The sequence below is a fragment of the Metopolophium dirhodum genome, chromosome 6 (genome assembly GCF_019925205.1).
Source record: "Metopolophium dirhodum isolate CAU chromosome 6, ASM1992520v1, whole genome shotgun sequence".
Taxonomy (NCBI): domain Eukaryota; kingdom Metazoa; phylum Arthropoda; class Insecta; order Hemiptera; family Aphididae; genus Metopolophium; species Metopolophium dirhodum.
Genome location: NC_083565.1, coordinates 8,036,547 through 8,159,248, shown reverse-complemented (window position 1 = coordinate 8,159,248; position 122,702 = coordinate 8,036,547). Strand labels below are relative to the sequence as shown.

Here is a 122,702-nt window from a genome sequence, read left to right as displayed (position 1 = left end):
ATTGATTTATATAACTTTTTTTACTTATAAGCATTCAAGCCATTTAATTTTTAATTTTAGGTACTTACACTTAATAAGTTAATTTACTAATAAACAACAAAGTATCTAAATGTAATATATATCAGTTTATAACTGATATGTAAAAAAATGTTCTATTTGTGTTGTATACAGTACTACTGAATATGCACTTAAAATTAAATTAAATATAATATATTTATTTATTTTAAACTTTTAAAGTAAGATTATTTATTTTAATAAATTGTATTATTTTGATTTATTAAACATTGGGCATTGTTTATTTTTGAAGAAACTTCAAATCAATTTTATTTTTGTTCCTGATAATATTTTTAAATGTTACTTACATTTATTAATTATGATTATTAATTCCAGTGATGTTAAAGTCTAAATTAAGTGGTATAGCAACAACATTTTTTTTTATACCCACCCACCCGTATTTATAATTATTATTTATTGCAGTCAACGTACATCATTTTTTCTTCAAATATACAAATAATAAACATAAACTTTTATATATTTTAAAAAATGTAGCTGTACCTAGTGGTAAGGATGAAGATTACTGTATTATTTAAAATAACTTCAATAACATATTGATAGAATATGGACTATGATGTAATGAAATGAGAAAATATGTTATTACCACTGATATATTTTTGTTAATCTTGGAGTCCCCATCAAATAGTTATAGGAAGTTTTGTCCAAATTTGTAAACATTGATTTTAGAATTGGTCTCCCAGTCTTATAATCATTATTTTTATTAATTTTTTTAGTAACATTTATAGTAAGAAAATAAAGTTCAAATATTTATAATTCAATATTATAATATTACTAGCTCATTATTTCTTTGTAAAGTTAAAATTTTTTAAAATATATGTTAGTGCCAAATGCCAATACTATGTAGTAGTGCAGCGGTTCCCAATTTTTTTTTTGCCACGGAACCCTAATGAGTAGTGTACCAGATGATTCGTTTTTTGTGAGGCACTTATTATTTCGAAAACAATTAATGTTTAATTTAAAAATAATGTTTTTAATATAAAAATATTTTTCATTCTATCTGTGGTTTTCACTAGTAGTGTTCAACCTTTTTGACTCGCAATCCACTGTTTTAGTAGGTAACAATACTTTCACGACTCATGTCACCTTTGTAGGTCATAAAGAAAAAAAAGACCAGCTGCTAGTTTTGCGTAATTTCCCGTGCATAAGTGCGCATACTCTTCAATTCATTCATAACTTATTCGAATTCATAATTTATAACTTATTTTTTTTCGCGGATATTTTATAATAGAATAGTATAGTTTATTGTAGGTACAATAGGTGCATAATATCTGCGAACTACTAAACAAGGCAAAGAACAAGCTTGATATAATATAAACAAACTATAATAAAAAAAGGTGGGTAAGTGGATGTCGCTCTGCTGTACAGTAGGTTACAAGTGGATCACTGTAATGGATGGTGTTAAATTTGAATTCAATGATATAATATCATTGTATGAGAAAAACGATTCTGAGCGAAAACCATCAGTCAGCCTATGATATTACCAAGTATATTTGATGATATTGTGAATAAAGTAATTTATATATAACCTATTTACATGGAGCCTAAGAGCCTTGTATTAAATTTTTACACTTTTTGGCCCAACAGATAAAACATTATTGATATTTATTGAAAAAAAAACTAAAAAAATTGAAAACTGAAAATGTTCGTAAACAGCTCAAAAAGATTCAAAATATTTTCAAAATTGTATGGTGTATAGAAAATGCTAATATAAACATTCAGTGAAATTTTCAAGTATCTAAATTCGTTCGTTTTTGAATTACAACAAAATAAGGAAATCGAGTGAATATCCAATGTTGTACAAATTTGAATTTCAAACGCTCATAAAAATATAATTTGACTTTCTTATAGACATTTTTTTATTGATAAAGGTAGAAAAACTTATGAGGAATCTTGTATTATATTTTAAAACCTCAGATTTAAAAAGAAAAATGTTTACGAATTTTAAACTTAAAATAATTTGCAAATTTTCATGATTTTTCCATATTTTGTCAATTTATGAACTTTGAATGCTTAGAAAAAAAAACTGTGACTAAGGATTTTTAATATTTTTCATCTGCCTTTGAAACAATATACTAGGAGCCTTCTATTAAATTTTCAAGCTTTTTTAGCCAACAAATAAAATTTTATTGATATCTTTAGAAAAAAAACTAAAAAAAAATGGAAAATGAAAATGTCCCTAAACAGCTCAAAATAAATCAAAATATTTTGAAAATGTTATAGTGTATAGAAAATGCAAATATAAACAACCAGTGAAAATTTCAAGTATCTACGGTCATTTGTTTTAAAGTTACACCAAAAACCAAATTAAATTTTGTAAAAAATTCCCGTTTTTCCTTAATTTTTCTTTTGTTTATCTTGTCGCTTGTGAAAACTATTGGGAAATTTTTACTTTTGACTCCCCCAAAGTACCAACTAGATTCACTCTTCTATCAGAAAAGGTATTGTTGAAGAAAATCGAAGCATTTTTACTGCTCTAAAAGGTGTCCTTAGACACAGAAATAAAAAAAAAAAAACATCATTGTAAAATCAATACATTCATCGCTCCGCTCAGAATCTAAAATTAGGAAGTCTAAACCAGAAACCAGTGCTATTCAACCGGTGGGTCACTACGCAATCTTGGGTCGCGTAATCTATAAAAATGGGTCGTGACAATTTTTTTAAAAAAAGGAAGAAACGTGATTTTTACCACATAGACTTATGTTTCAAAATCCATTATTGTTTGTGTTTTTCAAACTTGAAAAACTTTTTTCATATAAATGATATTAAATAAATAAAAACAACGTTGCACAGCTAAAGTTCTCCTTTTTATGTGGTGAAAATCTTGTTTCTTAGTTATGATTGTAGCCTTCTTGGTTCTTTCCCGCGCAAAACAGTTTTTGCTATGTTGTACATTTGTAAGACGGAGACAACACATGTGGGTGTAGCGACGTAGCGTCCTCTTAATTAAAAAATTAGAGTAAACTGACCTCTTATAAAATCTTAAGGTGAGACAACCCCGTGATCTTTTTATTATATTTTAATTTTTAATCGATTTATGAGTACTTTAAAATATACAGACAATTTACAATTTTAAAATACTCATAGTTTGCTTTAAAATTAAAACATAATAAAAAGCCCATGAGATTTCCTAGATAATAATTTTACTTTTAGATTTTATAAGAGATCAATTCACTCTAATTTTTAAACTAATGGAGCTACACGTGTTCTGCTTCGCGTAGAATTTGCTATGTTACGCACTTGTAAGACGGAGACAACATATGCGGGTATCACGTCCTCTTAATGGCGATAAAGTAATATAAACATTATAAACTATTTAATAAAGTATAGGTTTCCTAATGGAAAAAATTAGGAAATTTGTAGGTGTTGTAGAGCAGGTTACTAGTGGGTCACTGTATTGGATGGTTTTAAATTTAAATTTAATGATATAATAATATCATTGACCATTGTATAAGAAAAACGATTCTCAGCGAAGACAGTCAGTCAGCCTATGGTACTAAGTGTCTAGGTATATTTGATGATATTATTGTGAATAAAATAATAATATAACCTATTTACGTGGAGCCTTTTGTATTAAAATTTAAAGCTTTTATACCCAACAAATACAATTTAATTGACATTCAAAGAAAAAATTTAAAATTGATTATGTCCGTAAACAGCCCAAAACAAGTCAAAATATTTTGAATATTTTATGGTGTATAGCAAATGCTAATATTAATGTTCAGTGAAAATGTCATGTATCTGTCATTTGTTTTAGAGTTACGCAAAAAACCAAAATCGAAATTTTTTATGTTATTTTTCCCGACGCTTTTAAAAACTGTTGGGAATTTTAAATTATTTTTTTGACCTCCTAAATTCACCAATTAGATTTGTTTTCCCAACAAAGTATTGAATTAGATACTGTTGAAGAAAATCGAAGCAGCTTTACTGCCCCAAACCGTGATGACAGACACAAAAAAAATATTTTTTTAAAAAAAAAACATCATTGTAAAATCAATACATTCACCGCTCCGCTCGGAATCTAAAATCTACCACAATATTTAGGTACTTTATTGATTTACTCGTTAAAAACATTTAAATATTATGTAGGCGGTGGAGCTAATAAATATCAAGTTCTTTTTTTTTGAATGAACTAAAATTGTTGTCGTTTGTTATAATAACCCATAACATTATATTAATTAGTATATAAGTGTAATAGCTAATAGATAAAATTCAATTATAATCGATTAAATAGTGATGATCGTAGTAGATAGGCATAAGATAAACTTGTCTCAATTATTGTTAACATTCAGAAACTATAGACAGATCGGATTTGTTAAAATTGAACTAGGAAGTGTTTACGCCTAAGTGACGACCTAATAGTCAGGGTTGGGTATATTAATTTGAAAAGTAATAAAATTACGTTACTTGTAACATAATTTTCATTAAATATTTTTATTTAAATAAAATTTGCATTATCCAAATTTAATTTATCACGTTACATCACTTTTTCATTCAAAAGAAATGCGTTAAAAATAACGTTACATACTTTTTTTAAAAATGAATTACAAAATCGGTCGAAACTCTAATAAGCATAAGCGAAACTAGGGACATTTTTCTGGGGGGTGGGGAGGGGATCAGTTCCACAGACCCTGATAATTTATATTTTAAACTAAAATGTGATTAAAAAAACTTGGAGGCTATATATAAAAACAGGGTATCCGGTATACGTTATAGACTATAGTGTTATACTATTATAAAAATTGGATAGCAGTAGGTATAGCCCGGTATTGGTATAACATTTATAACGAAGGTAGATTGTTAATGACTTAGGTCCAGTTGTATCATCTCCGATTAAAGCATAGAATATTAATATTATTATTATTATTAATATTAATATTCTATTATTATTATTATTAATATTAATATTCTATGATTAAAGTTAACCGGAGTTTAATATTAGTCGAATTTGCCCGGTTAAATATCTGTTATCAGCTGATTAAGCGTAATTGAAGTTGAACCGTAGACGGTACATTAATTGGCCCACTGTTATAAATAAACAAAATGTATAAGTATCTTAAATAACATTGTTAATTATTATCTGAAACTTTTGGAATCAGAAATAAAATATGCAATTAAATTTTAATTTTTCTTGAATTACCTAGTCCTTATAGGTTTTGGCATAATATATTCCACAATCATAACTTATTTTAACAACGATTACTTTTAAAAAGTAATTTAGTTACAATTGGGTTAATTTAAATAAAATATAATGGAATTACATCAGCGTTACTGCTTAATTAATTGCGTTAGAGTAATTTCAAATTTGCAATTTGCGTCACGACTGAAGAATTACGTTCCTAGGTACTACTCAACACTGGTGATAGGCGATAGCACGCGCTATCGCCATTCGTCGCTTGAATTCAAATTCATTTTTTATTCTCTCGGCTTTTCAAATCTCTAAATTCCCGCCAGCGAGGACGTTTGTGTTTACGAGTTTATAGTACTCCTTGGAAATGTACCCCTCTACTGCACCACCGTGAAAGAGGACTACGACCGGCGGACAAGGACGCGGTTGCGGTTCAGCCATTTTGAAGTCGTAACAATTTCTTACACGCTTATATGTTTGTCCGTCGCATTAATATTTACTCCTCCGTTTCTGATATTGTTTACTGTCGTATCTATAAGGACTAAGGAGCACGTTTGCCGGCATTGACGTTTCGCAGCTGCAGTTTAGACGCTTACAAGATCATACTTCCGAATCATCAGGTAACACGTTTTAACTACACACTGTTTTCGACTAACACGAAATCTCCGACCGCATCCCGGCCGGTTGATTGACTAATCGCCGTTCGGCCCTTTCGAGTTTTAGCTGTCGCGATGTGAATCGTAAAGAATGTAGGAAACGCCAAAGGTCCGTCGTGAGCCGTACCCGACCAGCTGCGCGCGATTGTGAAAGCTTTCGCGATCGTAACAGGCATTTTGTTTCCCGCCGTCGCGGTGCACCTAATATTTAGTAACGGTCCGGCGGTGGCATGTACGTGACCGCACGCGCATAGGCGTAACGCCTGATGGTTAGGTATTTTCCTGTTACCCTCACCCGTGTGGACGCGTAATGACCCGTTGTGTGTTTGTCCGTTGTAGTTGTCGTACGCTGGGTACACCCTCCCCTTGTGTGTCGCAACACCCGCTGCCTACAGCCGCCTTTTTCCCAAACATTTTGCCTGCCCGCTCCTTCTCCCAATCCCCTGGTAAATTACTGCGGTGGGGCTAACCATTAATTTTCGTGTGGTCGGTCTAGTGCGTTACCATGGTGTCAGAAACGACAACACAGACTGTCCGACCGCCACAGCTGGGTGCCTGGACTTTTTCTATGAATATTGTATAAGGTTTCGCCAGCTGGCCATTAGGTCAGAACACTGCTAAAGTTGTTTGGTTCATAAGTATAAGGTTTGGTCGCAGCCCAGGAACGCCTCAATAATTATTAATTAATAAATTGCTACGTCCAAACTCCAAAGTAAGCGATCTATGTCATTAATAGTCTAAAATTATAGGATTGTCTCATGAATAATTTTGAGGTCAACTATTATAAATAAATACAACTAATATAGGTATTATGAATAGTTTGATCTACCTATCATTTTATAATATAATTTAAACTTTTTGGAATTAATATCAAGTTTTGACTTTCGAGACATTAATGTCAGGCTAATAAAGTAATAAGTAATCACTAAAAATTTGATGAATCAGTAGTGAGCTAATGGTCCCTTAGATATGATTTAGTAGCCCTTGATTGGTTCACTAAATTTTAGTGAATCATTAGATAAATACATTTTAAGCCACCACGGATATGTATGGGTTTTTAATATTAAGATGTAGTTATTTTATTTATTACAGTTATTATTCAACTAGTTAATTTTGTATTCAATTAGTGTGTATTTTTTTGTAAACTGAGATATTTTACAAATTATTATAAAGTTTAAACACAATAAACTTTGGCAAGTATCTAAACGCAGAGTTTATAGAATTATATTCATACAATTTACATTAGTTATGAAAATTATATGAAAAAATTGAAAAAAAATATATAAAGAGTTATGTGACCTGCTTATTTGAGTAGTAATATTAGTACTCAATACATATAACTCAACTATAATAAATTTGTAATCAAAATGAAAGATGACTTGTTTTTGTGTCAACGTATATCTAAATTATATGTTACCAAGTTGTGTAACAATTCAAATTTGCCCAAAGTAACATCAAAATGATACCTCAGTTTTACTTTTAAGTTTTGACCATTAGGTACCTAGTCAGGGACGGACTGACCTGTCCTGTAAGATAGTAGGCCTTGTACTACATAGACACGGGTCCCTTCATTATCTTCAACTGTAATTTCTGAATTTAATAATAATTTATAATTTTTCAGAATACTGTAAATCGACACTTCTTGCTAATATATTATTGGTGTAATTTCAGTTAGAATTATTTTATTTTTATGGTAAAAATACTAATTGCTCCTCTGAATTTTCCTGACTATAGGGCCTTTTATTATTGGAGGTTCATATGCTTTTACAAGCCCAGTCGTCCTACATAGACTAACTGTTATTGTAAATAAAATCTTGTACTACTGTCTACTCTTTATAAACAATTCCTCTCAAAATTAATTCAAGTATATTGTCATTAGATTAAAATAATGGTGTATTTATAAACATCAACTAACATGTGTTACTCTTGTCATATGAATACTATAGTGTATCTATTATCTAGGTATGAATAGCATTCAAATGAAAATTTTTTAATTAGATAATATGTTTAGCCAGTGGCGTGGCCACGGATTCTGAAATTTTTCTTAAATAGAGGTGTGGGTGTTCGCCAGTGGGTCCCCTAGTAAATTTAATATGACATTCTCAATAGGTAGTCAATAACGATCTGAAATATAATTTGTTATATTAATACATTATTATGCATAAATACTTGGGATATTTGTAACTTGCCTCTGGAGAATTTTTAGTTCACCACACCACTGTGTTTAGCTATGTACGAGGCTATGTAGGTATATAATTTATTAATATATTATTGATTTATAACATTCAAGCTTAAAATAGATAATCTAATTTCATTTTTTCGCAATAAAATCAACAAGGTTTGTGACTCGATATTTCAATCAAAAGTTATTTGTTACGTCATAATTTGAATGTAATTAAAAAAAATATATTTACCTACCTATATTCATTATAATACACCAGAAATTTATCTTGTTAGTTATGTAATAACTAATTGCATAATTATATTTATAAATAGTTATAAATAATGATTATGAATATCTTATAGATACCATATTATAAAATAGTATTGTAAAAACATAAAATCTAGACAGTAAAAAATTGCATTAGGAATTACTTATTTAGATTGTTGATTTGTGTTTAATTTTTAAATTAAGTTCAATACATTTTTCTCAAACCCATTTTTCAAATCTAATTTGCATCAATAGTTTTCAAAATTGTAGTTCTTTAATCAACATCTCAAAATCCAATGCAAAACTTTGTTTTGAAGAATATTACTAATAGTACTTTCTCCATTGATAAACCAAACAATCCATCCCGTATTTGAGTACCGCGGGTCAGTCGAGAAGTCACTCATTTAGCATCAACCCGCTAGGAATGTTTTGGAAAACCGCTTGCAAATTATTTCATACTTTGATAACTACTAATAAATACTAATTTGCCCTATAAACCTATGTATAACAGTTATACATTTTATTGATTAAAATATTGTTTTTTTAAAAAACTACACCAATATTAATTTTTTGTAAAATTTAATGAGATAATTTTTGCTTAGATAGATTATTTCATCAATAATTGGTAGGGTATTTGGGAGTTGGGTATAGTATAGGGTGGCTTGATTAAATTTTAAGAAATCCTGACACCAAAATTAAATTGTTCTCATAAAAAATAGGTATATTTATATTTCATTAATATTTTGTTTTTCTGTAAGCTGGTAACGCCACGGAAATCCAGGACAAATGGCTACCCTAGTATACTATTACTAATAATGTAAATTAATGTAAACCTCTTAAGATGACGTCGAGTCAACTACTGTGTCCTACTAATTTTTCTCATTTACTAACTACTCTTTTAAATGGCCTATAATTGAGAATACAAATTATCAATATACACATTTATTTGTGTGCAATCAAATTGTGTCATAATTCTTTTAGGTAAAAAAGTTAAAGAGTACAATTGTATTACCTACATGTCATGTTATTCAAAATTATGAGTACCTAATCATCAAAAGTGTTGCTAATCAGTTCTCACTGAGTGACCTCTTTCTATATTCATACGTATTCATTGCTTTCATCACCTATTCGTACAAACGTATTGTATAAATCCATCATATATGACATGTATAGGATAAAAAAAAATATATTTTTTGTTGGAGTACTAGGATTACTGGTTATGTTTGAACTTTGAATAAATATTGGTTTTTATAATAATTATTATTTTGTTAATATTTTATTAACGCTGTGGCCTGTGGTTATAAAAACTTTAATATTATGGGTGTTTCCCATGGCAACTGTTAACAAACAAACTGGTACCACTTCATTCCCATAGTTGACATGCGAACATGCAATCAAACAAAGAGCTTATTTTCATAATGGATGACACTACTTTTCCCCTTTTCTTTTATTAATATCATATGGGTAGCAAATAATAATAGGTAACCTATGGTTTGCATTTATTGGCATGATGAGTACATCATATTGTAATATTGTACCTAGCCTAGTATTTTTTTTTCAGTATTTTACTATAATTTTTAGTACTGTTTGTGAAATATAAAATAAGATTAATATATTTTTATTTTAAGCTTTATTTTTCAATTATAGCTTATACACCTGAAAGTTAAGTCAGCTTAAATGAGAAACCTATACAAATCCTGCCCTAATCATGAATCTTGTAAGGCTTCATGCCTATTAGGCGCTTTCATTGTGTAATGCATATAATGTTATGAACAAGAGTAATAAATCCGTAAAATAAAATAAAAATGTAGAAATGAAAAACTAAATATTTCTATTGTCAATACTACAATTTATAGTGCCTTAAATACATGAAAGCAAAATTCTTAAAATAATTAAAAATCGCAATTGCAAAATTCTAGACATCAAGTCTAGCAGTTATTATTATAGGTTAATTATATAGGTAAAATATGAACTGACATGAATATTAGAAGTTAAACGTAATTCTATTGAACTAAAAAATTGAATTCTTGTATAAAAAAAATCTATACCTTAACGGTTACCTACCTATATATTTTTAAATAAAATGTTTTTAATTTACGTAATATATATAATTTTTGTATTTCGACCTTCAGTCCTTCAGGTACAATTAATTTTTCCGATTATGCATCTTAACAGTTTTATTGCTTATAAGTTATAACATTTAGTAGATATATCAATTTTATATTATAGCTTTTATTAAAAACCTGTAATTGCTCAAAAGTGTGATTTAGGCCTAGGTTCATGTATATATTAATTAATTGAATGAAGAATGCTTGATATAATGTTTCATCTGGTATTTCTAAACTAAATAATATTCCTACATTAATCTTAAACTTTGCTGTAAATTTAAAAGCAATGCGGAACAATTTGTCTGTAATGTCAGAATTTTCTCGGAATTGTAATTAAGTGTCGAAATATCCTCGTCAAAAAAAGATTTTCTTAAAATTAGTATCTACGCATTATGGACTTATTTTAGTCTATAGATAGCTGGTTGTATGGGTACTAAAATTGACTGGCCAATACCAAATACTCGATAAAGTATGTATTTAGCGATATCGATAAATATCACCGATAATAAAACCCATTAAAAATAATTGACAGACGACTATGCATAGTCTTCAGAAAATCTTATCTATTTGTACCGTTAATACGTATACCGTGTATGAAACTATCAAATCGATTGAACATTTAACACAATAAAGGCCTGTATAAGTGAAAAAGGCAAAAGGGCATTTATAAGTAAAAAAATTAAAATAATACGTTCATCATCTTACATATTAAAAAAAGGCTTTTGCCTTCAAATCCGAACCCTACTTATAAGTTATAAATTATAATTTATTAAATAATAGTTCAAAATTCGATTTTTATACCGAAAAATATTCAGTCTTGGAATATAAAAGTACGCTATCATTGAAAAAAGTAAAAAAACCTAAATAGTTGATTACTTACGGTAAACAATTTATTGTATAAAATATAATATATTTTTAAATGTTGTTTAGTAAATTACGAAAAATATAATTTAAAAAAACATTTAAACATCTTATTGATAAAATAGAAGTTACCCATATAAAATTATCACCTTTTACCTAGGTATATAACAGTCTTATGCAATACCAACTATTTTTAAAGTATACAATAATTTAAATATCTAACTGACTAATTTCTACTATTCAAAATATTCGGTATAGTGTAAAAATAATAGATAATTTTGATTTAGGGGTTATGCTTCATTCTATAATCAATTCGTGTAACTTTTAATTTTAATTTTTCGAAAATTGTCAAATGATAAAAATGTGTAACTACTATATAATTGACGGACAGTGAAAAAAATGTAGTTGTGATTTGTGAAATATTAAATTATTATAATTTATAACACGTGTTGTAGTAATCTATAAAACTATGGCAATAAGCCAATAACTATTTATTTTAATTTTTTATTAATTAATGTATTCGTTTTTTTATTCATAAATAAGTATATAGGTATGTTTATGGTTTAATACTCTAATATAATATTATTAAAATACCTTTGTTTGGCATGCATGTTTGTTAAGTATTTATCGTATTATTATATAGGTTTGTATAATACGTATGATAGATATTAAAAAATAATAATAAACCGTAACATTCCATTTTTTTTACTTTTCAATAAATTAGTCAACTTAAAACTGACCGTTATAGTGGTCAATTTCTGAACTTATAGTTTCCATGGTTACTGTTTTGTAAACAGCACTGGCTAGTGTCTACCAGGTGCCCTTAGTTTCCCTTTTATATCAGTCTGAGTAAAGCAGTCAAACAGTCTACTTCTTCCCTTATGAATATATTTTTAAGTTAAAATATAATATGGGTAAGTCTTTGAAAACTTTATAATATTAATTTTATATCCAATACTTTTTTCTATATTTCTAAGTGCATTTTTTAAATATTTAGTTTTATTAATCAAATATAAATATTCCGATTATTAAAATAATGGAATTATTAATAATTGTATGAACTTAAAAATATTTCTATTTTACGTGTAGCAAATACAAAATAAGAATTTATTTTTCATCGATAATATATATATTTAAATAGTGTGTTACGGGTTCTTTGGTTAATGATATGAAAAAAAAAAATTAAAAATTAAACTAATAGGTAAATAATATGATAGTATTTAAATAAATAATTTATTTTAACGTCTTTATGTTATTATTTTTTATCTAATTATAATAATTTCTATTTAAAATTCTTGTTATGTTTGCAATAATTAACCTTTACTGTCAACTTCATTACGAAATGAATATATTTATTTATAGTTTGTCACAAAATGGTTTCTTTGTATTCGCTTTTTGGAGCTTATGATTCAAACAATTATTAATTTAAAATTCGTTTGTATTTCAATATTTCTATTTATATAATTATAGATCGCAATTATATTTTTACCTAATGAATTTAGATATTATTCTTTGGTTTAATTATTTATACGTCTACATTTTGTTGAAATGAAAAATTGTGGAACGTGTAAAAATATATTTCTTTAAAAACAAATGTGCTGCAATAATATTTTAATAATAATTTTTATAACCTTTTTTTTTTGTTCAGTAAATATAGTAAAATTAATTACGTTGATGGACTTTCGTCATTTTTAAATCAATATATTGTCTAGTATAGTGTATACACTTGGGGGCAAAAGCATGACATTGGTTTTTACTGGATCAATAGGAATAGAGGAAGTGTCCCCTTGCAGGGTAAAAGGGGTTGGTTGTTGGCGCCAGTCTGCTGTCTGCCGTATCATGCATGCCAGTGAACTCAAGGTGAATGAAACTACCCTCGATCAAATCGCTCCCCACCAATTCTCAACGTGTATTATGTAATGTGCAAACCTTGCTAAAATGATAATGTAAAATGAGATCCTTGATATAAGTACACTTGACAATTGCTGGGTTTTAATTTTTTTTTTTAAAGATTTAATACCTTGTATGGTTATATTAAAATTATTGATGAATTTTATTATATATTATGTTATAATATATATTTTCACTTTTCTAAAAAAAAATAAAATCGGAAAGAACACAATTCATATATTATCACATTACATACAATACACTCAAAGGACTCTTGCTGTTATTAAGCTGTTTAATTTTAAATTTTATTATAAAAAATAATCTCTGAAACTCGTTTTTTATGTAACGTAATTTGTTTGTTTTTAAATCGTTACCCTGACAACTTAACAATATTTGTCATATGTGATAGGTATCTTTAAAATGAAATATCTTTTTACTGACTAATCTTTGGTTGTTGTTATAACTTATAGTCATGATTTGTTGATTTTAGTTACTACAAAATGTTTGGTATCTATTTCCTTCCTCTTGTTATTTACCGATAGTCGGCTGTACTTAAATTTTAACCATCGGAGTTTCCATAACAATCATTTTGCGTGTTTATTTGATACCTAATGAATTATCTTACCACTTAGTTTATTAAAAATTATTGCATAGATCTTGCTTGGTGTGTAGAAAATGTTCTTAATTCAAACTAACTAATGTTATATTTCTATTTTTCCCAACATAATTATAACATTATTAATAATTGTACATTGCAATGTTAATTATATAACATTGTTATCGTTATTAAAGAAAAATTACAATACAAACTACGAAATTTCAAAAAATAAATATATATATTTATATTTAATTTTATTAATGTTAGGTGAGTTTATTTAAGGAAAATATTTACTTATTAACACTCGATTTTTTTTTAATTTTACCAGTTTTCTTGTTTTTAGTGCAAATAAATTTGAATTAACGATCTTAAATTATGTTTGTTGGGAAATATAATTAATAATATTAAACAGAAGTTCAAAAGAAGTAAAATCCTAAATAAATTAATAGCGTATAGATCTTAAAAATCTTAATTAACACGATTTTGACTTTGTTCAGTATTTATATATTATAAGAAAAAAAATAACTATATTTGTACTGTGTGGTTGTGTGTGATTCTTTTATGAACAATTAATTTCTCTATAAATGTACGGGAGTTTTTAGATTTTTTTTAAAATTAATCTTTATTTTGCTTTGACGACTTGGTCATTAGCTCCACGAAAATTGTCTTTATTGTAGATACCTACTAATTAGTAATTGCATATTGATATTGTTGAAATGTACTATAAATAAAAATAACAAATTTAATATTGTGAACTATACAAAATAACGGATATACAGTTTATAAGTGTATATACGTATCTATATGTATATAAAACTGAAATCAAGCAAAAGAGGAAATCTTTGTTACGGTTTGGCTTCGAAACTTCTTATCCAATTGTCTTGCAGTTTTTTTTAAATGAAAGGATATCACGGAGCAGGTTTTAGGCATAAATAAAGTCCTATAATGTTAGTCAATAATTAGTTATCTATACATATAAAACCCAAATACCACTGGCTCACTGATCGCTGTATCTCAAAAACTACTCAACGTACGGACTTGAAATTTAGAATAGAGGTTCTTCTCATATTTTCACCTTGCAATAAGAAAGGATTTTCAAAAATGCTGCGTTTTAGTGGAGTAATTAACGATTATAATTATTCACTGCCAATACGTGATAAAATTTCTATCGTAAATCTCAAAATTCCTGTTTGAGCACCTACCGGGGGTGATCACTTCCCTTTTTAAATTAGCCTATGACACTCACAAAGAATATGGCTTTGTATTGGTGAAAGAATTTTCGAAATCGGTTCAGTAGTTTCGGTGTTTATCCCGAACATACAAACAAACGCTATAATTTTATATTATAGATAAAAATGAATATTTGTGTGTAGATTAGACATCTGGGAAGAAGATAGGCTAATTTAAAAAGTGTTAAATTTGTTTTTTTTTTATTCATCGGATTTTAGTACGGTTGCGTTAAGATTTTGTATTAATTGATCATATTAATCCTCCGAAGGTGGAATTAAGGAAAAATGACAAACTTTGTACAATTTTGATACTTTAGAGTTAAATCATACACTTACGTACAAACAACACGGGGTCCGCGATCTACCGCAGGTTGATTGCCTACCTGATAATATACTGCTGCGAATCAGAATTTTTATTCCGTGCAACAGAAAAATTAAGATATATTTTGAACACCATACACCTTACACCGAATATTAAATAACGAATTGAACAAAGTTTGAGTCATATAGAATTGGTACATTTAACGGGCAACGAAGTGCCAGCGGGATCAGCTAGTATAATATAAAACATGAAGTTGTAATTGCAATATTTAGATAAAAATAACAACGGTAGCCAAGTATAGAAGATAGTATAGTAATGACAACCCTAATAACTATAATGATAATATTGAATCTATATTTATCACGTTATACACGTCTTAGATTATAATATTTGTGGTTTATAATTTTATCAAGTATTTAAACCCTTTTAAATAACTGAATAGTATTATATTTCGTTCTTGGCGTTATGATCCTTTAATTTTTTACGAATTACGGTTTTTAAATAAGAACATGCATTTAGTAAATGTTTTCAAAGCATAATATTTTTCTTTGAATTTTGGTGTTCAAGTATAAAAATCAAATTACGAACAATTACCTAGTTCATTAATTGTTACAAGGTATTTAAAGTGGTGCACATCTAAACTTTAAAATTTTACAAGATGTCAAGATATATAACTCACTACTGCTTGAAATTTCAATTTTCATTTATTGATTTCTAAAGAAAAATTGGTACTTGTTTGCAATCGCCACGCCACATCGTCGTATACAATTTATCACCCTGCCATATAATTTATAATATAATATAATACAATTTCAAATATTATTAGAAGTATTTACAATTGTTTTTCAATAAATGTGTTATATACTACAACTAGACTAACCTACATGTTAAATATCGAGATACTTAATACTACATAGAAAATTAAACGTAAATACCTATCGACATTTTAGATTAAAGATTGTCGCTGACGTAATGTCACTTGGTAGTGGGGTGATAACAAATAAGTACTTATTTTTCTTTAGAATATATTATAATTATATAGGCTTGGTGGAAAGGCATAGGAAATAAGTTCCAAAAAAATAAAATTCGTTGACTTCATAAATATTTTTAAATACCCGAAATTACCGAGAAATTAATGGTCTCTGATAAAAATATATATATTTTAGTAGATACTATGCCTTGGGCATGATTTAAATTTAATTTCTTTCGTCTTGCCTGGTTTGTTCTCTTTCCCTAGACAATTTCTACCTAGAGAGAAATTCCATCCATAGCAGAGTTCAAACTTTCGACTTTTGAGCCACTAACTTTAGCTACTTTACCTCGAAGTAATAACATTTAATGACGTGAACTTAATTGGCCATCAATGTCTTGAATCAAAAAACTAAATAGTTTTTAATCTTAAAATTTGATAAAAAATTAATAGCACTTACTACATCTACTAAAATTACTGGTGGATGGGGAGCGGCATAACACCTGTGAATTTGTATGATTATGTAATTTTGGTTGACTGATTAAATAGATATTTTTGTAAAATTAAAAAACACCAATAAATAATTAATGGTTTCGTTAAACATCATAATTGTATCAATTATTGATTCAAATTGGGTTGAATATATTAAAAATATTACATTCTTATTATTTTAGACATGAAGAGATTCAATGATGGTCATTCAAATGCCCCATTCAAACGTCCTAAGATGGGCCCTGATGACATAGAATTAAGAGTTCTTATTCCAAGCAAGGTACAATTTTTTAAATCTGAATATTTGATCTGCTATTGGTTATATTTTAATAATTATTTATTTTAGGTTGCTGGTTCGATTATTGGTAAGGGTGGATTCAACATTTCCAGACTGCGTACAGACGTGAGTTTTTTGTTTAAAATTTGAAAATTATGTTTGTTAAATATACTAAAAATTCAAAACCAACCAAAATAGGCCTACTATTGACTATTGTTTGTACATTTAATCCCTTTATAATTTATTCTTGTTTGGTTGAGGCGCTCAGTTGACCATGAAGGAATATTGTTAGACTATTTTATACTTGTCAATATTCCCAATTATTGGATCTAATAAAATTAAAATGAATAGAAATATTTATGAAGGTAAGTAGGCCTATTTGATATTTTTCCTCTCGGAACATGTTAAGTTAAAAAAAAAGGATACTGGAATTATAAAGTTCAAATAATAATCATGTATAGTTGCTATGTAACTTAACCAAAACAGGACTGATCTTGGAAATTTGTTATGTGTTCTATGCCCATATGCCCATGCCCCTCGATGTGATTTATTTCACATGTCCCGTGGTACCCTGGGCCCCTCTGCATATACCACGCATATGCCCTGAACCTCAATCATCGACGAATACGACCTGCGAACAATAACGGATACTACCTGATGCTGTCCATCTAACAGTACAATGCCACAGTCACTGTCCCAGATTGCCCGGGTCCTGAACGGTAAATCATCCATCATCAATCTCTCATATATATACTTAAAATTTTCTTTTATGCATAACTTTTTTTTTCTTTAGTAGATTCAGATGTGTATTTATAATCATTTTGTTGTTGATAAATTATTTAATTGACTGAAAGCCTCTAAAATTGAGAAATGTTATTTAAAGAAAGTAGGTTGATTTCTCATATGGCTTTCAGGGCTTGCAGTTTTTTTTAAAAAAAAATTTCACTCTTTATGGTTAATTTAAAAATAGTTTGAAAAATTTAAAAATTGCCTCCTACACTGGGATTTTACACTGAAAATAACTTTTAAAACTAAATCCATTATATCCAAAAACTATTAAAGAATATAAATTAAATATTACAGAACTGTATGCTAAATCACTTTCCGTTTGTCCTATAAATCAGTTTATTTAAACTGATAAATTTCTTTTTCTGTTTGTGAGTTTTATGGGGAAATATACTAAGAATAGACCAATTTTTTACCTGCATAAATATTAACTGTGCTTTTTTACTGTTTAACCTGTTTATTTATCAATATAATTCAATTAAAAAAATATTATTAACATAACCTACGCCCTTTGATTGATTTTAGTGTTAGTGTCTTTAAATTGGTCCATTCTTAGTAATATGCTTTCTTTTTTTGTCGGCCTAATATATATTCATGTGAATTCAAATAATCATTTATTTTATTTTTTTGGTAGAATACTGACTATTATATCAAGTAATGACAATGCTTTGAAAGTTTTGGGTGAAGTTATGGGTAATTTAGAAGATGGTGGTTCGGTAAGTATTCAAACATATAAAAAATAAATGTATTCATTTTTTTAAATTTAAATATTATTTATATATGATCAGAGATTCAAACGTGGTGGAGCTGGTCAAGGTAATAACGATAATCAAGGAGGAGAGACTGATGTCGATGTCAGAATGTTAGTACACCAAAGTCAAGCTGGGTGTATAATTGGAAAAGGAGGATTAAAAGTGAAAGAGCTTAGAGAGGTTAGTTCAGTACATAATTAATTATGAGTTAAAAAATAAATAAAATTATTTAATTAAATAATTGAACAAATTATATATTGGTTGGGTTCTAATTTACATTAGTAACGAGTCAATTTGTATATTTTTGTAAATATATTAGGTATCAAATAAAAAATAATTTTTGTAATATAGTAATTCCTTGTTATCCGCTAAGGTTACGTTCCAGGAAAGTTAGAAAAAAAAACTACGGATAACGTTCTTAAAGCAATGGTTAGATTTCATGTTTTTACTTTTAAAAATACAATAGTGTTTATACTTTTTATTATCTATTTATATATATATAATATACATATTACGAAGGATGAAAAAAATTTTACAATATTATGTTTGTTCCTTTTTATGTTTTGATATATTTATCTAATTGCGTATAGTCTGAACATTAAGTGTTATTCCTAACATTATAATAAAAATTATCTAAAACAAATTGTATCGGTTGTATAATAATGGTAAAATGTATGAGTTATTAATACATAAGTATTTCTGATTCAACCGCGGACACCATATTATATTACTTATAATAGTGTAATGTAATATTTATCATACAATATTATTAAATTAAATTATAAAATTCTGTAAAACATTTTAATAAAATAATAAATAGTAATAATTAATATGAGTGTAAAAATAAATTTTACTATTAATGTATTTAATATTTATAACAGATATAATAGCTTGTTGGTATATAGCAGTGATCACCAACTGGCGGACCACAGTCCGCATTCGGTCTGCAGACACATTTTTTACAAACCCTAATTGCTGCGTAATTATAAAATATATAATATAGTTTTTAGATTACATTTTTATAATAAAAATATTTTCCGTTATTGTTAGTATGGTAAACATTTATAATATTTATCATACAGGTGTCTCCTTCACTGAGTGTTACTTTGAAAGCCCATAGGTGCTAAAAATAATTCAGAGAAGTTGACTGATAGTTATGTTAGACGCTCGCGCTGCTGCGTTATCGTATGCCATAAAAACAATATCTAAGAATTTCCAAAGTACGTTTTATTACGATTTAGTATGATAGTTATTAATTGTTAATATGTGAAAAAAGTAATTGTGTATTTAAATGTGTCTTTGGACCGTGGGAAGTTTCGTAAGTTTCAAAATGAACCCGCTTAGAAATTAGTTGGTGACCGCTGGTATAGGTATAGACTAAATAGTCACTAAAAAGTGCTTTTTTAATTATTCTATGTATTATAAGCCGAAACTGTATGTTAAATAATAAATATAATTAATTTACAATTAGTACTTATTCTATTGCCAACTTTTAAATACATACGTTTAAATTGAAAACACCAAACTTTAAATACCTATATCATCAATCAAAAATAATTTTTTCTGTTTATTTTAGAAAACTGGATCACGGATTAAAATTTACACAAGTTGTTGTCCTATGAGTACTGATAGAGTTGTACAAATAACTGGAAAGCCAAATACTTGTTCAGATTGTGTAAGGGAAGTCCTGGATTTATTGAAAACTGTAAGTTTTTTAAAATGTTTTAATTTTTCAACGTATAATTTTTGATTTTGTTCTTTAGGCACCTGTTAAAGGAGCAGAAGATCCATACGATCCAAATAATTTTGATGAATACTATTCTGATGAATATGGTGGCTATGGTAATCCAGCTGGTGGTGGTGGTGGTATGAGAGGTGGTAATATGAATCAACGTGGACCACCTGGACCAGGAAGATTCCAAGGCGGTGGTGGTGGTGGACCAATGAATAATCGGGGAATGTAAGTATTACATATCAGAAAAATATTTTCTTTTATAATTTCATTTTATATCAATATAATATATATTATTTAAAGTATAATTTTTAAACATTTAGTTGTTTGTTAGATTTGTTTTAAAGTTCTGAATATTATATTATGTCTGTAAAACATAAGTTTTCAAATATTTTTTGTTTTTCACTGGCCAGTTTTCGTGTCTGACTGTAAAGTGTAAATAGTTATAAACTTTATATAAAAGCTATCATTGATTTATTGTTAAAAATGAATCATTTTGTTATTTTTATTTATCAACTCTTATTTTCTATGATTTAAAGGGCTTATTCCAGAGGCGGTGGTGGTCGTGGTGGCGGTGGTGGTTTTGGCGGTGGTGGCGGCGGAGGATTCAGTAACACCGGTGGCGGAAACTACGGAGGCAATGCTGGAGGCTATGGAGGCGGACCAGGTGGTTATGGAAATAATGTTGGATCTGGAAACTTTGGCGGTGGTGGTGGAGGAGGTTATGGTGGTAAGTTGTATTTTTTATTATTATTAACCTGCACCAACAAAAAGTATTTACTTAAATTATCATTTTCACTACTCTGTTTTAGTATTAACTTGGGATGAACTTAAATTTAATTTTATTATTGGGGGTGGCGACAAGAAACATACTGTCTTAATTTAATCAAATCATGTGTTGTGATTAGGAATGTTCAATGAATGCAATCCAATGAATTCCATATTAAATTTATTGAATAATATGTCCTAGATAATTTTGATTATGGGAGGTTTAAACATAATGTTGGTTATTATATTTATTTTATATCTTCATTGCTGTTAATTTAATATAATTAAAATTATATAAAAATGTTTAAAATCATGAACAATAGGTATTGTAACAAAAATTATTCCCTTTAATAATAATGAACAATATTGATTATTATATTATAGTGTTATATTAGTGTAATTTCTACAAAAATAAATGTTCATATTATTACTATCATACATATAACACTTAAAACTATTACACATTTAATTATAAACTATTAATTTAAAAATTCAAATGTAAAATTTTGAAACATTCACAAAAATAAATTCTAGGCGAATACTTTTGACTAGTGATATGCATCCATATTTTACATAATATATTATAATACAATAATTAAAAATATGAAAGCTGATGTCATATATGAATGTTAATTCTAAATTCTACTCTGTTCCGCCAGAAAACAGGTTGATTCTGCGCATCCCACTGCTTCACCCTACTATTGAAACCAGTTTACCTATGGCAGGGTGTCGTGTGGGAATACGCAGAAAAATTGATTTCAGTAGAGCCGCTGCCCGTTCCCTCGTTAATTAAAGTATATCTATATACTTTATGATATTTAACATATTTTGTAATTTTTTTAAATGTAATGTATGTATTTGATAAATGAATGCATTTTTGTCTTATTAATAACATTTGTTTTTTAAGATACTGAAAGTCGTAGTTTATTAAATAATAAATCATTAACATTTTTATTGGTCTAGACCCCGGCAACTATGCTCATTTGCTATTTATTTTAGGGGTTACGGTTGGTATGGTTGGTACGGTTGTGTGGTAATGTTTATGCCACTATGGACTCGAGTGGTCACTCATCCGGGAATTAGTAGCAGCGGCCGATACTTACTCAATCACATTGTGTGATTGATTTTAGTCTCTGCGCCGCGCCAAGCCATACATCAATTTTATTTTAATATAAATATTATTTATCTTCAAAAAATATATTAAAATACTAAATAATTTAAAATATTTTCAACTTAATTGGCACCTATCATAATCAGTATTTTCTATTAACACGTTAAGTGCCATGCGGCCGCCGGGGGCCTTACTTAATGGTATTTTTAAAACGTTATCGGGTTTTTAATGTTGACATTTGTGAAATGCTATCAGCATTATCTCGGGAAGTATTTGGTCTAAAAATATGATTCCAACATTAGATTTAGAAGCATAACTACAGCGCCAATCATATAAAACAGGTAGGAATATACATTGGTTTTGAGGCAGCCCGCGGCCGTATGGCCTCCTAGGAATAATATGGTGCGGCAGCCGGCGGCCTAAAAATCACACAAACATCCATACGATTTTGCGGCAGCCGGCGGCCTCATGGCACTTAACGTGTTAATTTAGTTTTTTAATAGTTAAACTATTATTAATCCGTTATAATCTTAATGATATATTATGTTTTGTTTTTTTATAATTTAATTAAAACTATAAATGAAGTAAAATTTGGTTATTTTGATAATACTTTATCTCAAAACTAATAATGCTAAAACTATTTTTTTTATATATATACCAGGTTTTTTTGTGTAATATAATTCTTATTTTTTTTATTATAAAAGGTGGCTTTGACGATGGTCCTATGAGTGATTTTAGTATGCCTCCTCCAGCTATGGGTGCTGGAGCCGGAAAACCTGCGGCTTTTAATGGTTCTACGCAAGTCACTATTCCGAAAGATGTAAGTGACAGTTTTACCGTTGACGGAGTTATGCACAAGGCTTGCGTACCGAAAAGCATAAAAATTATCAATAAATGAAAAACAAAGGGATAATAATTTAAATAACTAAACGCTTAATTTTCAAAAGTAATATGAGTTAGTAGGATTGATAAAAATAGAAGTGAAAAGAGAAGAGTATTTCTAGTAGGGGGAAGTTGGTGCCATGTAAGTGGTAAAAAATCCAAGAAAAAATAAAACTACAGGTAATAGAAAAAAGAAAGCAAAATAAGGAATGCTTTGAGTGTGATTACATTAGGTACTGGGACTGATATGAGATAAAAAAGTTTCCTTTAGCTAATTTATTATGTGCTTCAATTAAATGTTGTTTTATATTATTTGATATTTCGGTACGTTTGTCTTGAGTAGTTCCAATTTAGCGATCAAAACTGTTGCTTCCATTGTTTTTCGGTATGCGATCCCTTGTGTGCTCCTGTGTGTATTTCTTTTTTACAAATATTTTAACTCTAATACATAGAATAATTTTAATTCCTTATTGGGTAATAAAAAAACATAAGTATATGTGTTTTATATTTGTAATTTTACTATATTACATCAATTCGACAATTAAATATAGATTACAGTATAATTAATTAACTTTCAAGGAAACAGACAATTTTAAATGTAGTATTAGGTATGAATTGACTACCACTCGTAATTAATTTTTGCAGTATGGTCTCAAGATTTTTTTGACCTCTTTTATATTGTATATATTTCCTAATGATTAATGAATTAAATTTTGATCTAATTTATTTGACAAATTTGAATAACTCGTTATATAAATAAATTAAATTACACAATACTTAAGAATTTAAATACTAAATACAATTTATCAAATTTGAATTTAATATTGTATGTTGTGTTTAAACTGTACTCCTTTTCAAAAGAGAATTTACCGGTTGGCGACCAATTTATGTTTGGTGGCGCGCATTCCCCTCCAATTCCCCATTGATAGTGTGATTCTTGACACACCAATCTAATCATTCGACATAAGCGAAAGCAGTATATTTTCTTTTGAAAAGGAGTATAGTAGTGATGAATGATGTTAGCCTAACACAAACAATTTAATATAAATGTTTAAAGTTAACTTTAACATATAATTAAAAATTATATGTTAAAAGATATCTAGAATTTTGAAATATTATTAACTATTTTAAAGAATTTCAACAAATAATACCAAAATATACTATGACTTAGGAAATAAATATTAACTGGTTACTAGCTCATTAAAAATGTATGTAATTTATTTATGTTTAATTCTATTGTATGTTTTGATAAGTATAGGAAAAAATTAAAATATTTGTATTTATTCTAATTTTTTTAAATCAGTTATGTCCATTATTGATTAAAATATATTAATTTATTTTAAAGCTCGCGGGCGCGATAATCGGCAAAGCCGGCGCTAGAATCCGTCGTATACGCCAAGATTCGGGAGCCGGAATCACTATTGGCGAACCAACTGAAGGCTCAGATGAACGAATAATCACTATAAATGGCACAGACAGTCAAATTCAAATGGCACAATATTTATTACAACAATGGTTAGTATTTTATATTTTTATTTTTATCTTAATGTGTATTATTTAAGGTGAAAGGATCTTATAAAAAATACTAACATGTAAAAAAGAAGTGCCATGCAGCTAACTATGGGTTCTCAGCTACAAGAAAACCGTTAACTGTCGTATGGAAGACTAGTGATTTTGTTGTTTTAAAAAAAATGTATTTTCCTAACAAGAAGTCTCTAGTCTTCTTACGAAAGTATCGATTAACAGCATGCAACAACCATAACTGCTTTTTTTTATCTACTTGATTAACTATCTAATAACTTTTATGCTTTATATTTTACTAAAGATATGTACGTTTATAAAATATTATAATTTTGTATTGTATTTTTTACCTAAAAGTACCTACATTTTTCTTCTTATTTTGTTTTTTATTAAAATTTCATTAAAATGATTTAAAACTACATTTTATTGAAAATTTAATTTATTGCTATTTTATGTTAGATATATTTTAATGTTTAACAATATTTTATGTCTGTGTAATATAATTTTGATACTGTTTCAATTGCATTTAAACCTTGCTTAGTTAATTTTTTTTATGATCAACGTGGGAAATAATATAAATTGACTAATTTTTAAATGAAAAAAAAATGTTTTTTTTATTTAAATAATTTTTTTTTATCAAATTTGTATTATTAAAATATTATTTTTAAGTGTTTATGACTGTGTAGCACTTATTTCTAGCATAGCATTATATTTATTATAATGATAAAGATCAGGGATGGGCAACTGGTTACAGCCCCAACCTTTTTTATCTGACACTTGCTACATTTTCAAATTATTTCACACAATTTTAAGTTATGTTTATCAGTATATTTATAAATAAACATTGTTTGTAGATCACAAATTCGTACAATTATCCTATGACAGTTGAAATTGAAAAACAAGATGTTCATTTTAATTAGAATTATATGAACTGAAAACAAATTCATTTCTATCTACAAAAGAGATTTATGTGTGCTTTTGAAAAAAATTGCCCCTTATAAATTTCTACTTATGCCATGATTTTCCATTTTTGCATTAAAAATTTTATTTATGCTCTGGCCCGCTAGATTTAAGTTCTAAAAATTTGCCCTCTTGTAATTGAGGTTCCCATCTCTTGATTTATGGATAGTTAAAATAACAAAAAATATTTAAAATCTAATTCCATTATTTTATAATGTTCTTAACATTTTATTTATTTGTTTTTATTACAATTTGCAGATTTTTATTATTTCCCCTAAAATTGAAAGCATCTAAATTTAAAAGTGTTAATGCTTGCATGGATTGTTATTTGTTGTTTTAAAAATTATTTTGTTGTTTTAAAAATTATTTTGTAATTTTGAAAAACATTGTTTACCAAAAGTATTTAAAATTAACCTTACTAAAAAATAATATTCATAATCTATTCTAGCTTAAGTACTGAGTTAAGATTTGTATTATATCTAAATCCATATTTATTTTTTTGTACAGCCTTATTATTTTTTAAATTTTATACCTTATTTGCACATCTGTGTAAAAATAAAAACAATTGATATATTTTTAAATGTTGTCAATTCATTTATTTTTAAAACTATTTAATCATATTATGTCTTATAATGTATAAAATATAAAGTTAAACTTATTTTATTTATTTTTTGTTTTAGCGTTCAAGCCCAAAAACCTGGAGGTCCTGGTGGCGACGGCTTCATGTAAATAAATAAAAAAATGCAATTTGTGTTTTGCTATTCAATTATGTTTTCAATCATATTATACTCATTTCATACTATTTAATGTAGTTAATTAGTATCCATTAGTAATGATCCGTGTATTCAATTTTATTTGGTTTTTTATCTGCCTGGAGAAGAGGGATAGCTGAAACATACTCTGAGGGTGGCTCGTGTTTATTTCTCCTGTATTTTCAGTTATTTGTGCTTCTATTTATATATTTTTTTTTTTTTTTTTGTAAATATATGACATTATATTAATACAGATTTCCATCATTTAATTCTAGTTAATAAGTTTTTTTAATTTTAAACACTTAAGAAATGTAGTAAAATACCTAAGAAATACATTTATATTTATTAAGTTGATTTATAATAATTAAAAATCTTTCAATATAATATACAAAATTATATACATTTTACAACATTATCCACACATTTTATAATTTAAAATATAAATTAGGTATTAATTATTAATATTAGGTTATATTTACATAAATAATTTTATAGACATGTAATTTATTATGTGTATTGTGGATGAAGATTTTGTATTGGTGTAATAATAATAATACAGTGTGTTCTGTGGTTTTAATTGTATGTAGTTTTTTTGTAGTTACTTTCCAATTTTAAAAATATTTGAATAATTAAAATTATTAAGATTATTCTGATATACAATACTCTAAAATATTCCATTGGACGATTCCTGTTTGAACTTCTGGTGATTAGACTTATTTATTAAGATTCAACATTAAAATTGAATTTACATTATGTGTCACTTTACAAGTAGTTATTATAATATTATATTTTATATAATTTTGATACGTACAAGAATCTTAATCTACATCAGCTATAACCTATAAGTAAGTATTGCTATAAAATAAGTAAGGCTGGGATTTCGATGCACTTTGCATTGTTTTCCAAAGCTTACTGTGCAATGCTTGTCTTGTCACAAATTTGTTTTATGTACATTTGAATGAGAATAAGAAAGTTTATTTGGCATTTTTTAGTTTTTAGGTCATTTTCTTAATTTCTTAGGGCATTTTAGAGTTTTTGGAAACCAAGTGTATGAATTTGAAATTTTATTTTAAGATTCTTACACCAACATGGTTCTTAAATAAATATAACAGATAGTAAGTAGGTACCTACTCGTAATTCGTATTATATTATCGGACAAGGTTTGAGTAACCTCTACCCGCATTTCCTATTAAATAATCTTAAATCGGTAAAATCGACGTCCGTTCGACATTCAGTACGAGTTTTGTCGTCGTTAACACCGTTTTATTACTCTAGTTAATTTGATGTCCGACGCAGTAATAGACAATTTTTTAAGGATTACCGTCAAGGGTTAAAGTGAGTGGGACGTAGGGGGACACAGTTAGGTTAGGCTCAACTTTTTTTTATTTCCACCAACAATACTTTACAAGGAACCTCGTATTGAATTTTCAAGTTTTTATACTGAGAAAACAATTTTTTATCAACATTAATCTAAAAAAAACAAATAAAAATCGAAAATTTCATGTTTTTAAATAGCTTTACACGAGTCAAAATATTTTGAAAGTTGTATGGTGTATAGCAGTGGTTTCCAACTCAATAATAGGCACGGACCACTTTTATAAATTTTTCACCGTCACGGTACACTACCTGATTTCAATTTCCCCCCTCTTTATATCAATTATTTTTTTTATAGTTTTATAGTTTATAATTTCTATGAACATAATAAAATCAGAAATACAGTTTATGTCATGGAAAAATATTTTAACTTATTTATTTAAAAATTTAATTTAATTTAATCTATTCTGTGGTATCGCCTTCTTTTATTAAATTAAATTTTTAAATAAATAAGTTAAAATATTTTTCCAATATTATTCTGTGGTAATACAAATTCAAATGTTACATTTTACGAACTTATATTAACTCACTTATTCAATGAGAAAAAAATATAACAAACTTGCTGATCCCGTGCACTTCGTTTCCCGTTAAATGTACCAACTCTTTATGACTCAAACTTTTAATATTCGGTGTATGATGTTCAAAATTTATCTTAACTTTTCTGTTGCCTGATTGTATCTGCGGTACAATTGTATTGTATCTGCGGTAGATCGCAACCCCGTGCTGTTTGTACGTAACTTTATAATTTAACTCTAAAGTATCAAAGTTATACCAAGTACCCATGTCACTGAATTCCTCCTAAACGGCTGGACCAATTGTGAATGCCGAGTCTGTCGACCAATATTTCCTCCTCGTCCACGAAGACGTGGCATTGTTTTGTGTACGTAACTTATATGTGAGTATAATACGCTCAATATTTACGTAATTGCGATACATATAATATCAAAATACGGCGTACAAAAAAATGAAATGTATTGAATGAATACACTGATTTCATGGCAAGCAATAATCATTATTATTATAGCTTTAAAACCCAAGACAACCATTTATAAACAAAAATGTTCACCGTAAATCTCTAAATCCCCGTTTGAGCACATCCCCTGGTTGGACATAGGGGGATGATTTGTGAATCTAAACCATCCGGGGCGTCACCCGAACGCATACAAAAAAAATTCATTCAAATCGGTCCAACCGCTTAGAAGGACCGAGGAGTTCAATCACAACACACGTACAGTAGAATTATATTATGTATAAGGTCCCCCACACACTGCAGCGGTGGCGGTAGCGGTAGCGGCAAAATGATTCCGGACACAATTTTACCGCCACCGCCAAGACAAAAGAATTTTACCGCCACCGCTGCAGTGTGTGGCGTCCTTAAAGATATATATTATTGAGTACTTAATTAATGTGACTTATGAGGGCGTGCTTCTTTTACCAGTTGTGGAATTCTTGAAACGATGCTTATAGGCCAGTCGCATATCATCACTTGTTTTCAGACAATTTGATTGTTTATTTTTTTATAGATAATATTGAAGAAAATCCTTGCTCACATAAATACGTGGTTGAAAAAAACATGAGGAAACGTAATGCTGTTTGCCGAATGTTTGGATATAAAGGAAATCTCATGGCCTTTTTACACCAAAACTCTTCTAATAGTTTGTATTATATTCAAACGAACTCTTAAAGTTGCTGTCGTTCTGAAGTTCTATTAATTCTTCTCGCAATGTTGTTGACTTCAACAGTGCAAGGATTACGAATTAACTTCTTAATAACATCACTGTCTACTGTCTACTACACCATATTCTGGAAGGTTGAAATTTGAATCACAATTCAGCTATATACCCACATGACCGAATGTTATTTATATCCGTACATAATCTGTCATCGGTCGCGAAAGTGTAGTATTATCTGGCTGTTAGGCACGAAGCCGTTTTAATAACAAAAAATATAAAGTATAATTTCGCTCATTTTTTAAAATTTAAATTTTTTTCATTTGCGGACCATTTGAGATGAGTTCGCGGACTACCAGTTGGGAAAATATTTTGTAAAATGCTTATAACTTCTTAAAAATTTAAAATATAAAAATAAAATTCTACGTGGTTCCCTGATTAACATTCGAACCTTTAAATTTTATAAAATTGGTCAATTCACTCATTATTACAGAGCAATAACAGAGTAAAATAGTTTATTCTGAATGTACGCTTTGCTATGATAATAATTATGATATGCTTTATAAAACGGCGACAACATACTCGCGGCTGTGATTAAATCGTAAATTTATACTGTTAACACAGACTACAGGTAAGTACTTAATGTCTTAATAGGACATTTAACAATATTATTATTTGAGCAAGTTAGTATAGGTATTATATTATTATTCATAATGGATGGCATTATTATCACATCGTACATTTGCCAGCTTTTTGCGTAGAAGTAATCTGTTTTGAAACAAACCATAGGTTATAGCCTTGTAGTTGTAGGTACCTATATATATATATACTATATGCACATCATAGTCCAAAGCTGGGCAAGTTAACCAATTTTTTTTAACTAGTTAAAGTTAAGTTTTCCTAAAATAAAAAATAACTAAGCTAGGTTAAAGTTAGTTTTAAAAAGTTACTGAATTTGAGTAACTAAGTTATAGGTTACAAATTTTCATAAAAATAACTAAGTTAAGTTACTTTTTTATTTGGAACCCTCGTAGTCACACACTCACACCAGACGACAGTCGACACACTACTACATAAGCTGATATAATATAATATAGAGACTTATAAATTGACAAAATTTAATTCTTATATATTATTTTATTTATATAGCAAATATTAGCATACTATTATAGGAATGTAGAGTGTAGTTTGTATAAAACACGGCATAATTATCACCGTATCAGAAATTACTAATTAGGTCCGTTCTGGAAATTGTATATTACCTACCTACCAATGTACACAGTACACCAGTAACAATGTAACATACATCTTAACCGTTGTCATTTTATAGAAAATATAAACTTCCTAGTTATATTTCAAATAAGTAATAAATAAATAATAATAATCACTATTCACTATAATACTACTAATTAGTAATTACTATATGTCTATATTATAGTATATTATAGTAAATAGTAATAAATATAATAATATACATACATACTATCGTCGGTAGATATACCTCCGTCCTGGCAGTTCTCAAAAATATCAATGCAAATAATATACAGTTCATAAACCATAATGCGACAATTTTTGTAAATAACTTTAGTTTTAGCAAAATAACTAAGTTAAGTAACAATTATTTATAAAAAGAAATAACTTAGTTACTAACTAAGTTATTTTCTACATTTTATTTTTTTTTAAAACTAGTTAAGTTAAAAGTTATCAAAAAAGTAACTTTTAACTTTTTAACTAGTTACTGCCCAGCTTGCATTATACATAAGTACAACCCGTAGGTCTCTATACGCACAGATCAAATAAATAAAAATGTATTGGGTACATACTCACTACTCAGTATTATCAGGCATTCAGGCATCACGTATGGAATTAAAAACATAATTTAATACTATTATTGATGTTTAATCCAAAAAATCAAAGTTTTTTATTTCTCCTGAACAATATTTCAAATAGTTAAATTATCTGACTGTTGTCCCGAGCTCTCCAAGTAGTATACATAGTAATTAATACTATAAATATTATAAACAATGGCAGGTAATGGGTATTGGGCAGGTATAGGGTACACCGTCTTAGATACTAAGACTTGGTTCATATTACATAGGTACTATATTATAATAATATGATCCAAGGGTACCATAATATTGTTATTGCGCGGGGAAAAATATTGTTACAAATTAAGGGAATATAAATAGATTATCGTGCTGACGTTTAACATTTTAATCAACATGTCCTTTATTATTGCTCTCCGTGAAGGATTTTAAGTGTTTTTATTCAGAAGTAATTGCAAATAATAGAGTTAAATTATTGAAATGACAGGAGTCAAGCGTCGGCTGCACCTTCATATTCGCCGTCCCCTACATCGGATAAGGTTATATTATATACATAATATATTGTAAGCATTTCATTATTATTAGGCGGGCGCGTGGCCATTGATGCTTTATTTAATATCACATATAGGTAATCAAATTAGTGTCGTCCACGCCCGTCGATTCATTTATGTATGTGTATAGTATTATGACGACGACGAGGACGACGGCGGTACACGGACGGGCGGAAAAATAACCCCTCGTGGCGGGATAACTCAATAATTTTACTCTTCGCTATATATAATGTGCACACCGTATAATATAATAATATAAAACTATCAAAGGATATAAATGAACACACGTTAGAGCGCGAAAAAAAAAAAACGGTCGATCGTAAAAATGTAAAACGTATGTTATTATAGTGTATTATTATATGGCGGTTTATTAGAGATAATATTTTTTTTGAATAAAAAAAAAAAACACTTAAGCCTAAATGACACGCACGTTTACAATAATATCAATTCGTACATTTTAAATCAAATAGATAGGTGGCCTAGCATAATATCCTGTGCTGAAAAAGTGCTGAAATTAAAACGAATTTTTCATATTAAAAATTTAAACTCAATAGCACTCTGTTCCTTTATTGCTATGTTATGTATTGCACTAGGAATATATGATTATACCTTAGACTTTTAGAGTATGTGTCAGCTATACAAATAGGACGTTGCGGTATTCTACACAAACACCCGGGAAAATAACATTAAAATTCGTCAAAACGATTAAGTCCTCCCGTAGATTATATCAATGATGGCCTAGATGGGATGATGTGGAGATAATAATATATTATGAGTTTAGATTAGTAATAGTACATGTTTGTCTCTTTAAAACTTTAATGATGGAATACAATACACTATAGTGTCTAAGTATCTTATTTAATGATTTTATAGACATTTATTTAGATCTGATTTTAATTTAAGAAAAATAAACATTTACATGACGGGTGTTGATTATGTGTATATAAACTATATTTTAACAAACATCTATTTTTATGAATTTTTTTTAAATGTATAGTACCTACTACCTAGATAGAATTATAATTAATAAATAAAATGTTTTATTTAATATTCAAATAACCAATCAGCTTTTGAAATTTATTTTAACATTTACTTAATTTAATTGAACTATATTATAAAGAGAACGGTACCTAATTATCAATAATTTAAATAATATTTTAAATATCAAACAATTATTATTCAATTGTACAAATATAATTGTAATGTATTAGAATAAGAAATTCAAAACATACATTATACCTATATTGTTAAAAATTATATTTATCCTTATAATAGTTAATCCCTATAATATATGTATTTATTATACATTTGAGCTATTCAAATATAATGTTAGTTTACTTACAATATAGCGACACATAAAAAATTGGAAGACAAACAATTTTATTGGAAGTGTATAACGCCAAAGATAACATAATATTCGTTTTCTTATTTGTCAGACAACTTTTTTTTTTTACATTACAAAGGTGTTAATATATTATAATATAAAACTATGTATATCTAAATTAATTAATCTATGTACCTACCTAATTAATAATTAATAATTAGGTATATGTTTAAAAATTTGAAATATTATAAGAAGTAATAGATACGATTGGTTTCTAACTGTTTTGTGCACAGTTTAATAATAATAATAATAATAATAATAATAGATAGTAAAAAGGTTTTTAGTTTTTAATTAGAAAAATCTTTGTTGTTCGTAATTTCGCTGTACGCTATTTAACATATTATGCGTGTGGTCACCGACAATATCTATAATCTCATCATCGGCACCATCGACGTCATCATCGTCGTCCACTTCAGAGACTTCACTTAGGTCGTACCGTTGACTCCTCTCATCGTCGTTGTTAAGCGACCGGCTTTGTCTGGCTAAATCTTTGGATTCCTGGTTGCCTGTATCCAATCCACCACAAACTGATCCTTTAGATGAAAAGTCCACAGGATAATCTGAAGTATAGTATTTTGTTAGTGTATTCCACTCATAGCTCAAGTTATAAATAGGTATTTCGGTAGGTACTCGTATTTGTATTGTACCCATGTAATTGCAATGTGTGACTCACCCGAGGTTAGCGATTTGTTCGTAGTGTTGTCTGCAGGTTTCTCTGATCCGATAACCGCAGTATCGTCATTCACTTTTCTCAATTGTTTTTTATGTTTCATCCTTCGATTTTGAAACCATGTTTTGACCTGAAGATTAATGATTTAATACTTATATTATATTTATATTATATTATATTTTAATACATATCTACTAATTATAATTATATGTAAGTCAATTATGAGTTATTACTCACCTGTGTTTCAGACAATCTCAGTTCGGTAGCTAGTTCAACCCTCTCTGGCGTGCTTAAATATCGTTGTACTTCAAATCTTTTTTCTAGCCCCGTGAGTTGTTGATCGGAAAATACAGTCCGAGCTTTTCGTCTGCGACATAGCCTAGAACTTAGTTGTCCGTGACCGTAATCTGATCGGGCACCCCAAATACTTCCAAAAGGTACCCCTAAAATAATCATAGTAACATTCATGTTGCATTAATACTATTTCTAAATACGATGTGTACCAACTAGCAACGTATACAAAATTGTTTACAATCGTGTCATCGATCCAGACAAACAATGGAATGTTAAAATCATAATCATATATTATATTATCATTATTCATTAGTACTTATACTACTTACCTATACCAAAGTAGAAAAAAAACTTGACAAGTCAAAAATAATTATATACCTTATATCTACGGGCTACGACCGACCTATTACAAGTTTCCAAGAGGTTTTATATATCTATATATTACAATAATGGAATAAATACTGCTCAATATATATATGGATTTAATTACTGCGAGTGATTGCCTCACTTCGGAACACTATTGTAGTCTGTAAGATAATGTTCAATGTTGTATTAAGGGGATTCGATACCGTGATTTTCTGTTTTTGTCTAGCACACACGTGACATAGGATTTTAGACTGGATCTTTGCCAAGCACACCAATTGATCTAATGAAGCGATAAGAATTCTAAAAACAGATTTGAATTTGTTGTCAAGTCTACTTGAATTCGACTTTTCCACACTTTTGATTTTTTGATTTTAACTTCTCCAACAATTAAAATACGACAATTTTTAAATACTCTTTTTATTAATATGCGTTTATAGGAATTTGGGGAATAATATCAAATATGTGGGAAAGTCGATTTCAAGTAGACTTGATGACGACAAAATCATATCTGTTTTCAGAATTCTTATCGCTTCAATAGATCAATTGGAATGTTTGGCAAAAAACCCGTCTAAAATACTATGTCGCGCATGTGTTAGACAAAAACAGAAAATCACGGAATTGAATCCCCTTAATACAACATTGAACATTATCTTACAGACTACAGTAGTGTTCCGAAGTGAGGCAATCACTCGCAGTAATTAAATCGAGTAGATGGATGAATGTATTGAATTAATAACAATGATGTATAGGCAAGTACCTATATGAATTTTTGTTTCTGTCATCACCTTTTGAAATAGTACAACAACTTCAATGTTCAACGTGGAGAGTGATTTTTGATAGAAAATTTGATCTATAGTTGGTACTTGTAGAGGGTTAAATAACATATTTTCAAACTATTTTTGCTCTTTTTGTGCTATTTATTAGATATTTGAAATTTTTGACTTTTTGATTTATTTTCGATTTATGTATTTATGATTAAATTATTGTTTGTGGCTTAAAAAACTAGATCATTTTTTACAATTTTCCTCAAAAAGTTTTTCTAACCACGAATAAAAATTTTTTAAAACACAGTCACAATATTTTGAAACTATAAATGCAGTAAAAACTTTAGATTCTGAGCAGAGCGATGAATGTATTGATTTTACAATGATATGTGTTTTTTTTGTGTCTGACATCACGGTTTGGGGCAGTGAAACTGCTTCGATTTTCTTTAACAGTATCTTAATTTGGGAGGTCCAAATTAAAAATTTTCAAGAATTTAAAATTCCCAATAGTTTTCCAAGGCGCCGGGAAAAACCACATAAAAATTAAGAAAAAACGGGAATTTTTACGCAAAATCGGTTTTTGATAAAATCTATTTTGATTTTGCGTAACTCTAAAACAAATGACCGTAGATACATTAAATTTTCACTGAACATTTATATAAGCATTTGCTATACACAGTAAAATATTCATACTCATGGTTTTGAGCTGTTTACAGACATTATCAATTTTCAATTTTTTAGTTTTTAGACTGAGCGGAGCTAGGAAGCTAGTGGTTTTACAATGGTGTTTATTATTAATTTTTTTTTTATCCTGTATACAAAATTTTTACTAGAAGGAGTGCTTCGGTTTCAATTTCAACATATAGTACCTTATAGTTTAGCAAATTGGATCAAGAATATACTTTAGAGAGGTCATTTTTCGATTTTCTCAATAGTTATTTAATTCCACGGGAAAAACCGACAATTTACGAAAAACCGCTAAAAATGGTGTTTTAATTTCTAAAACTTTGTTTATCATTACAGAAACGAATAAAAAATAATAATATAATATTTATTCAACTTATAGGCTATAATAAATAACAACAATTTAAAACCAGACTGACAAACCGTCTCCGCTCAGAATCGTTTTTCTTATGCAATGATATTATATCATTGAATTCAAGTTTAATACAATCCATTCAACATTGACCCAATTGTAACCTACTGTACAGCAGAGTGACATCCACTTACCCGCTTTTTTTATTCTTTGAATGTCAATAAAATTGTATTTGTTGGGTAAAAAAGCTTGATAATTTAATACATTTAAGGCTCGTAATATATTGTTACAAGGATATTTGAAAAAATATTAAAAATCCATAGTCACAATTGTTTGAATTTTGACAAAAAAGCAAAAAATCATTTGTTTTTGAGTTAGAAATTCATAAAATCTAAGATTTTAAAATGTAATACAAGATTCCTTATAAGGTTATCTACCTTTATCAAAAAAAAAAAAATATCTATTAGAACGTCAAATTAAATTTTTATGAGCGTTTTAAGTTCAAAATTTTACAACATTGGATATTCACTCAATTTCTCATGTAGCGATTTTCTTATTTTGCTGTAATTTAAAAACGAATAACCGTATAGACACTCGAGATTTATATCATATGTTTATTTTATCAATTCCATAATTTATCTATATTTGATAAAATTTTCAAAATATTCTGACTTGTTTTGAGCTGTTGACGGACAATTTCAGTTTCAATTTCTTTAGTTTTTTTTTCTATAAATATTAGTTAAATGTTATTTGTTGGGCCAAAAAGTCTCAAAATTGAATACAAGGCTCCTGATATATTGCTTAAATAGCAGTTAAAATAAAATTAAAATACATAAGCACAATAGAAATATAGAATACATTGCAGCCTGCAGCAGGCATAGATTATAGATAGTGAAATCCAGATGTCTATAACATCCATGTCGGGCTATATAATATTTTTATGGTTTCATATACGTTTATATTGTATTTGACTATAACCTATTTACCGAAATATATTTTAGCATTTATATTTAATTTCCACTAATAGTTACCTTGAGGTGAAATGAAAAATGGTTCTGCAATAGCATTTTTATGCATGTAGTGTGCTGGATATGATAAATACGCGGAAGCCACTGTTGATGGCAACATTGGAAAACATTCTTGACTTTGTGGCAATTGATGATTTCGACTTCTTTCGTGACTGGTAACCTGGAACTTTTTAAAAAATATTTATTTTAAGACTACGGTCTACGGATTTAACACAAGCAAAGGTAAAGGAAACCTGTATAATACTATTTTGTAATCGTTCACACCACGTGAGACGTGGGTGACAAAGATATCACTTCAAAGAATTAAAACACGTTGACACAGAAATAAAAAAAGAATTTACATTTTCAATAGTGTGCTTAAAATGATGTCAGTGCACTACATAGTACATAGGTATATTGTTTTCTTTTTATGGCCCACTTCCAACGTCCACAAAATGTATTCACGCAAAATTGGTTTTTATGGTTTTTAAGTGATTTTTAAGTAGTATCATATATTACAAAAATTATAGAGATTGATATTTTTGATGGTTTGACGTATCATTTTGTCTAAATAATGTCGCAAAAAAATTTAATTTCCATTTAAATTTACAATTATTTTTTATTTATCCAGTAGAATAATAAGTCAAATAATAAATAAAATACAAAACTGATATGTCAAACTCTCAAAAATATTATTCTCTGTAATCGTTTGATAATAAATTGCATAATTATCCTCCAAGATTAGGTAATCAAAAATAATGATAAACGAGTTTGCGTGAATGTGTTTTGTATCTATGTTGTACTTAGGTTGGAGAGAAAAAATAAATGGTGCACGTGTATCCCCTTAACTATAGAATTATGTCAAATATATTAATATTCAAATTTGTAATAGTTCTAAATTTTAGGATCAGTGTTAATAAGTTAAAAATTTAAAATAAATGTATGTAGGTAATATTTAAAACATGTATTTTTTATTTGAATTAAAAATGCAATCATCATCCGTAACTAATTTTGTTTAGTTATATTTTTATTAGTTATAAAACATATTTAGTTAATATTAATTAAGTTAATCAACTAAAGTTATTATTATTTTATGTTACACATGTAAATAAAATGATAAATACAATGAATATGTTTTTAGTGAAACGTGACACTTATACTATGTAACTGTAGTTACAATCTTTATAAACTTAAATCATAGGTGAATCATAAATATTTTGCGCAACACATTTATGTGAGGAATTGTAGATAAATGTATAAAACTAGTTGATCTAATCATTTTCCATTGACTACTAAGAATCGAAAATAATTATCTTATATTGGTTATTTTAATATCAATTAAAAACAATTATTTTATAGTAGATATATAATAATATATTGAAAATTACTGATACGTCTTATAATACATTTATAAAATAGGTATATGTAATCAGGGACGCCCGCGGAGAATTAACTGAATAGGTGAAAAATACTATTAGTGTCAAACTGTGAATATAACTTATAAGCCATCGATGATTTCACCACTTCACACTCGGGTACCAGTGCACCAAATCGTACAAAACTACCTTCGATAATTTAACATTTTTACATATCAATAATAGAGTAATAATCATCTTATAAAATATTAAAAATATATATATTTATACTGATTTCATAGTATAAAACCTATACAACTGTGATGTAAGTACCTATTATATAATAAATTATAGGAATTAATATTTATTTATTTATTAGGAAGGTATACCTATACCTATTATGGACTATGGTACAAATATTTTATTAATTGTAGTATAAAACAAATAATTGTTTTTGTATTCGGTATACATTCTCTACTAGTATTTTATGAAATTCAACTTAAAATTTGATGATACCTATAGGCTATATTAGTTTTGTTATGTATACTTAAGTAAGGCGGTGAGCATGAAGGAAATGCATTTTTTTTTCATTTATATTTTTGTGCATAGCATTTTATTACAGAATTTGAAACATCAGAATGTAAAAATTAAAAATGTTTATTTTGCAGCATATATTTTCATATTCAAATAAATGCATTTTACAATTTATTATATTGTTGGTTAATTGTGTAGGTAAGAAGGAAAACATCATGCATTTTATATTAACTTATAAAATAGATAACTATATAATGTACAGTTTAAATTTGTTGATATGTTAATGACAATAAATTACCTCTGAATTTGGTCTGTTGTTCTTTGATCTGAATAATATGTCCTCAATTAAAAATGATGTGGAGTGCCCGGGAGACGATTTTCTATGGTTTTCTGGCATTTTATTTGGCTTGATTATTTAAACTATATAATAAATGACGTCGCGTTTCCTAGAAGCTTGACGGGCAAATTGTTCGCGATTTACTACACCAAAACCCGTAAACGCGCAGGCATTATGTGTTACTTAGTCACCCCCTATAGACCGTCCCTACGACGCCTCCCATTGGCTGCATTGATCGGCGCCAGCCCTTTCGCATTGGCTTGGTGGTAGCCATACTGGAACCCTTCGTCCTGGCTGTTTCAGGAGGGAAAACGGAGATTTAAGTGTTATATACTAAACAAGTTAGGATTGTCAGCAATTAGTCGGTAAACGGGTGGGCTGGCTTTGTGAGAGGAGGGTGTTCAAAAAGCTTCTTCTCGTTATGAGATTCCCAGTAAAAAATATTAAAGCCATAATATATAAAGAAAAATATTGAAGAATTGAGAATTCACCGTAGGTAGGTACGCAATATTTACGGTCAACTATAACCTACCTATAAGTTATTATTATTTAAAATTATAGTCTAAAAGTACTTAATATAGTTCTATACTTGTATTCGTAGTATTAGGTATATTAAAATAAATAAATTATAATATAAAAAATCTATTATAGAATCTAAAATTTAAAAAATTGAATTAGTTATTACTTATATTATTGTTATGCCAAACTGTGGTGTTCAAGATTGTCTTTCGAACAAAATAGTAAATACTAAATACTATTTAGTAATATTATTATCACACAAAGAATATAGTTTGAAAAATATTTAAGCACTAACAAGATAACATTATATATTTAAATATTTGAAACAAAAGCAACCCCGGATTAAAAATCCATCGGGCCCCGAAATTCAAGACTATCTTATAGTGGGGTGCTTTCAACTTTCAGACTTAAACCATGCTCCTCACTTCTAAAAAAAAAAATCGATTGTTACTTTGATTTCGGTAATACCTATATATATAGTTTTACAACACTTAAAAATAAAAATAAAATAATTAATTAAACTAGCAAAATAAGTATGGAATTAGGTACTAATTATTATTGTACAAATATTAAAAACCAATGACAAGTTAGATTATTATTTGTCATAATAAACATAAAACATATTATAGACCTTTGTTCACAACTTACATTTTCACTATTTTAAACTTTAATACGAAAATGTATTACGAATTTATCATTTAATGAGAAATCTTTCGTGATAGGGGACATTTTTATTTTATAGTCTAAAATTTCTATTAAATTTGTGCATTAAATAAAATTGTGGATAGGGATGAGTAGCTTAAATGTATGGGCCCTGGCCCCAGAAATCATGCCACTCTAATACCCCTTTAGTATGGGATTGAACAAAAGAGAATCTTATGTTATTTACATTGATAATAATACGCTAATTAAAAATCTAGTGGACAAACATTTTAAATATTAATTTAAATTGAAATGTTGTTGAGTACTTATAATATTATTTTTAAAAATATAGTATTCGTTATTTTAATTGTTAAAATAGAATTAATTTTGTCAATGAATATTCATTAAGACCGATTTTATGATGTTAGCTTTAATAATAAAGCGGATTGACTTATTATGAAACTTAAAGGTAAGAAAACTATCTGTTATCCCTCGTCAGTTTATTTACGATATTTAAATTTTCAAGCGAGTGATGAGTATGTAAAATACTAAAATATAAAAATGTTCATAACTCGCTTAAAAATTCAAATATCGTAAAAAAACTGCCGAGAGATAGCAGATAATGTTCTTGTGAGAACCTTAAAACTTAGAGACCTTAGTATACCTTTAAAATTGATAATAGGTCAATTTACTTTAATATTAAAGCTCACAACACAAACCGAATCTTCTGAATTATAATTTGCTATGTTCAGTGGAGTGCACAGGAATTTTCATTGGTGGGGGATATATATTCATACATTTTAAGATAAATCATAGGGTAGTTACCCACGCATTAATATTAGATATATATAAAAAAGTGGGCAAGTGGGTACTAATCTGCTGCACAGTAGACTCCAGATATGTATATTTATTATTTAGAAATGTATTGACATTTGAAGAAAAGATTAAAAACAAATTAAAATTTTCTATTTATAGCTCAAAATTAATTAAAATATTTTGAAAACTTTCAATTTGTATGTAGATACTCAGTACTAAGTACCCAGTGGTTATTTTTTCTGATCTTCCGTAGTGCACACTAGCATTTGAATTTGATTTTTAATATAATTGTGTAGGTTGTGTAGGACCATTGGGGCGAATACAAATACCTAATCGTATACAATATTGTATACATTCTTACAAGTTCCATTATGCTTATTTCATTAAAACGCTTTAAGATTGTCATTTTAGATTCTAAGGGGAAAAATTAATGTATTGATTTTACAATAATGTGTGTTTTTTTTTGTCTGTACCTACACATTTTTTCTAGTAAAAACAATGTTTTTATATTCAATTTCAGTATCGTTTCTGATGGGAAAGTGAATTTGGTTAGTAGAAAACTTTAAATGGAATTTAAAAATTTACAGAAGTTTTAAAAAGCTTTGGGGAAAATAAAAATTTAAAGAAAACGAGGAGTCTTACGTCAAACTTTTCGATAAAATCTCGTTTTTTGTGTAATTATTGGTTAAAACCATTTGACCTTAGATAGGTATTTCATATTTACACCGGGATGTTTATATAATGACCATTTTCCATAAATGATAAAATTGATTATTTTTGAGATGTTTATAGTTCGAAAAATATTTGAAAATATAATACAAAGTTCCTCATAAGTTATTGCTAATGAAAATTCAAAAAAAAAAAGGTGAGTGTTATTTCACAGTATTTTTTTATGAGCGTCTTAAGTATTAGAATAAAATCATAAAAATTTGCAAACTATTTTGAGTTAGAAATTCTTAAAAACTTTTTATTTTGTATCTGAGATTTGTGAATTCAACACAAGATTCTTTGTAAGTTTGCTTACCATTAACAAAAAAAAAGTTTGATACTTGATACAAATTAAAAAATATTTTGACTCGTTTTAGGGTGTTTATGGAAATTCTAAATTTTCACATTTTTTTTTTTGCTATTGAATTTACAATGATGTGTGTTTTTTTTCTTATGTCTGTGTACACGATAAGTAGTTGAAATAATGCTTCGATTTTCAACTTAAGTATCTTTTCCAATGGGAAAGAGAATCTAGTTGGTGTATATTGGGGAGGTCAACATTTAAAAAAGCGGTTGGAAAAAAAATGAAAAAAACAGAAATTTTTATGCAAAGTTTTTGGATAAATTGTTATAATTATTATAATAATAAGAAATTAACTAATCAAAATCAATTCAGCACTCACAAACACTAGTATTTAACTACACTATCACTATGCCCACAACTAAAAAATCATAATATTTTCCTCTTTCGGTACTATAGGTACCTTATTATTCTGTTTAGTGTTTTATTATATAAATTATAAATATTGAAGATATTTAGATATACATACAGTTATAGAAAGATAATGTATATTAATTAAATTACATTTTACCGTAGTGCACTTTTGAGATTTCGTAATGCATACAAAAATATGCGCCGCTTACGGTTATTAGTTATTGAATCACCATAAAATTAGAAAATTCCTACGATATTTGTATAAACAATTTTTTTTTGAACATCAACTATACTAGGCTATTAGTTATTAATATACATTTGTTTTACACATGGCTTGCATTTTAATTTAAGCTTAAATTAGGTTTTATAATTTGATTTCCTTTAAGCAGTTGATGATGTTGTTATTTGATTGAAGATCAGCTGGTTGTAAGGCTTCACTTAATTGATATTGTACGTGGTGTTTGATTATTGAGTCTACGTACTTAGGTACTTTAAACATTCAGTAAGTATGTGTTTGACAGTGAACACCAGTACACCACACATTTTGACAATTTACGTATGGGTGAATATCCAATGTCTTATCAATTTCAGACGCTCATAAAAAATATTGTGATTTTACGCTCAATTGTTTTTTTTAATTTTCAATAACACCTACTTATAACCTAACCTTGTATCAGATTTTTAAGTTTTTTGACACACCAACAATTTTTTTTGCCTATAAATAGCTTATAAAAAAAGTCAAAATAATATGGAAATTTTATTGTGTATAGAAAATGGTAGTATAAACATTCAGTGAAAATTTAATTTATCTACGGTACTTACGGTTTTTTTTTTTAAGTTACACAATACACACTTACACCAAATAACAAAATGATTTTTAGAAAACTCGTTTTGCGTAAAAATCTCCGTTTATCCTTATTTTTTTTGTTTTTCCTGAATTTTGTAAACTACTGAGAATTTTGGTTCACTTTTGGTCCCAAAATACCAACTTGATTCACTTTCCTACAAGAAAATATGCTGAAGTTGAAAATTGAAGCATTTTTACTGCCTCAAAGGTATGATGGACAAAAAAAAAACAGATAGGTATCATTGTAATATCAATATATATCGTACATATATCGTTCCGCTCAGAATTTAAAAAAAGGTCATAGGGGGATCCATCACATATTCCATACCCATAATTAAGATAAAATATATAATACTAAATAGTAAATACTAATTAATAATTACTATGGAACAATAAAAATATCAAGATTTGATCAACCACCGTTTCTACTGCAATTTATTTTAAACTGTAAAATATTTTCACAATATTAATTAATATTAATATATAATAGATTAATATATTTCCTTAATACGCTGATTTATGAATTTTTTTAATTTACGCATAATTCCGTGGATTTATTAGATAATATTGAGATTATAGTAATTGTTTCTACTTTATAGTTATAGAAACTCGCATATTATAATCTTGTAGGTCGGTCTTAGTTATACCTAAATACAACTACCTATTACATAAGTATTTGCATACTATCATTTATTATATGAGTTGAGGTGTTATTGAAATTTAAGTAATTTTGTGTTCGCTATTATATATTATAGGTATACCTACAACAACAACCTACTAACTATCATATTATAATTATTATACCACCATCAGAAAAATAGTTTCTCAATATCCAAGTATAAACTTTATTATTTCAAGTGTTGTTCATTTTTCATAAATTATTTTAATTACAATTGTTATTTAAAATTTAATGAAACGCGTACATGCACCTTTATAAAATAATTATTTCACACGAAACAAAACGTGTTAATTTAAAAAATAACTAATAATATACCTAACACTATCGTAACATTATCTTTATATTTAGCTGATCCAATTGCTGGGAACACATGCAATGTGTGACGAGTAAAAAGGAAAACCACTACACGCATTATCCTTTCCTCTTCTAATTAAATTTTAATAAAAACACGCCTTTGTAAACATAATTTTCATCAAGTGCTTTGTACAGACCATCCGTGCTCTATCTATGTAACGCAGAAATTTAATGAACCCTCGCTACAGGCGGGTTTTAATGGAAACCGTGATGCTCGTTCTGATCTATAATCTTTGTTGAGATTGTCTGCACCAAACATTGAAACACCTATTAGTACCTTACTTGTTTAATACGTCATTATTAAATATAACAATACTGATTATTACGTTAACCATTACTATACATTAAAACACAAATCTGATACAATTGTACACATTAATTGATAGTAATTTCTCAATAAGTTTGTGTTAAATAAATTTTAATGTAATTTATTATACTCAATTATTAGATTCAATTAAACACTTTTGACTGTTACAACTTAAATTGTAGAACGATTATTCAATCATTTTAACCTGTTAACATAACTATAGGTACTTTTAATTATATATATGGACTATACCAGGTGACCATTTAAGATTTAACGCAAGGCACTCATTATTTCAATAACTATTAATGTTTGTGAACATATTTTTACTATAGGTACATAATATTTTAAGTCATAAAAAACAATATTTTTTAAAAAAAGTATATATTTTTATCGTAAAATGTTAATAATATTTTTTGGAATTCTTCATTATAAAAAAATCAAATTTTGGACGTGTAGCTTATGAGTTATGAGTTGTAACTTTATAAGTATTTAAAGTTAAAAATAGTGAAGTGGTAAGGGGTACTCTGAAAACTCATATCTAAACTCACTATAATAGACTACTTGTCTAAAATTTGTTAGAATACATTGAAATACTCCTAAAAATATTTAATATCGAAATATTAAATTAAAAATTGAATGTTGACATTCAAATAAGTAAAAACTTAGAAAAATATGGTTTTGCCAAAAATGTTATTTTGTTACAACTTAAAATAACGTAGGTAAATTAAATATTTTTAAAAACGTCAGTGTTTTTCTGAAATAATGAGTGTCTTACGTTAAATAGATCATAGATGTACCACGGATGTGTACAATAATTTTGGTGCTTATTTAAAATGTACCTAATAATCAAATTGGGTTTATAAATTGTAAATCTTTTGTAAATATGACCTGAAATAATTATTGTAAGTTTGTCATAATAGCGTTTTTATTGTACTATATAGTTTTAATAATGTTTCAATAAACAAGCAACGACGCAACGTTTACAACAGGTTGGATAATATTTCTTTATTCATGTGGCCATCAGGCCGTATACTGTATACGTGCCATAAGACATGTCTCGAATAAAATGAAATTTACCTGATGCAATATTTGATCTCATTTCGCGACAAACGACTATTATATTAATACAAATTACAAGAGACTATGATTTCTAAAAGTAATATATTATGGAATTATGCATATAATGTCCATGTTGTAACTTGTAAGCTTACACCAATGTATGATTATTAGTGCATATTATTAGCTATTTTATTAAAAATATTTTTTCAATTAAATCTTGTAGTAAAACTGTAAAAGATAAACTAAATATTTTATTTAAAGTTATTTCTTATGAATATTAAATTTTTAATATTTTGAAAGGTAATTATTTTCAAAAATATCTTAATTTTTCTTAGATTTAAGTATTTACGCCCACAACATATAAGTTACAATATTGTAATAGCACATATGCCATATCTATAGGTATTTTAATATAAGCTATTAAAACTACTACCAACTGTATTTATTTCATAATTTGATAACTTCCAGTATAAATAAATAAATAAAGAATGATCTATATTCCATATTATATTGTATCCTCTTTATAATACTCATAAGTCAAAGTAGAAACTGATGTACTATTACGTTATAATATTATGTTTAAAAATATCTTGAAAAATCTTGACTAACAATTTTAACATTAATATTATTTAATTATTCTTGACCTCCAGCACCTCAAGTATAATTTAGATTAAATTTTCTACTAGAAACTTCACTCAAAGTTGTATATCAGAACATATTTTTATTAAATCTTCGGGCAAAAAAAAATTCACGTGATTGACCATTGTAAAAGCAATGAGCTCCACTCTGAATCTTATAATATATATAAATAATAAATTAAACAATTAAGCTTGTAAAACATTTGTGAAATTAATAATAATCTTGATTAGTTTTTTTAATTATTTAATATAAGATTCCTACTTCATTATAAAATTTAAATAAAAAAATGTCTTTGTCGAAAGAATAGCCAATTAGTTATTGGTGTTGTTCGTTTTTGTATAAGTTTAAATTGTGTTGCTTAGTAACACTATAATACGCAATACGGCAGCCGCTAATTGTCAATTTTGAGGTTGCCATTTAAAATTAACGGCGGCAGCTCCCAAAAGGTCATACTTACAATAGATGAATGTAATCGCTACTGGTATAGTTGACATTTCGCGGCGAATGACTTTTAAATTGGATTTATTTTTTCGTCAAATTCAGCTCGTCATTGCACGAAATTAATTATTAATAAATGCCATGTCTATAATAGGTATATAATAACATAATATAATAAATGTCTTTAAAAAATATTATTCTATAAAGTACGAACAGTCGATTATTTTTAATACAAACAATGCTACAATATTGAATATTTTTTGACAGTTAAATAAAACAATAAACTGAATAATTATAAAGATAATTGCTTTTGTTTTAAATTATATGTTTTTACAACTATGGGTATTTTCTGAATTCTTAAAATTATCTCTATTAAATATTTTTTTTATTTTTTTTTTATTTTTTTATTTTTAATCTAGAATTTATACAATCTATACTACAAAAAAAAGTACAATAAGCATAATGTATGTTTTTAAATTAAGTGCAATAGCTTGAATGTCTTGAGAGAAGAAACCGTCCAGTGAAGATACTTCGATATTAAATATTTAATTAAAAATAATAGTTAATACAATGTAAACACAATAGATAACGTTAAAAAAATATACAAATCATATTATTATACTATTATTTAAATAAATAAATAGATATCTAAATATCTATTTGGTTATAATTCAACATAATATTATAATAATAAATTATTAATTACTTATTGTTAAGTGTTTTTTTGTTTAAAATATTTAATGAATATTTATATTATTAGACTATATAACACTTTGGCTTATAATATATATTTACTTAGATACGATTCAATGTTTATATATATTATGTAATTTAAAATATAATTTGAGATTATTTAAAATCGTTAAAATAGATTTTTGCACACATGTTTAATTTTCTTGTACACCGCGATGAATATTGTTGGTTAAAAGTTTTGTTAGAATAAATTGTCTCCCACCACCGCCCTTAACAACAACAATTTGTGTATACTGCAGTATACACTATATTATACACTCCCTAAGTTTAGCGGAGACCACTGCTCTAAAGCCGATTGTCGTCTCGGGGGATTTCCGTTCGCCTCTCAATATAATGGGACAGTGATTGGCAATTTAAAGGCTGAACTAAACTCAGTTTATCCGCGTGAATTTCGATATTTTGCTTAAAGTCCCATGTAATAATGTCGTTTACACAAGCCGGGAACTTCATTATATGTGCATCCCTTTTACAGCGCGTTCGTGGTAAAATTGAATTACTTTGCGATTCGACCACAATCATTTTTTTGACCGGATAGAATAGTGTACTCTAATCGATTTATTTATTGAATTTCGATATAAATGCAGAAATCAACTTCTAAAGTAAGTTAAAATGAGTATCCTCCGCTCAATGCAATGTTCAATATACTTTTTCTTTTGACCATTTCAAATCAAATCACAATTATTATTGTTAAATGAAGTATACCAACCTACTGCTGGAAAATAATTTAAAACTAACACTCAAGTGTTTACATGTATTGATGTATATTATACTTATATGTTAAAATACACATTTTGATTTATTATTAAATAGCTTAAATCATTTTAAAATAAAAAATGAAATATATTTAATCGATTTATTAAAAATTAGAATATATTAATTAAGGTCTATTTACATAATATATATCCGCTTAGTGTACCTACTACCTACCAATACATAAATTAATTTTGATAGCTTAATTTTTAAACCATAAAAATTTAAATATTTCTAGAGATTAGAGTTAATTTAATTTTAAAAAACTACTGTGTGCAGCAGGGTTATATTTTTATTTCAGTTTTTTCGTTTAAAACCGTTTTGAACAATATTCATTTTTATTTAGGTAATTTCATCATTATATCAAATTTAAAACAAAATTTCATTATTCTTATATCGTTTGATTTACTGTACAGTCGTGGCTCTCAGTACTTAAGCCATAATCATAAAAATTTTCAACTATAGAACTAAAATTACTGAAAAATTTAAATTATAAAAAAAAAAAATTGTCATGTAGTACCATTACGCATTAATATATTTCCTATACCTGTACATTTCCACGAATATCTGGAAAACAAACAAAAAACTGTGGGTAAAATGGAAATACTTACACAACACTAGTTTTTGTGATAGTCGATTTTATTTTTTTCTTGTAATAGAGGAAAAAAATTATTAAAGAGAATTTAAATTTTCACAAAATATACATATAGTAGGTACTTTAATATAAAAGTTATTAGCATTTTCAAGACATCATAAATTAATATCGAAATATGGATTTATGTTGATAATTTTTTTCTTGGGTAAAAAGCTTGAACATTTAATGAAAGGTTTTCTCAAAAGATTTACTTACAAAATCCATAGGCAAATTTTTTTTTTAAATTCTATGATGAAATACTCGAAGTCTACTATGCTGCGGAAACGGGTTTTTCGAGTTTCCCAATATTCCTAATTTATTATATTAAAATAAATAATAATGGCATTAATATTTACCATTTTTACTAAGAATTATTTAATATATGTGTAGCCTAAACCGTGCCTAGTACTTTTCTATTGACATTATAAAATATTCATATAGTAGCATTTTAAAAATATTTTTTCATTTGGACAAAGGGTGTTGAGGGCATCCCTGGTTTTTATTAATGATTTTAGTTTTATATTAAAACTCTTGGTAGTCATAAAAATTACTAAATTACAGTTGATTACTGTTTCATTTTATTGAACTTCATGGGCATGGAAATATATATTTATGGTAAATTTCTAAAAGTTATAAAGGTAAATATAATTATGGTTAGTTAATAATTTGTTGATAAAATTGGTTCATTATATTATATATGAAATATTAAAATTAGGTTTATATCCAAGTATATTTAGTACAATAATAATATAGTATACCTACCTATTAAAATACTGTAGAATATAGATTATAAAATAATTCAATCTATTACTAAAACAAAATATGCATGCAATCTGTATAAATTGTATAATATTATTTTTAAACTCAATTATTGTAATAGTATCGTTTAAATATAATAATTTATAACTATGTTAATGTATGTTATGTTTTTTGGTGTATTATGTCGAAATTATAATAATACCTGACTGTTTGTTGTAGTTTCCAGCTATAGCAATTATTATTTATTACCGAATATAAATGTTGTATCTGAAATCAGAATGACCAAAATCTTCTCATATTATCTTAATATACTATAGTTTGTCATAATTGATGTAAGTTTAAAGATCGTGACACATGAAAGGGGGTATACAATGGCCATGTATAATAATATGATGGTATACACAATACTTTAATATTATATCTTCTATATTATGTTATAAATATTAGTTTTGTATAGCAACAGAAGAGAGAACAATTTAAAATATTAAATAACTATGATATTCATATAATATTAGGTATGTATAATGACTGAAATATTATTTTTCGTTAATTTTTCGCTGAAACATTTAGGAAATCTAGAACCTAACCTATAGGGAGTTCCTGCACGTTTACTCATAATAGTGTTCAATGTGTTTATTATAATTATTATATTTATTTTGTGCGGGGGGGGGGGGGGTGGGGTGAGGATTAATAAGTATACGATAGACCGTATAGTTAGATACTCGTGTAGACATATTCGAGTCAGATTCATGTTGTCTGGCAAATAATAGTGGGCCATTAAATCCGTTTGCGAGTCCCCAGAGAAAGGCCGTGTAAACGGCGCGTGTCCCTCTCGAGCCGCTGCCGTCGTCGTCGACGGGCATTCAAAAACCAAGTAATACGAGAATGTCAGAGTTTTTAATGCCGCTTAATTAGCCGTCAACGTGCACGACGCCAATTACTTCTTTATTGCCTGCAACGCCCAAAGAACTTGGGTTTTTCCGGGGTATTACGTCGTACATTATGTTTTTATTAATATTTACACATTTAAGCATCTATAATATACATAATATTACGCCAGCCCTGGCAAATCATCATCAGTGTAATAAATAGTTAAATTTACGAATACCTAGGCAAGTGTATAAGTGCAAAACAACTAAATGCCCACAAAATGTAACGTTAGTGTAACTCAACAGTCAACCTATGCCCAATTGTAGTATGGTGTATACGTGTTGGTGGTTAACGTTTTTAATTTATATATATAGGTACAGTGTGATATATTATTTTTTTTTTTAAAAATTGACTTATGACGTTTTTTCTGAACATAAAAAATTGATTTAATCAGAACGGGAGCTTAGGTTTCGATGTATAATAATTACCTATTTATAACTTTTTTTTTAAAACTATCCACGATTTAAAAAAAATATCATATGATTTGTTGAAACTATCTCATTATTAATCCATAAATTTTATAGAAAGAAAGAAACATGACAAAAAAGTAGTTTGCTTAAAAAAAAAAATTAATTCTAATTCAAACTCTTATAAGAGGATTGAAAATCAAACACATTTTGTTTTGCTGCGCTTGCGTGGAGAAAAGATGACAATTTTAATTTTTAAAAAAATTGTAATATGTCCTTATAGTTCCCTTATAACGGTTAGTGTTCTTTATGCATTCAAATAAAAGCGAATTAAATTCAATCTCATCCGGCCAATATATTTAGTGTTTCCTTAAATTATATCAAACTGGATATTATAAAATTAGGTGTGTTTAGTGTCCTTACATAGTATTATGTCCTTCCTATGTAAAACACGTGTTGCACTAATTGTTACCTACTTGTATGCATTGGAGGGAAAGTATTACAACCATTATAGAAAATAAATAAGGCACAATATAGTTCATAATTTAATAGCATAAGTAAAAATATGTATTAAATAAGAAAGTCTTGTAAGTCTGTATTAAATATTATAACTCATCATTATTCATTATTACTCATTAGCCATTAGGTATATCTACTGTATTAATAACAAAAATAAAAATAATAATGTATTTCGGTCAAGGTAGTGTTACAATAGTCGTTGATTAGGTATTTAATTTTTTATGATAATGTTGGCCCTGCTCATGTTGGCCCTGTTCCCTCCTCTGAGGAATCTTTTTGGTGATATAGGACTACAGGAGAAACATTTAGTGAGTGCAAATGTATCTAAATCTAAAAGTTACGTAATATAAACTGAATAATTAATATTTGTGTATACATTTGAGATTAATAGATTAATTATAACTACATTTTTTTTTTCATTATAATAATGGTATGATTTCCAAAGAGGATTATAATGTTTCATAGTTTATAATACCTGGTGCTTTGTTGAGTAATTATAATTTTGTATATTATAACGGCTCACTAATCACTTTACTGGTACGAATTAAATATTTCAAACTAAATGCTACTTGTAAGTGAATATATCGATAATCGTATGCTTTATTTGAATCGTGGACACAAACATGTCTTTTGGCTGGCGTCTCTATCTGAAATTTGAAAGAATTTTTTTGTTAGACGTGTAAATTGTAATTAATCAAAAATATGGTGAAATTATTCGTTATCATGATAAATGCGTAAATAATATAAAACGTTAAACAATAATTATTAATTTGATAAGTACCTACTAAGATGGGTAAAAAAAAAAAAATAAAAAAAAATAATATAATAATGTATAATTATATTATTAATATACCAGTATCGCACATGGGTATAATAGGTACATAACAAATACCTAATACTATTATACGCATTGTTGCTATAGAATCAAAGTATTTAAAAATATTAAAAGTATAATAATATAATAGCAGCAGAGGATCGACGCTGTGATAAATATTAAGGTGCTCTGTGCGAGTGTATATAAAAAAATACTGAGTAACATTATTGGCTTCCGTTCAGATGAAGGGGTGCGTGATGTTTTAGGAGTTAATAAAACAAATACGGGTCATGGCGAGGAGGGGGACGGTTTTTTGAGCTGCCGACTACAACGGCGTCGACGGCGGTGCCGTTGTAGCCGATTTCAAAAGGGCCCGAAAAACATATTGACTTGGCGGGATACGATATTTTTTTCCATCGTTATAATTCTATTTTAATAATAAAAGGGCGCCCGTGTTTTGATTCGTTTCATGTACACGGAGGAGGGCTATATAATAAGGCTATATATATATGTATATATGTATATATACTGTCAGTTGCCGATACATGTGTATTTACTACTTATATGGTATATAACGTATACACACACACACACACATACATTGATAACATATATAGTACACCTATATATACATTATATGCATATATGTTCACGGGGTGGCGTTTAATCGGGTTATTTCGTCCGCAGCGGTTATAGCCTCGTCCGCGTGCTACAGGCATGGTATTTACATTATTATTATTATTTTTTTTTTTTTATAATAAAAGGCGCGTTTTGCATAAAGTATATTATATAAATATTATATATGCGCACAAAATACATCGCACAGTGCGGGGAAAGAGTGAACCGGAGCAAATCGAATCATTTCGCCCAGTTTTCTTTCCGGGCTTTTATAATACACAATATTTTATGTATACGTAATAATAATATATTATACGCGTGCACAAAAATGTATAAAACACGCGGTAAAGCTTCGGCGGCGTCGGCGGTGATTGCGGCGGGCTGCAGAGGGGGGGGGGAGGGGGCGGTCCGGGCGTTTTGCGGCACGTCTGCGTTCTTCATTTAGCCCATTGTCTATGGGGCGACCCGCAGCAAAGTCCCGGAATACTAAAGGGGCTATATAATATTATGGAGGTTATTGCGATTGAACACGATGACGACGCTTATTCTCGACCCGGCTACAGCGTCCGCCTTTGCACGACGACGAAGGAGGTGTTCAGCCCGCCGCGTACAATATAATAATATATATAATACGTGTACCCGGAACTTTAGACGGCCCGAAGAGCCGTATAATAATCATAATAATAATATAACAACACGACCGCCGCCGCGCACCTACATGCGTATTATTCGTATTATATTATGTAACAGACTCGCCGTTATGAATATTAACAGTTATGGTAATTTAGAACGGTTCACGGGATCCGCCTGTCGCTATAGCGGACCAAGAGGTGTACGAGACGGTATATTATGTGTGGCATATTATATTGTATAAGTAGGTATATAGGGTGCCGTAGATATAGATATTATATAGTAATTAGGGACCGGATTTAAATGACTTTAGAAACTGTCAAAGAATGCTTTGAGAAATAACCAAAAACGACTTAAGAAAGCCTTTTAAACGCAATGATGAACTTAAACAATGACCTTAAATATTGTTTTTGATAGGCACGCAAGAGGAAAACGGTGGATTAACTTTTGGAATTTCGAACAACATTTATTTATTTTAACTAAACCAACAATAATACAAAAACAAAATAGCGAATCTATATAATATATAGGCGCGCAAAATAAATAAACAGTATACTCAAAATAAAAACGATCGCGATGTAACTCCAACTGATAAATTATTTGATATTGGTTTGTGGTAAGACGTGGTGTTGGATAATCGCCGCAGATAAATAAATATCGTATATTATTTGCATTCATATTTTGAACGATTTACATTTGGTAGATACGGATAAAAAATAACTAAAATAAGTAAATATTATGTAAACAATATATTTTGATATAATATTTTTAACTTCCTAATTTACACAAAAAGCTATAGTGCAATACCACAATGTATTAATATACACTAAAAATTAATACAACTGTCTGAAAACACTAATTTAAAAAAAAAAAAATACTAAATTAAAGTTTCAATTTTGAAGTAGCTGGTATCTGTTACATGAAACGAATTATGTACTTGGAATACTATGTACTATATATACCCAATAACCAATATCCATATATAGGTAATACAAGCGTTATAATAATTAATTACGTGTTTCAGAAATGTGCGTGGAATGCAAAACAATTCACCAACCATAATCAGAGCCACTCGAAAAATAAGCAACTACTACCTATACATTCAAATTGAAAAATCATTATAATACACTACTGATTTTTAATACTTCGGTTGTTCATAATACAACATGATGCAAAAATATTATCAATATATTTTTAAATCAAAAGGAAATTCACATGATATCAATATAAAAGTACTTAAAATGTTAAATAAATAATATAGCATCTATATAACTAAGAATAATACTGAAATTCAACACATCATTTTTATCATTACAAATCTCTAAAACCACCAAAGTATAATTATTTGCGTGTTTGATATACTATACTATAAACTATAAAGAGCATCCGAACATCTAAATAAATGCAAATAAACAACCTTTCATACTCATCGTACCATAAATTACATTCCTGATGGCTGATACATATTATAATTCATGATTATATAATCTTTTATCTTTATATGGCGTGCCATTTAATTATATTTTTTTCTTAAAATGTATGCTATTAAGTTGACATTTTTTATAGATTACTGTTGAAAAACTCGCATTTAAATACTATATATTGATGTAATTATGCCTAATAGTCTCGCTGCTCTCGAGTTACTTAGAACTTTAGGGACATAAATACTGATAAATACCCTCGTTAATGGACATTGACCAACAATTTAAATGGTTGGTATATAATTTAGTTACAAAGAATACAATTTTCTTTTCGGGGTGATTCGCCAAGCGTGCTCACGCCTCACATCCATTTTTTCCTTTAGTAATATATTCAAATTCTGATTTTTGGAATTTTCAAATATACTCAAACACCATTTTTTTTAAAACCTTCAATTATTTTTTCTACTTATGAAGTGTCCTGTGGCGATACAAACTTCTGTTTTTTCAATTAAGCGTATTCGTTTCGTATGTAACCTAGGGTGTAGCTGTATTACCATAGGTTTAGTATGTGACCTACCTGTATTATCATAAGACATTTATCTGTATTATGTACGGATAACGTATGGGTATTGGGTACCGATCTAAATTAAGTATTAACAGGCAAGATGCATTTTTAATTTTTTAAGTAATATACAAAAAGTGTATTGCTAAACAATTTTTAAAAATAAAATACATTTTTTTATAATACAATTGTTTTATGAAATTTTTTGAATAATTTAGCATATTGCTGTTATAGGCGTGTATTCATACATTTTTTTTACTGGTATTTTATATTACTGTTATTTGTTTTAAATTAAATATTTTACACTTAAACTTGATGTTTTGATGTACCTCAGACCAATGGTTTGCTGCAGCCTGCAGGTCATTATAATATTTAAATGATTAATTAATATTATACAATATTGAACACACGTACTATAAATGAAAGATAATACTTTATAGGTTAACTAATTATATGCCTAGTTTAAACTGGTATTTTAAAATTAATTTATATTATGAAAATTATTTTGATAAAAATCTTCTCACTTCCTTTGTCATTTTTTTTTAGAACAATATGAACATAGGTTCAGTAACAAGGTTAAAAACAATTTTATATATACAAAAGCGTTTTGGCACATAGAACACAACAATAACCGGCATCAAGGGTTTCCGGTTCTCGTCAACAATGAACTAAAAGAAAGAAAAAACACACCCCTTGACGTTGTGCCCTCATTATAGTTACGTGTGTATGTGATGAGACAAACTCATTATGTCAAAAGCCCACTAGACGTTTTACAGAAACGGATGAAAAGTGTTCTTGGTCGTCGAGCCGTTGCAATGGGCCTGTGACAAGACCCTAAAGACCTCTAAGAGCAAGAATGTGTAAATTGAGAACGCTTCAGAAAACGTTTTGAACTAAATGTAGAGACTAGAGAGACAATGTAGGTTAAAACGTCGGGTATTTTATTTTCACTAAACATAATATGGTAGGTATTTATTAATATAATATACTATATTATAGGTACCGCAGCAATATATCATAATATGAAACTGACAAATAAATTAGAGTAAATAAATAATTAAAAATAACATGTTTTATTGCAATCAACGAAAATTATTCATATATAATATAATATATACTTAATGACTAAATAATATTGTTAAATGTTTCATATATTATTATCTATCTTATTTTCCGGCTCATATTTGTTTTTAGCCGAAAAGTTGAAAATTTATGATTTCAGTCTGTATTGTTTATAACTATCGGTGATCGTCCATTGATCGTTGTAGTCTTGGCAGGCACTTCTAAAGTGTCTGTATCTTCTTCGAAATCAGCGGGTCTGTATTTTACACCAGTGCTAAATCCAGACGGAACATATATGCTGGGTTTTAGCACCTTCTTCATTTCCCTACAACCCATGTTTATTAACGTGCCAAACACGAAAATGCCGATTACTAAACCGATGACAATGATAAAATGTCGGAGTCGTGTGACGTGGCCGTGACTGTGATTATTAGAAACATGGAGATAATCGTCGCAATCGATGTGTTCATTCAATTGTGATACTAGTGTCGCATATAGGATTTTGGGCTCGTTACACCTAAAAACGTAAATTGATACTAAAAATAAATACAAAAAATAAAGAACCTTATAGATTTTTGAAAAAAAAAATATTGTTATTTGAATAAAAATAATCACTTTATGGTAGGTAGTTTAGAGGTGACAAAGAAATTAGTGTATTACAGAAATAGCCAATAGAAATGGCGTTTGTCGAATGAAAAATATCAAGCATATTAATTTAAGATTGAGAATTTAGACTATAGGAATATGTACAAGAAAATAATGCAAAATAAATTAAGATTATAGAAAGACGTTTCATTTCTATTTTTACATACTAAAATACTTCTTCAATAATTACCGATAATATAGAAGTTTTTCTGGCATTTCTGAAAACGTTTCATTGATATAACTTGCAAACCACGACAAGCTACAGTCGCACGTCCATTGATTACCTTTGGCGTCGAATAAGTCTAGCATTGACCAAGGATAGAGTTTTGAATCTAAACTGCTGATGTTCGTGTAACTTATTGATAGCTAAAATCAAAAGACGAAATTGTAATATCGCTCAACCGCCAACGTTTTATTAAATTACTTGTCTCAATGACCATTGCTGGCTAGTATTGTCAACGAAAGCGTCGTAATGGATGTTTGACAAACTGGGATTGTGGGACATGTGTAGTGTTATGAGCTTCTTTAGTGGTGCAAATGTACCGCATCCGACATCGGTCAAATTAGGCATACCGCTCACGATGAGTTCTTGGAGTTGGTCCAGACCGACAAATGACTCACTATCCAAGTTACTTATGGGATTCGCGTTCATATTAAGATACGCCAGAGGCATGTTCCGGATTTCTTTTGGTATATTCTGGAACTGATTACCGTTCAGGTATAATGTTTGAACATTGAACAGTTGGGAAAACGCATCAGTTGGGAAGTCTGATATACCTGTATTGGCCAAATCCAATACCTGTAATTCAACATTTTTTTTATTACATCATGTTATGAACAAAAAAACACAGTAATTTACCTGGAGATTTGTTAAATACCCTAAGGAGATTTCGGTGTTTTGATCAATCACCAATAAAGGATTATTATTCAACTCAAGCATTTCTAGCTTCGTTAAATACTGAAAAAAATTCGGGGGCAAAGAATGTATATTATTGTATCCTAACTTCAGCACTCTTAGCGCTGGTTCATCATTTGTAGCCGGTACGTTTGGCCGTTGATAACTACGGTAAACAGATTCACGTAATTCATGACCTAAAATAAATTATATTTTTAGTCATTCGGTATATATTTTTATATTTTATATTAAACAATAAATAAATTACTAAACATAGCGTAGTAAATAAAAATAACTGGAAGGTCTAATTCAAATTTTAAATTATGAATTTTATTTAAACTATTGTTTTTAAAAGTTATTTTGAATAATATATTTGCAACAAACCTACATAGAAATATTACCAAAACAAATAGAAAAATATATGTTTTGACATAATTATTAAATAATTAATTTAGATAAAATTATAATTTTGTTTATGTAACTATTTATTTTAATGATAATAATTATTAATACATTTATTTATATTGTCATATAGTCATTTTTTAATATTTCAGGTTTCAGTTCCATTTTATTCGTATAGTTGTATGCAACTATTAAAATAATATTAATCATAATCATGTTTTAATAAATAAGCTATAAGCATCGTTTAAAACAGGTTAAATATCCTTCGTTACCTACGTCCGACGTGCTGCCAGACATCTATGCGTAGGTACCTACATCAAAATGAAACTTGACTGATGCAATATATGAACTGATTTCACGAAAACCGGAAAACGTCTATTTTATTGATACACATTTCAAAATAGAATATATAGATTTTAAAATGTATTGTGTAGACGTAGAAGTGTAGAACATCGTTTACTGATAAAAATTATATATATTTAAAAAAATCTCATTTATAACTTTTATAATTTATTGTTGAAAAAAATTGTTGTTATCGCTATAACAATGGCTATCTAAATTTATTTTCCTCGTGGCACATTAATACAAAATTATTAGCTACAAAAAACAAAAATTGAGGCACACTTTCGACAAACATTTTGTACTTCTCAATAAAATGTATTAAGTTTGGGAAAAACCAACACCACCGACCAAACAAATAATTTAAATATTGATTTAATACGTACATATTTGTTATGATTTTTAAATTTTTATTTATTTTCTAAAATAGTCAGATATCTTAAGTAGGTAATTTTATTTGTATTAAAAATGTTTTTTTTTCAAAAAACGTGTTAAATAATATTTTTTATTACACAACTGTGTCAAACATATTTTTACAAGACATGTTATTAAGTTTGAGTTACCTATGGGCTATGACAAAAATTACAGATTTGCGAAAATTACAACATTTTTAGATTATAATTTATAAAATTGACAAAAGCAGTAGATAATATTCCTGCTTTACAAATTTACTTTCTATATGCCTTACAGGGAGGAACACAGGAGGGTGTTTTGAGTGTACAATTACATCAACTGAAACACAGATAACTTTTATTTTGTTTTTAGCTATCGCAAATACTTGGTGGTCTACCGTCTGGCGTCTGGTATCATATTTAATGTTATAAATATATAATTTTCAAAAACACTCCACCAAAATTTGTTGTCTGTGTGTCTATATGATTAAATTGGTTTTTTAAACTGTTTTATTCATCATTGTAGAGCTAAATGCTTAATTGTCTTAATTGTTAATAATCTTATATAATTAGTTATAAAGTTTGTTGATACATCTAATATTTTAGTTTTTAATTAATTTTTTTAAACTAATTTCCAATTTATAAATGAAATAGGTAGTGAATCAATATTTTTCGCATAATTTATAACGTGCATGCTGCAGCATACGTTATAATACCATAATATTACGAGAGGTTGAAATGTATGCATATAACTTGAAGAATGTGAGAAGTTTTGCATATTCTGTATACGGTATTGTAAATTGTAATTTAATTGCTAATTAGTCAATTTAAATGAACTAAATTCAATAGGGTTCGCATGGCGATGAATTTAGCCATTTAGGATGTTCGCCGGCATCTTACGCAAAGTATATGTATATTATGTTCAATACATGTATCTACACGGTCGTTGTGGAAGTTTAATATAGTCTTATGGGTTGTTTGTCTGTATAGCTCCTTCGTTCAATTTGCAGCGGTTAATTGAATCACATGCTTCGAAGGTTAATCAAATTAGATCTACCATTTCACCCTATAGTCATTTCAATTTCCACGGATACAAATAATTGTTTTTATAACTGAAATTGTCCTAATTAACCTAATCAGTAAAAAAGTTCACAAAATATTGTTTGAGATATTTAAATACATATTATATACTATATTATAATATAGCATAGGTATTCTGTAACTATTATATTATAATGGACGAGATTTCAATAAAAAATGAGGGCGATAAAGTCCACTATTTTTAGGCTCTGAGTGAATCGATGAATATTATTGGTTTTACAATGATAGTTTTTTTCCTGTAATCGCCTTTTGGACCAGTAAAAATACATTCATAATCAATTTTGTTCATAAGTTTGATTTATGTGGTACTTTGGTTAAAATATGGTAAAAATACTTAGTAAAGACAAATTTATCGAAAAAAAATTGATGGCATTTTTAACGCAAAACCAAATTTTAACAAAATTAATTTTGTTTTTTTTTTTTTGTTGAAATTCAGAAATAAATAACTGTAAAGAATTGATTTTTCATATTAATTATACTAGCATTTTCTAAAACGAAGCTAAATGTTATTATAAAAGATTTCACAACCACTTAGGTACTCATTCAAATCCCATAATCAAAATTTTTCCTCCGCCATAATACCAGGTAATCCTCCTAAATCTTTAAAGCGCAAGTGATGTCGTGTTCTGCTTTAAAATTTAATTTAAAAAAAATAAAGTAATAAATTACCTAGAAAAAGTCATCAGTAGGTGTCTCTTTTCATAAAAAAAAATGTTTCTCATCATGTAATTTATACTTTTAGCTTATTTTCTTATACTTTATCAAACAATATAGCTATATAGATTGTATATATGTATATATGGATATGTATGTGTATAACTATATATGTATATATTAGTTTTTTCTAGACATTCTATTATAATTTACAAAATATTTTGGATCTTTTGTGCATTTATACCTAAATATTTTAAATCATCGATTTATTTTTTTTCGATTTATGTAATTCAAAATATATTTTTGACAGTAAAAAAGCTTGACAGTATAATTCAAAATTTCTCATAAGTTATTCTTACTCCAATTCATAAATATAGAAAATACATAGACACAGTATTTTTTTTATAAGTATTTAAAGTTCAAATTTTTTAAAAATTCGGCAAAATCACAAGAATATTTAAATTTTAAATTATATGTATTTAAAATAGGGACATACAATTTTTAATTTGAATTTTGAACACCTTGTTATTGTGAGTAATTTAAAAAATATTGTTCGCAAAGACTTGCATTTTTTCCGCTACTTTATATATGTATATATTATTATTTACTATAGGTACAAAATGAAATTTTAAAAATATTTAGATTAATTTTAAATTATTATTATTAATACCGTGAACCTATTCACTCCGTCCTACGGTACGATATAACGATGAACGGCTATAATATAGTAAATAGGAATAATATATTAATTATTATTATAGTAATAATTTATGAAATAATTGTATACCATATGCAATTTATTTTTGGGAAAAATTAATTCAACCAACGACTACACCATATTTTAGGTACTATTGTACTAATATCAATTTAGATAGTATATAAGACATCATTAAAAATATAGCAGTTGACAGACTTTCTCCACTAGTTCACTCAATGTTCATATTAAATCGTATTATGTACATATAATGATTTATAACTGAATTCAAATTTAACGCATACAATACTTTGACCTACTCAATGTATAGAAAATGCTAAAATAAATATCCAGGGAAAATTTCATATTTGTACGGACATTTTTTTAAAAGTTACCTACACCAATTCAATTTTGTAAAAAACCAATTTTGCGTAAAAATTCCCGTTTTTCCCAGAATTTTTGAATACTACCAGGAATTTTAATACTGACCTCATAAATGCCCCATTTAAATTCACTTTCCCACTGGAAAAGATACTGAAGTTAAAAATTGTAGTATTATTTCAACTACTTATCGTGTACACTGTACATAGACTTTTGTTGACTTTTTGAGTTATTGTGAAAGTAAATCAATAATCATGTATTTGTAAAATATTTTGTTATCTATGTTTTATCATTGAGTATACCTATATTGTATATATATAATATTATGTACTCAATGGTATTATTCAAATGAAATAATTTTACATTTATTAATTATTATCATTATTATATTGTTAATTATCAATAGTCAACAGGTATTTTATACATACAGTTATAAACTAACCTAAGGTAACTTAAAATCTTATTATTTTGTCACGTATAGCATTTACGTGTGTATTGATTATAATTGTGTATAAAGATTACAAATTTTAGGTTCGGAGACTTTGATAGACAAGAGGTATCACAAAAAATCGTTATCTATCTCATATAAGAAAATTTAAACCAAAAAATCAAAGTTATGCCAAAATTAATGCTATCATGATTGTAACCTAGTGACCATATTCATCCAGCCACTCACCTAAATCCGGCTCTTATTGTATTTTGAGTTTTGAACAATATCGAGGATTTAATTTGTCTTAAATAAAGATTTCATAAAATACTATTAAAAGTTTAAAATTCGATAACATAATATGTATTTATGTATTGTTTATGATTTAAATGGATAAAACACTCTACTTAAATATATTAAGGTGTAGGTTTTTTTTAAATCTACTATCAAAACTTTGTTTACGTAGAACAAATAAACGTAGGTACTTACTGCTCAACGAATTGTAACTTATGTCCAATTCTTCGAGAGCTGGTAAGTTCGTCAACGCCTTATGTGCAATGGCCGATATGTTGTTGTATTTAAATGACAATTTCTTCAACGATGTCATTGGTGGGAGTGCGAATATTTTTTTTAAATTGTTATTTTCCAGGTTAATATGCAACACACGATTAGCGAGAATCCCGTCATCGTAGAACGCATGGTATCGGATCCAGTCTTCAATACTATAGGGATGACTCTTGCCAGCCATATTGGAACAGTCCAATATTATACCCGTTTTATCTCTGCCCTTATTATTGTCGAAACATTTGACTCTGGTTTGTGCCGCTGTCGATGATACTATGCCCATCAAACATATGCAGAGTATTAAATTCATATTTGTTGATCCAGTGACAACAGATACGTGATTTTTTGATATTATTTCTGTAAAACAGAAGTCATACAAGCTCAATAATTATAGGGTATAGCTGGTAATTATTAAAACGTATCGAAAATAGTGGTCAAATTATAAGTCATCATAGTTAATACTTAATAGTTATTGCGTACAATCCATACCCATTTTAAGAACAATAATCAATTATGTTGTAGAGTTGATTCATCTGGTTGCAATGTCTGTTGTATTTGTTGTAAAACAATTTCGTATAGCCTTAGTGTACGTATAGATGTTTACAAGTAGTATCGACAAGCATAATAATATTTCGAACATCAACAGTTTTCAGATTCATGTATAAAGTATAATGCGCATCATTTGTAACATCAACGTTCTTCAAATATATTAATTGTGCATTATAATATGTGACTGAAGGCATGAAGATGCTATGATACAAATATTATGTTAGGTATATTATGTTGAGTGGTTAATCACGCAGTAGCTACTAGCTATATATATATGTATGCCAAGGTTCCAAGATAAGATAGGTACTGTCTGTAAAAGATGAATCATGTAGGTATGTAGTTGTGAATTTGTTCAGTGCATACATTATTATTATTTTTTTAAAGTGCATAATAATAAAATTAGTATCATGTCCTTACCTATGATAAATGTCAGTAGTATTTCCATCAAAAAAACTAGATCGGGAGTGTATCCAAAGTACGTACCAACACTTCAGTTTTTTTCAACTTGATACGATATAGAAAAATTGAAACATTCACGTTCACATATTTTACCTACTCACTACATCGCACTTCGAATGGTAATGTTTTTTACAATAACATTACCTATTTTAATCGTCTTTCAATTTATTCCTAGTCGATACGCGTGCCTCTACACAAGCCCTACACAGCAGTCGCTGCCCGCTTTTTGCAAACCATATACTGCTGTTATTATCGTAGAGTAAAATTCCGCAAAACGTGAAACGAATTGAAACCGTACATCATAATATCGCTATTATTATTGCCCACTGTTCCTGGCTTACCAGCAGCAGCTATACAAACGATCCGGCGGGGCGAACGCGAGCGAGTCATCGACGAGTTATCCGCGGCGGTCACGTTGCCAATAATAATCGTTAATTACAATAAAGTATAGGTATTATTGTTATACACTGTAATAATACGCGATCGAATGTACTCCCCGCGAATCTTGTGCACACCACGTTGCTGCGTTAACGTCATGCCCCGAATGGTCCTACGAATAAACTGAATCTGGAAGTGGTTCGTATTTTATACAGCGAGACCGCATGCTCGCCATGCCTACACCAGTTCTGTACATTACACCTAGTCTATATTATGCATTTATACCTGTATGTATTATCGACTATATCGTACCTATACTATTGCATTAGTATATATTTTTTGCGGCCTTGAGTGCACATTTAGGCTTTGACGCGTCCAATGCCACCACGTGTGCGTAATACTATGTCTATTATAAATAATAATATTATGTATATAGTAATACGACCATAATACGAGATGACATTTTGACTCGTCGCAGAACCAATACGAGGTAGTGACTCAGTGAACATCATTATGTTTACCATTAGGTATACCTTATTTATATATGGTTCAAAACATTCACACCGACTGATATCCAAAATTTGATAAACCGACGAATGCCCGTCGATTATTATATAAACTTACGCTGCAGATGTTTAAGTCAGCTGGTATAGGTAAGTATAGGTATATAATACAATGAAAGGATTTGCCAAACGGAACAAATTGCCAGAATTCTGTGCAGTTATAGTAACATAAAGTAGTAAAATACAACCGCGGTTATCCATTTCTTTAGCGAGAAGAACACATTGACCTGCCAATGTGTTTCTTATTTCAATAAAAGAGGTATACATGGTACGCGCACTTTAATGGAGATGATGATAATTGATAAAACTATATAACATTATATGATTAATTTCGGTAAAACCGCTTTTTGCAAGCGCCACCTATTATTCAATAGCTGCTGCAAGAAGTAGGAATTATTCTGCATTCGGTTCGACGAGCGTATGATATATTACCTACCTATATATTATGCTATATCAACTTTATTCTTGATTCTATAACATTCTTATACTTATACACTTTCATCATAATCATCGTCGCAGAATCGCTCTTCTCAAAATCAGTTTCCGTATATACTAAGTACGAAGTCCTTAAATGAGAGAAAGACATCATTATCATCCAACATTCTCCGCGGTTTTATAGTTTTTAGTTTTTTACACTAAATGCATAACATCGAACGCGATGTCAATTCAGTGGATATTTGAACTAGTGCCTATAGCCTAGTATGTATACCTATACTATAGGAGATACAATTGTTGTACGATAAAATATTTTATCGTTTAGTCGGTAATATTTTTAATAACTATACATCGTTATATTTTATTTATTACATTAGCATGCCTAAATAGGCAACCTAATCATAACGCATTGATGTACTGTATAGCAGAAACAGATATAAAATTAGTTAAATAAAATAATTAGGCACATAAATATTCAACTAGTATTATTTATCCAAAATGTTTCCACTAGGGATCGTTTTTCATAAAATACTTTGATTTATTGTAGAATTCAAATTTAACACATCCATTACCGCGGGACCTATTGAATAACAAGGTTAGGTATACTCGACACCTATCAGACAAACCTAGTTCCTAGGTTTTTTTAAATTGAATATTTGAATGTTATTTTTGTATTTCTTGATAGATACGTCCATCGAACGTTAATAGTAATTTGTTTGGTTGGGCTCGGATTTATATAATGTAATGTATACCATTATAATATCACGAAATATGTTCTTAAAAATATGCATTTATGCACCAAAAATAAATAAATGTGCAGTAAAATACGTCGTTCAAAACTATGCTTTAAAAATAAAAAATTACGATTTTTGTTTTAAATTATTATAAAACAAGTTATAGCAATGATAATGTATTCATTTAATGTATTGTATATCTAATTATAATTGAATAATTCATGTCATCCCATGTTACTCAGGAGCATATACCTAACTGTTGTCTGTTTCCCTAAACTGTTTTCTTTATGGGGCGAACCCGTTCTAAATCAATACTTACATATTAGCTGGTAATTGGTAAAAGTAAATAAGTATCTTTTTATATAATATGTTAGTAGATATCTTTATTTAATATAATGTGTGAACACTTTATTAATAAATAAATAAATAAATTTACATTATAGCTCAAAAAATATAATCAAAATTGAATCATTATTATTTCATAGACAATTCATTTTTATATTTTAAAAATGTACCTACTACCGAATTGGGCAGGAGCATCCCCCCAACGAAATTGAGGACACACTTGATTCAACTATTTATTATAACGTCATGACTGCGAATGACTAGTGAACATTAAAACAATATTTTATGTATATCACTAACGCCCTCACTGGTAATATAGGTACCTAAATATTACAGTATATCGTGAGTATATCGTATACATTTATTGCGAAAGAAATATCACTTTCTGATCCAAGAATTATCAAGTACATTGAAGGTAGCTCAAGGTTGTTTTTGTACAGTACCTACGTAAATATAGAAACAATAACAAATAGTTAGGACAGGTAACTAATAAACATATATGGAGACCGATTTGACAATCAATTTTTTGTACGCTGTTATTCAACAATTTTTTTTTTTTATAAAGCTAACAGAAGAATAAAAAATAAATATAGAAAAATTTTAGTAGGTAATAGCACATTGTAAATGAACACCATTTTATAGCATTGTGAATTATTATTAACATCATAAAAATTTTTATTTATTTAAGTAGATTTGTACTAGGGCTACTTAATTTGGTAATTTATTTGCATAATAATATTATTATAGGTATACAATATTGTATAATATCTTAACGACTCAAAATATTTTACTTATTAAACGTTATACAACTTATACAACTATATTAAACTTTTTGTTTTTTTATAAACTATGTATTTTTAAAAGTCTTAATGCGATATGAACAAATCGTTCATATTTGATGGCAATGATAAGATGAACATTTTAGACCATGTGTCACTATTTATCGTTGGCTTATTACGGTTACAAAGTTCAAATAAAAAAATATAGAAAAATTAAAAAAATCCAATTTTGGGTTTTGATATTTGTTTAACACACGAGCAAATTATATGAAAATGAATATTTCGTTAAAACCTCATTTTCGATCAATAATCGAATGGGTTGCAAAATTGGTGCATTAACCATTAACCAAGAAATTTATCGTAATATACCCGCTGGTCATAATATATTTTCATAACTTTTTTATTAGAATCCTATAAAACATTCGATTTATAAAAATTGTACAGTACCTAATATACGCGATAAATACAAATCCAGATTTCAACATATACATTATTTATGTGTCATACAAAAAAAATTCCACAGAAAATTTCATTAGAGATTTACCCGATTTTTATTAACTATTCCCATGTAACCCTCCGGTTAGATTTGTGGGTTAGTTTTGTCTGTTTTTGCGTATTTCAGTAGAATATTCCAAAAGTATCAAACTGCATTATTAAACAACCGATTGGAATGTAACCATTCGGTCGCAGTAGACGGATTATAACAAGTATAGGAGGATTGGGGGACAAACGGGCACCTAAGCAAGAATAAACTGTTATATCTTAGGTTCTTGTACAAATTTGAACGTAAAAACGTTTTTTGATAATATTGTTCTGATAAGAATACATTTTTGTTATCATTCTTAACTTTTGTATAGTCAACAATTATTATTTACCGATTTACCTATATTTTTGATATTTTTATAATTTTTATAACTGGATAATTTACTTAAAACTGATATTTGTGATTTTTATGTAAAATACATTTGAAGTTTTTTACCATGCAATTATTTACTTGACGTTTTTCCTAAATTTACGTCTCGTATAGGTAATCCAATATTTAAACTTTTAGACTTAGGTGCCTACTTAGTTTATTCTAAAAAATAATTTGAATAGAATTGTTTTAGTAGTTTTTTATAAGGCCAAAAGAAGCAAAAGCGAATATTAACATTAATTGTTTTTAGATCTATAAATTATAATATAAGGAAGATTAAGGGTTATTATTTCGTAATGAGATATATTAAATATAGGATTCCAGCATTTTATGATAATTGTATGTGTAAATGTGTTAGTGTGACATGTGCTAATGTACTATATAATATTATGTACCGAACATCGGAACGTCCGAACCCGTTTTGATTAATTGAACTTGTAGTTTCCATTAATACGTTTTATATTGGGTTATTATATTCATAAAGATTTTTAGGTACTAGAATATATTTAAAATAATTACCAATTACGTTGCATAGCTATCCAGTCGAAATAACTATAGTGTGTAAATCTGATGAAATATTTGTAATCATTACGTCGTAAGTAGTTTACCATAATATTTTTAGTATTATTCACAAATTCACTAATTTTTATGTACGTATTATAGAAAAATCTTAACAATCTTTCAATCATTGCTATGATAATACACTTTCCAGTGACGAAACCAGGATTCGTTTTTGGGGGAGGGGTTGAGAGAGAGAGAGAGAGAGAGCAGATTAGGTTACATACATAGGTACTATTTTCTAAAATTCCAGGGTACGTAGGTAATATTTTTAATTTTGTACCTACTATTTCCGTTTTAAGAGGCCTCTACTGCCGTAAATTTTAGCTCAAAATACCTTATCTTCTGACAAAAATAGAGTTAGTTTACGTTGTCCGATTTTGATTCTGAAAAAAATCTGAACTCGGTAAAAAAATTGTCTATAGATCGTACGAACACTTTGTATACAAATTAAAACTTATATTATTGTGAACTGTAATTGAAAACTTTAAAATATAAGTTTTTCAAGTCATAACTCATAGTTAAAATTTAAACTCATATTAAAAACGGAAAGTGTCTCTTACGAGCTACAGACATTTTTCTGCTGAATTCAAATATTTTTTCTGAATCAAAATCAGACAACGTTAACCAACTTTAATTTTGTCAAAACAATAAACTAGTTGTTGTAAAATTCGTATAGTGAATTTTATATTGTTATCGAGTTATTGACATGTGTATGTAGTGTGTACGTCATGTTTAATGGTACCCACATTAAATTTCACCCACACAGTCACACTAATATATTGATCACGGGTGGCTAAGACGAGATTACAAATAGCCTAAATGTGTCCCCTTAAATAATAGTCACAGCGAGGCCCCTTGATGTGTTAATTAAACTGTTTTGAATATTTTATCTTTTTGGTTTTAGAATATTTGATTTAAAACTGTTCATTTGTATATTATAATTAATATTATATTGAACAATTGACATTTAATTTTTTAAGAATACAATATTAGGCCATTGGGGTGTGATTTGTAGAACTATTGCATCATGCAAGTGTGTATGGATTAATTTGCAATTATTCGTTGTTCTGCATAACTGTTACTGAAATTGGGCCAAATTGTGGATGGGGACAAATCAGTGGCGTAGCGAGAAACTTGGTGGCCCTAGGGCCATAAGAGACAGGATCCTCTTTTAAGACGCCCATTTTCAGGTAGGTATAAATGTATAATATAATTAATTATCGAGTAAATTTACTAGTGCAATCTAGCGGTGTTTATTTTTGTTATTATCTTCTTTAGATATTATAGTGACATTTTAGTATTATATTAATTATTAGTATTATGCGATTTATTTATTAAAGAGAGATGCAAACAAATATGGAAATCGTAAACTTATTGCAAATATTCATTAATAATTTATGGACAATTTTGTAAATTAACTATTACAATCAAATAATAAAATATATAAAACGAAAGTGGCATACATTTTTACTTGAAAAATACTCATAGCTTCATACCTAAACTATATTGTAATTTGTAAGTAGAACACGTCATATTTACATCATACTGTTTCCTAATTATTTAATAATTATTAAGTATTCACAAATTTCGATAGTTTTTGTTTTGTACTTAGCACGATTTGACATCGCACCTTAGTACCTTACTATTTTCACAGAATAGATTATAATATCTATTCATAAATTCATAATTTATATCTTATATTTTCATCTATTCTGTGCACGGGCACGACTGATATTGATATACTAGATAGTGATGATCACGGTCTTTAGGTCTTCTATACAAGACCGTGGGATTGGTGAAGATCTTGGATAATATCTATATTCTACAGCCGTGGCAGCTTTGTCACGTACAACGTACTGTCTTAAGGGGCCTCGCTGCGGCTATTATTTAAGGGGCAACATTTGTAATCTCGTCTTAGCCGCCCGTGATCTATATGCACAGAACTCTAATTTCATCTATTCTATGATCTATGTGTTAGTTGTAAACATTGAGATGGATTAGATATATCTTATCTATCAGTTATCATTACAGTTTAATTTTTTCAAAATTCGTACGATCTACAAATTTTTTTTCAGAATCAAAATCGGACAACGTAAACTAACTTTAATTTTGTCAAAACTTAAGGTATTTTGAGTTAAAATTTACGGCAGTAGCGAGGCCCCTTAATAGATAGCCGAGTTCGTGGTGAACACGTGAACATCACGATTTTAGATATACCTACAACCTACCTTATATATTATGTATATCTTAAATCGTGGTGAACATAGATAATAGAAGAATTTCTTAAATTTGGTTCTTAAATTCTCCACACAGATTAATCTTAGTCTTAATTTTATTCTGTGCTATTATCACAGAATAGATTAAATTGCTATTATCATAAAGATTTATCAGTTATGACTGATAATGTAATCTAAGGCCATGCGTCCAATGCGGCAATGATGCCACAGATAAAACTTTATCTATTCTGTGCTATCACCCCTTTATATAAAATCTGTGCTAATAATTAAATAATTAATACAGTAACTAATATTTGCTAATAGGTATGCCAAGAAATTAAAAAAAAGACCATATTTTAGGTTTTAAATGTTAATAGATTTATATCTATTGTTTGATATATTTTAGAGTAGTGCTTAGTATCGATTTCTAATCGTGGGCAATGATTTCCAAAGAAATATTTTATAAACTTAATAACCTTAGATGTTATAGGAAATATTCTCCAAACCGTAGATCTCTTAGTAATGATATTTGGGTGAGTACCTAACTTTAAGTATTGATAATAAATAATAGTTAATGTTGTAATTAAACATGTTCTAACTCATCAACATTTATTTATAGAATGAAGAGTTGACAATAGATCTAAAACTAAAAATTGAGAAATACTGGAAAGATAAACTATGTAAAGGTAGTTTTGATAAAAATAACGTCAATAAAAAATTCTACGTGTTATCGATGTTTCCTTATCCGTCTGGTCACTTACACATGGGTCATGTTCGAGTGTATGTAATTGCAGATTCAATTGCTAGGTTTCATCGCATGCACGGACAAAATGTAAATTTATTTTTCATTATTATTCATATTAAATAAGGTTAGCATTTTATAAACATTTTTGCAATAGGTATTTCAGCCTATGGGATGGGATGCATTTGGGCTTCCTGCTGAGAATGCAGCTATACTACATGGCTTACCAGCTGATAAATGGACTAGTTCAAACATTGATCACATGAAAAAACAGCTTCAAGAACTTGGATGCAGTTTTGATTGGTCTAATGAATTAACAACCTGTGATCCAACTTATTATAAATGGACTCAATGGTTCTTTCTAAAAATGTTTCAATCTGGACTTGTTTATTCTAAGGAAGTAAGCCATTTCCTTTGTGTCAACTGTTTACTAGCACTGGCTAATAATTTACTTTTCTTGTTTAGGCTGAAGTTAATTGGGATCCAGTAGACGAAACAGTGTTAGCTAATGAACAAGTAGATGAAAATGGACGTTCTTGGCGGTCTGGTGCTATTGTTGAGAAAAAAGTTCTGAAACAATGGTTTATAAAAACAACACAATTTTCCAAGTTAGTTAAACATTCAATAACTTAGTGTTTGTTCATTTTAATAATCAATGTTTATATGATACTCAGTGGTGTGGCGAACTGAAAATATTACATAGGCAGGTTACAAATATCCCAAGTATTAATGCATAATAAATAATAATATATTAATATAAATATAACTAATTATATTTCAGATCATTATTGACTACCTATTGAGTATATCATATTATATTTACTAGGGGACCCATTGGCTACCCCTCTATTTAAGCGAAATCTGAAAGGCAATTGCCTTCGAAATTACTGTTCACCATGCCACTGATGATACTTAAGTATATGAACTATTTAATGCTAAATCACTTAAACTAAATAGCTCTTTACATTTATAAATGATCAGGTTAAAAACAAATTGTTTTACTGACACTAATTGCAGTAGTGCTTTCCAAATTATAATTAGTACTATTTACTATTTAGTGATCAGAAATCAAGCATAGTTTGTACTTTGTAGAGGTTATTTTCCGTGTTCCCCTTAAAATTTCTATAGAAAATTGTAAAACAAATTAAAATGTATTTCAGTTTTAAAACTTTTTTTATTAATTTACTGTGTTTCATATGTACTCCATTCTACAAGAGAAGGAACTCGTTTCGCGATGTAACTGACGGCGTTTAACGACCTGTGTTATCATTTCCCCTAATAAAACATAGTTTGTAGTTGTAGTGCTTTACAACTCTGCTGCCCTTGAATAATTGTTATAGTTAGTGCAACTAATAGATTTTAACCATTGTTTCCAGAGCTCTGTTTGAAGGACTAAATGATCCATCTTTAATAGATTGGAGAGATATTATAAAACTGCAAAAACATTGGATTGGAGAATGTGACGGATATAAATTTGATTTTAAACTATATACTGATAATGTATGTAGAACAATACTCAATGTTTGGACACAAAATCCAGAACATGTACCATTAGCTGCATTTGTTTGTGTTAAGCCCGATTCTTTTGTACATAAATATTATGTTCTGAATCATACAAATGTATACATTAAGAACCCTATTACTGGCAGCAAATTACAGATTTTAGTTACTGATCGTGTTGTATATCCAGAAGGGCAAGAATCACGCTTAGCTGTGCCACATGAAAATTCTATTGATAAAGAATTAGCTGAAAAGCATAATATTTTTCATTCTGTAAACCAAAGCTCATATTTATCTAGAGAAATAATTTGTGAAAAAGCAAAACAGTTAAATTGTGGTGGTTATCAAGTAAGCTCTAAATTACAGGATTGGTTAATATCCAGACAGAGATATTGGGGTACTCCTGTACCAATTATTCATTGTACCAACTGTGGAGCTCAAGCTGTACCAGAAGAACAATTACCAGTAAAATTGCCAATGCTTGATGTACAAAGTGGTAAAAAATTTAAATCGTTAGAGTTAGTCGAAGAATGGATTAAGACTACTTGTCCAAAGTAAGTAGTACATTTAATACTTGTATGAAACACAAACATAACATTAATATTGTAGTTTCCTAGATGTGGTAAAGAGGCAAAAAGAGAAACAAATACAATGGATACTTTTGTGGATTCCAGTTGGTATTATATGAGATATTTAGATCCTAAAAATAGTTCTCAGCCATTTGATAAGACGTTGGCCAACAAAATGATGCCTGTTGATATATATGTTGGTGGAAAAGAACATGGTAAATTTACTCTTAAAAGAATTAATGAAAATAGTTAAAATGTATTATTTTCTTTTAGCTGTTTTGCATCTATATTATGCGAGGTTCTTTAACCACTTTCTACATTCCATTGGTTTGTCTCCTTGTTTGGAACCGTTTAAAAAACTATTGGTTCAAGGCATGGTGATGGGTCAAAGTTTTAAAAATAAAATTAATGGCACATATTTAAAAGAAGATGAAGTAATCAAAAAAGGTAAAACATATTTCTCTAAAGATGGTGACAACCCGGTTATTGCAACATGGGAAAAAATGAGTAAATCTAAACACAATGGAGTTGAACCAAAGAATACTATAAGTGAATATGGAGTAGATACCATGCGATTATTGGTATTGTCTAGTGTTGCACCTACATCTAATAGAAATTGGAATTCTGATAGTGAGTAATAAGTAATAACTAATAAGTTACATGGTAGTACAAATTTATATTGTTTAATACATAATTAATACTATTAGCATTTCCTGGAATTTTAAATTGGCAACATAGATTATGGTTGACTATAAGAGAATTTCGAACTGTTAGAAAAAATGATGATGTCCAAAGATATACAATTGATTCATCTATATTCCAAAAAGAAGAAATTAAATTACACAATGCACGTAATTATCATGTCAAAAAAATTTCAAGTAACTTCAGAAAATCATATCAATTGAGTGTAGCCATTTCAAAACTACAAGGGTTGACAAATATTTTAAGAGTATATTATACATATTTTAATAAACTATTCAATTATATGTTTATTTTTATAGATTTTAATATATTGATACTTTTACAGAAGTCTCCTAAAGAATTGATTAAGTATAGTGCAGAATATGAAAGACTACTGGCTGTTCAAATAATAATGTTAACTCCGATGGCTCCACACTTTACATCTGCCTTATGGAGTGGATTTGTATCTGCACCAGGTCGCATAAATCATGAATGGGGACAAATTAATTGGGAAAATGATGTAATTCATCAAAAATGGCCACAAGTGGATAGCGATTATATTTTAAATTTATATTGTGTGGTAAGTATTCAACAAATTAAAGAAATGGGGGACGGAGAGGCCGAGCGGACTAAGGCGTCGGCTGCGACGCAGTCGACCCGAGTTCGATTCCCAGGCCATGGGTGGCATTTTTCTTCGGACAAGTCACGGTGTCCGGAGAACAAGTGTCGCCATCCCCCACCCGGGTATGGCAGATACCTACGGGTGCCCAATCAAAAATTCTGCCAAACTAAACACATACGTGTTCCTCCCCCTACCGACTTAATAACCTACAGTAAAAACTAAAAATAGCTAATGGCCTCAGCTGCCGGGCTCAAGATCAATAAAAAAAAAAAAATTAAAGAAAACTATAGGTATTCATATTTTAAATTTAAAAAAAAATGCTGTATATATATTGAAATAAATCAATGTCCTATTTTAAAATCTGATGTTAAATGTTTTAACATTTAGTGTATTGTATATTTAACTATTTTGTACAGTTATATCGACGTTTTTGCATGTTTCTTATCATATCAGCCACCTCGTTCTTCCAATTGCATACAAGTGTGCTAAATGATGTATTACTATAGCAATGCACGACGGGTATTTTGCATAGAGTATTTTGCAACGTTTTCTTGGGTTTGTTTGGTATACAATATTCATTTGATTTTACGTCTGTTAATTGATATACTCTGTTCGAGGTTTTAGAGTTAACTATGTTATTAATTCCATAATATTTTTTAAACTCTATTTTTTTTGGCAGAACTGGTTTGTCCTTTTTTTCTTCTGTTTTTATCATAATCATATTTTTTATTTTTTTATTGCATGGTTGACATAATCGCTGCCGGCTTTTTTGTTTTACCTAAAAATATATTTTTAATATTAATCTTATATTAACATCAAGTATAAAATTAATTTTTAACTTTTTTGTTTTCTGCTTTGTTCAATTCTCTCTTGATGAGTTGTTTCATTAAATTTCCTGGATCAAAAACTTGATTGTTTTGTTTTATTTCTTTGAGTAGTTTGTCGGTATATTGAGTTAATCTTTTATTGCCATTATTACACATAGAATGTTCGTTTTTTTTGTTGACAATATTTGAATTCGGTGTATAACCCATTTTTAAGGCAAATTCTTCATTTATTTTTTTTCTCCACGCTTCCTCTTCTTCTTCTTTAATTGCTTCAAGTCTGCGTAGCCTTTCAGCTTCTTTAGCTTCTTTAGATAATATATCATTCTCTTCTAGCATTTTTTTTTTTGCTAATTCTTGTGCTTTAGCTATATCTTCCTTTTCCTTTTCAATTTTTTGTTTTCTTTGTTCTTCCAATATTTGGTTGCGTTTTAATTTCATTTTGATTTTTTCTTCCATATTTTTCTTCTGTTCTTCTTTTTCTTTTTCTTTAGCTCGTATAGAAGATTTAAATTTATTTTCTTCTTCCTCCCTTTTTTTCCTTTTTTTTTCATCTTGTAACCATAACTTTTTTTTTTTTTTCCATTATATCGTCTGTTTCTTGTTGATCTTTTATTTTTCTTAGTTTTTCACTAGAACTATCTTCATCTTTTTGAATTAATGAGTCATTTTTATGTTTTGAGTCATCTCCCATTCCATGTTTATTGGTATTAATATTTTTTATTTTTGTTTTATTGGCATTATTTGACATGGTTTTATCATCTATTAAAAATTATTTATCTATACACTATCCACACAATATAATTAAAAATACAAGTTATATTTTTATTCTAAAACTTAAAGCATTAAGTAATTTTTCCATTTTTAAATTTTCCTTGTTTATGACTAAATATAAATGTATCTTACTTTGTGAAATATTTTTTCGTTGATTTTTTAGTTTTTCACATTTATAATAATTATTATTTATATTCAAAGTATTATTCATCATTCTTTGCTTTTGATTATTTATGGTTTGATTTTGTACATTCCATGATTTTCCATAATTCTTGAAAGTATGCATTAATATTATACAAATATTTAATTGCTAAGTATATTATTTTAACTAATATATACCATTTTTTGTTGACCATAAACATTATATTTTTCATTTTCTAGCTTACGAAATTTGTATGAATAATTATACCCTTTCTTATAGTATAATGGCATATCTATCCATTTGAATCCCCTGGGAGTTGAGAGCAACTTTAGGTAATTACTGTGTGTTAGAAGACTTCTATCCACAATAGGTCTATAGCACACTGTATGGTAACTTGGTTTGTTGCATACATCATTTGTTAGGCATTTAATTTTTTCATAACAGGAATCAATTTTGTACATAGGATTTTTGTTTTTTGTCTTCATCATAAATAAAATTTAAATGAGTTTGTATAAAAACTCTTTTTACTTGAAGATAAAGTATTAATTTATTTTAAATTTTGAATTTTTGTTATGATTATTTATATCAAACAATGTAGTCATTTGGCATGGCAATAAACTAGGTATTTGTATATAATATATTTATTTTTTTGCAGGTTAACAACGCTGTTAAATGTGTATTACCAATGCCTAAAAGAGAAATGGCGTTACTTACTAAAGAAGCAGCTATAAAATTAACTATGAATCAAGATATTATAAAAGAGTATACATCATCTTGGAATATTATTGATATTGGATTCCAGTCATATGAGGACAATGATACATATGTGTTTATTAAGACTGACCGGACATCTGTTGCAAAGACTAAGTCTACTAGTTCCAAAATTGTTAAAAACAATATTTAGTTATAAAAACCTTGATATTACTTTCAATTTAATATTTATTACACATATTATACATCAATATAGAAAGTAGAAACATTAAATAGTATAAAAGCAAAAATATTCCCTAGTATCTAGATACTCTAATTACCTTGTTAAAACAATAATAGATTAACAAATTATTGACACTCCGTGTAAATTGTAAATCGTAAGTGTAAAATTATGTTGAATAAACCAAACTGTTTTACATGTTTGTTTAGGAGTAAAGTAGTGTTTTTATACTAAAATATATTACTAAAATTACTCGCATTTTGTATAAAAAACCAAAGAAAAAAAATTTGATGGTAAGTTTACTTGACCAAAAAATAAAGTGGTGAAGATATATACCAAAAATAATCTTAAGGTTGTTGGCAATGTTACTCTGGTTAACAACAACAAGTAATTTAAAGAACCTATCTGTTTTTATTAAAGTTTCTCCTAAAATGGAAGTTTGTAACAACACATTCAAGTTCCTAATATATGGAATAAAGTTTGTGTATTATATGTTTTAGGAAATTGTAAAATTTAAAAAAATTTAACTTATAAAATTTGTAAACAATTCTATTAGGAAATAATCTCATATTTCAATTAAACTTTTGGCTCTATTGAAGCAAATCGAATAATCAAATAGTGTTAGAAATTGGAATGTTAGAACAATTTATTTTCATTCAGTTTATTTAATAATTTATTTTAATCATCAAAATATAATATTCAAATATGCAAGTTATTATCACAGAACCAAGGCTGGGTAAGAGAAAATTTTTTTTAATTTGTCAAGTTAAATTTACATAAGAAAAAAGTAACTTGAGTTAAGTTAAAAGTTATTTTAAATTCATTCAGTTCGTAATTAACAGATAAAAAAAATGTTACTTATCAAATTGGTAAAAAATATTGAGATCCAGATATTTTTGTTTTTTCAATAAATAATTTAAACAAACAATTTTCAACAGTGAACAAAATAATTATAGTTTATTTCTAGCAAAAATTTTAATAGTATACAAGTCGTGCGTATGAGTGGCGGAAAGCTGATCAGAAGGTGCCGTGTAAACAGCTATGGTACATCTTAATATGCTGTACTCTGAGCTCCCTTATAAGTGATGCTGACTCCAGTGGCGTATTTAGGGGGCCCGCCCCCCGCATCGCTAGAGGTTAAATTATTTTCCAAGTTAAGTGATAACTTGTATTTTTTCTTATTATATCTTTTACATTTCTATACATATTTTTATGTAATATATATACACAGGTCGATTATTTTATCATTGAACACTCATTATTTCAAGAAGTGTAAATGTTTTTGAAAATATTATTTTACATAGTTTCAAGTTACAAAACAACGTTTTTATTAAGAAATTATATTTTCAAATATTTTTTATCCTTGAATTTTAATTTCATGTTCCAAAGTAGAATATTTGTCCAAGTATTTCAAAACATAAAAATAGAATTTAGGACAAGTAGTTAATGAGCTATAAGTATTTAAAGTTTAGATGAATGGAGTAGCGGACAAATATTTTGCGGGGTAACACCGTACCACTCCACTCCGCTCATCAAAACATTAAATACTTGTCTCATTCGCCCTAAATTCAATTTTTATGTTTAGAAATACTTATACAAATATTCTGCTTTGGAATATTAAATTAAAACTCTGTTATCATTAAAAAAAGTAAAAAACATAAAAATTATAAGGATTAAAAATATAATTTTTTTAATAAAAACGATTGTAAATAATTTGAAACTATGCAAAATAATATTTTCAAAAACATTTATACTTTTTAAATAATAAGTGTTCAATGATAAAAAAATCACCCTGTATAATGTATTTTATTATATTGTCTTATATACAATTAAAAAAAAAAAAAGGCTAATACCTAAAATTATAATTTGTTTCATTTAATTGTAAAAGTTGACTCTTTATTAGGAATAAATGGAGTAATGGTAAAATAAAAGTGTTCTCTAAACTATTGAAAGCATAAGTGCAATAAGGAGAAAAATATACATTTTGGGGTAACACTTTTAACGGAGAGATGAAGTAAATTTTCTTATTAGAGGGGGCTTAAAAGATTTTGTGACAATGAGCAAAAGGAAACAGAAATAAAGGAGCCCCAAAATATGTGTACTTAGTATGCCAAAATCGTAAATATGCCTCTGGCTCACTTCTTTGGCATGAATAGCTCGCATATGTTGCAGGTATTTTTTTTTATGTATAATCAATAATTAAACGTTATTCAGGATATTTAAAATTTATTGAAAAATATATCATCATCTGATATCAAACTACTTATGCAGTACTCTTAATTTATCAACTATTATATTTATAATGCTACCTATCTATGTAATGAGACAGAAATGATAAAGACAAACTAGTAAATATTGTACATGATCTCAAATGTTCTGTTTGTCATAATTTGTCCATCTATCATAAATTTATAACTCTAAAATAAAGTAAATAAAAAGAGAACATTAATTTGTAAATACATTACTTGGGCTTAATCTGACAATCTAATAGGTATCTTATATCGTTATATTTAAACTATAGGTATTAAGTATAAAATCGCCAACAATTTTGTCTGTATAAAAACTGATTTTAATCAATGTCCCCTTACCTCCTTACATCTTTTTTTTTACAGTATTGAATATTATAGATTATTTTGATTTGTACACTTTTTTTTTTCTTTATAAAATACTTAAAACTTAATTTATTACATATTTTAAACAAGACAAGAAGTCAGTTACAACTCAGTAGTTTGTTGTTCACGCTTGGACCATGGCATTTTCGGGCCATCATTGCCATTATCAAGTATTTCACTAAGAAATTGTAAATAGTCCAATGGTAAACCACTTTCATTTGCCCCTAGTATTATAGTTTCTAGATATGCTTTTGATGGTCTTCTGTCAAGTGGCAATGGTATTTGTTTAGCAGGCTGATTGACAAGCATGTAACAGCGACTTAATACATTATCCCCATTTGGTGTCACAACGTTTGCCTCAAATGGTGCATAGATTTTTTTCTCAACACCTTCTTGTTGATCTAGATTGCTCAAATCACTGGTATTCAGTTGCCACAAAACACCCCAAACATGTTCCTCAGGGTCTGGAACAACTGTTGATGGACATCCGCCCCAAAAATGTGAAAACCCTTTAAAATCTAAACGGAATGCCTACAACAAAAATACATTACTAAAAACAATGGTTCATTTTCAAAACAGTATAAGTAACATACATTCAGTTTGCCGGTTCCGATTCTTACAGCAGTTGGATTTTTAATATGAATCCGGTCTGCAAGCATGTTGCTACCATACGCAAAGTACATGAATTTATTCATATTATCGGCTGCGTATATGGAAAAAAATAAAGCACAAAATAATAACCAAGTAATCTGCATTGTAATAACTAATAACTAAAAAGCGTTTAATTATTAACTACGGTTTTATAAAATCATTTAATTTACCCATAAAGTATATCAATATTATTTATAGTCTTATTCCTCCAAGCCTTCTATGCTACGTTTGAACAAATGATTGATGAACAATATATTATAATTAATACCGCGATTTATAACATCATTGATATTATAACTTATTGTAAATCGAATTAATAATTATCTATGTTTCATAAGCTGTAAGCACGTCTTCTCCTCTTGTCTTGAATCTCTAGTGAGTCTAATAATTTCGATCGCCAACTATAATATTCTGCGCAGCTCTCGAACGATAACGAGATTGCGGACAACTGACTTTAAATTATTACAATACTCATAAATAGGTATTTTAATAATTTTATTTAATATTAACAATTTAATATTTTAATCATAATAATATAGGTACGAGATAAGTAAACGGCGTAAACAAATAAACTCGTTTTCATTCGTTTGCTTCAAACACGATAAGCCCACTCGGCGACCGGCCAAGGTTTATAGATAATAATATTACCTTGGCGGCCGGCATTCTGTGATGCAACGTTTACGTGATAACGATGGCATGACTGCATTGTGCCGTACTGCCGTTGTAACTCATTAAGTCATAACTCATAATGTACTATGTAGTAGGTACAATCAGTGGCGTAGCCAAGAGGGGGGTTGGGTGTTTAAACCCCATCACCATTCACATTTTTTCCCCTAATGAATGTATTGTTTATATACGAAAACGGTAAAAACTTGGTTTAATTTATACTTAACCCCCCACCCCAGCTCACCATTTCATAATCCTGGCTACGCCACTGGGTTCCAAGTACAATGTACGAGTTCTGGGTTCATAGAGTTCGGATGTCGGGTAATCGGAGTATTTGATTAATTAGGTACCTATTAACAACTTTGAGTTGCAAAAGTGGGAAAGTAACACAGGAAAGAAAAAAATCACGATAAAACTGTTATTGCTGGGTAATTCCTAATAACTTTTCCTTCGTGTTTATACCAACTACACTTACATAACTACATAAGTAATATTATATTACTGTGATTATTGTAAATACATTTGCAGATTGTAAATTTATAAATGTTTCTTTATAAATCTAAAATTTTAAAATTTAATACAAGGTTCCACATAAATATGTCTAACTTTATCAAAAAAAAAAAAAAAGTCTATCGGAAAATCAAATTAAATTTTTATGAGCGTTTGAAGTTCAAATTTTTACAACATTGGATTTCTCATGTATAGCGATTTTCTTATTTTGTTGTAATTCAAATTCTGCAAAAACGAATGACTGCAGTAGACACTTGAAATTTGAACTTTATGTTTATTTATTATTTTCTATACTTGATAACATTTTTAAAACATTTTGACTCGTTTTGTGATATTTACGTATATTTTCTATTTTCAATTTTAGATTCTAAGTGGAACGATGAATGTATTGATTTTACAATGATGTATGTTTTTTTTTTTGTGTGTTTGCACGATATGTAGTCGAAATAATGCTTCGATTTCCAACTTCAGTATCTTGTTCGATAGGAAAGTGAATATTGTTGGTGCATTGGGGAGGTCAAAATTTAAAATTCTCAGTAATTTAAAGTGCCGTAAAAAACAAAAAAAAATTAAGGAAAACGGGAATTTTTACGCAAAATCCACTTTGGTTATTGGTGAACTTAAAAACAAATGACCGTACACACATGAAATTTTAACTGGTTGTTTATATTTGCATTTTCTATACACGATAAAATTTTAAAAATATTTTGATTTGAACTGTTTAGGGACATTTTCAGTTTCCAATTGTATTAGTTTTTTTTTCTATGAATGTCAATAAAATTCTATTTGTTGGGTAAAAAAGCTTGAAAATTTAATACAAGGCTAATTCCCAAAGTTAGAATTTTGACAGAATTTATCAAATTCAAAATTTAAAAATGTATAAAATGTTCAACTTTTATAGCTAAAGGATCGAAAATCTAAAACAAGGTTCGACGTACGAAAACGGTTTTTTTTATAGTAATTTTATATTTTTATGTTCAAATGTGGACGAAATTACATATTAAATAACCAAGAATAAAGATTTTAGATATTTTTTTGTAACTTACCGCCTACCGTATTAATAATAACTAATAAGTAAATAACAATATAAATATTAAATATAATATAAAATATCCTAGACTGACAAAAAGTCAGAATCGTCTTTTGTATACAATCATAATATGATATTTTATAATTGAATTCAACTTTAATACCATGATGGTTATACCATCCATTACAGTGACCCACTTGTAAACAATACTGTACAGCAGAGCAACATCCACTTACTTACACGCTTTTTTTCCTATCAAGGGGATTTTTTTCCTAGATTAAATTATAAGTTATAACCGTATATGTAATATTGTAATTATTATATTAAACCCATTATTTAATATATTTTAATATAAATGAGCACGCTACACACATGTTGGAAACTGCAGAGGCAACTTCTCGCAGTTTATTTATTACAATTTACAACGCTGCAGCCTGCAGGTTAGTATAACCATATAATATAAGTATACAACTTTATTTTATATTTATTTATGTATTGCAAGTTAGTTGATCTTAAATCTCAATCAGATGACCGCGTCAGGTAAGAATTATATAATCAATAATAATACAAAATATTATGTTATTGTTATGCGTTGTATCATAATACATATATATTATATACCTACCTGTTACCTGTATGGCTGTATGGCTGTATATAAATATACGGCTATATAATATAAGATTCCGGATTCCTCGGACATTAGTCACATGCCTGACTGCAGAGTGCCGGTATATCTATCGACTGACCGTGTTTTACTATTGTTATAGACTGTAGTGAAAACTGAAAACCTAGATTGCCCGAGGCTGGATCAAGGATATGTAACCGGATGTGAATTATTCCTTTTGCAGCCACTACCAGTTCCGAATTTGAGTCATATCTTCCGATTTGTAACCCGTATAAAATGTTTTCTGTTTATCAAATTAAAAAATATGATGACGCACATGTACTCCTGTGAATCGCGGAAAAATGGGGGGGGGGGGGGAAATGTCCATTTATCTATGGCTGACGGTATTTTCGGTATACCGGTATTTTAAAATTATTTTGGTAAGCGGTATACCGTAAAAAACCGAAATTATTCGGTATACCTAAATACCGATATGGTGCGGTATACCGAAATAATAAATAAAATCTAACTATAGTATCGATATTTTTTACTTTTATTGTTTCACATTATTTACTTTATTATATATATAGTATACTATAATATTGCCATTGATACTAGAAAACAGCACTAAAACCGTTCATTCGGTTTTTCACGGTATACCATTTACCAAAATAATTTTAAAATACCGGTACCATATCGGTATTTGGGTATACCGAATCATTTCGGTTTCGGTATACCGTTTCAAACGGTATTGAAATCAATACCGTAATACCGAAAATTATTTTCAATACCGTCAGCCCTACATTCACCACATACTGTTAGCTGTCTGCTGTATACTGTAGGTATACCTCATACCTATTGAGCATAGCAGCAATGTATTTAATGTATTTTTTTCATTAGTTATACTAATTACAATAATAATGTATAGACATATAGTATGAACTAGTGTAAGGTGGCAGCATGGAAGATGATGCATTAATGTTTAATATTTTTATGAATGAACAGTGAACACAGTGACCGTGTTATGCAGATGACCTGATGACGTAAAATGACCGTGAATGTCTATGACGCACGACCGACGGTTCTATACGTTGTAGAAGCGTGAATTACATTAGGACATTACAGAGAATATCTGCAATGACGTATTGAAAATTTCATTCACTCGATAAATCTTCCACGTGGTGTTTATACGTTGGTATACAAATCGCTCTTTACAAATAACGCCGGGTCCACACAGGACAAGAAAACAAAACATATTTAAACTTTTCACAACACCGACGGGACAATCTAAATTGTTTTTAAAAACAGAAGTGCAACAAGAACCAGACTTAAAAATTGTAAGACATGATTTTACGTGATGCGCGTTTGGTCTGTGTTGCGCATGGGTCTGAGGGAGAAAATAAACGTTGCACTGTCATTCTCTTAAGCACTTTTAAAACAAGAAAATTACCTCCAGCTTTTGATATTCCTTGACGAAAACCAGCTGTAGGTACCCAACACGATTACATATTGTTTATCGAATAAAAAAGTGATTGCACACACATACAGTATACACGTTAGGTAGGTACCTGATTATAGAAAGAAAACCGATAACACTGGATAAGCTTAAGTAATATAGCTCGTGAACCTATTATAATATGTAGGTTGTAAGTGTATCTAAATATGTGCGCTCGACCACATGGTCGGCCCCGCGTCTATGCGTGTACCACGGTCGGCTAGGGTTAGTCAGTGGTCGGTGTCTCGGAATCGGGATGCGTCATTCACATATACAACGATTCGGATCTACGAAGACGCTATAATATACCTGTACGTACTGCACCACTGCGATAGTGTAAAAAGCCCATGATTCAGTTTTCGTCAAACCATCGTTGCATTCGCGTCGATATGGTTTCAGTGTGCTGCAGATAACCATACTGCAATCGTACCCGCACGAAATAACATCCGTCAACACGGGTTCGTGAACCTTGACGAAAATCCGTGTTATTCCTATATATATATGAATGGGTAAGCAATAAGACATTTTATCTGATGTCGTTTAAAGTCCCCTCGCGAATTCGTTTTCTTCAGTTATCGGCAACAGTATAGATATAAAATACCTAGTGAACGCGATGGGCCGACGCTCGCTGACGCTTTGCGATTTCGGCAGCTGCCTTCTGTTCCCGTCGTATTGACTTTGATGGAGGTCCACTGCAGACATCAGCTACGTCTGCTACTTCCTGCACGTGATGTCCGACATCAACCGCGAGACTACAGCGCCCGAAGATCGAAACGCCGCCGCTGCTGTCGTCTTGCCAAACGGTGAGTCTAAAATGTATTACGCGCTTAATACGAACATTGTTCTGTGACGTTATTTTCTACATATCCACGTGAAATGCTTCTAACTTGAGTCAATACCGACTTAACGTAGAACTGTGTGAGTAGTATAAACCAGGGCTTCAAAACGTTTTTATAACCTTATGAGTAGAACGTTAAACAACTCAAAAAAACAATTGAAATCGATAACGGATAACATATCGGTAAAATATTAGCGAATAAAACGGTTAACGAATGACATATCGGTAAACGATAAGCGATTGAAAACGGATAACGGATAACAAAACAGAAACGATAAACAATTGAAACATATAATTGCATAAAAAAAAATATTTATAAAATTATAACTATCAGTAATATATATATTATGGTTATTCTTGTAATATTATATTTTTCAAACACTGTTTTGAGTAAGCTATATCCATCAGATAACGCTAAACGCTTCATAACGTTTAAATTTGTAAAACGTTTAAACGCTGAAGTTGAATAACGTTAAAATTGTTATAACGATTAAACGCATAAATTGAATAACGTTTGAATTCTTTGTAACGTTAAACAGCCATTCGATCATAACGTTTAATATCCATGTAACGGTAAACGGTATTATTATTTTTGGTTTAAGTCCTGGTATAAACAGTCAATAGCATAAAATTAATATAGGTAATATAAAATGTAATAATATACGAAAAAGTTTCAAGTCCCCACGAACAATATTTTTGAACTACATCTTATACTTCGTTTAAATATCTAATTTCGTCTAAATTTGAACTACAAATGTCTATAAAAAAAATTTATGGTTAATACAGGTATCATTTAACCACAAAATTATTTGAAAATGTTGTAAACAATATTGAAAAAAAAACTTAATATTTTTTAATTACCCAATTCAACCTGTTGAAATTAAACTTAGTTGCACCAATATCTTTTTGTGAATTCTGAATATAAAATACATTATTATTTACAAATATACATTGCACCTATAGGTAGTAATTTTATTAATTTTTGAGAAATTATATGAGTATTACTGCCTGTCTGCCTATTTTTATTTCTAAATAAAGACTGTTCTTGTATTTCTTACATCTAGTAGGTACTTAATGTCTTTATACATGATCGTGACTTTTGTTTAGATCCTTTGGACTGGACTAACGATCACATAGCGGCATGGTTGAAATGGTGTGGCAAACATTTAGAGTTGTGGCCAATTCCGAAATCCGACGACTTTCCTAATACAGGTTACAATCTTTGTTCATTAGATAGGGCAGAGTTTGACCGTCGATCGAGGAACAGACGGTCCGGCCGATTATTATTGCTGCATTTGTCATTACTTCGACAGCCTGTCACTGGAACGCCGCCTAGTCCCAGCCTCACAACACCAGAAGACGGTAAGTGACTATAATTGTAAAATTATATTGTATTTTTTTTTACTCAAAAGTAGGAGGTAACACACTTAAATTTTCGTATACACTTGTTTGGTTAGTAAGAAAGCCATAAAAGTCGCATAATAAATACATAGTCCATTTTTAGATGGTGGGTTTTTTTCCTTATCATTAATGTATGATTCTATTAAAACAATACATCACTGTCCTACACTAGCTCTATACTAAATATGTATGAGTATGTGTTAGGTGTTAGTGTTATAGCGTTGGTCTATTGCCTGCATCCAATCTGGCATTTAAATTTTCAAAATATTTTGACTCCTTTTGAGCAATTTATATAACATTAGAAAATTTCGAATTTTTATTAGCATATTTTTAATGTTGATAAAATATTTTTCGTTTGGTCAAAAAACTTAAAATTCAATACAAAGTTCTTATCATATAAGTATTGTTGTTTCTAGAAATTCCAGAAGAGTGACCAGATATTTGAACTTTTCACCAAAATATTTATTTTATAATTTTCTCTAGGTAGGTACAAAATACAATTTCCGAAATATTTTGTCTCGTTTACGAGTTTACACACAAAATGATTGTTAATTTTTTTTCGTATTGTGGGATATAAATCAATTATTACATTTTTTCAACAGAAGACTCGTTAGTAATTTATACAGAGTATAGGTAATGGCTATATCGTCTTGCAGTATAAACGCTATACGTCTACACACCACACGCGTGTTATATTATATGATAATGAGTATGATGTATATGTTCTAAGAAATATTTAAACCATCAACACTGTGAAATAAATCATTGAATAACATATAGCAAGGATTGATATATTAACTTCATAAAGGTTGTGAATATGTATATTGTGAGGAACGTGCCAACGTCAATATATTATATAGGTATAGTCGATATAAGTAGCTTATATAAAATAATTTTGAAAATAAAATTCAAAATTATATTTTACATAGGTAGCTGCATGTCGAAAAAAAATATTGTTTGTAAACATTTTCTGGTTTGGGTTCAACTCTTAAATCCTCCTGTACCAATACCATATTTTCTATAATTACTAACGTAAGTTAAAATTTCCTAATCAGAGCAAATCTTGTAACAGGTACAATATTGTACTCGGGAATCACTTTTTGCCAGTATGTGAGTTTTGACAGTACAATAAAAATTATAAGCACTGCAACCACACAATAGGTGGTACACTGGTTACTGGTATAATACTGTTACACGTAGAAAATGTAATACATTTGCGTAACGTATAACAAGTCGAGTGGCGTGTACTTATACATATGTATTAATTATGTAAGTTATGTGTCAAGAATATTATGATTGTTCAGTATGCGCACCTATGCATAAGTATTATATGGTTTTTATAAAAATTGCGAATATGATTAGAAACCCCGGTGCAATAACTAGATACGTCCATTTTTAAAAAATTATTCAGGAAACATAAAAAACAATCTATATAAAATTGGTAAATTAACCAAAAACTAAAAACGTGGTGTTATTTTTTTTGTAAAAATAATATACATCACTCAACCCCATTTCCTATGGTTTACATTTTATATTCATGATAATATTTATAAAAAACTAAAAAACTATGATAATTTTATTTTTAATGGTTGCAATAACCAGATACGTCCAATTCTTGGACTTAATTGATTATTACAGCCAACAAAATATTTTATTCTGGTCAGTAAGTCCTCTATTATAAAATATTATTATGTATTATTAAATAATAATCATATTATTAATTTTAATGATTAATTGATTTTTTTATTTGAAAATATATATTTTAATGTTATCAAGTTATATTTTAATTAAATAGTTAACTAGAAATTATGTCATGGGAATAACATAAATCACCTAATATTAGGTTATTATACATACTCTCCCTTAATGCACCTAGTAGATACCTACAAAATATCAAAATAAGAGTACGCATTATTATAATATTTTATCATATGAATCCATTATTACTAGTAACAATTTCATTACAATATATTTTTATTTTTATACTACATAAAAAACGAAGTCTTTATACCTGGTTATTGCAACGGATAGAATACCAACATTTGAATAGAAGTGTTGGTAGCAATCACCAGTTACGTCCGGATGTATTTAATTTTTGCGCCCAATGAAAAAAAAAATGGATATAATATAATGTTTCAATTTTTTTTCAACTTTTTCTTTATTAGTATTTAATATAATTAATATTTCTCAAAACACTATCAATACTGGACAGACAGAGTGAAAGACAGAAATAAATATCATAATTTTATTAGTAATAAATAATAACCATTATAGCTAACATAATAATATTATACATAATCGTCAACCGACTAGGTATTATCAGCGCACACCGTTGGATAGTTTCTATATTATTTAAATCGGTCGGTTTGTTGTCGTCTTGATTCTCAAGATCTATACATATAATGATATGAATAGTGTGATTTGGCTTACGTTTTTCCTAAATTAAAACAACGTATATCTAAAAAATAATATTTTGTATAAATTAATTTGTTAGAAAATAAAAATGACTAACCATTACCAATTGATTGAACACGCTATAGTGTACGATACTACACCGTAAATTAAAATAAAAATATTTTAGTTTTCAATATGCTGACAAAATTATTAGGATCGAATCAAATATCGAGAAAATAAAATAGTAGGTACTCAATGCTATTATCATTTTTGATTAGCTTGTAAATTAGTAGTACTATTTACACTACTACTGCTAGTATTATATTTGCTTATTATATTTTATACACATATAGGTAATGACATTTTAAAATACAATGTTTTCGGCAATAAATTACTTTAATAGGAATAATATGATAAAATATACTATTAGTAATATATAGGCCGACTCACTGACACACCATTTTTGTTCTGAATCGTTTTTCGTATGCAATGGTTTTATATCAATATATCATTGAATTCAAATTGAACACATCCATTACCTATTGTAGTGACACACACGATATTTAATGTACAGCAAAACGATACCCACTAACACTAACCCACCTTTTTAATCGTTAAAAGTTAAACATGGAATTGAGTATATCTAAATATTTTTTATTTTTTAGTTTACTGAAAGTACAAGGTTATCAAAAGTACAATATATAATTATCATAATATAATAGTAGATTTGACTTTCACAATCGTTTCAAGTTTTATTTTTTGACGATTTTTACTAATAGTGATAGCATTTTATCCTTATATTTTCTTCTTCCTGTTTCTTTAGAAAATGTCATCATTGTTGACAAGCTTAGTAGAAAATAGGGATAAAAATCCCACAGGGTCTAGAGCGTAATATATCACGGAGGGACACAGGTAATCCCCTTTAAGGCACGCTGTCGCTTAACCTCGGCCATTATTGCTTCTCGACATTTGACTTTTAGATTACTAGATTTTTTATCCTCATACCTCCTCCCGATTTTATTATTGGAAGGATCTCCAAGGCATGATTTATGCAACAGTCACCCCGAAATAAAAGAACACTATAGGAACCGTTTACTTTTCATTTCTTTAGTCTTGGATATAGTGTATACGTCGAATATATTAAACCCTAATGATGAAATCGTATTCCAATAATGGTTTGCATGTAATTTGGCAAATGTTTATTTCTGCAAGAAAATGTTTGGAAACAATATTAATACTTTTTATTTATTTTGGAAAACCTGGTGATTCACCAAGCATAATCGCCCTATTTTTCTTCAATAATGCAGTTATTCTAAATCTGATTTTTAAAATTTTTAAATATACCTTAAGTACATATTTTAAAATACTTTAAATGTTTTGTAGGTATTACTTCAGGATTGTCCTGTACTCCTGTAAAGAAAAAAATTACTAATTTTCCAAAAAAAGAGAATCCCCCTTTTCTACTGTAAATTATATAGTGCCATATAGTGGATACATTTTCTGAAAATGTTTACGTATCAAAATCAAAACTGTAACGAGTAATTTCTGATTTCTTTCACTTTATATACTAACTATACTAAAGGAAAAAGTCCATCGTGATTTGAAAATGTTAATAATTAATATTTTGTAATTTGTAAAAATGGTTATACTATAAATCAAATATTACATCTAATTTATGGATATTATCCTTGTTATAGGTACATAATATACATTTTAATAACTCAGTAACTATTCATTCAAATTTTAAATGACGTACCTGCATCAACATTTTCAAAAAAAATATCCAATAAATAGTTTATTGAGTAAAAAGAGGGTTCTCATTTTAAAAACAGAAGATTGTATCTCCACGGCACACTGGAGAACTGTACACAAAAAGTCACAATAATTTGATAATATGACAGTTAAGCATATTTAAAAATTTCGAAAATCAAAATTATAATAAATTGCAGAGCATTAAAGGGCAAATAACACTATATCATTATAGAAGTTATTTAATATTCATAAAATAATAAAATAATTTTATTGTTTACCAATGATTGTTGTTAAAATAAAATATAACATTAACAATAATAGGAGTAAACTATTGAAATTTATAAATGCTCATAAGTTATAATTCTTCAAAATCAAAATATTAAAGAAAAACACTGGCAATTAAACAACAGACAATATTGTTACCTAGGTACCTCTATAGTCCTAGTCTTAATAATATATGTCAGTTTTCTATAATGTTAAAACTAACAATGTTAAACGATAACTTCAACACGTATAGACTTGTTATACCTGTACCTACCTTTCTACCAATATTATACAGTGCCTAAACACACTTGTAACTTGTAAGACGGCGACAACACGACGTCGTATATTATACTATAGTCTATATTATTATATAAGTGACAAAATTAAATTATTGTTTTCTTGCAAGTTTACAGTAGGTACCTGTATAAGGTTTTTACTTTTGTTCGTGGTTAATCGGTTTTCACTGTGTGTTGGCTTAAATGTTATAAAAATAAAACTAATACCTAGGTACACTTAATACTTCCCAAAGTTTAAAAAATAAGGCCGTTAAGTGTTCTTACATTAGTTTATACATTTTAATAATTGAAGAGTACCTAGAATGGGTTCTTTTCTGTTTAGTTTTCACAGCTCAATACAAAAACACTTAAATTTTAAATATAATACGGGATTTGCTGAGGGCAATGAAAATACATCACAAGTAAAGGAGGGGAAAATAATATAAAATAAACAGTTACAGGGAGGAAAGTATAAAACGAATACGCAAGGATTTGTGATGTAGCGATATATTTTCATTTGTTGACTGGGAATAGGCACGGGCTTTTGAAAGTTTTCTAGATACGAAAAGTAATATTAATATAATATATATACAATTTAAAGAAAATTTGAATATTTTCGTAATATTTTGTTTATACAATATTAATAAAATAGGTATTTTTATAACAGTTATATATTAGTTATGTTATATAATATGGGATATATAGTATCTAGATAATCGTAGTTGACCCCTTTCCACAGTCGAGTCAGACTACGCCGATGGCTAGATTGCTCTTCATTAATCGTAGGCGTCAGACGAGTACAGGACGACCTGTGCCTATTCGGTTCAATAAATACTTTTTGCCATGTACCTATACGGCGTGATATATTTTCGAAAAGGGCGCATATTGTCGGTCTTCACTTATTCTCGATTTTTCTTCGATTATATTGTAGTAATGTATAGTGATTTATACCTATTTACCTATACTACTTACAGTACTACAGTACAGTCTGTTACAAACTTATATACACACTTAAATTACAAATATTATTACACCAAATAGTACGCTATGTGTTATACACTTGTCACTTATGCGTACAACGATCTAAAATTAAAATAATATTTTTTATACGACGGCCGCGTGATATCATTACCGTGTTGGTCTATAATATATTAGAAAAGATTTACGGGCAAACGCGTGTATTATAATATTATTATCATAACGGCACGGCGTCGTTAAAAAGAATGAAAACGCGCACCATATACAGCCGTTTTAATAACAAGCGGCGGCGGCGGCGGCGGCGACGTCATTCGTATTATATGTAAAGCTCTCGAGACGAAAACGCATTGTCGCCACCGCCGTTCACCGAAAGGCGGAGGAAACGCGGTTTAATAATGTCAAGACCCCCTCCCTGCGCAATAGTCGGCTGTCATTATTGTTATTATTATTATTATTTCACCCTCCACGCTACGCGCAATAAAGACATTGAATATATAAATCAAATTATAATAAACGCGCAGTCTATATACACGCGCGCGCGCACCCACACACACACACACACACACACACACACACACACACACGTGTAGTATGCGTATACACCCGAAATATTATGACGCGTGTGTGTATTATGAAACGGCTATAATGCCCGTATAATAATATGGCGACTCGAGTGTAGAGACTAGAGGTACATACGATGCGGCACGAGAGCGTAATAATAATAATATTCTGCAAAAAAGGCCAAGTGGCGGCGGCGACGCGTAAATCTCTCCCGGCGTTGAGAATTCGCGAAGAGCGGCCCACCCGCGGCCGTGCGCTTAGCTACATAATATATAAGATACCCACTCATATTTTTATATCATAATATATAGTTAATTATATTATAACTTAGATATTGTATAATAAAATAATAATAATAATAAATACGCCGTATTATAATATATTATGCGTCTTGCTATAAACACAATATTAAAAAAATAAAACGGCATGCTGCGAAAAACGCGAAATTGAGATCCGTGAATTGTTGGTAGGTACACCCATATAACATAATGATGCGGGTGGCCGATTACTTAACGCTTTATCGCAGAATAGACAACATCCCTTAATCGATTATCTATTATTTTGAATTCCGAGAGAAGCGACGAATGCGTATAATGTATATTGTATATGCATGTAGGTATTGATATATTATTATAGTCATTACAACGATATTGTGTGTATTTTAATTTTTAATTATTTTTATGTCCGTCATCACATTTTGGGACGGTAAAATTGCCTTGATTTTCGGTAACATTATTTTCCAAATGTTCTTACAATAATAAGGCTTCCGCAACCCCATTAATATACACTTTACGCTGCACCATCCTTCGAGACTATTTTTTTTCCAAATCACTTAATTTATAATTCGTGCATATTCGTACTTACATAATACGAATTTTTTTCTTGTATATTATAATATTCAATATTAATAATAATAATTTAAATTTAATATAAGTAAGTACACTGTACAGGTATTATACATTTTTAAACAATTAATATTTGTGGAACTTTCTTTATAGAAAAAACAAAAGCTTTTATTAGATTTGTTTTTTCTTATTTTTTATATATATATTTATATATTATATTATTAATTATATTGTTTGACGGTTACATTCCATGTGCACCTAGGAACTATGTAAAATGTATACCTATATTGTTCGTGTTAACACAGAGCTATGTATAGCTAAGGTCACCGATGTGTGGTTATACATCCAAGTCTTCTAAGTACTAACGAACGTGCAACGTGGTCAAAAATATCTGCATTCAACATTTTATCCTCATTAGTCTTTCAAATAATAGATTCTAATACTGTAATCAAATTATATTAGAGCCCATCAAGTATCAACTATAGCTGTTGAAAGTCCGTCTAAATTACCATGACATATTTGGCGTTTTTGAAATCTTATTACATTGCGCGTTTAACTATTTTTACAATCGAGTAACATTATGATAAAATATCCATTAGTTTATGTTTGATGTTTGATAATTCAAAATGATAATTCTTTTATGATCAATACTGTAACTTTTTTAATGTAATTATTTGTAGTAAAGGCGACGATGCAGTACAATATTTTCATTTACATAATTACTGAATGATATACCAATGCATAAATAGATGTAACAAAAAACCAAACATGCAACTGGCGTGGATCTGATGATAGTTCTACGAACCTTATATTATGCTTGCTGAACGGGTATGTATTAGGTTTTATTTGAAAGTGCGGTCTCCTTAGTCTTAAACACGGACTTAGAAGATCTTCTAAGACCGTGGTCTTAAATGTTTAATATTCATGGTTTAAATTGTAAACTGATAACTTATCAGTCATTATTCTGTATGGCTATTGGCTGTATGACCATATGTATAATATAAATTATAATCTATTGTGATAAGGCAATAAAGAAGAGTTACCATAATTAAGACTATTCTGAGCACACCGTAAAAAAAATCTTACTCACTACTACGAGCCAAGGAAGTTTTCACACATTTTTACAGGCAAACATTTTTCATTTAAGTGGATTTCATTTATTTTTGCTCAAAACAGATGCAAAAAAAAATCGTTTTCAATAAATTCGAAACGAAATTAAGATAGTCTATAGTTAACGTACCTACGTCTATATAAGTATGCGATGAGCCAATGAATCAACAACCCATAATATTGTATACCCGAGTTTTATATTAGGTATATCGTATATACGTTCTAAGCAGTATTCAATTAAAACGAATGTTTAAGGGTGAATAAAATGGTTATTATCTGTACCTATAAAGGTTAAACGTATATAAATTATTTTGCTGGTGGCAAGGGGGATTAAACGAAACTGCAGTAATAGATTCGTATTAGTATCGTGACGAAGTGTGGCGTGCGAAACGTTTCGAGTTTAATCTGCCGAAAGGTTGGTGTCAGAATCTCTACAACAGGGTCGACCCGAGGTCGTTGATTATTTCTACGCGTATACAACAATCGGTGGAGTCGTATCTACACACTTAAAATATCTTCGAGCAGTGGACGTTGGACCGTTGGGCAGTGCGTATATTATATAGGTTGCGAGAATGGGAAAAGACACAGGAAAAAAGACTACGGTCAACACCCCAGAGACGCGATAACAACTTTAACCCCTACGCACCGGATAACATCGGCCCTTTTGTTAAAAATGACCTCTTTTAATCAAAGCCCTTTCCGATTTCATTTTACCCATTACATCCACAATAACGTATATAAACAGCGTCACATCGAATAAGAAACATTTATTTATAGGAACTCAAAAAAAAGCAACAAAAATAATATTGATCTATTTTCAGACGTACAAGTACAATATATTATTTGCAATATTCCATCAGCCATTACATAATACATAATCCATATTATAATATTATTATGTTGTACCTACATATTGGTAAATCGTAATATTATGTAATAAGTCAATAAAAAAAAAGTCTCCAATTTTATTTACTTTAAATATGCTTATACGTAGTTACATACTTACATTAATTATATTAAATTCACAGTTCTTTCTGCGTGCTATTAGTTTTTAAATAACTGTTTCAGGCGGTTAAGTTTTATTAATTCTCTTGCCTGATGGTTATTAGTTGAAATATTCTAAACCTAAGAAAATCTACCGAAAACCATAAAAAAAATTAATAAAAATTCTACAACTACAATCTAGCAACGAATCTAAGATCAAAATTATTTTCCGATGCAATTATTACTATTACTATTAGGTACCTATGTATTGATTTCATAAATAAGACTAAAATATCATATAACTGTGATTTCAATTTAGTTAATTTTAAAAATAAATTATGAGACTTGTATTTAGTATTTATCCAACAACATAGTAGTGATCACATAATCACATATCAGAGAGGGGGTGACTTACGGGGAATCAGGTATTGGTATAATACTTAGTAGGTATGTATATAATATAACTGAAAAAAATTAATATTATTATATGTCTAGTTAAAATACTGCAATATATTACCGAACTCATATTATTTATTATATTTATTAATTATTATACATACTTACATTCCAGACAGTGGTTGGCTTAGCGGATGTAATTCAGACTTCGATCAGTTTATTCTTAGTCATTGGTCAATTTAAAAGTGCATGTAGATAGGTACTAGATTTCACTATCCAAATTTAAACATTAATTAGTGTACCTATGCATAGAAAAAAACTGAAAATTACCTAAGTCAATACGGCGTAGAGTCTATATATAGGTACCAACCGTGATTTTGTATACCAGCTTTTTTTTACAGTACAACGGGACATAATAATTTGAGGAATTTACACTGAAAAGAAAATATATTTAAATGTATTATAGTAAAATACTAAATTATTCATATATTATTGGTATCGGTATGATATGGATTAATCATATATTAGTACATTATATAGTTAATAAAGTAGGTACACATATTGTCATATTCTCCAAGTAATTTAGGTACTTTAATATAGGACACATATAGATGATTAGATGAATATTCTTTGTATTAGAAACCTTTAACCTGAAACAATGTTTAGAAATGTATATTATCGCTACAAAATGTGTAGTTACTATAGATAGATTGACTTAATAATGTAATGCGTATGTTATATTCTGATGATATGTTACCTATTATATTCTCGTATATTTTTTTCATTTCACAAACTTGACTATATTTTATATACTGTGCATTCACTTTTTACGTAGATTTATATTTTATACAACAATTTTTAACAATATCTATATATATAAAACTGAAATCATGCAAAAGAGGAAATCTTTGTTACGGTTTGGCTTCGAAACTTCTTATCCAATTGTCATGCAGTTTTTTTTAAATGAAAGAGGATATCACGGAGCAGGTTTTAGGTATCAATAAAGTCCGATAATGTTAGTCAATAATTAGTTATCTATACATATAAAATCCAAATACCACTAACTCACTGATCGCTGTATCTCAAAAACTACTCAACGTACGGACTTGAAATTTGGAATAGAGGTTCTTCTCATATTTTCACCGTGCAATAAGAAAGGATTTTCAAAAATGTTGCGTTTTAGTGGAGTAATTAACGATTATAATTATTCACTGCCATTACGTGATAAAATTTCTATCGTAAATCTCAAAATTCCTATTTGAGCACCTACCGGGGGTGATCACTTCCCTTTTTAAATTTGCCTATGACACTCACAAAGAATGTGGCTTTGTATTGGTGAAAGAATTTTCGAAATCAGTTCAGTAGTTTCGGAGTTTATCCCGAACATACAAACAAACGCTATCATTTTATAGTATAGAAGAAAAAATGAATATTTGTGTGTAGATTAGACATCTGGGAAGAAGATAGGCTAATTTAAAAAGTGTTAAATTTGTTTTTTTTTTATTCATCGGATTTTAGTACGGTTGCGTTAGGCTTTTGTATTAATTGATCATATTAATCCTCCTAAGGTGGAATTAAGGAAAAATGACAAACTTTGTACAATTTTGATACTTTAGAGTTAAATCATACACTTACGTACAAACAGCACGGGGTCCGCGATCTACCGCAGGTTGATTGCCTACCTGATAATATACTGCTGCGAATCAGAATTTTTATTCCGGGCAACAGAAAAGTTAAGATAAATTTTGAACACCATACACCTTACACCGAATATTAAATAACGAATTGAACAAAGTTTGAGTCATGTAGAATTGGTACATTTAACGAGCAACGAAGTGCCAGCGGGATCAGCTAGTATTTTATAAAAATAACTGTATAGAGTTATAGAAGTGCTTGTTTCATAGACGGCCATAACCTATGGCCTATAGGCTATAACCACATAATTGCAGTGAGTCTACGAGTATAAGTTATAAATTATAATTGATTACATGATAGTATAGGTAAAGTACAGCAGGTACAAAATTCAATTGACATAATATGCCGCTCAACAGCGGAATACGGAATAGATTTTTTCTCTACATGTTTGGAGACGAATTTTATCTACAATATTCCAGGTTACCCGGTTACCGTATATATACGGGGTACACGTATATAGGTACCTACATTGTGTGGTTAAAATATGTGTAGTATAATATTTCTTATTGGTATATAAATAAATAAGTATAATATATACATAAATAGGTTTCGATAAGTAAACGAGAGTTTTAATCTTTAGTATTTTTCTCGGAGTGAGCGATGATTATAATATGATTCAATATATATATAATTCGTAGATGCGATCATATAATTACAAATCGTTTTACCTTGCTTTAAATTGGTGTATGCAGCAACAGCATTGGTGACATTCAGCAAATATAATCCTAGCGAATATAGCTGTATATGAATATACACTGCAATATGAAATTTAATTATACATATTAATACGTATAATGATATTCGCGTAGTCTTATAATGATATCAAATAGGTATGACAATTAGCAGCCTGCAGGCATGAGTAAGGTACTAACCTATAGGTGCTATTGTGTGTTATTACCGTACTTATATAATACATAATTATAAATTTATATAAATTCTCGCGACTCGCAGACATTTCTGCAATTTCAAAGCCAATATGCGTTCTAGACAATAAAATAATATGCGTCGTACGCAACTAAGGTATAAAAAAGGTATTTTTAAAAATGTCATTTGGCGCCTTTTGATCGAAAGCGCGTACACATAAATCACATTACAAACCATATTTGCGCACCACAAAATAGGTGACATAACAACATGCGCAACGACTTGACGTAAACTTGGCACATTGTACACAATATACCTATATATAAATACGTCGTCGGAGGGGCGCAGGAAAATCGTCGGGAAGGCGTGGACTCATCGTATCGGAAGCTGGAGGCGTGTATAGAAAAATGGTGTTTCCGCGGCCTATCGGCGGGTGGCTCGAACCGCCACATGGCTGGTGTGGTGGGTTAGGGGCGGTCGGGCAAGCGGGGATGGGTTAGCGTGGAGGTTTACGTAGGTAGTATATATATATCATGAAATGCGCGGAGAAAAATCGCCGAAAACCGTTTATGCGGATCAGTTGCACCCTTATATAATAGATATATATATATATGGTTTGATCATCGCACCTAGTACGCATTGCTGTTGCGACAACGGTCGCGCGACGTCGTTACCAGTGCACACGCGTTATCCGCTCGCCGCCGACCGTTCGACATGTTAGAATGTGTAGCAGTGACAACATAATATCTTATTATTACGCGATATATTTTATGCAATGCAAATACACGTTGTACATGTGTATAAAAACAATATACATTCTACGTAATAACTATATTTCGTATTGAATAATAATTATATATAATATTTATTACGACTCAAAAGAGTATATAGTATATATTGTGATTGTCGTCGTCGTCGTTAACGATTGCCGCCCGTGTTCGTCCGTGTAATAATATATTATATTAGATCATACAGTACCACTATAGGTATGCCGGCCGAAGAGATGTCCACCGCAACGACGTGAATATCGTGTGCTCTTATACGGCGGCGGTCCGCACGTGCATAGATGTGGCAACTGTCGGCCTGCGATCGGAATGATCTCAGGAGACACTTGCAGATGGCCACCGCCCTCAACCGGGCCAAACCGTTTGGACATTCGGCTCAACTTTTCTACAACGGTTTATATAATATTATACATATATAAATATATACATTAACATGGGCGCAAATAAGGAGAGGCTGGGCCCCCCCACCTTCCCCTAGAATTTCTATAGCCCACCAAAAACTAATGGCTTGTAAAAGCATCATAAGAGTATCCAGTATAGACCTGAGGTTCAGCAACCCCCTAATGTCAAACACTATTTGCGCCTACGTTCAATATTGACATATTGTTTTACGATATAATATCATGCGCCTATATATATTATAACTATAGTCAATGTATGGGTACATTCATTACCACGGTCATGCATTGTTTGACCTATCATTATTTTTTGTTCCGGTCCCAATCATTATGTGACCAGCTGATTTGTCCAACTTAACTTACAACAGGTAGGTAGTCCATATATCACCCTATTAGGTATATATGTTATCTTTGAATATATTTCAGAATAATATAATATCTTCATGAACTGATATTTATTCTGCATCAAAAAACGGTGGAACTCCAGGTTTTCTTTTATATTATATTAATTATTGGTCGGTATCAATGGCGTATCCAGATTCCAGGGGACCATACCCCCCCCCCATATACCGTATTAAATTAATTAGTAATTGATAATTATTATTTATGTATTATATGTGCTCCCCTTTGAAAATTCTAGATACACCACTGGTCGACATAACTATGCTAATTACTGTAGGTAGTAAGTTTTTTAAAGACGACTCTATCAGATTTCCATCTATATGTTGAGTCTGTTTAAACTCTAGCATGCCATTCATCGCATGAGTATCATTAACTTTATCACGACCTGATTAACTGTTTATACAGTAAAAAATAGTTTTTCTTAGTGATCACATTTTTGTCCCCACAGTTTGGTGGTTATTCTTACTTGAACAAAATATAGGCCACATATGAATGAAATTTTATTTAACGAAAGATAAAAAAATATATTGGATCATATTGGACTAGTACCTTAAAAATAAAATATAAAAATTATAGAGCAAAGTAAATCAAACGTCCCTGATTTTTTAAGGGGTGCCGGGTCAAGATATGGTAACTATATGCAAGGGTAAACATATTTATTATTTTTAAAAATGTTATTTCGGGTTTCAAATCAAGTAAAAACATATTTTCAATAATTAGTGCTTTATGATTATGTATGGGCATTAGGTACTATTACAAAATTACCTATAGGTATATTTAAATATTATAACATGTTAAAATTTATAAATGATAGAAATTGGGGTTTATAAGTATATTCAGTGGGTCTCTTCTACAAAGGTTATTATTTTGTGCACAAAAAAAGTGAGTAGGAGGAGCACGGAAGTAACGTTAGTTATGTATGGCGGTAGGTGGATAGGTGGTGGTGTCTTTGTGGTTAGGATGGTCATATAACTATAAAGTGTACAAAGTATGAAAATTCTAAAGTTGACCACGCCACTGAACGTGATCTTATATATATATATAATATTATATTATATACCTACCTAGTACCTATCTATCTGAGATTCTGAGATATACATAATATCCGCCTCATATACTTTTTTTTTTTATTTGAAAACAAGAATATATACAATCTGTTATTATTTTTTACAATGTGTAATATGGGGGATACAAGTATACAAGACGGGACGGCATGATAGAAGGGGGGGGGAATGACCCTACTTCAAAAGGCGTGTTACTTATACACATAATTTAATATAATATACCGAGTGTCCGCAAAAACTAAGTTCACTCTATTACTCAGTCTTACCTACATTACTCAGTACCTATATACCTTATACATATTTTAGCATTCTGTTTGCGGGAGATTGATGATCCAATAGTCTATAGTTACATGTCCCGCAAACAGAATTCAAAAATATGTATAGGTTACAGAGACTGAGTAATTTGGGTAATTTAATTATCCAGTAAACCCTGTTTTTGCGGACACACGGTATACCTGCGTCTGTTTATTATTGTTCGTACTACGTAGATTAATAATAAACAATATATAATTATAGTTATTCTAGTTAATTTTACCATAAGCCATAATAGGTATTAATAATGACTAATCGTTTATTTTTTAACGTGATGTTCAATTATCTGAGTTCGTTTTTAAATTTTAATAAATATGCCCACCAAAATATAGGTACCTAAAAAGATTTAAGAAGGTAATATAATGAATAATAAAATAAATCCGTTCCTTGATAGTAGTCATGCACTCATGCGTTATAGGTACTTCGCCTGTAAATTATTACAATAACCCGTGACGCGTGTAATTACATCTATAATATTATAGATGCAACGTATGATTTATCTGCAGCTATACGCAACCGTGGAAATTTAAATACGTTAAGAGGACGCACATCCACTATTTAAAGGGTTTGACAAAAGAAATTTAAATACAATTTTGACAAGAAATAAAATTTTAAATCTTATCTGTATTATATTTAAACAAGTACCGTCTACTGATTCTAAGTATTTTAAAAGTGGTCCCATATCGGTATCAATGGTGGTTGCATATAATAACAAGGTCACATAGAAAAACAGTTTCACGTGGCACAAAGTTACACATAACAATACAATATTTCAGCAAATTGGCCAAAACCATTGTATTTATGAATAAATTATGGATGGTGTGGCATCTTAGTTTAATAGACTTTATTTATTACGTCAAACAATTTAGTTATACCTAATTACTCAATTATTTTATATAATATACATTAAACTTATAACATATACAACCGGGACTGTGAAGTTAGTGCAATACTGTCTAAGATAGTTAGATTACATTTAATCTTACATGTCGGTCCAAATCCCATAGCATGCTAGTAGTGCACTATCTCTATAACAATGCGTTCCCCTATACCTACATGAATTATTAATAATATTGTTCAAAATATTTAAATTAACCTCTTATTTATGTTAAAGGTAAATTTGAAACTTCCATAAATCAAAAAACTTCAAACAATCTCAATTAACAAAATATAAAGGCATCCAACTTTTGTACAATATTTAAAAAATGCTCACTAGGGAAGACGATATTTCGTAGGCATAAAATCACCAGAAGTTTTAACATGCAATATGGTGTACCCATTAAATTTACTCTAATTATCTCAGATGACGCTGAACGTTCGGTTTCCTTATGTTTTTTATGTTACAACAGCGGGTATTTCACATTTTAGAATATAAAAATCTCTTGCCGCATAATCTAATAATTTACAAAGTCTTAGCTACTTTATGAATTTGTATTATTCAAATATTATTTAATCCAAATGTAGATACAATTATTAATAATAATAAAAAAGTTTTTTTTGTTTATTTGATTAATTTATAATTGCACCTATATCTTTATTAGTTTTAAAACTTTTGGATTTTTGTGGCGTATTTTTGTATTTTACGTATTTTACTGTTTATTTAACTACATATTTTGAAAATGTAGGCCATAGGGTGTATATTTTAGAATTTGTACTGCTTAAATATTTCAGCCCAGCTTATATATTTGGTATATAGTTATATTACTTATATTATATTATATTACATTGATTAAGGTCGGCCAAACTTCAGTTACGTACAAGGTACAGACTTATATAAATTGTTATCTACAGTTGACAGTTGTAAACAGTTAATACATGATTTTGTCATATTTCTAACATAAAGTGACAAAATCAAAACAAAATGTTACTATCTATGATTTCAGCTTTATGCATCAAATAATTAATTCAATGATACAAAATGTATTGTTTTAATTTTACTCGGAGTATAATAAAGTATAAATTAAACTTAACTTGGTATGAAAACTGTAATTAACTATAGATAATAATTAGACAATTCACAAATATTTTTACTACATAATTTAATAGATTTCATAGGTGTTTAGTGTTATCGACTTATCGTATAGGTACACCAAATTCTCTTACTTATTGTTGAGTTAAAATTGTAACAATAACTTATTATAGCAGCTGGTTAATGCCCTTGAACCTTGATACAAAATATAGTATTATATATTATATGTATAAACTCAAACTTTATACAGTGTTTTTTAACGTTTTACCGTAATTATCTCATATTTAATAAGCATAAAAGTGTATGTAAACATTGAAAACTGTAAATTAGGTGTATTGCAGTAATATAATGTTAGGTATATACATGTACGATCTAGGATAAATTTATGTTTCAAATTTGCAAGGAATTAATCAAATACGACCTGTACTCGCGTTGATGGTTATAATATAATAGCTGCCTATGTCCTATCATACCTTTTATCAATATTTTTTTTAATAGATTATGTTTTATTCATACTTATTTGTTCTTTACTTCTATAATTATTATTTTAATGAAAACTTAGTGATGATGGCGATGTTAGACCCAATCGATAACCCATTAAATTATTATTTTTATAATTATTTAGTATGATGTATTATGCACCTATACCTATTATAATATCTTCTTTGATAAAAAATATTATCAATTTGTTTTTTGCAATGTTTATTGCAATTCATAATTTGATTAACTAAAACGTGCACGGAAAAATATAAAAAGTAAAAATAAACAGAATCTTTTAATAAAACGTTTGAAATAGGTACTTTCCAGTTATCTCTATAGTATATCTACGATTTAATATAAATATATTATATTATAATAGGTAACGCTGTTGTCAAGAAAATCCTATTTAAATATTATATTTTTATGGATACAATTTTATTATTCCTAATACAATTTTAAAATATTAGTACCTATAGCCTATAGCCTACTTATCAAAATTGCGATAGCAATAATTTATAATATATGAATATTATTCATGTATAAATATGATATGCTATAACTTAAAAGGCTTATAAAATGTACTGTAAGATTCATAAATAGACTATATAGCCAATAATTTTAAACTTGGTCTATATCTTTGAAAAATTTGTATTATTAACTTGTTCGTCCAATTTTAAAGTACAGCTGGTAGCTTTTGTCAGGTTGAAAGGATTCAATCTACATTTCTAAATTTCGTTGGTTTTATTTTAGATGTAGCACCACATGATTATAGACAAATATTAAAAGCTTTTAAAATTGAAACATTTGCCAAACGTATCCATTCTTCATGGTTGAAAATTTTAAATGGGGTATTGTCATGGAAAGTTGATTCTCCGTTCCTCTTAGGTTTAATTAGCTTCAAGGTCCCCCAACGAACCATCCAAACCTAAAGTCCCTAGCTTTTTATATTCCTCCTTGCTCCTCTAATTATTTGATTGATGAGCCGCTTAGAAGATTAATGTCTATAACTGCCAATGTTGACATCTCGTATTAACTAATAATTAATTATTTATTATAATAATATTATGATACTTTTTTTTCTAAAACAGTCTATAAGACAAATTGTACTTTTTATATTAAATTATATTTACAATTGTATATACCAGTGGCTTTTAACCTTTTTTGAATTGCAACCCCTCATTTTTTTTATGTTTTTGTAATACGACCCCTTAATTACCGATAAATATAAGTATACAAAGTATAACATTTTCATTAATTTTCATTTAAAAATGTAATTCATTAAAATACGACATCTAGGTATAGGAACTGATTATTATACATATTTGTGACTGAAATTTTTCAAATAACGTAGGCACTCGAATACACGATGCGAGTGTAAATAAAGCCAGATAAAATAAAATATATTAAGATTACCCTATATTCGGCATGTTATCTGGTTATCGTACCGAACAAATAATTAACTTTATTTTATTTTTAAAATAATATAGTTTACAATTTCGTTCATAATTTTTGACGACCCCAGCTATCATTGATGACGACTCCTTCAGGTTGAAAACCACTGGTATACACTATCATCACTATACTCACTATCACAAAGGGTTATACCCATAAAATAAATAAATAATTACTAATTTGTATACTTAGGCACCTACTTTTATATTGTTGTAACTTGACACACATTCGTTTTGCTATCACTTATCACAGTCGTATCCTGCAACAATAGTTTATGGAGATTTTTTTTAATTTAAGTTGTCTTATTCGTATACAATGCAAAAAAAACACGAAATTAACTGTAATGCTGTACGTCTTATTATACTTATCAAAAGTTTATATAGAATTTCTTAAGATGACGTATAACCCGGGCATTTGTTGTCTCTGTCTTATATAAGTGCGTAACATGGAGAATTTACGCTCAGCAGATTTCGTTATTTTAAAAATTAGAGTGAATCGACCTATGATAAAACTTGATGGAAAAAATATTATCTGTGTTTGTACATAGGCTTTTTATCAAGTTTTGCGTACATAATACGAGTAAATTAAAAATGTTCATAACTCACTCAAAAACTGAATTATCGTAAAGAAACCAACACACAAACACAGCTAATGTTCTTACTTCTTACCATCAAGTTTCATAATAGGCCAATTCACTCAATTTTTTTAAACAACGAAGCTAAACGTGATCTGCTGAGTGTAAATTTGTTATGTTACGCACTTGTAAGTCAGAGACAACAAATGCCACTGTTACTTCCTGCTCTTAATCATAAAAAATAATCTTATAATGTGGTCGGTCTCAGGACTTAAATAGACTTCTGCAATATATCTTATACAAAAGATTAAATTCTTGTTTTTTTTGATGCAGGAATATAATATTAAAATTAGATCACTTACCTCATGATTGTTTTTTTTATGTTGTTTTCGATAGCTGGCAGAAGAGTTTAAGTCAACTTGTGTTACCTAATCAAGTCTCCATAGACTAGATACTTACTAAATGGCTTTGGTATTTTTTTTATTAAATTATATTATCTAGATTCTAGAGTTTAAAACTCAGGCAAAAGCCAATATGAACAAAATAGTTGAATTAAACGGAACAACATTATTCAGAAACAATGTATTAATACGATTCAAATTGCATTGTATAAACTATGTTAAGCTAAAAGATGCATTTTAATTATCTTATATTTTTCTATTATTGCTATTTAGATATTTCTATTATTTGAAAGTAATATTAGGTATGGCTAATGGGTGCCTCTACTCAAACGTGATAAATCACATTGTTATATTATTTATTTGTAATATAATAGATCAGAGGTGGTAGGTAGGTATAAAGTTAGATTGTGTAATGAATTTTTAATTTAGATTCTCCCCCAAAATAAAGAACGAAAAGATTCATGTTTATTTTTGTTAAATAGGATTACCAAGGATTGGGGACCCCTGTGGACCTGTGTTGCTTATAATACATTATACATCACAATACAAGACAGTAAACTCTAGTATATTATATACAATTATAATGCCTACTATTAACCCCTCGATATATTTAAGACATTAAGAGGGTGTCAGCACAATATTTGTTTTCTCTCTCCACACGCAACAAAACGCAGTCACGTAAAATCGTTTTTTACAATTTTTGAGTACCTAATCTAAAATTAAAATCAATTATTACAAAAATTATAGAAAATAATACTGAGGAGGGTTTGATATATCGATTTTATATTTTATTAGTTATTACTATTCGACTTCAAAAAAAAATAAAAATAAATTGTTGTAAATTTAAATGAATATTAAATTGTTTTGAGACAAATGTATACGGCAAACTCTCAAAAATATTATTCTTTATGAATGAGTGATTATTCTGCTCTGAGATTACTTAAAATATAAAACAAAATATGTAAACATTTTGCATGTGCAGGATGCGTTTTGTCTATAATAGGTAGGTATGTTGTGTATAGGTCAGAGAAGGAAAACAGTAATAATACGCTGACATCTTCTCAGTCTTGTAAAAAATACCTTTCAAATTGTATTTAAATACAAATCCAAAAACACCCATTCAGAAAGTATTTCAAATACAAATACTTGGCAAGTATTTTATTACTTTTATAATACTTTATTATTATTATAGTTCATATTTTGATTGTAAAAGTATGTATGAAAATTTTAAATTAGTTTTGTAATTAGTAATTACTAGCTTAAATTTGTGATGTCGAATTTAACTAACATTAGAACTTTGTATTTCCTACTAACCTCTCCATTTTAAACTGAAAAATGAAAAGAAATGAAATTTTTTTATATTTTAATTCTAAAATACTGAAGAGGATGTCAGCGCAATATTTGTTTTCTCTCTCAGGCCCACGCGCAACACAGATAAAAAACTTTCACCTAAAACCATGTTTTATGATTTTTAAGTTATCTTAGAGTAACATCACATGTTACAAAAATTATAGAGAATAATACATTTTAGTCACTAATGTTTGCTGCGGCCAAGCATTATCCGGCACAATCGGTTGGAGGACCACCCGGATTCATTGCGACGAATCCTTGCAATAAAAACACCTGTTTCAATCATACAAACCATATACAAACCCATGTTACCGAGAAAAAAAAATAATAATTAATAAATAATTAGTATTCAAATAAATGTTTAATAATTTGGTTTTAATTATAAATAAAATAATATAACGATTATAAAAAAACAATCTGAAATGTGACGAATTCTTTTGAATTTTTAGAAATATATGGGTGTACCTCTTTAAAAAGTATTGTAAATACTAAACTGCTACAAAAGTATTTAAATATGTTTATTTAAATATGTTTATTTAAATAAACTTGATAAGACTGCATCTTTTTAATATAATATACGTATAAAAACGTTTCGATGTACATCATTGTAAATTACTTCGGAGATAATCTGACGGCATATTATAAAAAGTACCAATACTATTTAGTATTTTTAAATGTGAAATGCCCATATTATGTTTTAAAAGTGGCGACGTGTTTGTTTACAGATCCGTACGAGGTGGTCAACGCGGCCAGCAGTCGGCTTGTAGCCCAAGCGGCCGCAGGCTCGGGACAAATACAACTGTGGCAGTTCCTGTTGGAGTTGCTGGCCGATTCCAACAACGTTGGATGCATTTGCTGGGACGGCCCTGGGGGTGAATTCAAGCTGATTGACCCAGATGAGGTAGCCAGGCGTTGGGGTGAACGCAAGTCGAAGCCCAACATGAACTACGATAAGCTCAGCAGAGCTCTCAGGTGTTAATACAAACATTTTAATACTTTCTTTCAGTGGCGTATCCAGGATTGTGTTTCTATTTAAGGGGAGGGGTCATAATATTTTGTATAGGGGAGGTTAAATATAGGATCTCGCATCATGAGTTTTATTTGCTGATGTAATTAGAATATTTTATGAATGCATTTTTAATTTTCTTGAAATTTCATGGGTCCACAGCCTCCTTAGATCCTCCTAGATATGCCATAATTCTTGCTAAATATTTATGTTACAAATTGTAATACCTATAATAACTTAAGACATTGGCATTGATCGATAGAGTATTTAAATTATTTAGGGGCCTCAGATTTGTCCATTACTTTTTTCGTTATAGGCTATAACACTGCATAAATCTACTAAATAAAAGCGATGATTATTTAGCGAGGAAAAAAACTTGTAAATTATAATTTATAAATAAAGTGTTCAATAATTATTCATTATTTAATGCTATGTGCCTATGTACCTAATACCTATATAATATATATATTTATTATAACAGGTACATAATATATACATTATTATTATTTTTTTCGTACTAGGGCCTCATTTAAAACTGAATGACTTAATCCAGGCTTGTGTATGTATCTTCTTGACAATTGATTAATTTAAAAATTTTTGCATTTTCTACAAAGAGCAATATATTATAATTATTCAATATTTTATTCTTTTCGTGAACTGTCGATTATATGATCCATGGTTATTAATTATTATATATACGAGTAGATAAAAATATTTGTCTAGAATTTCACCAAAAACAAAAGTCATATCAAACTGATAAAAATTAATGAATTATATTACAAACTATAGGAGGTTGATCGGCACCTTTAATTTTGGGTTATTAAATCCGGTATGTCACTAGAACCAGCGTTATTTCAAGTTATTTCTACTGAATGTATAATATACAATATTATACTATAAAAGTATTAATTTATAATTTATCTTATCGATAAGAAAAATGAATCGATAACAAAAATTTCTTTTTACCGATTATTTGAATATGTACCTACCTATAATTTTATTTAAAACCATTCTGTATAATATGTTAATACCGTAATATGTTTTATTACATATTATATATAATTTAAGTGGCGTTGTCATTATATTCGTACCATTTCTACAGGTACTACTATGACAAGAACATCATGACCAAAGTTCACGGCAAACGTTACGCGTACAAGTTCGACTTTCACGGGCTGATGACCGCATGCCACCAGAGCCAGCCGCAAATGCCAGCGGCGCAGTCCGGCCCCCAGGTGGCCGCTGGCCCATCATCAGTAACCATGCCGTCCACGCCGTCACCTTCCGACTTTTCCGGTGGCCTGTACGGCCAGCAGCACGCTTCCGCTTCCGGCCCGCCTACCGCCATATTTCCGGCCGGGCCGTCCTACTGGGCCACATCCGCAGCAGGCCTTTCTACGCTGTACCAACATCCGGCCGGGCCACGGTATCCTCCGTAATCCAAAATATCATAATATATACTATAGGGATGGATTCTCGAACTATTGTCGAACCCTCGAACACCCCGAACTTCGATAATTTCGTACAGTTCGAAGTTCATTAGAAATCAATACTCGAAAGTTCGAAACATTTCGAACAGTCCATTTCATAATCGCGTTGCTATCTAAGTTCGAGGGTTCAATATGTTCGAAAAGTTCAACGAGTTTGATCTCAAACAGTTCGAGAAGAAGAAAAGTTCGAATTCGTGAAAATTGAAGTTCGGCCCATCCTTGTAATATACGAAAATATCTGTATACCCGCGCGCTGCAGTTGTATCACAAATGTCTAGATTAATTATTATATCGAGCAAACTTTGAAATAATTTCATAATAAGTAATTATTGTTCAGGAAACTGATTCTAATAATGTATTTTGTTTGACATTGTGTTTTGTAGAAAAAACCGAAGTGACGTGTTGTTTTCAACGAACACACAATGTATATATTATTATTGATATTTCGATTTGTTTGTTTCTATGCATTAAAACGAGCCTTAATTTTAGTACCTATATAGTCGGCATCGCCTCTTGCAATATGCAGTACGCCTCACCCCACTCCTAACTATTTGCACTTGAGGGGGGGGGGGGGTGGATTCCCTTTTTTCCTCAATATGACCCTCATTAAGACATATTAAGTGCATGAGAAATTTTATTTGAAAAAATATCTTCAATAATAATCATTTACAAATTGTACTCATGACTTTCGATTTTACATTGTATATAATATTAAATATATATAGTGTCTTATTATAAAAATATAACTGTAAACATTAAAAGACAATAAAATATTTATATACGTTATACATTATACATTCTACAATACAATTTACAATTTTAAAACACTCATAACTCATAACTATTGCTTCAAAATTAAAATATTAAAACGAGTCTATGACCTAGATAATAATTCTTACCTTTACATTTGATAATTGATCAATATATCTCAATTCACTCTAAAATTAAAAATAATAGAATAAAAAGGATTATTCTGAATTGAAAATTTGGTATGTTTAAGACCTATACAACATGTGAGTACGACATCATCTTAAAAAAGGGATTTATTTTTTCGTACATTAATTTACATTAATAATATACCCAAGTCTCGAGCACCCTACTAATGGCAGGTATAATACTTTCAAGTAAAAATGATCTCATTAGATTTGAAAATAAAGAAATAAGATTTACTCATGATGATAATAAAAATAATAATAATTTAATATTTTAATACGTATAACTAGTGTGAAATATTTATTGCACGTCAAACAAAAAACCAATTATAAGGTCATAAATATTAAGTTTCCCAACATTAATAATAAGTAGGTATAATAACGTAATACATAATATAGTCAAAAATATGCAAAGGTAAAAAGTGCGCAATCGTGTTGTACCGGCGCCACTTTCGACGTGAACCATTAAATTATTGCGGTGGTTTATTGCGTTAAAAAAAAAATAAAAATGCACTGTTATTAATAATACTGGACTAGCTGTATAATATGATTCATAAATTGTATACATTTTGGTGTCACTAGAGTCCAGAAGCGATGAAGATCGTCACGCTTCAATTCCGTTTGAAGTTTGAACTATGATAATTCTGCACATAAATGTTGGATGATATACCTATTATGTCCTTATCGTTAAGTCATATTAAGCAAATTAAATGTTTTTATTTAGAATTGTATACTACCATAGTCCATAGACCTATCTATGTACCTATACTTACCTATTATAAAAAGGCTGCAGCGCGCGGTCGATATTAGATTATTAATAGTATATTATTATGTATCATCTACAGTAAAAAGTTCCTTTAAGTCGTCAGAACATATTATACATAATTTGTACAATAATATAAATTGTAAATATATAAATATCGTCGTGTTATTTTTTAATTGTATTCTAATTATTTTTATTTCCACGAATAACCCGTATTATTTAACATTTTATTAGTTACGAGTAATTGGTACCTACTTCAAAATCAAAAGTCTACATTAATTAAATTTGGTTCATATAAAAATAAATATAATATTATGTTATAAGTTTATAACTGAATAACTTACAGCATGTTTTTTTCTTATTAAATTGAAATTATTATAGGTACATTCTTTAAATTAATGGTTAAATTAACATTTGGATAACATAATTATATTTAAAGTTATCAGTTTGAAAACAATTGTTTTTTCCTGTTTTTTTCATTGAACTACAGCACGAATAAAGTTCTTCCTTATGCGTTGTGGAATTTTGATAATTCTACTATAAATACAGAGGGAGTAAAAATGTCCCACGCAAAACAGTTTTTGCTATGTTCTATACTTGTAAGACGGAGACAACACATGTGGGTCTAACGTCCTCTTAAAATAATAGTTAATAATAAACAGTGGCGTAGCCAGGGGGTTTTTTTTTTGGGTTTTGACTCCCATTGACATTTTTTTCCCATAGTAAATGTATTATTTATATACAAAAACTTGGTTTGATTTATACTTGAACAGTTGACTACTTCACCCCCCGCCCCAATTTCATAATCTTTACTATGCGACTGATAATAAACAGGGTTGGGAGTTTATAACACTTAAAGTTTTATAAATACTTACCTTGAACATTCGGTAAATATGACCTAAAAATATGTAATAAAAATTACAAAATATGCAAAAAACAGAAATGTATTAATTAATAATTTTACTCCAACAAAATCAACAGATAACAAAAGTTTTAAATTAGAATCAAATAATATACTAAATTATATTCGCGTCGCATCAGCGCGTCAGCGTACCTATATCTGTCTATATTTACTTAATCTATATATATAGATTAAGTTCATATGAATATAATATTTACTTTGACAATTCGACTGACGATAATCTAAAAACACGTTTACTAAAATATAATTTCATAAAATCATTTGAACCTTTTTCATATAATATTGCACTAAAATCAAATAAATCGCAAAATATTCAAAAATATCCATAAATAAAGATTTAGTCCTCTATATCATGAAACACACTTTTAGGTTACTCTGCTATTTCTTAGCATCTCTAAGATATATGCAAATGCTATAAATCCCTCACCCTGATAATAAAACTATTGAAAAAAAATTTATAACTTTGTTCATTAATGATAAAATTGTTGAAGATACAAATTCCAAAAACACAAATCCTCGCCTTAAAGTTTAATTATCGACGTATTGATATTTTACCATGTTATAAATTATAAATTATAATAAAATACACAACATAAAATATATTTTTAATATGATTACTTTATTCTCGTATAAAAACACCAAAATTATGTTAACTATATATTATTGTGTTCATAATATTATTTAGTAATAAAAATAAAAAAGGTTACTACAAGTGGGTCACTGTAATGGATGGTGTTAAATTTTAATTCAATGATATAATATCATTGTATATACGAAAAACGATTCTGCAGATGATCGGAGGCGGTCTATGCAATGCTCGTTATCGTGGTCACCAAAAGGGGAATTCAATAAGCTCTTACAGCCGGTGGCGATATTTAATCGTTTGACGGTTTTGGGAATAGGAAACCAAAATATATCTAATTATAAACGCCTTGCCTTTGCGTGACGTATACGCCATAATGTAAAATAAAAAAATTACTAAAAAAATGGTAATGTTTTTATAGAGTTAACCTAAAAATGTTTGTCTCGTTGATTTATATATACAAATGGTCACCCTATAATGTAGTCATTAAATAATTATCACCGATCGGTTTATAGATTTATATAAACAGAATTTACGGACATTTTTTTTTTTACTTAAAAGCCGCTAGTATAGACTATAATAGCTTAACAATTACATATAAATTTACGGACATATTTTTAAATAAATTTAATTTATACGTTTTATACTATTATACCTACAATTCAAAGAAATCCAATATTTTAATTATTAATGATATGAATATTTTAATACTATCGACTTTCCGAGTGGCGATGAATAATAGAATGGTAGTTTAATACTATAGTAGGTAATACAATACTGAACAGAATATTTGCCATAGGCAGGTACCTACAATAAGTATAAACATGGCAATGGTTTGAAATTGTAAGCATTCCCATATTTTTATTGGATAGGTAGTTTAAAAGTAGCTTGGTAAGATATACATTCTCCACTTTTTTATATTTTTCATTCTGGGATGGATATTATAGTTTTATTGTTGTCACAATATTACATTGTTACATATAACTGCTATAAGTTTTATTATACTAATATTATGAATTATTTTTACTAAATTATTATAATAATTATGTCTTATTGTTACCTATATAAACCCATTATTATATAACAATATTAGTTTCAACAGTGTACAGTTTTTTTTTTGTGACAAATCCTATATAGTACCTGTATACGCTATATAGGCGAATCTCCGTTTGAGTGTATCTCAGATTTAGTGTACCTCAGTTAATGGACATACGTCAGTGTACATGACTTTGTGAAATAATTTGACCTAGATGGGCAACCGCAAGTCACGGATTGGATTTATCAATTCGTATATTTTTTTAACGTGGTTTAAGCTATTTAGTCTCTTATATTTTCGAATATCTCTAAAAACAATCTTTGAAATTCTCGTCAAAATTAATAGAGTAGTTTTTGAGTATATAAGCTACAAACATACATTTGGTTTTAAGATAATAATATTATAGGTAGGTACTGTATTACACTCATATAGCTTCAGTGGTTCTGGCTAGGCGATGATGAAACAGTCAGTCAGTCAGGACAAGTTATTTTATATATTACTAGCTGTATCACCTGACTTCACCCAGGGAAAAAATTAACAACCATAAAATGAGGTGCATTTTAACTAATCATTATAGTAATGTAAAAGTTGAAACTAAATGTTTTCGATAACGCAATTTATATAATTCAGCTAGTCACGGTATATTAATAAAGTGATTGGTGTTTTCCATATAACTCTCATGTATTTAATATTAAAACTATGTATCATGTATGTAACAAAATTTATATTAATCTGCAGTAGCTTATAATTTAGTTTAGTCTTTAATTACGACTGAGTGCGTAAACGATTATTTAATCTGTGCAAGTACATTTCTCGCAAACAACAGACATTAATGAAATATTTCAAACATAAAAACAAAATTGCGGCTTCTTAAACAACAGGATTTGCATTTTCTTAAGTAACGATAAAATTGGAAATAATAGATCACTCGGAGAAGTATTTGAAACAATTCTATGAACAAAAATTTGAAAAAAGATCAATTGTGTCGTCAGAAAATTGGTATATAATACAGACCTGTTCTTTTATATATATAATATAAGGATAAATAGATAAGTTTTAAATGGGCATTTTTCATGCTAAAATGTTCCTTCCAATGAATCAATTATTTCCAAAACATGAATACAACCTTTATTCAAGGCTGGGCATGTTAATGATATATTTTTTAACTCAGTTAAGTGAGTTAAATTGTTTTCAATTCATTTAAAAATTAAGTTAAGAGATTTTAAAATTTAAAATACATTATACATCAATTAAGTTTATAATTAATTTGACAAATACTATTAACTTAATTTTTAACTCATTAACTCGTTAATGCCAAGCCTTGCATTTTTTACATATTACTTATGATAGCACCATGGGGGATCCCATCCCCCTCCCATTCGCCGAATAAGTCTAAAGACATAGATGAACGTTGATGATTTTACTCGAAACTATTAAAGCAATGTAATTTATAACAGATAAGTATTCAGTTTCTATTTTCTAATAGAAAAACAATTTTCGAATCAAAAGTCCCATTTCACAGTAACGTGTATGATAATTATACAGTGCTATTCGATTTAGGTACATTGTTAGAGTTCGTACTTCGTAGCTTATAATGAAAAACGCTTACGGCTTTTCATTATAACAGCTGTTTAAAATGTCCATGTTAATAGTATATGATTTTTTATTTATAAACATATATAAAACTTACGTATTATGTATATAAGAATATATGGAATTTGGAAACGTTTTATTATATAACATTGATATTTTATTATAGTAACATTTTTATAACTGTCAGGGGTATTTAGTTGTTCGTTTATACCTGTATGGCTGTAGTAGGTAGTATAGGTACCTACTCTGTAGTGTTCTTCCTGTAGGAAAAATCATCAGTATCACAGGCTAAATTTATGGTGATGAAATATTTTTGATAATTAATATTATTAATATTGGTCTTGGCTCTTGATACAATTAAGCGGTGGCCGGTGGTTTATGAATTAAATGATCGATTCAAATATTTCCATATCATCGTTGTTGCCAGTGAAAAGAGAATTATAACTGTTAGATGTTGTTGGTGCGCTCTATGTTTGGATGTTTAAGTTTAAGCGGAGACAGTAGACAGTTAACACACAACGTGGGTGATATTGAAAAAGTTCGTTTATATTTTATAGGCTTTTAACTCGGTTTAACCACAGAATATAACAAATTTAGTAAATATAGTTCATGAATCACGATATTATCTGTTATATTATCGGGCGATGCCACAGTTGATATTATACAAAACGAATAGACTTCCTATATCCTAATATCCTATACCTAACTGCGATGTCTGCAAATAATCCAATTTATTTATTTTGATTATAGTCATAGGTAGGTATCACATTTACAATTTCACTAAACAAATCCATACGGACTTCTTTGATTAGCACAGTCAGCCATTTTACCGACTTCAATATTAAGATGACGCTACAACCGCATTTGTTGTTTACGTCTTAAAAGTGCTTAACATATCAAATTTACACTGAGGAGTTAAGGCTGTTGGAGCATAGAATATTTTAAGTAGTACAATTTAGGAAATTGTGCATTAATATTATTGGAAAATATTTGTCATTGTGTGAGTAGTAAATGAATCTTAGTGTGTGTAATCCATTCTCGTGTTATCGTAAAAAAATCGTTAAAATCGGTACAAAATAGCTATAAGCGGAAGATTAGTTTATGTACTTCCCGATGTCCGATTATTATTTTAAAAATATATATGAATTCATCACCCTCTTTTTTAGGTTATGTAGGAAAAATAATTGATGTTTTAAAACTGAATGTAAGTGTAAAAATAAAAATATTTTCATATTTTTTTTAATTTTAACATATCTTTTAAGCCTTTTTGAATACAAAAATCAAAAATCTGTTTCCTACATACCTAGAAAAGGAGATGATGAGTTCATATAATTTTTTTAAATAATAATTGGACATTGGGAAGTACATAAACTAATCTTCCGCTTATTGGTCTAAAACTACAAAAAACACGATGTGCTCCAACAGCCTATTAACGTTTAACTTAGTTATTTTAAAAATTATAGTGAAGTTTTGCGTGTATAAAATACTAAATAGTGCTATTTAAAAATGCTCATAACTTGCTTAAAAACATAACTATATCGTAAGATACCGACATTATGATCATAGATAATGTTTTTGGCATTACGTTTCATAATAGGTTGATTCATGTACTGTAGTTTTTAAACTAACGAAGCTAAACGTGTACTGCTGCAGTAGCATAAAATAGGTATCCATATCACGCATTTGTAAGACAACAAATGCGGATGTAGCGTCTTCTTAAAGCCAAGTTTATCAAGTTGTATTATATATTAATCTGTGGGCGCATTGTGAAAAACATCATGATTGTGGCTAATTGTGGATTTGAGTGACAGCGACGACGGCGGTATCAGTTAACGGATTGATGGCATTTTTCTAATGGTGTTAATCAGCACCTGCCACCTACCTAGTAACGAAGAATCTGGGATGGATTTTGTATGATTGCCAGGCAGAATACGCACGGAAGACAATTTATTATAACCGATTGACAATTTGTCGACAAGAATCGGACAGACAAGAACCGGAAAAATCGGAATAGCACATACACTATTATCAGACTTCTTACTTTTTACACACAAGCTAATACCATTGATTATAAATACTATTAGTATTTATAAATTATAATCAATGCCAGTACCTACCTTTTTTTAAGAACTATTGGTAAATACCTACTTATTTATCGTATATCTGTTAACTAAATAATTACCTATTGGCTATTCCTAACGCAATCACACAGACACAGTGCACACTTGCACGCTACAACACACTAGGAAGTCATCTTTCTTATATAGTAATATATATCTTTCGCATATTTGTACAATATATTTTTATACTTAGGATTACGGTAACCACCCAATGTTAGGGGGTATACCTACCCTTTAAAATAAGTGTGTTGGTCACCACACCTAATACATAGGTTGGGCGCCACTGTTATTCATTATAAATATTTATGTGCGACTTGTCAGAAAGCCTCTAATTAAGAAAGACAATTATTCAATATAACATGCTACCTTCTAGGAATAAGCAATTAAAACTGAATAATTGAATACAAACAGTAAAAATATACAAAACAATAATAATGCTCATAGATATTAAACTTTTGTCCAGTCGTATAGTCATCGTCCAGTGTCCACCTGCAAGCAATAATAAAATTATATGCCACAACAGTCTTCTCAGAATCCAAATTAATTTTGATAAAAGCGAGGTAAGTTCACCATTATTTAACAACATAATATTTTAATGAATTACTTAGTATGGGTATTATAAATAAAATGTTAAAACTTTCTTAACAGCTATCATTTAACTTTATTAATACATGTGAAAAGTTATTGTATTTCTACTTTTACCTGTTCTTGCATTAATAATTATTATTAATATTTAGGTTTAGGGACTTATAGTTCTAAAAAACACACCCAAATATGTACCAAAAGTTACCAAATATAGGTACACAAAACAAAAAAGGTGGGTATCGCTCTGCTGTAAAGTAGGTTAAAAATTAAAACGGAGTCACTGTCTAATGGATGGTATTAAATTTGAATTTAATGATATATCATTGTATACAAAAACGATTCTGAGCGGTGACGGTTTGTCAGTTTGTCAGATATTTTATATTTTATATTATATTTCTATTGTTATTACTTATAATTAATACGGCAGCCGGTAAGTTAAATTAAAATTACAAAATTACAATACTATAAATTACTGTTTTTATATTTTTGAGATTTTTCGGTTACAAATTAATCTAATTACGCGGAACTTTGTTTTAAAATTTCAATCATTAGCTCTAAAAAGTGAACATTTTATACATTTTTAACTACAAAATAAATTTGAAATTTTAATTTAAAAATTCAAACTTTAAATGGTTTAAAAAAAATTTGTGCCAATATATTTTTAATATTTTTAAACTGCTATTGTAACAATATATCAGGAGCCTTGTAAACATTTTCAAGTATTTTGACCCAAAGAACAAAATTTTATTGACATTTATAGAAAAAAAAACTAAAAAAAATGATAACTGTAATTGTCCGTAAACAGCTCAAACAGCGATAGACTTATACTTACATATTATTTTATAGCCACAACTAATAGCCACAACAGCCAACAAGAAATGTATTATTTTTGAAGTTTCTTACAACCGTCATAGACCTATAAACTATAATTACCTCTTTAAATTCTTTGAAAATAGTTGCAAAAATTGCAAAAAATGTACCCGAATGATTTGGATAATATTTTTTCGTCAGAATGCTTACATTTGCAATCTTATTTACTAAACAGTGATATCGATATGGACATAGATAATTTAATTCCAATCACACTGTGCCAGTATTTGAGAGACAACTATTTACATATTTAAATATTTCCAAATATTGACACAACATTGAGAAATTTTGGTTAGTGTACCAGTGTCCAATTGTATACCTACTAGCGAGAGATCGTTTTTATGCCTCAAACGCGTAATCTATTTAAGGTTTACCCAAACTGATGACAAGTTTAATCATTTAGCATTGTCATCGATAAAGAATGAAATATTAAGCAAATTGAATCGCGAAGATTTAATTGACACATTTGCAAGAACCAATTAATGTCGACGGAAATCGATTGTCTATATAATAAGTATATAAGTAATTTATTATGTAAGAAATGTAGTTTGTATTTTGTATACCAACCTTTTGTTATTCCTTATTTTTTTCCTGTTTTTCAACTCCAATATTGTTATGTTTTTGTAATTAAAATATAAATAAAAGTTTTTTTGCATACCTATACCTTATTTTATTTCATCGTATTTAAGGGTGAAAATTTTCCAGCAAGGTTAAAGGCCAACAAGCGGTAGATATGTAAATACGCTTCTGTATACCAATATTATGCTTGTTTTATTTATTTATTATTATTATTATTTAAATTGTTTGTATAATATGATTGTTTATGATTGCCGTCCTAAGGAAGAATGCCGTAAATCGAAAAAAAAAATGAGATTATTCTGTATTACGTTTAACATTACAGTTGTACACGTTATTTCAAGTAAAAATGCCGTAACTATGGTTATTTATCGAGAAATGTGTGCTTATAAGAAACAAATATTGACGCAATTGTAATTAAATATAATCGATGCTTAGCAAAAACGCCGTAATCACAGTTTGCTAGAGAAGATTGCCGTATCTTTTTTTAAAATACGGCGTTTTTACTTAACATATCCTCATAATCTATATTTACGGCATTGTTGTTTAGGAAACTGGTTGTAATAAGCCGTATCTTATAATTTAATTTTAAATTACTGATAATGTTTGGAGTTTTGCTGTCAGATAATAATGAATCTGTCGTAAATAATATATCTGAGTTACCTATTTATTTTGTGATGGTATTGTGGTTAACGATGAAGTAGAGCTTTTCACGAAATCCGGTGAACTTAGGAAAAGGAAAAAATATTTAACAAGTGTAGAAATGCGAAAAAAAATAAAATTAAAGTTAGAAAAAGATCGGCACGGGGTGTTACCAGGCTGCGATAAAGAAAATTGCCAAAAACAATACAGAAG

The 122,702-nt window shown here is 28.8% G+C and overlaps 6 protein-coding genes across 9 annotated transcripts; 3 read left to right on the top strand and 3 right to left on the bottom strand.

The window, feature by feature from the left end:
• The first annotated feature begins 5,614 nt into the window (after positions 1-5,614).
• Positions 5,615-26,875, top strand: LOC132946139 (heterogeneous nuclear ribonucleoprotein K homolog). 2 transcript variants are annotated; one of them, XM_061015980.1, is made up of 12 exons: positions 5,615-5,820; positions 16,940-17,037; positions 17,104-17,160; positions 17,710-17,753; positions 18,455-18,536; positions 18,609-18,752; positions 20,149-20,277; positions 20,336-20,532; positions 20,844-21,034; positions 22,888-23,003; positions 24,411-24,580; positions 26,227-26,875. In XM_061015980.1, the coding sequence occupies exons 2-12, from the start codon at positions 16,942-16,944 to the stop codon at positions 26,273-26,275; spliced, it is 1,275 nt and encodes a 424-aa protein (XP_060871963.1). In that variant the 5' UTR covers positions 5,615-5,820; positions 16,940-16,941; the 3' UTR covers positions 26,276-26,875. The 2 variants fall into 2 exon arrangements, with proteins under 2 accessions (XP_060871963.1, XP_060871962.1); XM_061015979.1 differs by lacking the exon at positions 5,615-5,820 and adding an exon at positions 12,042-12,170.
• Positions 26,876-32,991: 6,116 nt separating this feature from the next.
• LOC132946933 (brain-specific homeobox protein homolog) lies at positions 32,992-39,618 on the bottom strand. The gene is made up of 5 exons (XM_061017053.1): positions 39,428-39,618; positions 37,265-37,427; positions 34,011-34,216; positions 33,777-33,903; positions 32,992-33,663 (listed from the first exon to the last, which is right to left on the bottom strand). Exons 1-5 carry the CDS (start codon positions 39,524-39,526, stop codon positions 33,395-33,397), a joined length of 864 nt encoding a protein of 287 aa, XP_060873036.1. The 5' UTR covers positions 39,527-39,618; the 3' UTR covers positions 32,992-33,394.
• A 17,418-nt stretch (positions 39,619-57,036) lies between these two features.
• On the bottom strand, positions 57,037-65,114 carry LOC132947184 (carboxypeptidase N subunit 2-like). 2 transcript variants are annotated; one of them, XM_061017394.1, is made up of 7 exons: positions 64,509-65,114; positions 64,032-64,401; positions 63,468-63,899; positions 58,553-58,785; positions 58,118-58,492; positions 57,884-58,059; positions 57,037-57,565 (listed from the first exon to the last, which is right to left on the bottom strand). In XM_061017394.1, exons 2-7 carry the CDS (start codon positions 64,033-64,035, stop codon positions 57,205-57,207), a joined length of 1,581 nt encoding a protein of 526 aa, XP_060873377.1. In that variant the 5' UTR covers positions 64,036-64,401; positions 64,509-65,114; the 3' UTR covers positions 57,037-57,204. The 2 variants fall into 2 exon arrangements, with proteins under 2 accessions (XP_060873377.1, XP_060873376.1); XM_061017393.1 differs by lacking the exon at positions 64,032-64,401.
• A 6,626-nt stretch (positions 65,115-71,740) lies between these two features.
• LOC132946551 (leucine--tRNA ligase, mitochondrial) lies at positions 71,741-78,457 on the top strand. Its single transcript, XM_061016601.1, has 10 exons — positions 71,741-72,007; positions 72,094-72,306; positions 72,374-72,616; positions 72,682-72,824; positions 73,593-74,270; positions 74,334-74,500; positions 74,559-74,915; positions 74,993-75,234; positions 75,313-75,546; positions 77,984-78,457. Exons 1-10 carry the CDS (start codon positions 71,915-71,917, stop codon positions 78,230-78,232), a joined length of 2,619 nt encoding a protein of 872 aa, XP_060872584.1. The 5' UTR covers positions 71,741-71,914; the 3' UTR covers positions 78,233-78,457.
• Positions 78,458-79,106: 649 nt separating this feature from the next.
• On the bottom strand, positions 79,107-81,702 carry LOC132946552 (gamma-glutamylcyclotransferase-like). Of its 2 annotated transcripts, XM_061016603.1 has the most exons (3): positions 81,693-81,702; positions 81,465-81,574; positions 79,107-81,402 (listed from the first exon to the last, which is right to left on the bottom strand). In XM_061016603.1, the coding sequence occupies exons 1-3, from the start codon at positions 81,694-81,696 to the stop codon at positions 80,974-80,976; spliced, it is 543 nt and encodes a 180-aa protein (XP_060872586.1). In that variant the 5' UTR covers positions 81,697-81,702; the 3' UTR covers positions 79,107-80,973. The 2 variants fall into 2 exon arrangements, with proteins under 2 accessions (XP_060872586.1, XP_060872585.1); XM_061016602.1 differs by lacking the exon at positions 81,693-81,702 and having other exon boundaries at positions 79,109-81,402; positions 81,465-81,686.
• A 4,604-nt stretch (positions 81,703-86,306) lies between these two features.
• LOC132946450 (DNA-binding protein D-ETS-6-like) lies at positions 86,307-114,053 on the top strand. Its single transcript, XM_061016455.1, has 4 exons — positions 86,307-86,630; positions 87,773-88,027; positions 110,097-110,343; positions 111,480-114,053. Exons 1-4 carry the CDS (start codon positions 86,558-86,560, stop codon positions 111,814-111,816), a joined length of 912 nt encoding a protein of 303 aa, XP_060872438.1. The 5' UTR covers positions 86,307-86,557; the 3' UTR covers positions 111,817-114,053.
• The last annotated feature ends 8,649 nt before the right edge of the window (positions 114,054-122,702 follow it).

Excerpts from the sequence above, each read along its gene's own strand:
- LOC132946450 (XM_061016455.1), top strand. The coding sequence starts at position 86,558 with ATGTCCGACATCAACCGCGAGACTACAGCGCCCGAAGATCGAAACGCC. Across the intron at positions 86,631-87,772 it reads TGCTGTCGTCTTGCCAAACG|ATCCTTTGGACTGGACTAAC; the intron begins GTGAGTCTAAAA and ends ACTTTTGTTTAG. Across the intron at positions 88,028-110,096 it reads CCTCACAACACCAGAAGACG|ATCCGTACGAGGTGGTCAAC; the intron begins GTAAGTGACTAT and ends GTTTGTTTACAG.
- LOC132946551 (XM_061016601.1), top strand. The coding sequence starts at position 71,915 with ATGATTTCCAAAGAAATATTTTATAAACTTAATAACCTTAGATGTTAT. Across the intron at positions 72,825-73,592 it reads AAAACAACACAATTTTCCAA|AGCTCTGTTTGAAGGACTAA; the intron begins GTTAGTTAAACA and ends CATTGTTTCCAG. Across the intron at positions 75,235-75,312 it reads GGTTGACAAATATTTTAAGA|AAGTCTCCTAAAGAATTGAT; the intron begins GTATATTATACA and ends ATACTTTTACAG.
- LOC132947184 (XM_061017393.1), bottom strand. The coding sequence starts at position 64,536 with ATGGAAATACTACTGACATTTATCATAG. Across the intron at positions 58,060-58,117 it reads AGCAATGGTCATTGAGACAA|CTATCAATAAGTTACACGAA; the intron begins GTAATTTAATAA and ends TTTTGATTTTAG. Across the intron at positions 57,566-57,883 it reads GAAAAACTTCTATATTATCG|GTGTAACGAGCCCAAAATCC; the intron begins GTAATTATTGAA and ends TTACGTTTTTAG.
- LOC132946552 (XM_061016602.1), bottom strand. The coding sequence starts at position 81,626 with ATGCAGATTACTTGGTTATTATTTTGTGCTTTATTTTTTTCCATATAC. Across the intron at positions 81,403-81,464 it reads TCGGAACCGGCAAACTGAAT|GCATTCCGTTTAGATTTTAA; the intron begins GTATGTTACTTA and ends TTTTTGTTGTAG.
- LOC132946139 (XM_061015979.1), top strand. Across the intron at positions 18,537-18,608 it reads ATTTAGAAGATGGTGGTTCG|AGATTCAAACGTGGTGGAGC; the intron begins GTAAGTATTCAA and ends ATATATGATCAG. Across the intron at positions 18,753-20,148 it reads AAGTGAAAGAGCTTAGAGAG|AAAACTGGATCACGGATTAA; the intron begins GTTAGTTCAGTA and ends TGTTTATTTTAG.
- LOC132946933 (XM_061017053.1), bottom strand. The coding sequence starts at position 39,526 with ATGCCAGAAAACCATAGAAAATCGTCTCCCGGGCACTCCACATCATTT. Across the intron at positions 37,428-39,427 it reads ACAACAGACCAAATTCAGAG|TTCCAGGTTACCAGTCACGA; the intron begins GTAATTTATTGT and ends TTTTTTAAAAAG. Across the intron at positions 33,664-33,776 it reads GAACAAATCGCTAACCTCGG|ATTATCCTGTGGACTTTTCA; the intron begins GTGAGTCACACA and ends ACTATACTTCAG.